At 41.5% G+C, this 120218-nt stretch overlaps 3 pseudogenes and 18 gene segments (V, D, J or C); 8 read left to right on the top strand and 13 right to left on the bottom strand.

The window, feature by feature from the left end:
* Positions 1 to 14501: 14501 nt before the first annotated feature.
* On the bottom strand, positions 14502 to 15081 carry LOC125019783. The segment is given in 2 exon segments: positions 14502 to 14823; positions 15030 to 15081. Coding segments are annotated over 2 exon segments (360 nt in total).
* Positions 15082 to 16696: 1615 nt separating this feature from the next.
* On the top strand, positions 16697 to 43463 carry LOC125019789 (the record flags this gene model as incomplete). The annotated part of the segment is given in 2 exon segments: positions 16697 to 16751; positions 43117 to 43463. Coding segments are annotated over 2 exon segments (387 nt in total), but the record flags the coding sequence as incomplete, so codon positions are not given.
* LOC125019786 lies at positions 30534 to 31069 on the bottom strand. The segment is given in 2 exon segments: positions 30534 to 30910; positions 31018 to 31069. Coding segments are annotated over 2 exon segments (375 nt in total).
* LOC125019782 lies at positions 32896 to 33636 on the bottom strand. The segment is given in 2 exon segments: positions 32896 to 33203; positions 33410 to 33636. Coding segments are annotated over 2 exon segments (360 nt in total).
* Positions 43464 to 44085: 622 nt separating the features above from the next.
* On the bottom strand, positions 44086 to 45892 carry LOC125020343. The segment is given in 3 exon segments: positions 44086 to 44128; positions 45379 to 45733; positions 45841 to 45892. Coding segments are annotated over 3 exon segments (450 nt in total).
* A 6680-nt stretch (positions 45893 to 52572) lies between these two features.
* Positions 52573 to 53054, bottom strand: LOC125020342. The segment is given in 2 exon segments: positions 52573 to 52895; positions 53003 to 53054. Coding segments are annotated over 2 exon segments (375 nt in total).
* A 4733-nt stretch (positions 53055 to 57787) lies between these two features.
* On the bottom strand, positions 57788 to 58268 carry LOC125020341 (annotated as a pseudogene).
* A 3784-nt stretch (positions 58269 to 62052) lies between these two features.
* Positions 62053 to 63474, top strand: LOC125020340. The segment is given in 3 exon segments: positions 62053 to 62064; positions 62153 to 62208; positions 62998 to 63474. Coding segments are annotated over 3 exon segments (393 nt in total).
* A 2729-nt stretch (positions 63475 to 66203) lies between these two features.
* LOC125020339 lies at positions 66204 to 66685 on the bottom strand. The segment is given in 2 exon segments: positions 66204 to 66526; positions 66634 to 66685. Coding segments are annotated over 2 exon segments (375 nt in total).
* A 702-nt stretch (positions 66686 to 67387) lies between these two features.
* Positions 67388 to 68705, top strand: LOC125019795 (annotated as a pseudogene).
* A 1504-nt stretch (positions 68706 to 70209) lies between these two features.
* On the bottom strand, positions 70210 to 70827 carry LOC125019778. The segment is given in 2 exon segments: positions 70210 to 70668; positions 70776 to 70827. Coding segments are annotated over 2 exon segments (375 nt in total).
* A 4212-nt stretch (positions 70828 to 75039) lies between these two features.
* Positions 75040 to 75533, bottom strand: LOC125020338. The segment is given in 2 exon segments: positions 75040 to 75374; positions 75482 to 75533. Coding segments are annotated over 2 exon segments (387 nt in total).
* Positions 75534 to 76603: 1070 nt separating this feature from the next.
* On the top strand, positions 76604 to 77830 carry LOC125019792 (the record flags this gene model as incomplete). The annotated part of the segment is given in 2 exon segments: positions 76604 to 76643; positions 77346 to 77830. Coding segments are annotated over 2 exon segments (369 nt in total), but the record flags the coding sequence as incomplete, so codon positions are not given.
* A 1769-nt stretch (positions 77831 to 79599) lies between these two features.
* On the bottom strand, positions 79600 to 80106 carry LOC125019777. The segment is given in 2 exon segments: positions 79600 to 79947; positions 80055 to 80106. Coding segments are annotated over 2 exon segments (399 nt in total).
* A 196-nt stretch (positions 80107 to 80302) lies between these two features.
* Positions 80303 to 82245, top strand: LOC125020336. The segment is given in 3 exon segments: positions 80303 to 80344; positions 81160 to 81211; positions 81902 to 82245. Coding segments are annotated over 3 exon segments (423 nt in total).
* Positions 82246 to 86925: 4680 nt separating this feature from the next.
* On the bottom strand, positions 86926 to 87420 carry LOC125019780. The segment is given in 2 exon segments: positions 86926 to 87261; positions 87369 to 87420. Coding segments are annotated over 2 exon segments (375 nt in total).
* Positions 87421 to 88968: 1548 nt separating this feature from the next.
* Positions 88969 to 93620, top strand: LOC125019796 (the record flags this gene model as incomplete). The annotated part of the segment is given in 2 exon segments: positions 88969 to 89319; positions 93498 to 93620. A coding segment is annotated over 1 exon segment (327 nt), but the record flags the coding sequence as incomplete, so codon positions are not given.
* On the top strand, positions 92401 to 93468 carry LOC125019790 (annotated as a pseudogene).
* Positions 93621 to 97612: 3992 nt separating the features above from the next.
* LOC125019785 lies at positions 97613 to 98100 on the bottom strand. The segment is given in 2 exon segments: positions 97613 to 97941; positions 98049 to 98100. Coding segments are annotated over 2 exon segments (381 nt in total).
* Positions 98101 to 102421: 4321 nt separating this feature from the next.
* LOC125019793 lies at positions 102422 to 104022 on the top strand (the record flags this gene model as incomplete). The annotated part of the segment is given in 2 exon segments: positions 102422 to 102452; positions 103536 to 104022. Coding segments are annotated over 2 exon segments (360 nt in total), but the record flags the coding sequence as incomplete, so codon positions are not given.
* A 707-nt stretch (positions 104023 to 104729) lies between these two features.
* On the bottom strand, positions 104730 to 105251 carry LOC125020335. The segment is given in 2 exon segments: positions 104730 to 105088; positions 105196 to 105251. Coding segments are annotated over 2 exon segments (411 nt in total).
* Between the last annotated feature and the right edge of the window lie 14967 nt (positions 105252 to 120218).

The raw sequence follows: 120218 nt of genomic DNA, 5'->3' as shown, positions 1-120218 counted from the left end.
GGTTTTGTGGGCTTCATTTCAGAGGGACGGATGTTGATAGAGGAGAGGAGTTTGATTCTCTGGACTTTACCTGTGAAGCAGCAGCAGAGGAGAGTCCAGATGAGGACGCAGATCAAAGTCATGTTTTTGATGAGGAGGATTTCTGTGGCTTCTGTTGTCATGAAGGACAGCTGTCAGTCATCCAGTCTTCAACTCTCAGGACTATAAACTCTCCCTGAGCACTGGAGCATGGTGCTGCTGATGCAAAGTCACTCTCTATGGAAATGCTCTGACTCTTTATGAAAATGAGACAGTGATGATATTTTAGGTCATCAGATGGGTCCCTCCATATGAACTGGGTTCTGCTCAAGGTTTCTTCCTGTTAAAAGGGAGTTTTTCCTTGCCACCGTCGCCCTCAGGCTTGCTCTGGAGGTTGCAGGCTGGTTTTTGTGAAGCGTCTTGAGACGATTTGTATTGTTATTGGCGCTATATAAATAAAACTGAATTGAATAAACTGAATCAAATACTTATAGCTACATATAGTGATTCTTTCCTATTGCTCATAATTTCAAGTCCTAGTCTTCGTTCAGCCACAGATATTTTATCAACTGAAGATTCTTTGTGTCATTGTTTAGAAGTTAAAAGTATATCAGAGTTAACACTTTGCGTGATAACTGCTGGTGGAGATCAGCACTGGAAATATGGAAAGACATTGTGTTAATTCTTCGTGATATTAATGATTATTGATCACAGAGATGTATGATGATGGTCTGTGACTTTACTTTTCTTTCTTCAGGATGTAGGTCATGAAGCTGTGATCCAGCATGAAGCTGAGGTTAAAGGTCATCACCAAGCTTTCTCCTCAATTGTCATGATTAAGTATTATGTATAAAAGAGGAGAGAAAGTTTGAAAGTCTGCTTTAACTTAGGATCTGATTAATAACTCACTGATGGGAAGATAACCCCTGTTATCTGTTATCTCGGATATACCATCTTCTAGCATCAAGCAAGTGGACCAGAGACATAAATAGTCTACCAACAGACACTAACTGGCAAAAAATATGCAATATCACACCTTCCATGACATGTAACTCTATTAATACAGTATAAAGTCCTTCATAGAACCCAGATTACCTCCCATAAACTTTAGTGCATGAGCCTCAGTCAAAGCAATACCTGTTCACTTTGCTTAGCCTCAATAGACAACTACACCCACACCCTCTGGTACTGCCCACACATTCAAAACTTCTGTTCGGAGGTCATGAGCAGGTTATGTGAGATGCTTAGTCTCAACATCCCCATATGCCCAACCATTTCACTTCTTGGTGATCTCTCTACGTGAGATATAAACTATTTGTATTGAATAAAAGTTTAATTTGGTAGGAAGTACAGGAAATGCGGTGTTAATCTTTCTCTCCATCAGCAGGACTAACGCCTGTGGTAGCACAGGCAGTGGACCTGTAACATATGAGAGCAAGCAAAGGATCTTTCTGCTTTAGAATCTTCTTTGCAATTTACTCCTCTCTCTGCATGTCCATTCCCTTGGGGATGGTATGGACTTGGGTAACGTGTTGAAAGTCAAACTCTCTAGCGAACTCTTGGAACTCCACACATACGAACTGGGCTCCATTGTCTGAAATGACCTGGTCTGGGCAGGCAAAACATGTGAAAAGAGTCTTGAACTTTAGCACCACCTGTGAGGCAGAGGTTGTCAGCATGTGGAGCATTTCAAGAAACCTAGAAAAGTAGTCTGACACTACTAGGTAAGAGTGCTTGTTGTGGTCGCACAGGTCGACAGCAAATCTTTTCCAGGGTCTGTCCAGTAGACGGGTTGAGATGAGGGGCTCCTTACGCTGTGCGTGTTTCATCTCATGGCAGACATGACAAGCCTCTACTTTCTGCTGGTCCTTTATTCATCCATGGCACTAAGGGCTTGTGGTCAGTGACCAATTTAAAGTTCTCACGGTCAACAAGGTACTTTTCAAACCTTTCACATGCCCAAACGCTTGCCAGACACTCTTTTTCTATCGGGGCATATCTGGTTTCTGCCTCAGACAGATGGAGTGAGCAATAGGCAACCACTCTCCAGCCCCCATCATGTTGCTGGAGCAGCTGGTGTCTGCCAAAACAGCCGTAGGTCGATTCACGTCGTATAATTTCAGTACAGGGGATGTAGACAAGATGTCTTTGACATGCTGGAAGGCCTCCTGTTGGGGGTGGTCCCACGTCCATGCAGTCTTTGATCTCAAAAGTTCATACAACGGCTGGGCCAGAGTTGACAGATGGGGAATATATTTCCCCAGGTACATAAACATCCCGAGGACACGTTTTGAATCCTGGACGTCGTGTAGTTGAAGTAGCTGAGGATTGCTGTTCCTTTGTCAGGGTCAGGCTTTACTCCTGACTTGTCAATCACCTGGTCCAGGAAGTGAAGCTGGTTCTGTCTGAACACACACATTTGTCTCTATTCAACTTTAAGTCAGCCAACTCAGTTTTCTCCAGTACCTTGTTTAGGTGCTGGTCACACTGTTCTGCAGTGTTGCCATACAGGAGTATATCACCCGTGTAGACAGCTACTCCCTCAAGACCATTGAGGGTCTCAGCAATCTTTTGCTGGAAAATCTCTGGAGCACTTGTGATGCCAAAAGCCGTTTGAAGCCGGTTAACTTGCTCCTTTCTGGATGTAAAGGTATCTGCCAAAACCCAGAGGCAGCGTACAGTGATGTAAACATGGTGGTGCCACTCAGCTTTGCATTGATTTCCTCAGCAGTTGGAAGGACGTACCTCTCTCTCTTTACAGCCTCGTTTAACTGTTTCAGGTCCACACAGATGCGTATTTTGCCATTTCGCCTTGCAGCTGACACCATGGGTGCGCACCAATCCGTGGGCTCTGTCACTTTCTCAATGACTCCGTTCTCCTCCATACGCTGGATTTCCTCTTTTACTTTCTGCATGAGAGTCAAGGGGACCTTCATGCTGTGTGCACTGGATAAGGATCAACGTTATTTTTTAACTGTATTTTATAACAGGCTCTGTCTTGAGAGTCCTATGCTAACCAAAAGCATTGTGCACGTCCTCAATGTGCTTAACTATCCCCATTTTACATGCTGTGTCTCCGCCTTACAGATTGTTTGCGGTCTGGCTATGTATGACATACAGCGGGAATGAGCAGAGCTTCTCTTTGTATTTTTGGAAATATGGTGTCTGTGTAACAGTCTCTGCCTCTGTCACCTCTTTGATTCACTGACTGTGGCACACTCTTTCCCAATGACCCACCTTTTTGCATATGTTGCATGTATACTTTTTTATTCCGTTTGATCCCACTTTCCTTCTTTTTTTTTTTCCACTTCTGTTTCCCTCAGTATGAGGATTTAGCGCGTACAATTCTCTTTACTGTCGCGCACGCTGCCCCCTGTTGGTGTAGTTGCATAGTCACCTCCTGGACAGTTGGGGTAATGTAAACTTTGCCTCTAACTGCAGTTTGCGAGACAGTTCTTTGTCATTTATGCCTACAACTATATGGCCTCTGACGTGCTCCTCTCTGTGTGTTCCAAAGTCACAATGTTCTGACAGGTCATAGAGAGCTCTGATAAAAGTTTCACCTTTCTCACCAGGCCGTTGTACTCTCTGATGAAAACAGGCATGTCATGGATTACATTCCTTTTCGGGTAGAAGTATTCATTCAAGCTCTCCGGGGGATTAAACTTCCTGAAGTCGTGTGTCAGTCACGAACTTCTGACACCATGTAAAGTAGTGTAATGTCCACCAGAACTTTGAACTATAATAACGCTTTACTGGTGACTCTCAGAACAAGCACAATTAGACATGAGCACACGCATACAGGTGTCAACTTAGCAGGTACACCGGAACAGCAACAAATCGAGCGGGAGGAGCAGTGTCAACAAGATGATTTACGGCAGCCTTTACGATGGCTGCCTCAGTTCACTGCTGTCGTAACCCGTATTAAAGGCTGTCCATTCCCATATAAGAGTCCTCATATGACAGTGATCATTCTTAGTGATGTTAATGTTAATGAGTGAATGATTATTACAAATATTTATTATGTTGATCTGTGTCTTCAGTTTTACTTTTGGTTGGATTTAAGTGAGAAACTTATTTCTTCTCCAAGCTTTTCTCATTAACTGTCACAGTTTAATAGGATGTATGAAATAGGGAGAGAACTTCAACTTTGAATCTGATTCTAATTTCTATATAGTGTCCTTTTAATTTGTTTGTTGTACATGCCTTGTCTAGTTTAGTTATTTATTAAATATTTATCTTTTGCACTGACAGGAGAGCTGTACCTCAATTTCGTTGTGCAATGTATATTGTTATATGCTACCGTGCAATGACAATAAAGACTCTAATCTAATCTAATCTAATCTATCTATCTGACTGATGGAAAATGAAGGTTTTGTGAAATGTAAAATATCATCATCATATGACTTGAGTTTATGATGTTGGGAAGGATGAGAGGTTAGTGGATTTAAAGTCAGGTTTAAATAGAAATTGAGTGTCTGCTAAACATGATTAGTTATATTAATGTACTCAATGTAAAACGTAATACTGACAGATGCCGTGTATGATGTGTATGAAGTTTTTAAACAACGTCTGGTTTGTGTGTTCAGTGAATTGTATCAGTCTCTGCAGTAGCTTCCAGCTGCAACAGTCACTTCAGTTTCTGTTCAGTCTGACTGAGGGAAGTTTTTGTACGACGCTTTTTCACTGTGTGAACACCCATTTACTGCTGATGTAGTGATAACTCTGACAGTAATAAACTGCTGCATCTTCAGCCTGAACTCCACTGATGGTCAGAGTGAAGTCAGAGTTTGATCCACTGCCTGAAAAACGATCTGGAGTCCCTGATTCTCTACGATTAGCATTATAAATGAGAAGTTTAGGAACTCCTCCATCTCTTTGTTGGTACCAGGATAAATAGTAGTCAGAGCCATCATAGTAAACATTCTGACTGGTTCTACAACTGATGGTGGCGGTTCCTCCCAGACCAGACCTCACTGATCCAGGCTGAGTCACTGTGACCTGGCCTCTGGACTCTGAGGATACAGAGACAAAAACATAAAGCAGCTTGATGGTTTTGTGGGCTTCATTTCAGAGGGACGGATGTTGATAGAGGAGAGGAGTTTGATTCTCTGGACTTTACCTGTGAAGCAGCAGCAGAGGAGAGTCCAGATGAGGACGCAGATCAAAGTCATGTTTTTGATGAGGAGGATTTCTGTGGCTTCTGTTGTCATGAAGGACAGCTGTCAGTCATCCAGTCTTCAACTCTCAGGACTATAAACTCTCCCAGAGCACTGGAGCATGGTGCTGCTGATGCAAAGTCACTCTCTATGGAAATGCTCTGACTCTTTATTAAAATGAGTCAGTGATGATATTTTAGAACAGTATCCATCAATAATGTCGTGTTGCTGATATTTTTCTTTTAAACAATGATTTATGTCACTGTTACTAACCAGGTTTTTTAAATGGAGGCTGATTTATTTTTCAGGTGTTTCTGTAAATGGAAAGTTTGGAATGATGAGTAATTTTGATGCAAGTATTCATTTGTCTCCATTTTACCATGAATCTAAAAACTTATCATAGATGATGATGATTCCTTAAGTGTTTTGGAAACACTTGAATATGAAACGGTTTGACTGAAGGAAAGTTCTTTAAATCAGTCAACAGATTAGTGAGTCGACCTTTAGTGAACTACTCTGTGTCAGACATTCCAGTAGCCAGGTGCAGAGGGACGGTGGTAATCCAAGCAGCAGCAGTTTGTTGACTAAAGTCTGTGGTTCAGTTGTATGAAATGCAGAGCTGAAGTCCAGGAAAAGCAGCCTGTAGGTGTTTCTACTCTCCAGGTGAGTGAGAGCAGAGTGGACAACGGATGAAATGAAATCCTCTACAGACCTGTTCTTCTTGTATGCATACTGGTCCTCGTCCATATTGATGTCCACCCTCTCCTTAATGTGGCCATGACCACGCGTTCAAAGCTTTTCATAACTATTGGAGTGAGGGCCACCGGTCGATAGTCACTCATTCTCCTGACTGCTGCACACTTGGACTCTGGGATGATGGAAGCTGTTACAGGGACACCGTCTCCACAGCCTGGAAGAGAGAGACGTTAAAGATCTCACACCTTAGTGAGCTGGTCTGCACAGTCCAACAGAAACCTCCCAGGGATGTTGTCTGGTCCTGCTGGTTTGCAGAGGTTGACACATTGCAGAGACGTCCTCATCTTGCTTCCAGACACTCTGAGTTTGGAACAGGTAGTGGGATCAGCAGGTTCAACCAGGTGCTCCCTAACTATGCTCCGCCCACCAGCCAGGTACCTGGCAGATAAAAACACACCAGAACAGGCCCTGCCAGGCAGGAGGCCGTCACATCCCCCTCCATGAGAACAGGGTTCAAAATTAAATCTCACGTTGCATTACCACATTACATTAATACCAGGACAAATATTTTTCAAGAAAAGTAACCTGATGCTTGTCATCCACCAGACCACTCCCCCCTCAGCAACCTGAAGCCAGTAAGAAGTGATTTAAGAGGAAAAAGAGAGATGACATGGATGTGACAAACCGTTTAAGGTGAAGTCAGTTACACACAGGCTAGACTAGTACTGGGCTCTGGACAGTTCATCTGCTGCTTCATTTTCTGGACCCCTGAACCGAATATCTAGCCAGTATGACTAATGTAGGCAACTCTTTGTGCTGTTGAAATACAAACTACTGGTACAGACATATCGGCAAGATTAACTGCAACGAGAGGACGTTCCTGACCGGCAGACAAAACACCCGTCTCAATCAACTCTGCCTTCAAAATACTTTCCATGTTACCCTTCAGCTGATTATGGGGAATATCCACTTGACAATGCCATGCCATGTTCAGCTGTTGTTCCTGACTGTATCTGTCCATCAACTCCTCCGATGGAGCATTAAACTCAACCATCTCTGCCATTACGCACAAAACAAATCAGATACTGGCATTCACAACCAACACACAACAAGTGGGCAAACCCCTCCATCTAATCTACCTGCCCAGATTTTACCCGACTCAACCCACCCCTAGTCTTCTGAACTGTGAGGGGTCCAGGAGGGGGTCGGTGATTGGTGTGAGGAAGGAGTCTCTCAAAGCTCTTCATGACCACAGATGGTCTGTAGTCATTCAGTCCTTCTTTGGAACTGGGATGATGGTGGATGATCTGAAACAGGATGGCACAACATTCAGAGATGGACTGGTTGAAGATGTGTGAAAACACTGGTGACAGTTTAAACCGTAGTATCAGCTCCAACAGTTACTGCAGAGTTGTCCTTGTTGTTGGTGATCTGGTCTAATCCCTGGCACGTCCTCTGTGGGTTGTTATGTGTCAAATTGTCCTCATGGTAGCTTTGTTAGGTTCCTCAGGTTCTCCCTCGTCTTGTTGTCCTGGTCAGCCAACGTGAAGATGAGGTGGTCAGATCTCAGAAGAGTTTCTATTTTACTTGTCAGCCAGGGTTTTTGATTGGGATGAATCTGAATGTGTTTGTCAGCAGTGAACATATCTGTTCAGAATTTAATATAAGAACCAGTGGTCTCTGTGTGTGTCTCCAACATCTGATTTCCAAACATGTCCATCAGTTGAGAGAGAACTTTCACACATAGTTTATGTATTTTATTGGTGGTTTGGACTTTTTCCTGATGGAGTGTCAGCTGGGATGAGGAGCAGTGAGAGATGGTTTGACAAGTCTAGGTGAGGGAGGGGTACAGCTCTGTGTGCATGCTGTCATATGAAGAAAGGTCCTTTATTTACAAAAGACAAACAAATTAAAAGTGAGTGGATGATAAGTTCAGGGTGGACCGAGGCCAAAGTAACAAACAAAATGATCCAACCTAGAAATGTTTTCACTCTCTCTCTGTCTCTTTATTTCTACCATGAGACCAACTCAACATCATTATTCTTCAGCTTCTCGTGTTTTTCATGTTTCAACACATGAAAGTTTATTCTTCAAGCCAAATACTTTGTCTCTGTTCTTTCTTCAACAACATGATCATCATCTTGTTTTTTAATATTTCCTGAATGCATCTCATCACAGTCACATTTAATCTTTAGATCTAATTCATCAACTATAGGTAAACATCAGGTTTTATCACTTTGCAGCTACTGTCTGAGGATCACTGTCTCAGTTCAGGAAACCAATGAATTATATGTGTGTATTAAATATGTTTACACAATCATTTTAACGAGCTATAAATATATTTTAATTCTAGTAAATGTAATGATAAGTCATTTGGGTTTTAGTTTTAATTTGAGGGAATTTGATAACTTTCAGTTTTTCTCTATAAATTTAACTTTTCATTCTTTAATAGTGACTGAAACATTCTGTCTCTTTCAGGGTTTATTTCACTGCTATGATGAAGTTATGTGATAAACTGAAAGTTGATCTGAACTAATTGTCTATTAGAGACTAATAATGAGTTGGACTACAGACATCTGCTACTATCCATGATAACACACACTGAACATTAATCAATAGATGTGTTTTAGATGTTTTTCTTTTTAAATGTCACAGTTAAATATGATGATGTATGAAGTTTTGGTAACACTTTCTATGAAGGTTGTATTTATAATGCCCTATGAATGCACTCATAATGTTTTATAAGGTGTCTATAAAGCATTATAATGGTCATTATTACCATCTATACATATTCACAAGTCGTCATGACCAACTTCATGATGCATTATGACAACTGGTTATGAATGATTATAATTTTAATCTGAATAGTGCATTATAAATATGTCAATATCTGCCTAGTCACTTGTTCATTTTATGATGCATCATAACTACTTTGCTTTGCTAAATGTGCATAGTGATGCATAATGAGTTTTGACTTCGCCTATAGTGCTTTATATCTGTAGTTATAAGTATATGTAATAAAGTTATAATAATGTATACACCTCCCTACAGCACACTGTTATAAACAGCTATGCAATATCATAAGTGCTATTTGTCAGCTCTAAGTAAAGTTACAAGAATATGACACTATTATTAACAGATATAAGTTACTATGAGTAATTAAAAGGTGCAATGAACTAAGTCCTGAGTCTGGCATCTTTACCCCATATGCACAATGTTAATATCATAGGTGTTATTTGTCAGCTTTAGGTAAATTAGTGCAAATGAGGTGTTGTGGATATAAGACTATTATAAACAAATATGAGGCACAATGAAATGAGAGCCTGGACAGTAAAGACAAAAGGAAAGCATTTAGTTCACTTTATTTTCATTTAAACCAACACACATAATCAGAATGATTATCAACGCTCTGAGCACATTACACAAACAGATGAAACACGTGAAACAGGCCACAAAAGTGGCACGGCGTGGTCCTAGAGATGTGTCTCTTAAAAGTGCCTTTGGGTTGGTGAGGTGATTCAGGGTCAGAGGTCAGGAGATGGTTTAACAGCAACTACAAGAAGAACAGAGGCAAATCTTTAGTGCTCTAGCTGGGTTTGCTTTTTTATGCAGAAAGGTTTGATTGAAAACACATAAGCAGATCACGTTTTTTGTTTAAAGCAGCCTAATGAGACATTATGTTACCACATATCGTGCAGGCAGCGCAGATTACCCGCAGGTGGCTTAAGCTAGCTAGACGAAAGATACCAGACACGGCTAGTTTTAATTCACAAAATAGATCGTTTTCATATTCTTGCGTTTAATGATTGAAACCATTCAAAACCATTGCATTAATATATAAACGATGTGCTTCATGTAAGCAAAGTAAGACATCAGATCAAAAAACACTAGCTGGACAGAGAGACAACCACCTGTCCTGGAGAGGGCTCAGCGGAGAAAGGAAAGAAAAGCCGCTTTACGACCAGTACATACAGTCAATGCTTTACGACAGTGGGAGGAGCTGTGGACGGAGGTGGGTGGGGTCAGAGGTCAGGGGTCATGGACTAAGGAATGACATTTCTACAATAATAATAATATTAATAAAAACGATATCAAAATAATATCTGACGGCATTCAATAAATGCGAACATTTCTAGCGATCCTGTATAAAGAAGCGGTTAAATGCCAACCCGGTCTCACAGTGGATGTGAAACTGTCACGAAAATGTATCTATTGTTTGGTGCCTGTCGATTTTTCTCAAATTTTCATGCCGCTCGAAACGAATTTCAAACTGATGTATTTCAATTGGAAGTTATTTCGTGAGGACGACTGTCAATGTGACACTGCGCAATGAAGAGGTTTGATTTTATTTCATTTAGACTAGATTTGTAATGGTCTTATTTCGGTTTTTAATGTAACGTCAATTTTGCTGCAGGATTCGGCACTTTGAGATTCGAAAAAAAAATTAATGGTTATTTGTTATATCGGTCTCTTATACAGGATCGCTAGAAATGTCCGCCTTTATTGAATGCCTTAAGATATTATTTTAATATCGTTTTTATAATATTATTATTATTGTAGAAATGTCATTCCTTAGTCCATGACTCCTGACCTCTGACCCCACCCACCCACCTCCGTCCCCAGCTCCACCCACTGTCGTAAAGCGGCTTTTCTTTCCTTTCTCCGCTGAGTCCTCTCCAGGACAGGTAGGTTGTCTCTCTGTCCTGCTAGTGTTTTGTGAGCTAATGCTTTACTTTGCTTACATGAAGCACATCGTTTACATATTAAAGCAATGATTTCGAATGGTTTCAATCATTAAACGCAAGATAATGAAAACGATCTAATTTGTGAGTTAAAACTAGCCGTGTCTGGTAACTTTCGTGTAGCTAGTTTAAGCCATCTACGGGTAATCTGCGCTGCCTGCACGATATGCGGTAACATAATGTCTCATTAGGCTGCTTTAAAGAAAAAACGTGATCTGCTTATGTGTTTTCAATCAAACCTTTCTGCATAAAAAAGCAAACCCAGCTAGAGCACTAAAGATTTGCCTCTGTTCTTCTTGTAGTTGCTGTCAAACCATCTCCTGACCTCTGACCCTGAATCACGTCACCAACCCAAAGGCACTTTTAAGAGCCACATCTCTAGGACCACGCCGTGCCACTTTTGTGGCCTGTTTCATGTGTTTCATGTGTTTGTGTAATGTGCTCAAAGCGTTTATGATCATTCTGATTATGTGTTGTTTTAAATGAAAATAAAGTGAACTAAATGCTTTCCTTTTGTCTTTACTGTCCAGGCTCTCATTTCATTGTGCCTCACATTTGTTTATAATAGTCTTATATCCACAACACCTCATTTGCACTAATTTACCTAAAGCTGACAAATAACACCTATGATATTAACATTGTGCATATGGGGTAAAGATGCCAGACTCAGGACTTAGTTCATTGCACATTTTAATTACTCATAGTAACTTATATCTGTTAATAATAGTGTCATATTCTCGTCACTTTACTTAGCGCTGACAAATAGCACTTATGATATTGCATAGCTGTTTATAACAGTGTGCTGTAGGGAGATGTATACATTATTATAACTTTATTACATATACTTATAACTACAGATATAAAGCACTATAGGTGAAGTCAAAACTTACTATGCACATTTAGCAAAGCAAAGTAGTTATGATGCATTATAAAATGAACAAGTGACTAGGCAGATATTGACATATTTATAATGCACTATTCAGATTAAAATTATAATCATTCATAACCAGTTGTCATAGTGCATCATGAAGTTGGTTATGACGACTTGTGAATATGTATAGATGGTAATAATGACCATTATGATGCTTTATAGACACTTTATAAAACATTATGAGTGCATTCATAGGGCATTATAAATACAACCTTCATAGAAAGTGTTACCGAAGTTTTTAACCAACGTCTGGTTTGTGTGTTCAGTGAACTGTATCAGTCTCTGCAGTAGCTTCCAGCTGCAACAGTCACTTCAGTTTCTGTTCAGTCTGACTGAGGGAGGTTTTTGTACGACGCTTTTTCACTGTGTGAACACACTCTGACTGTTGATGTTATGAACACTCTGACAGTAATAAACTGCTGCATCTTCAGTCTGGACTCCACTGATGGTCAGAGTGAAGTCAGAGTTTGATCCACTGCCTGAAAAACGACCTGGAATCCCTGATGCTCTATTGCTAGCAGCATAAATGAGAAGTTTAGGAACTCCTCCATCTCTCTGTTGGTACCAGTGTAAATAGTGGTTGTTGCTCCAAACATAAACCCTCTGACTGGTTCTACATCTGATGGTGATGGTTCCTCCCAGACCAGAGGCCACTGCTCCAGGCTGAGTCACTGTGACCTGGCCTCTGGACTCTGAGGATACAGAGACAAAAACATAAAGCAGCTTGATGGTTTTGTGGGCTTCATTTCAGAGGGACGGATGTTGATAGAGGAGAGGAGTTTGATTCTCTGGACTTTACCTGTGAAGCAGCAGCAGAGGAGAGTCCAGATGAGGACGCAGATCAAAGTCATGTTTTTGATGAGGAGGATTTCTGTGGCTTCTGTTGTCATGAAGGACAGCTGTCAGTCATCCAGTCTTCAACTCTCAGGACTATAAACTCTCCCAGAGCACTGGAGCATGGTGCTGCTGATGCAAAGTCACTCTCTATGGAAATGCTCTGACTCTTTTCTCATGTGTTCTTCCATTTGTATGGTTATATGGTCAGGTGTAATTTAAATTTGCTTAGCTGTAAGTTTGTTGTTTTTTTTTATTCTCCTGATATTTATTGAATGGTGCATTTTAGAATAGAATTGAACAGAAAATCAACATAAGTAACAGCAGCAGTAAGAGCAGGGCCAAAGGAAAAGGAAGACTTGTAATATATATCAGACTGTATTAACATGTATGTCTGTGCAAAAGAGCTGAGTGGTGGTTGTTCAGAACTATGTACAGTTGACCTGACATCTTCACTATTTTTTTTTAAAAGGGAGCATTTAAACATTTAATCAGTGGTGCTGTACAGTCTGATGACTGTGTGGACAAGAATCTCCTGAACCTCTCAGTCCTGTAGTGTAGTGAGAGAAGCCTCACACTATTGCTGCATCTCTGCTCCTCCAGGATGTCATGAAGTCCTGTTGTCCAGGATGGACGGTGCTGTGTTGCATGTGCCCCTCTCAACAATAGTCTCCAGTGAGTGTCCAGCTTCCTCCCATTCAGAGACCCAACCTTCTCAACCAGTCTGTCCAGTTTCTCAGAGGTCCTTTGAGTCATACTGAGTCATGATCAGGAGTAATCAAATCAATCCTGACCTTTGGATTTGTGACTCCAACAGGGACTTATTTGGTGTGAACCATAGTATCAGCTAGATATTGATGTGGTCAGTTCAGTAGTAGAGGAGGTTGTTAATCAGCTTCATCTGCTTTGGTGTTGATTACCAACAGGTCCACTAGAGGGGCAGCAATAAGATGAACTCCTAAACAGGAAGAGTTTTGTATTTATCTAGGGTCAGTGTCACTACTGGTAGTATGAGGTGATACCTGGACCCTACAGAGGCTGAACAGGGGGTCCAACTCTGTCAGGATGGGACATCAGTACATGCCATAGTCTGAAGGTTTGATGTGTCCAAACCAGGTGAGTTGTAGTATGGCTGCTGTAATGTGATCATTGGTACATTAACTGTCAACTCATTAGGTTTTGAACATTACTACATACAATTACAGGAACTCGCTCACAGTTTGTGAACAGGTCTGATTAATCACCACTCACAAGGTTTTTTCTGGATGGATGGATGGATGGATGGATGGATGGATGGATGGATGGATGGATATTTAGATAGATTACTTTCTCATCCTAGCAGTTCGGTATTTGAATACAATAAAATACAATAGAATAAAATGCTGAGATATAAAAATAAAAGCAAAGATAAAAACCCAGAATAGGACAAGGACACTTAAAAAACACAAAATACAAGATACATAGGTAGATAAGGTGCAGTGGTGATGTTATTGTAACTAAAAAGTATATAATAGTAGTATAATATATATAGTATATAATATGATATTATATAATGATAATAAGAAGAATATATAATAATACCAGTATATAACAGTATATGGTACTAATAATGGCAGCAGCATCAGCATGTAATAATAACAATAATAATAATAAGAAGAAGAAGAATAAGAATAATGATATACACAGAAATGTGTCATATGTGCAGGGTGAGCATACGTACATAACTACACTATATAATATGCAAACATGTATTAATCCAAGTATATATATATATATATATACACACACACACACACACACACACACACACAAGATAGGATATGATACATAGTATAGGTATAATATATGCATATAAGTACTTGACTATACAATATACTTGAACTGCAAAGGTGTCAGGTAGATTAGTGCAGTTCTGTGATGGTGGCTCTGACAGAGGTAGATGAGTTGTAAATACTTTTTGCAGTTGGGAGAAACGATGTCTTGTATTGTTCCTTAGAGCAGCGGGTTGAATGAGTCTGTTGCTGAAGCTTGTGTTATTTTAAGATTTGTATTTGTATTATTCAAACCTCTGTTGTGTAGTTTCAGCTGTTTATCAGTTCCTCTTCAGCTGAGGGAGGTTTTTGTACGACGGTTTTTCACTGTGTGAACGAGCTGTAACTCTGCTGACAATAATAAACTCCTGAATCTTCAGTCTGAACTCTACTGATGGTCAAAGTGAAGTCAGTACCAGATCCACTTCCACTGAAACGATCTGAAACTCCAGACTGACGAGATGAAACAGAATAAATCAGGAGTTTAGGAGCTTCTCCAGGTTTCTGAAGGTACCAGTGCATAGAGCTCTGACCAGCATATTCACTGGCTTTACATTTAAAGTTGACAGACTGTCCTGGAAGAACAGACTGAGATCCAGGAGACTGAGTCAGGATGACTTGTCCTGATGAACCTGGAAAAGATGAAAAAGAGGAGAAGAGTTATTGAGACAAATCCAGCTTGGAGTAAGATGATCAAGATCCAAACAGAAGAGGATGATTTGTTGAAGATGGAGAATAGATGGAAGAAGATGAATGCTGCTTGCTTCAGTGTTTCTCCATCATTGTGCTCAACCTGGTTGCATCCTGAAGCAGCAAAGTTTTCAGCAGAGAGTCTCACCCTGAACAAGGAGCCCCAGGGTGGCCAGCAGTAGAGTCAGTGACATCATCATTGTGCTGCTGGCGTGTCAGTGGCTCTGAAAGGCCTGGACAGCCATGATCAACACTGGCCTCTTAACGGCTGGGAGCAGAGAGGCAGGACACATATGCAAACACACAGAGTCAGTCAGCTGCAGCTGGACAACACATGGCATCATGCTGTTTCCCTCTCACTGTTAATACTCCACATATTTACATATTCACATCATGACATGTGGAGGATATTGATGGTGTGCTAGGAAACTGATCCAGTGACTTGTGAACAACTTGGTTCTGGAAGATTCTCTTTGTGATCATTCTTAGTGAAATTAATATTAATGGCTGAATGATTATTGGTCACAAACATTCATGATGTTGATCTGTGTCTTCAGTTTGACTTTTGATGGGATTTAAGAGAGAAAACTGTGATCCAGCATGAAGCTGAGGTCAAAGGTCATCATTGATTTATCTCTTGGTGACAGTTAAATAGGAGTGAGAGTCAGAAAATCCACCTTGACTTTGCATGTGATTAATGCCTGCCTGAGATTTGGTGGATATAAAATGGAAATAATAAAAATTGACACTGGGAAAATATCATCTCTATGATTATTCATATTTTGAGTAACTTCATTTTTGACTTATGATAAATTATGTCTTTTAATGTGTAGTGTGTCATCTGTATGAAGTTTTTAACCAATGTCTGGTTTGTGTGTTCAGTGAACTGTATCAGTCTCTGCAGTAGCTTCCAGCTGCAACAGTCACTTCAGTTTCTGTTCAGTCTGACTGAGGGAGGTTTTTGTACGACGCTTTTTCACTGTGTGAACACATACTGACTGTTGATGACATGAAAACTCTGGCAGTAATAAACTGCCGCATCTTCAGCCTGAACTCCACTGATGGTCAGAGTGAAGTCAGAGTTTGATCCACTGCCTGAAAAACGATCTGGAATCCCTGATGCTCTACTGTTAGCATTATAAATGAGAAGTTTAGGAACTCCTCCATCTCTCTGTTGGTACCAGTGTAAATAGCTGCCAACAAAAACATCCTGACTGGTTCTACACTGATGGTGACGGTTCCTCCCAGACCAGACCTCACTGATCCAGGCTGAGTCACTCTCTATGGAAATGTTCTGAGTGACTCCAACATGGACTTGGATCACTTTGATCATGATGTTGATCAATGGATCAATCACTTCATTCTTGGATTGATCAGGAACTTGTTGAAAGATTTTACAATTTCCCTTTAATATATCTTCTTTTAAAATATCTCTCGTTCTTCGTTAATTTTTGTATCAGTTTTTTTTTTTAGATCAGTCAGTTATTAGTATTGATCTGTAGTTATATTAACATGTTATACATTTGGGTTTTAGTTGTTTGAACAAATAAAATGTCTTTCACATGCAAGTTCTAATATTACCAGTTCTATCAACATTTCTGTCACAAAATTCAATGAAAATCAATGTGACATTTTAAAAGTAATTTAACATGAAATTAACTGTAAATAAAAGTCTAAATTCAGTCATGTTGTTGCTCTGTGTCATGTCCAGTTTTTACAATGATCCAAACAGTGAGTCATTGAGTTGAGTTAGTTTGTTTCAGAGTCAGAGAGCCATGTCTCTCTACAGTCAGAGGTTTTGTACGGCGCCTCAATGACTTTGTATCACTGTGGTACACGTTCGGTGGAGGAACCAGACTGGAAGTCAACTGTAAGTACATTTGACTCATTTAATAACCTCAATCTAGATTTATTGTCATTTATTTCATAACTGTAGACGTTACTGAAACATTTATTCTGCTCGTTGTTATTTAATTTAATTGCAGTGGTTCTTTAATGAGTGACTTTATGTCTTCAAACTCAAATCTGCTTCACTTCAACATTTTGTCTCAAAAGAAATTTAATTTTACTGTTATTTTGTTTTTAACGTCTAAACTAAAGTTTCCTCTCTGAAGAAAATCTGCTCCAATCTTTTTAAAGTTCAGACCAAACAGCTGACAAAACATTTCTCCTCGATTTCACTGGATCTTTCTCAAAATTTTTCATGGCTCATATTTTGTGGATCTCAATCTGTTAAAAGCAAACTGTTCTATTTAAACAGCATGATGTCTGAGTTGGATTCACTGGAGGAGTTTTAATGTGGAATTCAGTGGTTGACAATGTTCATGTTGAAGAAGCAAAGCAAACACACACCATCTAGGTCTTTTCTTTTAGAAACTGTTAAGATCCTGTAAAAGAAGAGAAACGTGACATTTTTCACTTCGAGTCAAATGTGTTGAAAGAGTCAAAGTGAGAATTAGTAGTTTGTAGATGAAACATGAAGACACCAGAGGAACAAAATGCCTCTTTCTTAGTTTCCTCTTTAGTCCTGAAACCTGTCTGTTGCCGTGGTTCAGCAGTGATGCCTGTCTGTTGCAAAGGTTATCGAGCTGAGAGAGGGAAGTGAAAGACTGAAGAGCAGCTTCACCCAAACTCCCAGTTTGTCTGAGTTTTCTGTGTCTCTGTCTCTGCAGTGGGTAGAGTCCCCCCCTCCCTGACGGTGCTGCCTCCCTCCGTGGAGGAGCTGCAGCAGGGGAAGGCCACGCTCATGTGCCTGGCCAACAAGGGCTTCCCCTCAGGCTGGAGTCTGTCCTGGAAGGTGGACGGCAGCAGCAGCATCAGCAACGAGGAGCAGAGCAGGAGCCCCGGGGTGCTGCAGAAGGACGGCCACTACAGCTGGAGCAGCACCCTGAGGCTCCCTGCAGACCAGTGGAGGAAGGTGGTCTCTGTGACCTGTGAGGCCAGCCAGGGCTCCCAGACTCCGCTCTCAGAGACACTGAGGAGAGACCAGTGTTCCCAGTCCTGACCTGACTCACTGGGACTCTCACACTGTTTTCACTCTCTCTCTGCTCTCTGGCTTTTCTTTCACATCTTCCAGTAACAGAATAACAGGATTTACTGGCTTCTTGCTGTGTTTCTATGTTGTTTCACTGCTTCTAAATAATAAAGATCTGCTCATCAACTCACTTCTTCTCATGTCGACTCTGGTCTTTCATTTTCTCTCAGTGATCCAGAGACAAACTGAGATGATCAAACAGTTTGTGACTGAGTAAAGGAAGTGTAAGGTTCCATCATTTCTATCTCTATCCAGAATCCTGTTGATAAACTCAGTGAAACAAATTCAATTCAATTCAATTCAGTTTTATTTATATAGCGCCAATAACAATACAAATCGTCTCAAGACGCTTCACAAAAACCAGCCTACAACCTCCAGAGCAAGCCTGAGGGCGACGGTGGCAAGGAAAAACTCCCTTTTAACAGGAAGAAACCTTGAGCAGAACCCAGCTCATATGGAGGGACCCATCTGCCGAAGGCCAGCCGGTTAGAAACAGAGAAGATAAAGAGAAAAGAACAGCAGGAGAAACAAGATAAACAAACTTCTGTCATAGATACATACATCAAGCGGAAGGAAACATGTAGGGTCTAGTAATATAACACATAGCTGATGATCTGTGACAGTTTGTGAGTATAACAGGAATTATGGGCAGGTTGGTGAATTGTTCATCTAGGTAGGAGTGGACAACTGGAGGAGGCCATGATGACTGGGGCAGATGTAGTTTATGGAGCTCCACAGGTCTGATACACAGCACTCCAGACCATGAAGACTGGGCTGGTTGATGAGGCCACGGCAGCAGATGTAGCTTAGAACTCCACAGGTCAGATATTCAACACTCTAGACCAGAGACCCTCACAAGATGATGGAGGGGGAGGGGAGCGGAGGGGAGAGAGTAGGACACAGTGGTTAGTAAATTATAAGAGATAGAAAATAAAATGATAAGATATTAGAGGACAGGAGCCAGAGAAGAAAGAAGAGAGGACATGTCCTCAGTGCATCGTCCCCCTGCAGCCTAGGCCTATAGCAGCATAACTAAAGGATGGTTAAGTCCAGCCCTAACTATAAGCTTTTTCAAAAAGGAAAGTCTTAAGCCTGACCTTAAACGTAGAGACTGTGTCTGCCTCCCGAACCCAAACTGGGAGCTGGTTCCATAGGAGAGGAGCCTGATAGCTGAAGGCTCTACCTCCCGTTCTACTTTTAGAAACTCTAGGAACCACAAGTAGACCTGCACTTTGAGATCTTAGTGATCTGTTGGGACAGTATGGTACTATGAGGTCTTTCAAATATGATGGAGCTAGGCCTTTCAGGGCCTTGTATGTAAGGAGGAGGATTTTAAATTCAATTCTAGATTTTAAAGGGAGCCAATGAAGAGAAGCTAATACTGGAGTAATATGATCTCTCTTGCTAATTCCTGTCAGTGCTCTTGCTGCAGCGTTTTGAATCAACTGGAGGCTTTTTAAAGAGCTACTTGGACAGCCAGACAGTAACGAGTTACAATAATCCAGCCTGGAAGACACAAATGCATGAACTAGTTTTTCCGCATCACTCTGAGAAAGGATGCTCCTAATTTTGATGATATTACGAAGGTGGAAGAAAGCAGTCCTGGTCACCTGCTTTATGTGAGAATTAAAGGACATATCCTGGTCAAATATAAAACCAAGGTTTTTCACAGTAGTACTGCAGTACAGCAGTTTTAAAAGACTGGGGCACATATCCTGTTAATAAAGATAAGTTTATCTGATTTAATATGGAGGTATTAATTAATGGAAAAACCTCCTTGAGCAACTTAGTTGGGATGGGGTCTAGAAGACAAGTTGATGGTTTAGATGCTGTAATAACTGAAGTGAGCTCAGGAAGATCAATTAGGGAGAAAGAATCCAAATATTGACTAGGTCCTGCAGAGGTTTCTAATGCCACTGTACTTACATCTTTGGCAGATGGAAGGGTGCTATGAATTTTATCTGTAATGCCAACAATTTTATCAGTGAAGAAGCTCATGAAATCATTACTGCTGAGGTCTGAAGGAATAGATGGCTCAACAGAGCTGTGACTCTTTGTCAGCCTGGCTACAGTGCTGAAAAGAAATCTGGGGTTGTTCTTGTTCTCTTCTATCAAGGAAGAATAATACGCTGTCCTAATGTTACGGAGAGTTTTTTTATAAGTTGTTAAACTATCTTTCCAGGCTATGTGAGCTTCTTCAGAACTAGTGGAATGCCAAATTCTTTCCAGCTTTCGAACTGTCTGCTTTGAACTACGCAACTGTGAATTATACCATGGAGCTACCCTCCTTTGATTTACCACCTTCTTTTTAAGAGGAGCAACTAGATTTAAAGTTGTACTAAGCGATGCTGTCGTGCTGTCAACAAAAATGAATTAAAGCTTTGCTTAGGTCTAGGATTAATACATAAATCAGAGTGGAAGATTGCTGCCACTCCTCCTCCTCGGCCTGTGCCTCGAGGAATGTGATAGTTTCTATGACTGGGTGGCGTGGACTCATTTAAACTGACATACTCATCATCCTGCAGCCACGTTTCAGTCAAACTAAATAGATCAATCTGATGATCAGTTATCAAATCGGTCACTAAAAGAGATTTAGATGAGAGAGACCTGACATTCAAAAGACCACATTTAATTTTCTTATTGCTCTGTTGTACTAGTGAGTTTGTGTTGATTTGGATAAGGTTCCTATGAATAACTCCTCTATTGTTATTTTTCCATTTAAAAAATCTGGGAGCAGACAGCACATCTATGGAGTTTGTGGAGTTATGGGTGTGAGACAGCACTAGAGAAGCGGCAGAGAGGTGTGTAAGACTGCAACTCTGCCCCCTGGGCTGAACTCTGGGTTGTCATGGTTTTGGGGTGTTAATAAAATCGGCCAAATTCCTAGAGAACGTGAACCTAGAGACAAAGTGAACGTTCAGATGTTTTAAACTCAATCAATCTGAACGTCTCATGTCTCTAATAGGTTTCTGATCCAGTCAGAGCAGATCTTCCTGGAATAATAAACCTTTGTGAACATCTCATGATAAATCATGCAGTCATCTCACTGTTTCATTCATTAACTCACTAGTAGAACCTCCCTGGCCACTTTATTAGGTACATAAGTGACAACAGTCCTGTTCTAAATCTAGTCTCCATGAAGGTTGTGGTGTTCAGCTTTAGTTTCTAATGACTGAGATCATGATTCAACTGTGTTTTCATTTTGTACAACAATTGAACTGACATGTGTTCCTAATATTTTGACACTGTAGTTAGTGGGCTTGGCTAAAAACACTTTCAATTCGATCCAGTTTAACAGCATCACAATGACCATTCAGGTCAATCACCACCTTTGTGTTACTGTTTCTACATCAACTCAACATTATTTAGATCAGAATGACTTCACTGGTACCTAATGGACTGGACAGGGAGTTATATATCAGCCACATTCAGTTTCCAGACTGTCTCATCTGTTCATGTGTTCACTGAATGTGCATTTTGCTTCTCATTTTGGATAAATTTAATAACTATAAATTAAGGTTTCATTTGATAACATTCAGTTTTTCTCTATAAATTTAACTGTTCATTCTTTAACAGTGACTGAAACATTCTGACTCTTTCAGGTTTTATTTCACTACAATGATGAAGTGATGTGATAAACTGAAAGTTGATCTGAACTGATTTTCTTTTAGAGAATAATAATGAGATGGACTACAGACATCTGCTACTATCCATGGTAACACACACTAAACATTAATCAATAGATGTGTTTTAGATGTTTTTCTTTTTAACTGTCACCGTTAAATAAAACGTATAAATAGGAGTCTATGATCTTTATCAAGTTTTTAACCAACGTCTGGTTTGTGTGTTCAGTGAACTGTATCAGTCTCTGCAGTAGCTTCCAGCTGCAACAGTCACTTCAGTTTCTGTTCAGTCTGACTGAGGGAGGTTTTTGTACGACGCTTTTTCACTGTGTGAACACACTCTGACTGTTGATGTTATGAACACTCTGACAGTAATAAACTGCTGCATCTTCAGTCTGGACTCCACTGATGGTCAGAGTGAAGTCAGAGTATGATCCACTGCCTGAAAAACGATCTGGAATCCCTGATGCTCTAGTGCTAATATAGTAAATGAGAAGTTTAGGAACTCCTCCATCTCTCTGTTGGTGCCAGGCTAAATAGTTTGGATTCTGACTGGTTCTACAGCTGATGGTGACGGTTCCTCCCAGATCAGAGGTCACTGATCCAGGCTGAGTCACTGTGACCTGGCCTCTGGACTCTGAGGATACAGAGACAAAAACATAAAGCAGCTTGATGGTTTTGTGGGCTTCATTTCAGAGGGACGGATGTTGATAGAGGAGAGGAGTTTGATTCTCTGGACTTTACCTGTAAAGCAGTAGCAGAGGAGAGTCCAGATGAGGACGCAGATCAAAGTCATGTTTTTGATGAGGAGGATTTCTGTGGCTTCTGTTGTCATGAAGGACAGCTGTCAGTCATCCAGTCTTCAACTCTCAGGACTATAAACTCTCCCAGAGCACTGGAGCATGGTGCTGCTGATTGCATAGTCACTCTCTATGGAAATACTCTGACTCTTTATTAAAATGAGTCAGTGATGATATTTTAGAACAGTATCTATCAATGATGTCTAACACAGTTTATTATCATGTGTTGCTGATATTTTTCTTTTAAACAATGATTTATATCAGTAACCAGGTTTTTTAAATGGAGGCGGTTTTATTTTCCATTTGTTTCTGTAAATGGAAAGTTTGGAATGATGAGTAATTTTGATGCCAGTATTCATTTGTCTCAATTTTACCATGAATCTAAAAACTTATCATAGATGGTGATGATTTCTTAAGTGTTTTGAAAACACTTGAATATTAAACTGTTTGACTAAAACAAAGTTCTTTAAATCATTCAACAGATTAGTGAGTCGACCTTTAGTGAACTTCTCTGTGTCAGACATTCCAGTAGCCATGTGCAGAGGGACAGTGGTAATCCAAGCAGCAGAAGTTTGTTGACTAAAGTCTGTGGTTCAGTTGTATTAAATTTAGAGCTGAAGTCCAGGAAAAGCAGCCTGTAGGTGTCTCTACTCTCCAGGTGAGTGAGAGCAGAGTGGACGACGGATGAAATGAAATCCTCTACAGACCTGTTCTTCCTGTGTGAATACTGGTCTGGGTCCACATTGATGTCCACCCTCTCCTTAATGTGGCCATGACCACGCGTTCAAAGCTTTTCATAACTATTGGAGTGAGGGCCACCGGTCGATAGTCACTCATTCTCCTGACTGCTGCACACTTGGACTCTGGGATGATGGAAGCTGTTTACAGAGACACCGTCTCCACAGCCTGGAAGAGAGAGACGTTAAAGATCTCACACCTTAGTGAGCTGGTCTGCACAGTTCAACAGAAACCTCCCAGGGATGTTGTCTGGTCCTGCTGGTTTGCAGAGGTTGACACATTGCAGAGACGTCCTCATCTTGTTTCCAGACACTCTGAGTGAGTCTGGAACAGGTAGTGGGATCAGCTGGTTCAAAGTGGGCATAGAAGGTGTTTAGGGCCTCTAGACTTTCACCAAACATCTTTTCAGAGCATTAAATCAGTAGCAGGAGTCTTTTCTAGGTGACTCCCGATCTGATGGGAGTGTTGTGAACAGGGAGTGAGCAGGGTGTGATACGAGGGTGAGTGTCCACACAAGTCCATCACCAACTCCACCGTCTTGTTGATGTTTAGATCCAGGGGTACCTGCAGCTGTAGCAGGTTGAGCTATAATCCACAAACAGGGCCCTGACGTAGGAGCTGGGCTGGTCCAGGTGCTGGAGCACATGGCGGAGGCTGAGGTTGATGGCGTTGTCCACAGAGTGATTTGCTCTGTAGGTTGTCACAACCCAGCTCATGGGCCGTGACAAAAAGCACAAATACTCAGAAACATAACGTTCAAGAAGTTTAGAATAAACAAGGATAAATAATAAGATGGAAAGAGTTCCACATACTGTAGGTGGGGTGTGGATGTCAGTGTTTATCAGTGTGTCTGGTGATGGGTGAATGTCCTCGTGTAGAATGTTAAGTGTTGGATGGAGTAAAATAATTAAGAATCAGGACAAAGCCAACCAAAAAAAAACATGGCGCCCTCAGGATGGAACCAAAGACAGAGAGAGAGAGAGATGGGAGCTGACAGCCAGGTCTTAAACAAGCCGCCCACTGGGAGACTGGCCAGGTGCTCCCTAACTATGCTGCGCCCACCAGCCAGGTACCTGGCAGATAAAAACACACCAGAACAGGCCCTGCCACGCAGGAGGCCGTCACACCCCCCTCCATGAGAACGGGGTTCAAAATTAAATCTCACATTGCATTACCACATTACATTAATACCAGGACAAATATTTTTCAAGAAAAGTAACCTGATGCTTGTCATCCACCAGACCCCTCCCCCCTCAGCAACCTGGAGCCAGTAAGAAGTGACTTAAGAGGAAAAAGAGAGATGACATGGATGAGACAAACCGTTTAAGGTGAAGTCAGTTACACACAGGCTAGACTAGTACGGGGCTCTGGACAGTTCATCTGCTGCTACATTTTCTGGACCCCTGAACCGAATATCTAGCCAGTATGACTGATGTAGGCAACTCTTTGTGCTGTTGAAATACAACCCACTGGCACCGACATATCGGCAAAATTAACTGCAACGAGAGGACGTTCCTGACCGGCACACAAAACACCCGTCTCAATCAACTCTGCCTTCAAAATACTTTCCATGTTACCCTTCAGCTGATTATGGGGGATATCCACTTGACAATGCCATGCCATGTTCAGCTGTTGTTCCTGACTGCATCTGTCCATCAACTCCCCCGATGGAGCATTAAACTCATCCATCTCTGCCATTACGCACAAAACAAATCAGATACTGGCATTCACAACCCATCCAAGAGACCAAAGCGAGCGCCAACATGGTGCCAACACACAACGAGTGGACAAACCCTTCCATCTAATCTACCTGCCCCGATCTTACCCGACTCAACTCACCCCTAGTCTTCTGAACTGTGAGGGGTCCAGGAGGGGGTCGGTGATTGGTGTGAGGAAGGAGTCTCTCAAAGCTCTTCATGACCACAGATGGTCTGTAGTCATTCAGTCCTTCTTTGGAACTGGGATGATGGTGGATGCTCTGAAACAGGATGGCACAACATTCAGAGATGGACTGGTTGAAGATGTGTGAAAACTCTGGTGACAGTTTAAACCCGTAGTATCAGCTCCAACAGTTACTGCAGAGTTGTCCTTGTTGTTGGTGATCTGGTCTAATCCCTGGCACGTCCTCTGTGGGTTGTTATGTGTCAAATTGTCCTCTTCGTAGCTTTGTTAGGTTCCTCAGGTTCTCCCTTGTCTTGTTGTCCTGGTCAGCCAGCGTGAAGATGAGGTGGTCAGATCTCAGAAGAGTTTCTATTTTACTTGTCATCCAGGGTTTTTGATTGGGATGAATCTGAATGTGTTTGTCAGCAGTGAACATATCTGTTCAGAATTTAATATAAGAACCAGTGGTCTCTGTGTGTGTCTCCAACATCTGATGTCCAAATATGTCCATTAGTTGAGAGAGAACTTTCACACATAGTTTATGTATTTTATTGGTGGTTTGGACTTTTTCCTGATGGAGTGTCAGCTGGGATGAGGAGCAGTGAGAGTGTTGACAGTCGGTGGAGGTCGCTTTGCATGCTTATATGAAAGCTTTACAAGAACAATAAGTGGAGATAGTCGGACGAGGCAAGTAACACAATACAATAATATTTCTTCTTGCTCTATTTTCAGAGACATACATTATTCTCTCTCGTTTCGTTAACAGAATTTTTCAACAACTTTCTTTTTTCAAAGTCACATTTTTAATTCTGAGCTTCCAGTCACTTAATTTGTATCCAAACAGGTAACATGGTTATCATTTGCACCTGTGAGATCAGTCTCAGTGCAGAACCATATATGGGTTATGTTACAATCATTTACTAAAACATATATAAGATCAGATGTTATTTGTATGAGAACTGAATTTTTCTAATTGCTTTTACCTATAGTGATGAATCGACTCTCAGTTTTCAACAGATAGTGTAATAGTCTACTATTCTAGGATATATATGCACAGCTCGCTCTACGTACACATGACTATCATAGTTTAGTTTCTTTAATGAGTAATGTATTATGAAGTTTGACAAGTCTAGGTTGTGGGGTGTTAGTAACGTATCGTTTGCATAGCTGTCATATGAAGACAAGGCCCTTTATTTACAATGTCAAACAATTAACAAGTGAGGTGTTGTACAGTTTTTCAGCGGTGGACCGGGCCAAGTACAACAAATGATCCACTAGAAATATTTTCACTTTCTCTGCTCTTTATTTCTACCATGAGACTCAATCACCATCATATTCTTCAGCTTCTGTGTTTCCATGTATTCAAACATGAACAGGTTTATCTCAAGCCTAAAACTTGTGTCTTTCTTAATCACTGATCTCACTTGTCTTTTTAATATTTCGAATTAGAATCCTCATCACAGTCACATTTATAAATAATTTTAGTTGTAATCCTCATCAAACTACAGTAAACATCTGAGGTTTCTTAGTACGTTTCCAGACCGACCTACTGTCCGTGAGATCACTGTGATCCTCGTGCAGGAACAGACAATAATTATATGGTTGTATTGAATTTGTTTCATATCATTTTAACGATGTATAAGAAGCAGTTAGTTTATTTAACTTGAATCACACTGATAGAGTCTCTATGATTGACTGAGATCTTTCATTTTTCGTAATAAATTTTGCTTTTTCATACCATCTTATAGTGACTAAACATCTTACTCTTTCAGGATTTATATCTCTCCAACATGAGAGTTGTGATTGAACTAAAGTACTATCTATGAAATTGTCTATAGGACTAAATGAGTGGACTTGATCATCTGTATCATCATGATGACAATGAACATTAATCAATATTGTTGTTAGATCGTTTCTTGTTTAGATATTCATCATTTACAATATAGATTGATTCATGAATTTTATCCATCTTGGTTTTTCTAGTCAGTGATGTATCAGTTACTGACAGAACTTCCAGCTGCAACAGTCATTATTCTATTGTTCTTGTTCTAGTCTGATTTGCATAATCTTTTTGTCGAATTTCTAGTTTTACATTTCATCTTGTGCTGCACGACATAAGTCAATGGAATGTTATGAAACATATCTGACAGTAATAAAAATGCTCATTTCAGCTGGACTCCATGATGGTCAGATGTGAATAGTAGGAGTAGTGTTGATCAATGCCTGTAATTAACGATTTGGAATCCTCTGATTGCTATACTGGTTAAGTCAGTTGATAAACTGAGAAGTTTAGGAATATCCAATCTTCAGTTGGTTATCAGAGCTAAGGTGGTTGATTTTGTAGTTGTACTTTCGTTAGTGTGTCAGGCTAGAAACTTCAACATATTTCATTAACCTGATGGTTCTTATAGTTGATGTGAGGTTCTCCCAGACCAGACTCAACTGATCCAGATGTGTCACTCTGTGACCATATTCTAGACATTGAGGGTCAAGGACAAAAACATATTGCAGCTTTAGATGGTAATGATTGTGGGCTTCATTTCAGGTGACGATGTGATAGAGGAGCGGCTTTGATTTCGGACGTTTACTGTAGAAGCAGCCTACAGAGTTGTATCATGGTGACTTCGGAGAGGACGCGAGACTTAGAAGGTTCTACTGTTTTTAATGAGTGAATTCTAGGTTTAGTTGTCATGAAGATCTGCTGTCAGTCTCCAGTCTTCAACTCATGAGGACTGATAACCTCTCAGAGTCAGTGGATTTTAGTTGGTGCTGTGATGCAAAGTCAATGTCTATGGAAAGCTCTGAAGTGATCTCCAACTAGGACTTGTCACTTGACTCAATAATGTTGAAATGGATCAATTACTTCATTCGTCTGGATGATAGATAAATTGGTTTGACATGCATTTTGACTTACAATCTTCACAATTTGATTGATTCAAAATTGATTTTCTAGCTCTTTCTCTTGTTTTTCTAAAGTCCAGTTATATCAGTATGTACAGGGATACCAAGAATATCTGACCTGAGACTTCATTTTTATTTCCTATTTTTATCTTTTATCAAGTGGATTTGCATAATTCTCTGTAGTGTTGCATGATATTTCATAGGTATGATACATTTGTCTCATTTGTTTGACGAAATCATTGAACAGAATGGATATTTAATAAATGTAATTTACATAAATTAATGTAAATAACAGTCTAATTCATCATGTTTAGGTTGCCTCTGTAGTTATTTCCAGTTTTGCACATGATCCAAAATATGCTGGAATCATTGAGTTGAGTTAGTTTGTTCCAGAAGTCAGAGAGCCGTGTCTCTCTACGGACAGCAGACGGTTTTTGTAACGGCGCCTCAATGAGTTCTGTATCACCTGTGGTAACCAGTTGGGGAGGGAACTCTGACGTGGAAGTTGGAAGACTAAGTCCAAATTGAAAGACCAGTTGTTGATACTCAGGACTATTTCTCTCTTTTTAGTTTTCTGACTTTTTATTCTCAGCATGGAAAACTAAACATTTTTTCATGTAATAATTTTATATTTTTATTTCTTGCACCAAGAGACAAGTTGATCTTCGATTATTTCAATCTTACCAATTATTCTAACATTAGTGTGTTCAAAGGATAAATCCTTCCTTGTGTTTTTAATGGTTAAAGTTGATCGTTGAGCTATGTCAGATTTATCTTAGTCTGACATGTCACAGATAAGCCGTGTTCTTACATCAGAGGTTTTTGTACTGGCGCTACATGGTTTGGTATCACTGTGGTGACGTTCTGAGGAACCTAGACTGTGAACTGTGGAAGTAAGTTTTCTACTAGTATTTAATTACTAAATACTAGGTTGTAGATGTATCTGTGTTTTATGTGTACTTTGATGTGTTTATCTTTCCTATGAGGCTATATCTGTTCATTTTGATCAACGTTTGATTTTCAGTTTGTTGTCAAAATGAAATTTCAAGCTTGAAGTGTAAAGGATAAGTTATTCCATACTTGATAGTTTTATGTGAGCATCAAAATAATGTTGTTAGGATGATACATCTGACTTTCTTACACAACTGGACAGAGTTGAAATAAAGATGGGGTTTGTAATGTCTTTTTATTTCAACGTTGACTTGAAATTATGTCGACAGTTTGTTAAATCATGAAGATCTGTTTGTGATGCAGTGACTGCTTTTCTCTGCTTGTTTCCACTAAATCACTTCAGTGTCATGTATGGGTTTGTACAGTTGTATGTGTGAAGCCAAAGTTTTCTTGAAATGTATGAGACAGTTGCTGCTTCTAGTGTTCCATGTGTAGTGGAATCAATTTAGTCAAATGCTGATAAGTGAATTGATCCTCTGTGCAAGATAAATGAGAGCTTTCTGAGAAGGAATTGACAACAATCTTTGATGATGGTGGTGACAGAGATAAAGCATCTACAGCAATTGTTAACCTCTACAGTAAGGTGTCCATAGTGTGTGCTGTTTTGCCAGCTGTGTGCTCCTGTCTCTAGGTGAGTCACGTCATCCTGCGTGCTGCTCCTCCGTGGAGGAGCTGCAGAGGGAACAAAGGCAGCTGATATGTTGCTGGCTTCAACAAGGGTTCCTAGACTGGAGTCTGTCGAGGAAGGTGGAGCTAGCAGCGACTATAGCAACGTGAGCAGAGCAGAGCAGAGCCAGGGGCGGCTGCAGAAGGACGGCTATTTAAGTGGAGCAGATTCCCTGAGGCTCCTGTGTCCATGGAGGAAGTGGTCTCTGTGACCTGTGAGGCCAGCCAGGGCTCCTAACTCCGCTCTCAGAGCACATGAGGAGGACCAGTGTTCCAGTTGACCATGATCACTGGACTCTATCACTGCTTTCCTCTCTCTCTCTTGCCTTTTCTCTGTCTATGTTATTTGTCATGAGACCAATCTAAAGTCATTTATTCTTCATCTCCTGTTTTTTTGAATGTTTTTAACAATAAATTGTTTTTTCTTCAAGCAAATACTTTTCTCTGTTCTATCTTAAAGCAAACATGATGACTATTTGTTTTTAATATTTCACTATATGCATCTATGCACTGTCAATTTGACTATTGGATCTATTCAATATTACAGTGAACCATCAGTTATATCATTTGCAGCTAGTGAGATCATTGTGATCTTATTCATGGACGTAAGAATTATATGTGTGGTATTAAATATGTTTTCACAATCATTCTTAACCAGTGTTAAAATATAGTTTATTGTTTATGAATCTCAATGATAGGTTTTATTTCGACTTTGAGTACTTGAATTTTGTCCGCTTAAATTATTCTTTTCCAGTTTTTAATAGGACTTCAAACATTCTGTCCATTTTCAGAGGTTTTAATTCATACAATGATGAAGTTATGTGATAAACTAAGTTCAATCTAAATTAATTGTGTACTCAAAGGACTAATATTGGTTGGAACAGATCATCTGCTATATCTGATAGCAGTCATGATAGAAGTTATCAATAGATGTGTTTTATTGCTTTGTGTCTGATTCTAAAGTCACAGTTAAATAGATGATGTAGAAGTTTTTAACCAGTCTGGTTTGTGTGTTCAGTGAACTGTATCAGTCTCTGCAGTAGCTTCCAGCTGCAACAGTCACTTCAGTTTCTGTTCAGTCTGACTGAGGGAGGTTTTTGTACGACGCTTTTTCACTGTGTGAACACACCCTGACTGTTGATGTAGTGATAACTCTGACAGTAATAAACTGCTGCATCTTCAGCCTGGACTCCACTGATGGTCAGAGTGAAGTCAGAGTTTGATCCAATGCCTGAAAAACGACCTGGAATCCCTGATGCTCTACTGTTAGCAAAATAAATGAGACGTTTAGGAACTTCTCCATCTCTCTGTTGGTACCAGGCTAAATGGTCACCACCAAGTACCCTCTGACTGGTTCTACAACTGATGGTGACGGTTCCTCCCAGACCAGAGGTCACTGATCCAGGCTGAGTCACTGTGACCTGGCCTCTGGACTCTGAGGATACAGAGACAAAAACATAAAGCAGCTTGATGGTTTTGTGGGCTTCATTTCAGAGGGACGGATGTTGATAGAGGAGAGGAGTTTGATTCTCTGGACTTTACCTGTGAAGCAGCAGCAGAGCAGAGTCCAGATGAGGACGCAGATCAAAGTCATGTTTTTGATGAGGAGGATTTCTGTGGCTTCTGTTGTCATGAAGGACAGCTGTCAGTCATCCAGTCTTCAACTCTCAGGACTATAAACTCTCCCAGAGCACTGGAGCATGGTGCTGCTGATGCAAAGTCACTCTCTATGGAAATGCTCTGAGCCACTTCTCATGTGTTTTTCCATTTGTATGGTTATATGGTCAGGTGTAATGTAAATTTGCTTAGCTGTAAGGTTGTTTTTTTATTCTCCTGTTATTTATTGAATGGTGCATTTTAGAATAGAATTGAACAGAAAACCAACATAAGTAACAGCACCAGTAAGAGCAGGGCCAAAGGAAAAGGAAGACTGGTAATATATATCAGACTGTATTAACATGTATGCCTGTGCAAAAGAGCTGAGTGGTGGTTGTTCAGAACTATGTACAGTTGACCTGACATCTTCACTATTCTTTTTTTGACAAAGGAGCATTTTAACATTTAATCAGTGGTGCTGTACAGTTTGATGACTGTGTGGACAAAGAATCTCCAGAACCTCTCAGTCCTGTAGTGTAGTGAGAGAAGCCTCACACTATTGCTGCATCTCTGCTCCTCCAGGATGTCATGAAGTCCTGTTGTCCAGGATGGACGGTGCTGTGTTGCATGTGCCCCTCTCAACAATAGTCTCCAGTGAGTGTCCAGCTTCCTGCCAATCAGAGACCCAGCCTTCTCAACCAGTCTGTCCAGTTTCTCAGAGGTCCTTTGAGTCATACTGAGTCATGATCAGGAGTAATCAAATCAATCCTAACCTTTGGATTTGTGACTCCAACAGGGACTTATTTGGTGTGAACCATAGTATCAGCTAGATATTGATGTGGTCAGTTCAGTAGTAGAGGAGGTTGTTAATCAGCTTCATCTGCTTTGGTGTTGATTACCAACAGGTCCACTAGAGGGGCAGCAATAAGATGAACTCCTAAACAGGAAGAGTTTTGTATTTATCTAGGGTCAGTGTCACTGCTGGTAGTAAGAGGTGATACCTGGACCCTACAGAGGCTGAACAGGGGGTCCAACTCTGTCAGGATGGGACATCAGTACATGCCATAGTCTGAAGGTTTGATGTGTCCAAACCAGGTGAGTTGTAGTATGGCTGCTGTAATGTGATCATTGGTACATTAAGTATCAACTCATTAGGTTTTGAACATTACTACAATTACAGGAACTCGCTCACAGTTTGTGAACAGGTCTGATTAATCACCACTCACAAGGTTTTTCTGGATGGATGGATGGATGGATGGATGGATGGATGGATGGATGGATGGATGGATGGATGGATAATTAGATTACTTTCTCATCATTGCAGTTCAGTATTTGAATACAAAATGATTATGATAATAATAATACTAATAATAATAACGATATACACAGAAATATGTCATATGTGCAAGTTGAGCATACGTACATAACTACAATATATAATATGTAAACATGTATTGATCCATGTGTATATATACACACACACACACACACACACACAACATAGGATATGATATATAGTATAGGTATAATATATGCATATAAGTACTTGACTATAAAAGATATACTTGAACTGTAAAGGTGTCAGGTAGATTAGTGCAGTTCTGTGATGGTGGCTCTGACAGAGGTAGATGAGTTGTAAATTCTTTTTGCAGCTGGGAGAAACGATGTCTTGTATCGTTCCTTACAGCAGCGGGTTAAATGAGTCTGTTGCTGAAGCTTGTGTTATTTTAAGATTTGTATTTGTATTATTCAAACCTCTGTTGTGTAGTTTCAGCTGTTGATCAGTTCCTCTTCAGCTGAGGGAGGTTTTTGTACGACGGTTTTTCACTGTGTGAGTGGGGTGCTGTTATCCTGCTGACAATAATAAACTCCTGAATCTTCAATCTGAACTCTACTGATGGTCAAAGTGAAGTCAGATCCAGATCCACTTCCAGTGAAACGATCAGAAACTCCAGACTGACGAGTTGTAGCTGAATAAATCAGGAGTTTAGGAGCTTCTCCAGGTTTCTGAAGGTACCAGTGGAGGTTGCTATAAACACTTGAACTTGTTTTACATTTAATGTTGACAGACTGTCCTGGAAGAACAGACTGAGATGCAGGAGACTGAGTCAGGATGATTTGTCCTGATGAACCTGGAAAATATGAAAAACAGGAGAAGAGTTATTGAGACAAATCCAGCTTGGAGAAAGATGATCAAGATCCAAACAGAAGAGGATGATTTGTTGAAGATGGAGAATAGATGGAAGAAGATGAATGCTGCTTGCTTCAGTGTTTCTCCATCATTGTGTTTAACCTGGTTGCATCCTGAAGCAGCAAAGTTTTCAGCAGAGAGTCTCACCCTGAACAAGGAGCCCCAGGGTGGCCAGCAGTAGAGTCAGTGACATCATCATTGTGCTGCCGGCGTGTCAGTGGCTCTGAAAGGCCTGGACAGCCACTGATCAACACTGGCCTCTTAACGGCTGGGAGCAGAGAGGCAGGACACATATGCAAACACACAGAGTCAGTCAGCTGCAGCTGGACAACACATGGCATCATGCTGTTTCCCTCTCACTGTTAATACTCCACATATTTACATATTCACATCATGACATGTGGAGGATATTGATGGTCTACTAGGAAACTGATCCAGTGACTTGTGGACAGCTTGGTTCTGGAAGATTCTCTATGTGATCATTCTTAGTGAAATTAATATTAATGGCTGAATGATTATTGGTCACAAACATTCATGATGTTGATCTGTGTCTTCAGTTTGACTTTTGATGGGATTTAAGAGAGAAAACTGTGATCCAGCATGAAGCTGAGGTCAAAGGTCATCATTGATTTATCTCTTGGTGACAGTTAAATAGGAGTGAGAGTCAGAAAATCCACCTTGACTTTGGATGTGATTAATGCCTGCATGAGATTTGGTGGATATAAAATGGAAATAATAAAATTGACACTGGTAAAATATCATCTCTATGATTATTCACATTTTAAGTAACTTCATTGGTGACTTATGATAAATTATGTCTTTTAACATGCAGTGTATGATCTGTATGAAGTTTTTAACCGACGTCTGGTTTGTGTGTTCAGTGAACTGTATCAGTCTCTGCAGTAGCTTCCAGCTGCAGCAGTCACTTCAGTTTCTGTTCAGTCTGACTGAGGGAGGTTTTTGTACGACGCTTTTTCACTGTGTGAACACATCCTGACTGTTGATGTAGTGATAACTCTGACAGTAATAAACTGCTGCATCTTCAGTCTGGACTCCACTGATGGTCAGAGTGAAGTCAGAGTTTGATCCACTGCCTGAAAAACGAACTGGAATCCCTGATGCTCTATGATTAGCCCAGTAAATTAGAAGTTTAGGAACTCCTCCATCTCTCTGTTGGTACCAGGCTAAAATGTAGTCAGAGCCATCATAGTAAACATCCTGACTGGTTATACATCTGATGGTGACGGTTCCTCCCAGACCAGAGGCCACTGCTCCAGGCTGAGTCACTGTGACCTGGCCTCTGGATTCTGAGGATACAGAGACAAAAACATAAAGCAGCTTGATGGTTTTGTGGGCTTCATTTCAGAGGGACGGATGTTGATAGAGGAGAGGATTTTGAATCTCTGGACTTTACCTGTGAAGCAGCAGCAGAGGAGAGTCCAGATGAGGACGCAGATCAAAGTCATGTTTTTGATGAGGAGGATTTCTGTGGCTTCTGTTGTCATGAAGGACAGCTGTCAGTCATCCAGTCTTCAACTCTCAGGACTATAAACTCTCCCAGAGCACTGGAGCATGGTGCTGCTGATGCAAAGTCACTCTCTATGGAAATGCTCTGACTCTTTATGAAAATTAGACAGTGATGATATTTTATGTCAACATCTATCAATTACTTATAGCTACATATAGTGATTCTTTCCTATTGCTCATAATTTCAAGTCCTAGTCTTCGTTCAGCCACAGATATTTTATCAACTTAAGATCTTCTCATGTATTTTTCCGTTTGTTTGATGAAGTAGAAATGTTTAATTTTTGTCTTGATAGATGAGTCAGTATTCAGGTCCAACTCTTTATTTCCCCATTTTCTTTTGTTTAGAAACAGTGATTATTGTCCTGTTATTTATCAAATATCATATTTTATTCATTCACATTACTGTGGTAATATGGTTTGGTTTATTGATAATGTGGCCACTGACAGTGTATGAAGTTCCTCCGCCAATGGTTGAGAGGCTTGAATGGTTGATTAATTTATCAATCAGGAGATGATTGTGTCCCATGCTGCTTAAGCATCACAGCCTTGTATGGGAAAGTCTTACTGGAGCAGTAGTCTGACAGAGGAGTTTAAGTGTGCTAAGGCTAGACTGGAGATGACTCTCATTCAGTGGAAAGATCAAGTAGTTAAGTGTGTAGCATCCATGGCTAAAACAGGGAGGAAGTGGAATCCAAAAGATGCAGTACAGGAAGTCCAGGCTGCTCTCGGGCTTAGGGATATCACAGGTCATGTACAGTAGGGGTGTGGAGGCCTGGGGCTGTGTGCAGGGGAACATCTCTGGAGCAAGGCATCAGTAGTAGAAAAGAGAAAGATGTTAGTAGAGGAGATTCATAGGCAAGAGGAAGCTAAGCTAGGACAGTGGGTGAACTGGGAGAGTGTAGAGAAAAGGAAGTTGAGCAGGATTAGATTCATGATAGGGACTATTTATGATGTGCTACCATCTCCCCAGAATCTAAACCAGTGGTTAGGGGAGTGTTCTAGTGTATGTACACTTAGCCACATTTTGACAGGTTGCAGGGTTAGTCTCTCCCAAGAGAAATATACCTGGCTTCACAACCAGGTTCTGAAATGCTTCACAGCTGCAAATAAGGAAAAACTGGTAGAGGTAAATTCCTTCTCTGATAGAAAGGAGAAGAGACATATTATGATTGTACTGGAGGGAGACAAGACCAGACTGGTGAGGATCAGGCATAGCACAGGTCAGCTAATGGTAGGCGGAGCCAGGAGAGTTGATGGCCAACTTAAACGAATAGCTGATTGTCGCAGCACAGATACTGAGCACCTGACTGAGACCGGACCTGCTGTTGTGGTCAGAAGTAGAGAAGGTAGTGTATTTTATTGAACTTACTGTCCCGTGGGAACACAGAGTTGAGGAGGCTGATGAGCTAAAGAGAGCTAGATATGCAGAGATTGCAGCAGAAGCTGAGCTGCGAGGGTGGAGGGCCCGTGTGCAGCTGGTGGAGGTGGGTCGCTGTGGATTTGTGGCAAAATCCACCATTGGTCTCCTGTGTGAGTTGGGCATTCGCAGGAGAGCACAGAGGGTGGCAGTAAACAACATGTCCCTAGCAGCAGAGCGAGCAAGTGAGTGACTGTGGCTGAGGAGGAAAAATACTAGACTACTGCTATTGGCTAGCCTAGTTAGCTGGTGTCTTCTTGTTGGTTGCTAGTTGGTAGCTGACTGCTAGCCTGCCGGTTGGTTTTCAGGTGGACTGGACTTCTAAATGAGGTTTGCCACAGATCTTGGCACAAGTGATTGTAACATCTCATCCTGTGTAATAATGAATATTCATTCACATTACTGTCAGAGGTTCTTGTTCTGCTGATCTCAGGTCTGCTGGAACTCTATGCTAAACATTGATAATCAGATCAGTCCTAAACTTTGGATTGACCCTCTCCCTATATACCACACGAACCACTTAAAAACATGAAGACGCAAACTCACTCTCACTCTGTGAATCAGGACCAGTCAACTTCAGTCTTTCTATCAACTACATTTAGAACGACAATATATTCCAAGTCTTCGTGCAGCCACAGATATTTTATCAACTGAAGATTCTTTGTGTCATTGATGAGAAATTAAAAGTATATCAGAGTTAACACTTTGCGTGATAACTGCTGGTGGAGATCAGCAGTGGAAATATGGAAAGACATTGTGTTAATTCTTAGTGATATTAATGATTATTGATCACAGAGATGTATGATGATGGTCTGTGACTTTACTTTTCTTTCTTCAGGATGTAGGTCATGAAGCTGTGATCCACCATGAAGCTGAGGTTAAAGGTCATCACCAAGCTTTCTCCTCAACTGTCATAATTAAGTATGATGTATAAAAGAGGAGAGAGAGTTTGAAAGTCTGCTTTAACTTTGGATCTGATTAATAACTCACTGATGGGAAGATAACCCCTGTTATCTGTCATCTCAGTTATACAAACTTCTAGCATCCAGTGACACATCAATATCAATCCCCAAAGACAAGTGGATCAGAGACATAAATAGTCTACCAACAGACACTAACTGGCAAAAAATATGCAATATCACACCTTCCATGACATGTAACTCTATTAATACAACATGAAGTCCTTCATAGAACCCAGATTACCTCCCATAAACTTTAGTGCATGAGCCTCAGTCAAACCAATACCTGTTCACTTTGCTTAGCCTCAATAGACAACTACACCCACGCCCTCTGGTACTGCCCACACATTCAACACTTCTGGTCAGAGGTCATGAGCAGGTTATCTGAGATGCTTAGTCTCAACATCCTCATGCCCAACCATTTCACTTCTTGGTGATCTCTCTATGTGAGATATAAACCATTTCTATTAAAAAAAAAGTTTAATTTGGTAGGAAGTGTAGGAAATGCGGTCTTAATCTTTCTCTCCATCAGCAGGACTAACGCCTGCAGTAGCGCAGGGAGTGGACCTGTAACATATGAGAGCAAGCAGAGGATCTTTCTGCTTTAGAATCTTCTTTGCAATTTACTCCTCTCTCTGCGTGTCCATTCCTTTGGGGATGGTATGGACTTGAGGTAACGTGTTGAAAGTCAAACTCTCTAGCGAACTCTTGGAACTCCACACATACGAACTGGGGTCCATTGTCTGAAATGACCTGGTCTGGGCAGGCAAAACATGTGAAAAGAGTCTTGAACTTTAGCACCACCTGTGAGGCAGAGGTTGTCAGCATGTGGAGCATTTCAAGAAACCTAGAAAAGTAGTCTGACACTACTAGGTAAGAGTGCTTGTTGTGGTCGCACAGGTCGACAGCAAATCTTTTCCAGGGTCTGTCCAGTAGACGGGTTGAGATGAGGGGCTCCTTACGCTGTGCGTGTTTCATCTCATGGCAGACATGACAAGCCTCTACTTTCTGCTGGTCCTTTATTCATCCATGGCACTAAGGGCTTGTGGTCAGTGACCAATTTAAAGTTCTCACGGTCAACAAGGTACTTTTCAAACCTTTCACATGCCCAAACGCTTGCCAGACACTCTTTTTCTATCGGGGCATATCTGGTTTCTGCCTCAGACAGATGGAGTGAGCAATAGGCAACCACTCTCCAGCCCCCATCATGTTGCTGGAGCAGCTGGTGTCTGCCAAAACAGCCGTAGGTCGATTCACGTCGTATAATTTCAGTACAGGGGATGTAGACAAGATGTCTTTGACATGCTGGAAGGCCTCCTGTTGGGGGTGGTCCCACGTCCATGCAGTCTTTGATCTCAAAAGTTCATACAACGGCTGGGCCAGAGTTGACAGATGGGGAATATATTTCCCCAGGTATATGAACATCCTGAGGACACGTTTTGAATCCTGGATGTTCTGTGGTTGAGCTGAGGATTGCTGTTCCTTTGTCAGGGTCAGGCTTTACTCCTGAATTGTCAATCACCTGGCCCAGGAAGTGAAGCTGGTTCTGTCTGAACACACACACTTGTCTCTATTCAACTTTAAGTCAGCCAACTCAATTCTCTCTAATGCCTTGTTTAGGTGCTGGTCATGCTGTTCTGCAGTGTTGCCATACACGAGTATATCATCCATGTAGACAGCTACTCCCTCAAGACTATTGAGGGTCTCAGCCATCTTTCTCTGGAAAATCTCTGGAGCACTTGTGATGCCAAAAGCCGTTTGAAGCCGGTTAACTTGCTCCTTTCTGGATGTAAGGGTATCTGCCAAAACCCAGAGGCAGGGTACAGTGATGTAAACATGGTGGCGCCACTCAGCTTTGCATTGATTTCCTCAGCAGTTGGAAGGATGTACCTCTCTCTCTTTACAGCCTTGTTGAACTGTTTCAGGTCCACACAGATGCATATTTTGCCATTTCGCCTTGCAGCCGACACCATGGGTGCACACCAATCCGTGGGCTCTGTCACTTTCTCAATGACTACGTTCTCCTCCATACGCTGGATTTCCTCTTTTACTTTCTGCATGAGAGTCAAGGGGACCTTCATGCTGTGTGCACAGCATAAGGATCAACGTTCTTTTTTAACTGTATTTTAACAGGCTCTGTCTTGAGAGTCCCATGCTAACCAAAAGCATTGTGCACGTCCTCAATGCACTTAACCAGCCCCATTTTAAATGCTGTGTCTCTGCCTTACAGATTGTTTGCGGTCTGGCTATGTATGACATACAGCGGGAATGAGCAGAGTTTCTCTTTGTATTTTTGGAAATATGGTGTCTGTGTAACAGTCTCTGCCTCTGTCACCTCTCTGATTCACTGACTGTGGCACACTCTTTCCCAATGACCCACCTCTTTGCATGTGTTCCATTTATATTATTTGATTCGGTCTGTTCCCCACTTTCCTTCTTTTTATTTTTCCACTTCTGTTTTCCTCAGTATGAGGATTTAGCGTGTACAATTCTCTCTACTGCCGCGCACGCTGCCCCCTGTTGGTGTACTTGCATAGTCACCTCCTGGACAGTTGGGGTAATGTAAACTTTGCCTCTAACTGCAGTTTACGAGACAGCTCTTTGTCATTTATGCCCACAACTATACGGCCTCTGATGTGCTCCTCTCTGTGTGTTCCAAAGTCACAATGTTCTGACAGGTCATAGAGAGCTCTGATAAACGTTTCACCTTTCTCACCAGGCCGTTGTACTCTCTGATGAAAACAGGCATGTTATGGATTACATTCCTTTTCAGGTAGAAGTATTCATCGTATTTCCCTAACACGACGTTGAATTTCCTTTTATCCGTCACCTCCCCAAAAGAGAGTGCTTTTCTTTTTTTCAGCCTCTCGGTCCATGATGTATATTGGAGAACTGACTTGGACATCACCGTCCTTCTTGCTCAGTTTTGTGGCCACACGAAAGCAATGGAAACGCTGCTTCCAATCTCCCCATTCCGTCGGGCGGTCAAACAGGAAGCTCTTCGGGGGATTAAACATCCTGAAGCCGTGTGTCTGTCACAAACTTGTAAACACCATGTAAAGTTGTGTGATGTCCACATGAACTTTGAACTATAATAACGCTTTACTGGTGACTCTCAGAACAAGCACAATCATACAGGTGTCAACTAGATGATTTACGGCAGCCTTTACGACGGCTGCCTCAGTTCGCTGCTGTCGTAACCCGTATTAAAGGCTGTCCATTCCCATATAACAGTCCTCATATGACAGTGATCATTCTTAGTAATATTAATGTTAATGAGTGAATGATTATTCCAAATATTTATTATGTTGATCTGTGTCTTCAGTTTTACTTTTGGTTGGATTTAAGTGAGAAACTTATTTCTTCTCCAAGCTTTTCTCATTAACTGTCACAGTTTAATAGGATGTATAAAATAGGGAGAGAACTTCAACTTTGAATCTGATTCTAATTTCTATATAGTGTCCTTTTATTTGTTTGTTGTACATGCCTTGTCTAGTTTAGTTATTTATTAAATATTTATATTTTGCACTGACGGGAGAGCTATACCTCAATTTCGTTGTGCAATGTATATTGTTATATGCTACCGTGCAATGACAATAAAGACTCTAATCTAATCTATCTATTTGACTGATGGAAGATGAAGGTTTTGTGAAATGTAAAACAACATCATCATCATATGACCTGAGTTTATGATGTTGGGAAGGATGAGAGGTTAGTGGATTTAAAGTCAGGTTTAAATAGAAATTGAGTATCTGCTAAACATGATTAGTTATATTAATGTACTCAATATAAAACGTGATACTGACAGATGCAGATTATGATGTGTATGAAGTTTTTAACCAACGTCTGGTTTGTGTGTTCAGTGAACTGTATCAGTCTCTGCAGTAGCTTCCAGCTGCAGCAGTCACTTCAGTTTCGGTTCAGTCTGACTGAGGGAGGTTTTAGTACGACGCTTTTTCACTGTGTGAACACCCTTTGACTGCTGATCTCATGATAACTCTGACAGTAATAAACTGCTGCATCTTCAGTCTGGACTCCACTGATGGTCAGAGTGAAGTCAGTGTTTGATCCACTGCCTGAAAAACCATCTGGAATCCCTGATGCTCTAGTGCTAGTATAAGAAATGAGAAGTTTAGGAACTCCTCCATCTCTCTGTTGGTACCAGTGTAAAAAGCTGCCAAAATAAACACTCTGACTGGTTCTACAGTTGATGGTGACGGTTCCTCCCAGACCAGAGGTCACTGATCCAGGCTGAGTCACTGTGACCTGGCCTCTGGACTCTGAGGATACAGAGACAAAAACATAAAGCAGCTTGATGGTTTTGTGGGCTTCATTTCAGAGGGATGGATGTTGATAGAGGAGAGGAGTTTGATTCTCTGGACTTTACCTGTGAAGCAGCAGCAGAGGAGAGTCCAGATGAGGATGCAGATCAAAGTCATGTTTTTGATGAGGAGGATTTCTGTGGCTTCTGTTGTCATGAAGGACAGCTGTCAGTCATCCAGTCTTCAACTCTCAGGACTATAAACTCTCCCAGAGCACTGGAGCATGGTGCTGCTGATGCAAAGTCACTCTCTATGGAAATGCTCTGAGTGACTCCAACAGGGACTTGGATCACTCTGATCATGATGTTGATCAATGGATCAATCACTTCATTGTTGGATTGATCAGGAACTTGTTGCAGGATCTTTGCTTCACTCTTCACAATATAGATTGATTCAAAATTGATTCCTTCTCTTTCTCTTGTTTTTCTAAGTCAGTTTATCAGAGTACGGATCAAGAATATGTCTGGACTTCATTTTTATTTCATATTTTTTCTTTTAAAAGTCTGACTGTTGCATAAATTTTTGAATGTGTCATGATATTTCATAGTTTTAAAGTTTCTCATCTCTGTCTCACAAATCAGTGAAAATCAATGGGACATTTTGAAAGTAATTTAAGAGGAAATTAACTGTAAATAAATGTCTAAATTCAGTCATGTTGTTGCTCTGTGTTATTTCCAGTTTTCACAATGATCCAAACAGTGAATCACTGAGTTGAGTTAGTTTGTTTCAGAGTCAGAAAGCCGTGTCTCTCTACAGTCAGAGGTTTTTGTACGGCGCCTCAATGAGTTTGTATCACTGTGGTGGACGTTCGGTGGAGGGTTAGGGTTAAGTACATTTGACTCATTTAACAACCTGAATCTAGATTTCTTGTCATTTATTTCATAACTGTAGACATTACTAAATCATTTGATCTGCTCGTTGTCATTTCATTTAATTGCAGTGATTCTTGAATGAGTGACTTTATGTCGTCAGACTCAAATCTGCTTCACTTCAACATTTTGTCTGAAAAGAAATTCAATGTGAAGGTTATTTTGAAATTATTCTCTAAACTAAAGTTTCCTCTGTGAAGAAAATCTCCTCCAATCTTTTTAAAGTTCAGACCAAACAGCTGACAAAACATTTCTCCTCCGTTTTACTGGATCTTTCTCAAAGTTGTTCACGTTTGTCACATTTTGTAGATTCCACTCTGTTCAAAGCTCACTGTTCTATTGAAGCAGCATGATGTCTGAGTTGGATTCACTGGAGGAGTTTTAATGTGGAATTCAGTGGTTGACAATGTTCATGTTGAAGAATCAAAGCAAACACACACCATCTAGGTCTTTTCTGTTAGAAACTGTTAAGATCCTGTAAAAGAAGAGAAACGTGACATTTTTCACATCGAGTCAAATGTGTTGAAAGAGTCAAAGTGAGAATTAGTAGTTTGTAGATGAAACATGAAGACACCAGAGGAACAAAATGCCTCTTTCTTAGTTTCCTCTCTAGTCCTGAAACCTGTCTGTTGCCATGGTTCAGCAGTGATGCCTGTCTGTTGCCACGGTTACCGAGCTGAGAGAGGGAAGTGAAAGACTGAAGAGCAGCTTCACCCAAACTCCCAGTTTGTCTGAGTTTTCTGTGTCTCTGTCTCTGCAGTGGGTAGAGTCCCCCCCTCCCTGACGGTGCTGCCTCCCTCCGTGGAGGAGCTGCAGCAGGGGAAGGCCACGCTCATGTGCCCGGCCAACAAGGGCTTCCCCTCAGACTGGAGTCTGTCCTGGAAGGTGGACGGCAGCAGCAGCATCAGCAACGGGGAGCAGAGCAGGAGCCCCGGGGTGCTGCAGAAGGACGGCCACTACAGCTGGAGCAGCACCCTGAGGCTCCCTGCAGACCAGTGGAGGAAGGTGGTCTCTGTGACCTGTGAGGCCAGCCAGGGCTCCCAGACTCCGCTCTCAGAGACACTGAGGAGAGACCAGTGTTCCCAGTCCTGACCTGACTCACTGGGACTCTCACACTGCTTTCACTCTCTCTCTGGTCTCTGGCTTTTCTCTGTCTCTTTATTTCTACCACGAAACCAACTCAACATCATTATTCTTCAGCTTCTCGTATTTTTCATGTTTCAACACAATAAAGTTTTTTCTTCAAGTCAAATACTTTGTCTCTGTTCTCTCTTCAACAACATAATCATCATCTTGTTTTTTAATATTTCCTGAATGCATCTCATCACAGTCACATTTAATCTTTAGATCTAATTCATCAACTACAAGTAAACATCAGGTTTTATCACTTTGCAGCTACTCTCTGAGGATCAGTGTCTCAGTTCAGGAAACTAATGAATTATATGTGTGTATTAAATATGTTTTCACAATCATTTTTAACCAGCTAAAATATACTTTAATTCTAGTTAATGTAATAATAAATCTGTGGTGGGTAGAGCTCCCCCTCCCTTCTCTGCCTGTTGGGCCACACCCCCTCCAATCAGTGATTCCCAACAGGTGAGGCTATCACCTCCTGGTTGTATTTAAATGTAGCTGCAGGCAGTGGTAGGTTTTTGCCTCACGCTCTCCTGACCCTGCATCTGTTCAATGAATGACGATGTCTAGTCAAAGTATGCTCTTTGTCTTTCTGTCAAACATACTTCTGGCACATGCTCTTAGTTCTTCCCTTGCATCTGTGTAGGTGAGAGACTGAGCACTAAAGGGGACTAGTCACCGCGCTCCCTCCCCCCGTCTGTGCAGCGCTCGTCATGTGTGGATGTGTGACTGTATAATGTTCAACTCCAGGAACGGAGAAGTGATGTGGGCTCCTGCTGCTGTAGCTGAGCTGCTTTTGCCCCTTTTTCAAAATATATTTTGTGTACTTATGGTTACCTTGGTTCATCTAGTGTTTTCATTATAAATTGTGTTAAGGGAGCTTTGTTTTCTCCCCAGTCCAGTTAGTCAGTTTAGTGTTTTTGTTTCTTGGTTTCTTTGTTTTTTGAGTTAATTCTGTTCTGGGGTTCTGTCAGTGCCAGTACAGGTGGGCTGGTCATAGGTGTGCAGGTGGTGGCTCCCTGGGTGGAGGGTTTCCTCATTTCAGTTTTATTTGCATGTTTTATGTCATAATTTGTGTCTTTTGCTTTGCAGTTTGTGTGACCCCCCTTCGGATAGCTGCTGGTGGTGGCCCCTCTCCCCTTCACTCCCCCACCCATGTAGGCCTCTGTGACAGTCACCTTGTGCTGGTAAACACTTCAGTGTAGTGACATTTTAGCATGTAGAGATATTTTTGTGATACAGCCTTGTTTTTAAGCCCAGTCCTCCTCCTATTTAACTGATGTCAGATTTACTTGTAATAAAAATTAAATTGTTCACAACTAGAAATTCACCTCTCTGCTCCTTTTCTCCTTGAAACATAAGAACCTGTATTCAGTGTTTTATTCTCTGGGTGAAAGTCCCATAGTGGCGTTGAGGTATGGTCAGGGGTGTACAGCTGCCCCGGTTATAAGTCATGTGGGTTTTAGTTTTAATTTGAGGTCATTTAAAAACTTTGAGTTTTTATCTATACATTTAACTTTTCATCCTTTAATAGTGACTGAAACATTCTGGCTCTTTCAGGTTTTATTTCACTACAGTGATGAAGTTATGTGATAAACTGAAAGTTGATCTGAACTAATTGTCTATTAGAGACTAATAATGAGTTGGACTACAGACATCTGCTACTATCCATGACAACACACACTGAACATTAATCAATAGATGTGTTTTAGATGTTTTTCTTTTTAAATGTCACATATAAATATGATGATGTATGAAGTTTTGAACCAACGTCTGGTTTGTGTGTTCAGTGAACTGTATCAGTCTCTGCAGTAGCTTCCAGCTGCAGCAGTCACTTCAGTTTCTGTTCAGTCTGACTGAGGGAGGTTTTTGTACGACGCTTTTTCGCTGTGTGAACACATACTGACTGTTGATGCTATGAAGACTCTGACAGTAATAAACTGCTGCATCTTCAGCCTGGACTCCACTGATGGTCAGAGTGAAGTCAGAGTTTCTTCCACTGCCTGAAAAACCATCTGGAATCCCTGATGCTCTATTGTTAGCATAGTAAATGAGAAGTTTGGGAACTCCTCCATCTCTCTGTTGGTACCAGGATAAAAAGTAGTGAATGCTGGAGACGTAGCCGCCGCTGTAGACCATGTGGAAACGAACCTCCTGACTGGTCCTACAGTTGATGGTGACGGTTCCTCCCAGACCAGACCTCACTGATCCAGGCTGAGTCACTGTGACATGGTCTCTGGACTCTGAGGATACAGAGACAAAAACATAAAGCAGCTTGATGGTTTTGTGGGCTTCATTTCAGAGGGACGGATGTTGATAGAGGAGAGGAGTTTGATTCTCTGGACTTTACCTGTGAAGCAGCAGCAGAGGAGAGTCCAGATGAGGACGCAGATCAAAGTCATGTTTTGATGAGGAGGATTTCTGTGGCTTCTGTTGTCATGAAGGACAGCTGTCAGTCATCCAGTCTTCAACTCTCAGAACTATAAACTCTCCCAGAGCACTGGAGCATGGTGCTGCTGATGCAAAGTCACTCTCTATGGAAATGCTCTGACTCTTTATTAAAATGAGTCAGTGATGATGTTTTAAATCAACATCTATAAATAAATTATATCTAACAGAGTTTATTATCATGTGGTGCTGATATTTTCCCTCCAAGATAAATCTGAAATGATGTTTCATGTTACTATTAATCAGGATTTTACAAAGAGACTGATTTATTTTTCATTCCATGGTGTTTTTTTAGTCAACTAAATATAAGTTGTTTTATTGAGTCAACTTAAAACCACTGAAAGGTTTTCATGATGTACTATGTTGATGCTAGAGTTCCATTGGAAGGATTTGACTTCGACAAGAACCAGACTGTGATGTCTGGATGACTGGGACAGAACATCTCCTGAACTGCAGCTCTTGAGGCTTGTTCCTGGTCTGCAGTGGTCAGTTCTAGGGATTTCCGATATTGACTTTTTGCCGATATCTGATAGCCGATTTTATCCAAATTCTTAATTTCCAATTCCGGTATCACCCAATATGGTATACTGATATATGTGGGCATTTTTTTTCCCCACCCAGACTAATTTAAGCAGCAAGCAACCTGCCACACTAGCTACACTGTGTTGTTGCTTTGGCTCCGGGTGCGGTTTGATAAGGTCATCAATCGCGCGCCGGTAAATGTCTCAGGATCCCACAAGCAGCATCAGCAGCAGCAGAATCCGGGCATTATGTTATCTGTTTTCATTATCGGTGGTAAAACTGATAATGATATGAACAGATATTACAAAAATAGGCTAATATCGGCCGATATTATCGGTTGGCTGATATTATCGGACATCCCTAGTCAGTACCTTTCAAAAGTGGTCAGAGGAAAGAGAAGAACATATGTGGTTTAGACCATAGTATCAGCTCCAACAGTTACTGCAGAGTTGTCCGTGTTGTTGGTGATCTGGTCTAATCCATGCCACGTCCTCTGTTGGTTGTTGTGTGTCAAATTGTCCTCATCATAGCTGTGTTAGGTTACTCAGGTTTTCCCTTGTCTTGTTGTCCTGGTCAACCAACGTTAAGATGAGGTTGTGAGGTATCAAAAGAGTTTATATTGTACTTGTAACCCACAGTTTTTGATTGGGATGAATCTGAATCAGTTTGTCAGCAGTTTCTCTCCTCAATATTTAATATAAGAACCAGTGGTTTCTCTCTCTCTCTCTCTCTCTTTCTGTGTCTCCAAGATCTGAACATGTCCATCAGCTGTGAGAGAACTTCCACACATAGTTTATGTATTTTATTGGTGGTTTGGACTTTTTCCTAATGGAGTGTCAGCTGAGATGAGGAGCAGTGAGAGATGGTCTGACAGGTCTAGGTGAGGGAGGGGTACAGCTCTGTATGCATGCTTCATGTTAGTATACACATGGTCTACAGTGTTCTTCCCTCGAGGAACATTAATCCTGTTGTACAAACCAAGGAAGCACAGTCTTTATTCACTCATCTACACAATAGAAAGCTCCACGTTCTCTACAGAAAGGACTTTGTGGAGATCTTGTTTCTTCATCTTTGTCTCAAAGCTCCAATAATGAAGTTTGATTGCTGTGTGTGTAGATGTAGTTTGAGTTCATCACTCATGATGACATTGAGCTTTAACTGATTCTGAGTCTAAGAGAATATTTTCTGTCATTGTGTAAAGATTGAGACGTTTTCTGATGCTGTTCTGTGTCTTCATGTTCCCGTATGAAGCTGAGGTCAGAGGTCATGACTGAACTTAGACTCGGGAACAGTTTAACTTTAGCTCCTTTAGAGTCCAGTCACATAAGGACCTGGAACTGATCTGAATGGATGGAAAGAAGCTCTGATGGAGAAAGTAATCTGATTACTACCAAGATCATGTTCAGTTTGTTAACTTATTGTGATACGTGTTCAAATTAACTCATGTTGTGAGGACATTAATTCAATAATGGAGAAGCTTCGTGTTAAAATGAATAAATATGATGATGAGTGTGTTAACAATCAATGTAAAGTCATCTCTTGTGTTCAGTGAACTGTATCAGTCTCTGCAGTAGCTTCCAGCTGCAGCAGTCACTTCAGTTTCTGTTCAGTCTGACTGAGGGAGGTTTTTGTATGACGCTTTTTCATTGTGTGAACACATTCTGACTGTTGATGAGATGAAGACTCTGACAGTAATAAACTGCTGCATCTTCAGTCTGGACTCCACTGATGGTCAGAGTGAAGTCAGAGTTTGATCCACTGCCTGAAAAACGACCTGGAATCCCTGATGCTCTACTGTCAGCGCGATAAATGAGAAGTTTAGGAACTCCTCCATCTCTCTGTTGGTACCAGTGTAAACGGTGGTAGTTGTTGTAAACATAAACATTTATTTTTCAGGTGTTTCTGTAAATGGAAAGTTTGGAATGATGAGTAATTTTGATGCCAGTATTCATTTGTCTCAATTTTACCATGAATCTAAAAACTTATCATAGATGATGATGATTTCTTAAGTGTTTTGGAAACACTTGAATATTAAACTGTTTGACTGAAGGAAAGTTCTTTAAATCAGTCAACATATTAGTGAGTCGACCTTTAGTGAACTTCTCTGTGTCAGACATTCCAGTAGCCAGGTGCAGAGAATTGGTGGTAATCCAAGCAGCAGCAGTTTGTTGACTAAAGTCTGTGGTTCAGTTGTATTAAATGCAGAGCTGAAGTCCAGGAAAAGCAGCCTGTAGGTGTCTCTACCCTCCAGGTGAGTGAGAGCAGAGTGGACGACAGATGAAATTAAATCCTCTACAGACCTGTTCTTCCCGTATGTATACTGGTCTGGGTCCACATTAATGTCCACCCTGTCCTTAATGTGGCCATGACCACGCGTTCAAAGCTTTTCATAACTATTAGAGTGAGGGCCACCGGTCGATAGTCACTCATTCTCCTGACTGCTGCACACTAGGACTCTGGGATGATGGAAGCTGTTTACAGGGACAACGTCTCCACAGCCTGGAAGAGAGAGACGTTAAAGACCTCACACTTTAGTGAGCTGGTCTGCACAGTCCAACAGAAACCTCCCAGGGATGTTGTCTGGTTCTGCTGGTTTGTGGAGGTTGACACATTGCAGAGACGTCCTCATCTTGTTTCCAGACACTCTGAGTGAGTCTGGAACAGGTAGCAGGATCAGCAGGTTCAAAGTGGGCATAGAAGGTGTTTAGGGCCTCTAGACTTTCACCAAACATCTTTTCAGAGCATTAAATCAGCAGCAGGAGTCTTTTCTAGGTGACTCCTGATCTGATGGGAGTGTTGTGAACAGGGAGTGAGCAGGGTGTGATGCCCCCCCGAGATCCTTCTAGACCTCTACCTGGATCTGACATGATGAAGAACAAACACAGGTTCCTGTTGGAGGCCGGGAGACGACTGGATGTTCTCACAATGTGTTCTGTTCTTGGTGTGAGCAGAGGATGTGATGGAGGAGGTGAGGACACTTTCGATGGTGGCTCTGTAGAACTGGGCACGAACATTGAGGGAGACGTTCATCTTGTGGAGCGACCTGAGGAAAAAACATCCTCTGGTGAGACCGCTTGGATGAGTGTGTCTCCCATTTCAGGTCCCTGGTGATGGTGGTGCCCAGAAACCTGTACTGCAGTGTTGATGAGAAGTTGGGGGGCGTGAGGGTGAATGTCCACAGAAGTCCATGACCAACTCCACTGTCTTGTTGATGTTTAGATCCAGGGGTACCTGCAGATGTAGCATGTTGAGCTATAATCCACAAACAGGGTCCTGACATAGGAGCTGGGCTGGTCCAGGTGCTGGAGCACATGGTGGAGGCTGAGGTTGGTGGGGTTGTCCACAGAGTGATTTGCTCTGTAAGTTCTCATGACCCGGCTCATGGGCCGTGACAAAAAGCACAAATACACAGGAACATAACGTTCAAGAAGTTTATAACAAACGAGGATAAATAATAAGAAGGAAAGCGTACCACATACTGTAGGTGGGGTGTGGATGTCAGTGTTTATCAGTGTGTCTGGTGATGGGTGAATGTCCTCGTGTAGAATGTTAAGTGTTGGATGGAGTAAAATAATTAAGAATCAGGACAAAGCCAACCAAAAAAAAACATGGTACCCTCAGGATGGAACCAAAGACAGAGAGAGAGAGAGATGGGAGCTGACAGACAGGTCTTAAACAAGCCGCCCACTGGGAGTCTGGCCAGGTGCTCCCTAACTATGCTCCGCCCACCAGCCAGGTACCTGGCAGATAAAAACACACCAGAACAGGCCCTGCCAGGCAGGAGGCCGTCACACCCACCTCCATGAGAACAGGGTTCAAAATTAAAGCTCATGTTGCATTACCACATTACTTTAATACCAGGACAAATATTTTTCAAGAAAACTAACCTGATGCTTGTCATCCACCAGACCCCTCCCCCCTCAGCAACCTGGTGCCAGTAAGAAGTGATTTAAGAGGAAAAAGAGAGATGACATGGATGAGACAAACCGTTTAAGGTGAAGTCAGTTATACACAGGCTAGACTAGTACGGGGCTCGGGACAGTTCATCTGCTGCTACATTTTCTGGACCCCTGAACCGAATATCTAGCCAGTATGACTGATGTAGGCAACTCTTTGTGCTGTTGAAATACAAACCACTGGCACAGACATATCGGCAGCATTAGCTGCAACGAGAGGACGTTCCTGACCGGCACACAAAACACCCGTCTCAATCAACTCTGCCTTCAAAATACTTTCCATGTTACCCTTCAGCTGATTATGGGGGATATCCACTTGACAATGCCATGCCATGTTCTGCTGTTGTTCCTGACTGCATCTGTCCATCAATTCCTCGAATAGAGCATTAAACTCATCCATCTCTGCCATTACGCAAAAAACAAATCAGATACTGGCATTCACAACCCATCCAAGAGGCCAAAGCGAGTGCCAACACGGTGCCAACACACAACAAGTGGGCAAACCCCTCCATCTAATCTACCTGCCCAGATCTTACCCGACTCAACTCACCCCTAGTCTTCTGAACTGTGAGGGGTCCAGGAGGGGGTCGGTGATTGGTGTGAGGAAGGAGTCTCTCAAAGCTCTTCATGACCACAGATGGTCTGTAGTCATTCAGTCCTTCTTTGGAACTGGGATGATGGTGGATGCTCTGAAACAGGATGGCACAACATTCAGAGATGGACTGGTTGAAGATGTGTGACAGTTAACCCGTAGTATCAGCTCCAACAGTTACTGCAGAGTTGTCCTTGTTGTTGGTGATCTGGTCTAATCCCTGGCACGTCCTCTGTGGGTTGTTATGTGTCAAATTGTCCTCATCATAGCTTTGTTAGGTTTCTCAGGTTCTCCCTTCTCTTGTTGTCCTGGTCAGCCAACGTGAAGATGAGGTGGTCAGATCTCAGAAGAGTTTCTATTTTACTTGTCATCCAGGGTTTTTGATTGGGATGAATCTGAATGTGTTTGTCAGCAGTGAACATATCTGTTCAGAATTTAATATAAGAACCAGTGGTCTCTGTGTGTGTCTCCAACATCTGATGTCCAAACATGTCCATTAGTTGAGAGAGAACTTTCACACATAGTTTATGTATTTTATTGGTGGTTTAGACTTTTTCCTGATGGAGTGTCAGCTGGGATGAGGAGCAGTGAGAGATGGTTTGACAAGTCTAGGTGAGGGAGGGGTACAGCTCTGTGTGCATGCTGTCATATGAAGAAAGGTCCTTTATTTACAAAAGACAAACAAATTAAAAGTGAGTGGATGATAAGTTCAGGGTGGACCGAGGCCAAAGTAACAAACAAAATGATCCAACCTAGAAATATTTTCACTCTCTCTCTGTCTCTTTATTTCTACCATGAGAAAAAACTCAACATCATTATTCTTCAGCTTCTCGTGTTTTTCATGTTTCAACACAATAAAGTTGTTTTTTCTTCAAGTCAAATCCTTTGTCTCTGTTCCTTCTTCAACAACATAATCATCATCTTGTTTTTTAATATTTCCTGAATGCATCTCATCACAGTCACATTTAATCTTTAGTTGTAATTCATCAACTACAGGTAAACATCAGGTTTTATCACTTTGCAGCTACTGTCTGAGGATCATTGTCTCAGTGCAGGAAACCAATGAATTATATGTGTGTATTAAATATGTTTTCACAATCATTTTTAACCAGCTAAAACATAGTTTAATTCTAATGAATTCAATGATAGGTTTTATTTGTACTTTGAGAACTTTGAATTTTTCCCTATAAATTTTGCTTTTCATCCTTTAATAGTGACTGAAACATTCTGACTCTTTCAGCTTTTATTTCACTACAATGATGAAGTTATGTGATAAACTGAAAGTTGATCTGAACTAATTGTCTATTAGAGACTAATAATGAGTTGGACTACAGACATCTGCTACTATCCATGATAACACACACTGAACATTAATCAATAGATGTGTTTTAGATGTTTTTCTTTTTAAATGTCACAGTTAAATATGATGATGTATGAAGTTTTTAACCAACGTCTGGTTTGTGTGTTCAGTGAACTGTATCAGTCTCTGCAGTAGCTTCCAGCTGCAACAGTCACTTCAGTTTCTGTTCAGTCTGACTGAGGGAGGTTTTTGTACGACGCTTTTTCACTGTGTGAACACATACTGACTGTTGATGACATGAAAACTCTGACAGTAATAAACTGCTACATCTTCAGTCTGGACTCCACTGATGGTCAGAGTGAAGTCAGAGTTTGATCCACTGCCTGTAAAACGACCTGGAATCCCTGATGCTCTATTGCTAGCATAGTAAATGAAAAGTTTAGGAACTCCTCCATCTCTCTGTTGGTACCAGGCTAAATCGTTGCCACCATAAACCCTCTGACTGGTTCTACAGTTGATGTTGACGGTTCCTCCCAGACTAGACCTCACTGATCCAGGCTGAGTCACTGTGACCTGGCCTCTGGACTCTGAGGATACAGAGACAAAAACATAAAGCAGCTTGATGGTTTTGTGGGCTTCATTTCAGAGGGACGGATGTTGATAGAGGAGCGAAGTTTGATTCTCTGGGCTTTACCTGTGAAGCAGCAGCAGAGGAGAGTCCAGATGAGGACGCAGATCAAAGTCATGTTTTTGATGAGGAGGATTTCTGTGGCTTCTGTTGTCATGAAGGACAGCTGTCAGTCATCCAGTCTTCAACTCTCAGGACTATAAACTCTCCCAGAGCACTGGAGCATGGTGCTGCTGATGCAAAGTCACTCTCTATGGAAATGCTCTGAGTGACTCCAACAGGGACTTGGATCACTCTGATCATGATGTTGATCAATGGATCAATCACTTCATACTTGGATATTGATCAGGAAGTTGTTGAAAGATTTTACAATTTCACTTTACTATATATCTTCTTTTGAAATATCTCTTATTCTCCGTTCAATTTTGAATCAGTTTTTTTTAGATCAGTCAGTTCTCAGTGTTGATCTGTAGTTATATCAATATTATATACATTTGGGTTTTTATCTGTATGAATGAATAAAATGTCTTGCATGTGCATGTTATCATATTAGCATTTCTATAAACCTTTCTCTCATAAAATTCAATGTAAGTCAATGTGACATTTTAAAAAGTAATTTAACATAAATTAACTGTAAATAAAAGTCTAAATTCAGTCATGTCGTTGCTCTGTGTTATTTCCAGTTTTCACAATGATCCAAACAGTGAATCACTGAGTTGAGTTAGTTTGTTTCAGAGTCAGAGAGCCGTGTCTCTCTACAGTCAGAGGTTTTTGTACGCCGCCTCAATGAGTTTGTATCACTGTGGTTGACGTTCGGTGGAGGAACCAGACTGGAAGTTAACTGTAAGTACATTTGACTCATTTAATAACCTCAATCTAGATTTATTGTCATTTATTTCATAGCTATAGATGTTACTGAAACATTTATTCTGCTCGTTGTTATTTATTTAATTGGGAGGTTCTGTAATGAGTGACATTATGTCTTCAAACTCAAATCTCTTTCACTTCAACATTTTGTCTCAAAAGAGATTTCATTTTACTGTTATTTTGTTTTTAACGTCTAAACTAAAGATTCCTCTGTGAAGAAAATCTGCTCCAATCTTTTTAAAGTTCAGACCAAACAGCTGACAAAACATTTCTCCTCCGTTTTACTGGATCTTTCTCAAATTTTTTCATGACTCATATTTTGTAGATCCCACTCTGTTCAAAGCTCACTGTTCTATTTAAACAGCATGATGTCTGAGTCTGATTCATTGGAGGAGTTTTAATGTGGAATTCAGTGGTTGACAATGTTCATGTTGAAGAAGCAAAGCAAACACACACCATCGAGGTCTTTTCTGTTAGAAACTGTTAAGATCCTGTAAAAGAAGAGAAACGTGACATTTTTCACATCGAATCAAATGTGTTGAAAGAGTCAAAGTGAGAATTAGTAGTTTGTAGATGAAACATGAAGACACCAGAGGAACAAAATGCCTCTTTCTTAGTTTCCTCTTTCGTCCTGAAACCTGTCTGTTGCCGTGGTTCAGCAGTGATGCCTGTCTGTTGCCACGGTTACCGAGCTGAGAGAGGGAAGTGAAAGACTGAAGAGCAGCTTCACCAAACTCCAGTTTGTCTGAGTTTTCTGTGTCTCTGTCTCTGCAGTGGGTAGAGTCCCCCCCTCCCTGACGGTGCTGCCTCCCTCCGTGGAGGAGCTGCAGCAGGGGAAGGCCACGCTCATGTGCCTGGCCAACAAGGGCTTCCCCTCAGACTGGAGTCTGTCCTGGAAGGTGGACGGCAGCAGCAGCATCAGCAACGGGGAGCAGAGCAGGAGCCCCGGGGTGCTGCAGAAGGACGGCCACTACAGCTGGAGCAGCACCCTGAGGCTCCCTGCAGACCAGTGGAGGAAGGTGGTCTCTGTGACCTGTGAGGCCAGCCAGGGCTCCCAGACTCCGCTCTCAGAGCACTGAGGAGAGACCAGTGTTCCCAGTCCTGACCTGACTCACTGGGACTCTCACACTGCTTTCACTCTCTCTCTGCTCTCTGGCTTTTCTTTCACATCTTCCAATAACAGGATTTACTGGCTTCTTGCTGTGTTTCAACGTTGTTTCACTGCTTCTAAATAATAAACATCTGCTCATCAACTCACTTGTTCTCATGTCGACTCTGTTCAGTCGTTTTCTTTCAGAGATGAGGAGAAAAACTGAGATGATCAAACACTTTGTGACTGAGTAAAGGAAGTGTAAGGTTCCATAATTTCTATCTCTATCCAGAATCCTGTTGATAAACTCAGTGAAACAAAGTGAACATCCAGATGTTTTAGTCTCAATCAATCTGAACGTCTCATGTCTCTAACAGGTTTCTGATCCAGTCAGAACAGATCTTCCTGGAATAATAAACCCCTGTGAACATTTCATCAAAACTTATCCAGTCATCTCACTTTTTCACTCATCATCTCACTAGTAGAACCTCCCTGGCCACTTTATTAGGTACACTAGTGACAACAGTCCTGCTCTAGATCTGGTCTCCATGAAGGTTGTGGTGTTCAGCTTTAGTTTCGAGTGACTGAGGTGTTCATTTAATTGTGTAATTTTGTACAACTACTGAACTGATACGTGTTCCTAATATTTTGACATAGTAGTCAGTGGGCTAGGCTAAATAACAGAAACACTTTCAATCCAGTTTAACAGCATCACAAGACCATTCACGTCAATCACCACCTTTGTGTTACTGTTTCTACATCAACTCAACATTATTTAGATCAGAATGAGTTCACTGGTGTACCTAATAAACTGGACAGGGAGTTATATATCAGCCACATTCAGTTTCCAGACTGTCTCATGTGTTCATTGAATGTTCTGTTTACTTTTTATTTCAGAGAGATTTAATAATTATCGAGGCAATGCAACGCGATACCTCTATATTGTTATTGCTTGGCGTTTATTCCGCTTATTCTTCTTCCGTAGCTTTTTCGGCGCGCTACTCGTCCCAGAATTCTGGAGCGATATGGACAATGATATATCAAGACTTGGGAATTGATCAGGAATGGTGTGCTACGACTTTTATAAGGGATTGATGAAACGGGGTGAGAATAAACGACAAAAAAGCGACAGATTTTTCCCATAGGAATGAATGGAAAAGCAAAGAAAAAACGCCAACATTCCAAAATCGCCTCGCTCGTTTTGCTGAATGATTACTCGGCCATGCTTTGGATTAGAGAAATTCTGAAAAGTTTGTACGAGGCACGACAAGTGTAGCTTTCTTTTCCACAAAACGGCGTTTTTGTACCTGCTACGGTTTGGTCGCAGTCGCAGTTTACGTTTGGGTGAAAAAAGCTGAAAATATGGTTTAACATGGGACCCTATGGCCGCACTCTAATCGCACTCTAGCCAGAGGATTTTACTGTTTTAACCGAAAAAAAGTGGTTCAAAGTTGTCTGGCGGCCACAAATTTGGAGCTACAGAAATAAAAAATACATAAAAACGTAGGAATTTGTGTTGGCTTTCCGATGGTGCATCTCTGATTCGTGTAAGTCCTACGGTTTGGACTCCCAGGCCCTTCCGAGCGAGGGGTGCGACCAACATTCTGCCCATCCGCTCGCATGTTAAATAAAGGTAGCATTTGGGGTGAAAAACGGCAACGCGAGGTGTTCTCTCTCTCATCACAGCGGCCACAGTTTTCGCCGTATGTGCGTGGAACCAACATTAAATCGAAGAGGACCCTTGTCTAACACTCACAATGAGTTCATTTTCCCCGTACGACCTATCGTTGGGGAGTTATGAACATTTGTTCGGAGGTCAAATCCTAGGGTACAGAGATAGCTACCCCCCACTTACATAAGAACTAAAGTTCTTATATAAGCTGTGAGAGAGCAGGGGAGGGGCCGTAACCATGGTTAAAGAGGAGGAGGGAGGAGCTTATAGTGACAGCATCATATAGGGAGGAGAGGCTAATTAACAGCAGGTGTGTACCTGCTCATCATGTTTGCTGCAGTACCTAAGGAGGGAGGCTTTCAGTAACACAACAGCTGTGCACCTGCTGACCATCATAATGGAACACTAAGTCACTCACACCGCCAAATCATTATGACCACCTTAGACATGGACAGAGAAGATGAAAGAGGCCAAATCTCACTCCACAGACACTCCACTGTAGCGTATGAACACCTGCTCCTTCCACACACTCGAACGTGCACCCAACACTGACCCCACATTCAAATATGTCTGCCAAAACATTATGACCACTCAGGCAATTACAGCAGTACAATGAGACGGGGACCGTTATTGATGCAACACTCGTGGGCCAGCTATGGTTCTGGTCTCTCTACCGACACAATGCTGGATCTCAGACAACCTGCCAAAACATCATGACCACCTCAGATGTTTACAATAGGAATTCGGCACAAGCAGCATTGCCTCGTTCAAAATTTCAACCTTGGGAATTTTCTAGTTTTTTATTTGTAATTTGAAGGAATTTGATAACTTTCAGTTTTTATCTATGAATTTAACTTTTCATCCTTCAATAGTGACTGAAACATTCTGCCTCTTTCAGGTTTTATTTCACTACAATGATGAAGTTATGTGATAAACTGAAAGTTGATATGAACTAATTGTCTATTAGAGACTAATAATGAGTTGGACTACAGACAACTGCTACTATCCATGATAACACACACTGAACATTAATCAATAGATGTGTTTTAGATGTTTTTCTTTTTAAATGTCACAGTTAAATATGATGATGTATGAAGTTTTTAACCAACGTCTGGTTTGTGTGTTCAGTGAACTGTATCAGTCTCTGCAGTAGCTTCCAGCTGCAACAGTCACTTCAGTTTCTGTTCAGTCTGACTGAGGGAGGTTTTTGTACGACGCTTTTTCACTGTGTGAACACATCCAGACTGTTGATGTAGTGATAACTCTGACAGTGATAAACGGCTGCATCTTCAGCCTGGACTCCACTGATGGTCAGAGTGAAGTCAGAGTTTGATCCACTGCCTGAAAAACGATCTGGAATCCTGATGCTCTAGTGCTAGCCTGATAAATGAGAAGTTTAGGAACTCCTCCATCTCTCTGTTGGTACCAGTATAAAGGATTGTAGCTAAAAACATTCTGACTGGTTCTACAACTGATGGTGACGGTTCCTCCCAGACCAGAGGTCACTGATCCAGGCTGAGTCACTGTGACCTGGCCTCTGGACTCTGAGGATACAGAGACAAAAACATAAAGCAGCTTGATGGTTTTGTGGGCTTCATTTCAGAGGGACGGATGTTGATAGAGGAGAGGAGTTTGATTCTCTGGACTTTACCTGTGAAGCAGCAGCAGAGGAGAGTCCAGATGAGGACGCAGATCAAAGTCATGTTTTTGATGAGGAGGATTTCTGTGGCTTCTGTTGTCATGAAGGACAGCTGTCAGTCATCCAGTCTTCAACTCTCAGGACTATAAACTCTCCCAGAGCACTGGAGCATGGTGCTGCTGATGCAAAGTCACTCTCTATGGAAATGCTCTGAGTGACTCCAACAGGGACTTGGATCACTCTAATCATGATGTTGATCAATGGATCAATCACTTCATACTTGGATATTGATCAGGAAGTTGTTGAAAGATTTTACAATTTCACTTTTATATATATCTTCTTTTAAAATATCTCTTATTCTCCGTTCATTTTTGAATCAGTTTTTTTTAGATCAGTCAGTTCTCAGTGTTGATCTGTAGTTATATCAATATTCTATACATTTGGGTTTTTATCTGTATGAATGAATAAAATGTCTTGCATGTGCATGTTATCATATTACCAGTTCTATTAACATTTCTGTCACAAAATTCAATGAAAGTCAATGGGACATTTTAAAAGTAATTTAACATGAAATTAACTGTAAATAAAAGTCTCAATTCAGTCATGTTGTTGCTCTGTGTTATGTCCAGTTTTTACAATGATCCAAACAGTGAATCGCTGAGTTGAGTTAGTTTGTTTCAGAGTCAGAGAGCCGTGTCTCTCTACAGTCAGAGGTTTTTGTACGGCGCCTCAATGAGTTTGTATCACTGTGGTACACGTTCGGTGGAGGAACCAGACTGGAAGTTAACTGTAAGTACATTTGACTCATTTAATAACCTGAATCTAGATTTCCTGTCATTTCTTTCCTAACTGTAGACGTTACTTAATCATTTGATCTGCTCGTTGTCATTTAATTTAATTGCAGGGATTATTGAATGAGTGACATTATGTCTTCAGACTCAAATCTGCTTCACTTCAACATTTTGTCTGAAAAGAAATTCAATGTGAAGGTTATTTTGTATTTATTCTCTAAACTAAAGTTTCCTCTGTGAAGAAAATCTCCTCCAATCTTTTTAAAGTTCAGACCAAACAGCTGACAAAACATTTCTCCTCCGTTTTACTGGATCTTTCTCAAAGTTGTTCACGTTTGTCACATTTTGTAGATCCCACTCTGTTCAAAGCTCACTGTTCTATTTAAACAGCATGATGCCTGAGTTGGATTCATTGGAGGAGTTTTAATGTGGAATTCAGTGGTTGACAATGTTCATGTTGAAGAAGCAAAGCAAACACACACCATCTAGGTCTTTTCTGTTAGAAACTGTTAAGATCCTGTAAAAGAAGAGAAACGTGACATTTTTCACATCGAGTCAAATGTGTTGAAAGAGTCAAAGTGAGAATTAGTAGTTTGTAGATGAAACATGAAGACACCAGAGGAACAAAATGCCTTTTTCTTAGTTTCCTCTTTAGTCCTGAAACCTGTCTGTTGCCGTGGTTCAGCAGTGATGCCTGTCTGTTGCCACGGTTACCGAGCTGAGAGAGGGAAGTGAAAGACTGAAGAGCAGCTTCACCCAAACTCCCAGTTTGTCTGAGTTTTCTGTGTCTCTGTCTCTGCAGTGGGTAGAGTCCCCCCCTCCCTGACGGTGCTGCCTCCCTCCGTGGAGGAGCTGCAGCAGGGGAAGGCCACGCTCATGTGCCTGGCCAACAAGGGCTTCCCCTCAGACTGGAGTCTGTCCTGGAAGGTGGACGGCAGCAGCGCAGCATCAGCAACGGGGAGCAGAGCAGGAGCCCCGGGGTGCTGCAGAAGGACGGCCACTACAGCTGGAGCAGCACCCTGAGGCTCCCTGCAGACCAGTGGAGGAAGGTGGTCTCTGTGACCTGTGAGGCCAGCCAGGGCTCCCAGACTCCGCTCTCAGAGACACTGAGGAGAGACCAGTGTTCCCAGTCCTGACCTGACTCACTGGGACTCTCACACTGCTTTCACTCTCTCTCTGCTCTCTGGCTTTTCTCTGTCTCTTTATTTCTACCATGAGACCAACTCGACATCATTATTCTTCAGCTTCTCGTGTTTTTCATATTTCAACACAATAAAGTTTTTTCTTCATGCCAAATATTTTGTCTCTGTTCTTTCTTCAACAACATTATCATCATCTTGTTTTTTAATATTTCCTGAATGCATCTCATCACAATCACATTTAATCTTTAGATGTAATTCATCAACTACAGGTAAACATCAGGTTTTGTCACTTTGCAGCTACTGTCTGAGGATCAGTGTCTCAGTTCAGGAAACTAATGAATTATATGTGTGTATTAAATATGTTTTCACAATCATTTTTAACCATTAAAAACATAGTTTAATTCTAATGAATTCAATGATAAATCATTTAGGTTTTATTTTGTAATTTGATAACTTTGAGTTTTTCTCTATAAATTTAACTTTTCATTCTTTAATAGTGACTGAAACATTCTGACTCTTTCAGGTTTTATTTCACTACAATGATGAAGTTATGTGATAAACTGAAAGTTGATCTGAACTAATTGTCTATTAGAGACTAATAATGAGTTGGACTACAGACATTGCTACTATCCATGATAAACACACACTGAACATTAATCAATAGATGTGTTTTAGATGTTTTTCTTTTTAAATGTCACAGTTAAATATGATGATGTATGAAGTTTTCAACCAACGTCTGGTTTGTGTGTTCAGTGAACTGTATCAGTCTCTGCAGTAGCTTCCAGCTGCAACAGTCACTTCAGTTTCTGTTCAGTCTGACTGAGGGAGGTTTTTGTACGACGCTTTTTCACTGTGTGAACACATACTGACTGTTGATCTCATGAAAACTCTGACAGTAATAAACTGCTGCATCTTCAGTCTGGACTCCACTGATGGTCAGAGTGAAGTCAGAGTTTGATCCACTGCCTGAAAAACGACCTGGAATCCCTGATGCTCTACTGTTAGCACCATAAATGAGAAGTTTAGGAACTCCTCCATCTCTCTGTTGGTACCAGGCTAAATAGTAGCTGCTGTAGTAACTGATGTAATAAACATTCTGACTGGTTCTACAGTTGATGGTGACGGTTCCTCCCAGACCAGACCTCACTGATCCAGGCTGAGTCACTGTGACCTGGCCTCTGGACTCTGAGGATACAGAGACAAAAACATAAAGCAGCTTGATGGTTTTGTGGGCTTCATTTCAGAGGGACGGATGTTGATAGAGGAGAGGAGTTTGATTCTCTGGACTTTACCTGTGAAGCAGCAGCAGAGGAGAGTCCAGATGAGGACGCAGATCAAAGTCATGTTTTTGATGAGGAGGATTTCTGTGGCTTCTGTTGTCATGAAGGACAGCTGTCAGTCATCCAGTCTTCAACTCTCAGGACTATAAACTCTCCAGAGCACTGGAGCATGGTGCTGCTGATGCAAAGTCACTCTCTATGGAAATGCTCTGAGTGACTCCAACAGGGACTTGGATCACTCTGATCATGATGTTGATCAATGGATCAATCACTTCATTGTTGGATTGATCAGGAACTTGTTGAAACATTTTACAGTTTCACTTTTAATCATAACTTCTTTTAAAATATCACCTTTCTTATTCCCCGTTTATTTTCAAGACAGTTTGTTAGATTAGTCAGTTATTAGTGTTGATCTGTAGTTATATCAACATGTTATACATTTGGGTTTTAGTTGTTTGAACAAACAAAATGTCTTTCACATGCATGTTCTAATATTACAGTTTTATATACATTTCTGTCTGAAAAATCAGTGAAATTCAATGGGACATTTTAAAAGTAATTTAACATGAAATTAACTGTAAATAAAAGTCTAAATTCAGTCATGTTGTTGCTCTGTGTTATTTCCAGTTTTCACAATGATCCGAACAGTGAATCATTGAGTTGAGTTAGTTTGTTTCAGAGTCAGAGAGCCGTGTCTCTCTACAGTCAGAGGTTTTTGTACGGCGCCTCAATGAGTTTGTATCACTGTGGTACACGTTCGGTGGAGGAACCAGACTGGAAATTAATTGTAAGTACATTTGACTCATTTAAGAACCTCAATCTAGATTTCCTGTCATTTCTTTCCCAACTGTAGACGTTACTAAATCATTTGATCTGCTCGTTGTCATTTCATTTAACTGCAGTGATTCTTGAATGAGTGACATTACGTCATCAGACTCAAATCTGCTTCACTTCAACATTTTGTCTGAAAAGAAATTCAATGTGAAGGTTATTTTGTTTTCATTCTCTAAACTAAAGATTCCTCTGTGAACAAAATCTCCTCCAATCTTTTTAAAGTTCAGACCAAACAGCTGACAAAACATTTCTCCTCAGTTTCACTGGATCTTTCTCAAAATTTTTCATGTTTGTCACATTTTGGAGATCCCACTCTGTTCAAAGCAAACTGTTCTATTTAAACAGCATGATGCCTGAGTCAGATTCATTTGAGGAGTTTTAATGTGGAATTCAGTGGTTGACAATGTTCATGTTGAAGAAGCAAAGCAAACACACACCATCGAGGTCTTTTCTGTTAGAAACTGTTAAGATCCTGTAAAAGGAGAGAAACGTGACATTTTTCACATCGAGTCAAAGTGAGAATTAGTAGTTTGTAGATGAAACATGAAGACACCAGAGGAACAAAATGCCTCTTTCTTAGTTTCCTCTTTCGTCCTGAAACCTGTCTGTTGCCGTGGTTCAGCAGTGATGCCTGTCTGTTGCCACGGTTACCGAGCTGAGAGAGGGAAGTGAAAGACTGAAGAGCAGCTTCACCCAAACTCCCAGTTTGTCTGAGTTTTCTGTGTCTCTGTCTCTGCAGTGGGTAGAGTCCCCCCCTCCCTGACGGTGCTGCCTCCCTCCGTGGAGGAGCTGCAGCAGGGGAAGGCCACGCTCATGTGCCTGGCCAACAAGGGCTTCCCCTCAGACTGGAGTCTGTCCTGGAAGGTGGACGGCAGCAGCAGCATCAGCAACGGGGAGCAGAGCAGGAGCCCCGGGGTGCTGCAGAAGGACGGCCACTACAGCTGGAGCAGCACCCTGAGGCTCCCTGCAGACCAGTGGAGGAAGGTGGTCTCTGTGACCTGTGAGGCCAGCCAGGGCTCCCAGACTCCGCTCTCAGAGACACTGAGGAGAGACCAGTGTTCCCAGTCCTGACCTGACTCACTGGGACTCTCACACTGCTTTCACTCTCTCTCTGCTCTCTGGCTTTTCTTTCACATCTTCCAATAACAGGATTTACTGGCTTCTTGCTGTGTTTCAATGTTGTTTCACTGCTTCTAAATAATAAAGATCTGCTCATCAACTCACTTGTTATCATGTCGACTCTGTTCAGTAGTTTTCTCTCAGAGATGAGGAGAAAAACTGAGTTGATCAAACAGTTTGTGACTGAGTAAAGGAAGTGTAAGGTTCCATCATTTCTATCTTTATCCAGAATCCTGTTGATAAACTCAGTGAAACAAAGTCAACGTCCAGATATTTTAGTCTCAATCAATCTGAACGTCTCATGTCTCTAACAGGTTTCTGATCCAGTCAGAGCAGATCTTCCTGGAATAATAAACCTCTGTGAACATCTCATGATAAATCATCCAGTCATCTCACTGTTTCACTCATTATCTCACTAGTAGAACCTCCCTGGCCACTTTATTGGGTACACTAGTGACAACAGTCCTGCTCTAGATCTGGTCTCTATGAAGGTTGTGGTGTTCAGCTTTAGTTTAGAGTGACTGAAGTGTTCATTTAATTGTGTAATTTTGTACAACTACTGAACTGATATGTGTTCCTAATATTTTGACATAGTAGTCAGTGGGCTAGGCTAAATAACAGAAACACTTTCAATCCAGTTTAACAGCATCACAATGATCAACCAGGTGAATCACCACCTTTGTGTTACTGTTTCTACATCAACTCAACATTATTTAGATCAGAATGAGTTCACTGGTGTACCTAATAAACTGGACAGGGAGTTATATATCAGCCACATTCAGTTTCAGACAGTCTCATGTGTTCATTGAATGTTCTTTTTACTTTTCATTTTAGAGAGATTTAATAATTATAGAGGCAATGCAACGCGATGCCTCTATATTGTTATTGCTCGGCGTTTATTCCGCTTATTCTTTTTCCGTAGCTTTTTCGGCGCGCTACTCGTCCCAGAATTCTGGAGCGATATGGACAATAATATATTAAGACTTGGGAATTGATCGGGAATGGTGCGCTACGACTTTTATAAGGGATTGATGAAACGGGGTGAGAATAAACGACAAAAAAGCGACAGATTTTTCCCATAGGAATGAATGGAAAAGCAAAGAAAAAACGCCAACATTCCAAAATCGCCTCGCTCGTTTTGCTGAATGATTACTCGGCCATGCTTTGGATTAGAGAAATTCTGAAAAGTTTGTACGAGGCACGACAAGTGTAGCTTTCTTTTCCACAAAACGGCGTTTTTGTACCTGCTACGGTTTGGTCGCAGTCGCAGTTTACGTTTGTGTGAAAAAAGCTGAAAAATATGGTTTAACATGGGACCCTATGGCCGCACTCTAATCGCACTCTAGCCAGAGGATTTTCCTGTTTTAACCGAAAAAAAGTGGTTCAAAGTTATCTGGCAGCCACAAATTTGGAGCTACAGAAATAAAAAATACATAAAAACGTAGGAATTTGTGTTGGCTTTCCGATGTTGCATCTCTGATTCGTGTAAGTCCTACGGTTTGGACTCCCAGGCCCTTCTGAGCGAGGGGTGCGACCAACATTCTGCCCATCCGCTCCCATGTTAAATAAAGGTCAGATTTGGGGTGAAAAACGGCAACGCGAGGTGTTTTCTCTCTCGTCACAGCGGCCACAGTTTTCGCCGTACGTGCGTGGAACCAACATTAAATCGAAGAGGACCCTTGTCTGACACTCACAATGAGTTCATTTTCCCCGTACGACCTACCGTTGTGGAGTTATGAACATTTGTTCGGAGGTCAAATCCTAGGGTACAGAGATAGCTACCCCCCACTTACATAAGCACTAAAGTTCTTATATAAGCTGTGAGAGAGCAGGGGAGGGGCCGTAACCATGGTTACAGAGGAGGAGGGAGGAGCTCATAGTGACAGCATCATATAGGGAGGAGGGGCTAATTAACAGCAGGTGTGTACCTGCTCATCATGTTTGCTGCAGTACCTAAGGAGGGAGGCTTTCATTAACACAACAGCTGTGTACCTGCTGACCATCATAATGGAACACTAAGTCACTCACACCGCCAAATCATTATGACCACCTTAGACATGGACAGAGAAGATGAAAGAGGCCAAATCTCACTCCACAGACACTCCACTGTAGCGTATGAACACCTGCTCCTTCCACACACTCGAACGTGCACCCAACACTGACCCCACATTCAAATATGTCTGCCAAAACATTATGACCACTCAGGCAATTACAGCAGTACAATGAGACGGGGGACCGTTATTGATGCGACACTCGTGGCCCAGCTGTGGTTCTGGTCTCTCTACCGACACAATGCTGGATCTCAGACAACCTGCCAAAACATCATGACCACCTCAGATGTTTACAATAGGAATTCGGCACAAGCAGCATTGCCTCGTTCAAAATTTCCCCTTGGGAATTTTCTAGTTTTTTATTTGTAATTTGAAGGAATTTGATAACTTTGAGTTTTTATCTATAAATTTAACTTTTCATCCTTTAATAGTGACTGAAACATTCTGACTCTTTCAGGTTTTATTTCACTACAATGATGAAGTTATGTGATAAACTGAAAGTTGATATGAACTAATTGTCTATTAGAGACTAATAATGAGTTGGACTACAGACAACTGCTACTATCCATGATAACACACACTGAACATTAATCAATAGATGTGTTTTAGATGTTTTTCTTTTTAAATGTCACAGTTAAATATGATGATGTATGAAGTTTTTAACCAACGTCTGGTTTGTGTGTTCAGTGAACTGTATCAGTCTCTGCAGTTAGCTTCCAGCTGCAACAGTCACTTCAGTTTCTGTTCAGTCTGACTGAGGGAGGTTTTTGTACGACGCTTTTTCACTGTGTGAACACATCCAGACTGTTGATGTAGTGATAACTCTGACAGTGATAAACGGCTGCATCTTCAGCCTGGACTCCACTGATGGTCAGAGTGAAGTCAGAGTTTGATCCACTGCCTGAAAAACGATCTGGAATCCCTGATGCTCTAGTGCTAGCCTGATAAATGAGAAGTTTAGGAACTCCTCCATCTCTCTGTTGGTACCAGTATAAAGGATTGTAGCTAAAAACATTCTGACTGGTTCTACAACTGATGGTGACGGTTCCTCCCAGACCAGAGGTCACTGATCCAGGCTGAGTCACTGTGACCTGGCCTCTGGACTCTGAGGATACAGAGACAAAAACATAAAGCAGCTTGATGGTTTTGTGGGCTTCATTTCAGAGGGACGGATGTTGATAGAGGAGAGGAGTTTGATTCTCTGGACTTTACCTGTGAAGCAGCAGCAGAGGAGAGTCCAGATGAGGACGCAGATCAAAGTCATGTTTTTGATGAGGAGGATTTCTGTGGCTTCTGTTGTCATGAAGGACAGCTGTCAGTCATCCAGTCTTCAACTCTCAGGACTATAAACTCTCCCAGAGCACTGGAGCATGGTGCTGCTGATGCAAAGTCACTCTCTATGGAAATGCTCTGAGTCACTCCAACAGGGACTTGGATCACTCTGATCATGATGTTGATCAATGGATCAATCACTTCATTCTTGGATATTGATCAGGAAGTTGTTGAAAGATTTTACAATTTCACTTTTATACATATCTTCTTTTAAAATATCTCTTATTCTCTGTTTATTTTTGAATCAGTTTCTTTTTTTTTTTTAGATCAGTCAGTTCTCAGTGTTGATCTGTAGTTATATCAATATTCTATACATTTGGGTTTTTATCTGTATGAATGAATGAAATGTCTTGCATGTGCATGTTATCATATTACCAGTTCTATCAACATTTCTGTCACAAAATTCAATGAAAGTCAATGTGACATTTTAAAAGTAATTTAACATGAAATTAACTGTAAATAAAAGTCTAAATTCAGTCATGTTGTTGCTCTGTGTTATTTCCAGTTTTTACAATGATCCAAACAGTGAATCGCTGAGTTGAGTTAGTTTGTTTCAGAGTCAGAGAGCCGTGTCTCTCTACAGTCAGAGGTTTTTGTACGGCGCCTCAATGAGTTTGTATCACTGTGGTGGACGTTCGGTGGAGGAACCAGACTGGAAGTTAACTGTAAGTACATTTGACTCATTTAATAACCTCAATCTAGATTTCCTGTCATTTCTTTCTTAACTGTAGACGTTACTAAATCATTTAATCTGCTCGTTGTCATTTAATTTAATTGCAGGGATTATTGAATGAGTGACATTATGTCTTCAGACTCAAATCTGCTTCACTTCAACATTTTGTCTGAAAAGAAATTCAATGTGAAGGTTATTTTGTATTTATTCTCTAAACTAAAGTTTCCTCTGTGAAGAAAATCTGCTCCAATCTTTTTTAAGTTCAGACCAAACAGCTGACAAAACATTTCTCCTCCTTTTTACTGGATCTTTCTCAAAGTTTTTCATGTTTGTCACATTTTGTAGATCCCACTCTGTTCAAAGCTCACTGTTCTATTTAAACAGCATGATGCCTGAGTTGGATTCATTGGAGGAGTTTTAATGTGGAATTCAGTGGTTGACAATGTTCATGTTGAAGAAGCAAAGCAAACACACACCATCTAGGTCTTTTCTGTTAGAAACTGTTAAGATCCTGTAAAAGAAGAGAGACGTGACATTTTTCTCATCAAGTCAAATGTGTTGAAAGAGTCAAAGTGAGAATTAGTAGTTTGTAGATGAAACATGAAGACACCAGAGGAACAAAATGCCTCTTTCTTAGTTTCCTCTTTAGTCCTGAAACCTGTCTGTTGCCGTGGTTCAGCAGTGATGCCTGTCTGTTGCTACGGTTACCGAGCTGAGAGAGGGAAGTGAAAGACTGAAGAGCAGCTTCACCCAAACTCCCAGTTTGTCTGAGTTTTCTGTGTCTCTGTCTCTGCAGTGGGTAGAGTCCCCCCCTCCCTGACGGTGCTGCCTCCCTCCGTGGAGGAGCTGCAGCAGGGGAAGGCCACGCTCATGTGCCTGGCCAACAAGGGCTTCCCCTCAGACTGGAGTCTGTCCTGGAAGGTGGACGGCAGCAGCAGCATCAGCAACGGGGAGCAGAGCAGGAGCCCGGGGTGCTGCAGAAGGACGGCCACTACAGCTGGAGCAGCACCCTGAGGCTCCCTGCAGACCAGTGGAGGAAGGTGGTCTCTGTGACCTGTGAGGCCAGCCAGGGCTCCCAGACTCCGCTCTCAGAGACACTGAGGAGAGACCAGTGTTCCCAGTCCTGACCTGACTCACTGGGACTCTCATACTGCTTTCACTCTCTCTCTGCTCTCTGGCTTTTCTTTCACATCTTCCAATAACAGGATTTACTGGCTTCTTGCTGTGTTTCAATGTTGTTTCACTGCTTCTAAATAATAAAGATCTGCTCATCAACTCACTTGTTCTCATGTCAACTCTGTTCAGTCGTTTTCTCTCAGTGATCCAAGGTCAAACTGAGATGATCAAACAGTTTGTGACTGAGTAAAGGAAGTGTAAGGTTCCATCATTTCTATCTCTATCCAGAATCCTGTTGATAAACTCAGTGAAACAAAGTCAACGTCCAGATGTTTTAGTCTCAATCAATCTGAACGTCTCATGACTCTAAATCATAGGTCTTCAACAGGTGGTCCGCGATCCCTAGGAGGTCTGCAGGGGTACTGTAGGGGGGATGTTAAATCTTTTGGTGAATACAAGTTTTTCATTTATTTTTATTAGTTTCCCACAAAATTAAACAAGTTTAAATCCACATCGACATGAATCATAAATATTTTAGTGACGGGATAAATGGAGGTGGTCTTTCAGTCAGCACTTCACTTCAACACTCACCGTTTCACACAGAGCGCCACACTAGACCTGTCAATCTAAGCCTCCTGCACACAGTAGGCCCCGCCCCTGTCATTGCTGATCCAATCACGAGGCTGCATATTAAACCCTGATTCTGTCATGTTCCCTGCATTTGGCCAAGAGTCTGTTCAGTCCCCAGATGTGATCCAGACACAGAGAAGAGAAGCTAACAGTGCAGCTCGCTCCCATCAACCAACTACTGAGGCCTAAATGTTTCTGTCATTCTTTGTCTCTGCTACATTTAGCTGTTAAAAGGTGAAGGTACATATGTTTATGGCAGTTGCACAGCCTCCCTACTGTTGCACGTCTGAAATTTGAACCTGTATCATTTGAATAGCTAATACTGAATGCAAAATGATGACAACATATATTTCTAAGTAGCACTAGTGTCATGATTGTGTGTCTCTGTGTCATGTTTTGACTTTCTTGACTTCCTGTCTGTTGTGTTTCCTCATGTGTCCTTGATTACTCGTTGGTTTCTCCCCGTGTGATTGTCCTGTTTTGTCTCACCTGTGTCTCGTCATCCCTCTGCTCCTGTGTGTATTCATAGCCCTGCCTTAACTTTGTTCCCTGTTGTGTTGCCGTGTTGTTTCCTGGTCATGTTTCTGTCTTGTGTTACTTCCATGCCTCATGATCATGTGGTTTTTGTCTCCTAGTCTTTTGTCTCCTAGTCAGGTATCTACGTTTTTTGTTTTTGCATTTTTGACTTTTGGATTTACCTGCTTTGATTGCAGCACTTTTTGTTTCCAATTACTTTCATTAAATGTCTTCCCTCATCACCATTTTGTCCATTTTGACAACTAGGCGCAGTTTAATATAGAACACATATAGTAGGTAGGACGTCTCTACTTGATCTCTCATCAGTTTGGGTCCTTGACCTGAAAAATGTTGAAGAGCCCTGATCTAAAAGGTTTCTGATCCAGTCAGAGCAGATAACGGAATAATGAGCCTCTGAACATTTTAAAACCAAAACTACTCGTCTATTTCTAGGACATATTTTAAATCACTTATTTTGAGAATAAACAATGAATTCTATCTTCAAAAATGCAGATTATGATGATGTATGAAGTTTTGAACCAACGTCTGGTTTGTGTGTTCAGTGAACTGTATCAGTCTCTGCAGTAGCTTCCAGCTGCAACAGTCACTTCAGTTTCTGTTCAGTCTGACTGAGGGAGGTTTTTGTACGACGCTTTTTCACTGTGTGAACACATACTGACTGTTGATGTAGTGATAACTCTGACAGTAATAAACTGCTGCATCTTCAGTCTGGACTCCACTGATGGTCAGAGTGAAGTCAGAGTTTGATCCACTGCCTGAAAAACGACCTGGAATCCCTGATGCTCTACTGTTAGCAGCATAAATGAGAAGTTTAGGAACTCCTCCATCTCTCTGTTGGTACCAGGCTAAACGGTCACCACCATAAACCCTCTGACTGGTTCTACAGTTGATGGTGACGGTTCCTCCCAGACCAGAGGTCACTGATCCAGGCTGAGTCACTGTGTACTGGCCTCTGGACTCTGAGGATACAGAGACAAAAACATAAAGCAGCTTGATGGTTTTGTGGGCTTCATTTCAGAGGGACGGATGTTGATAGAGGAGAGGAGTTTGATTCTCTGGACTTTACCTGTGAAGCAGCAGCAGAGGAGAGTCCAGATGAGGACGCAGATCAAAGTCATGTTTTTGATGAGGAGGATTTCTGTGGCTTCTGTTGTCATGAAGGACAGCTGTCAGTCATCCAGTCTTCAACTCTCAGGACTATAAACTCTCCCAGAGCACTGGAGCATGGTGCTGCTGATGCAAAGTCACTCTCTATGGAAATGCTCTGACTCTTTATTAAAATTAGTCAGTGATGATATTTTAGAACAGTATCTATCAATAATGTCTAACACAGTTTATTATCATGTGTTGCTGATATTTTTCTTTTAAACAATGATTATGTCACTGTTAGTAACCAGGTTTTTTAAATGAAGGCTGATTTATTTTTCAGGTGTTTCTGTAAATGGAAAGTTTGGAATGATGAGTAATTTTGATGCCGGTATTCATTTGTCTCAATTTTACCATGAATCTAAAAACTTTTCATAGATGATGATGATTCTTTAAGTGTTTTGGAAACACTTGAATATGAAACGGTTTGACTGAAGGAAAGTTCTTTAAATCAGTCAACAGATTAGTGAGTCGACCTTTGGTGAACTTCTCTGTGTCAGACATTCCAGTAGCCAGGTGCAGAGGGATGGTGGTAATCCAAGCAGCAGCAGTTTGTTGACTAAAGTCTGTGGTTCAGTTGTATTAAATGCAGAGCTGAAGTCCAGGAAAAGCAGCCTGTAGGTGTCTCTACCCTCCAGGTGAGTCAGAGCAGAGTGGACGACGGATGAAATGAATCCTCTACAGACCTGTTCTCCCTGTATACATACTGGTCTGGGTCCACATTGATGTCCACCCTCTCCTTAATGTGGCCATGACCACGCGTTCAAAACTTTTCATAACTATTGGAGTGAGGGCCACCGGTCGATAGTCACTCATTCTCCTGACTGCTGCACACTTGGACTCTGGGATGATGGAAGCTGTTTACAGGGACACCGTCTCCACACCCAGGAAGAGAGAGACGTTAAAGACCTCACACCTTAGTGCAGGCATGTCAAACTCAGTTTGGCTCTGGGGCCGGATCAGTAAAAGAATGTCAACTCCAAATATTTAGCTTTGTTTTTCAGTACTATGCTTTATCATTCAGCCTACATTTGTAGCCTACCCTACATATTATAATCACGGATGACAAGGGATCTTTTCTAAGCACAACACATTTATTCAAAACCAATGGGAAAAAAATGATTTTTCATGTTTGGCCGTGAATGTGTTAACAACTGGTTTATTTTAACAGTTGAGTGAATGCAGTTTTACACCTGAACCAACTCACCACACTAAACAAACTCAAGTGGGAGCTATAAAAAAAATATTTTCGCCTTAATTGTCATACTGCTTTGAAATAAATGAAAAAGAAATACAAAATAAAATTAAATAAAAAAGTTATAGCAGTGCATGGGCAATAGGATTAGACTACATCAGATCAAACTACTAGGCTGGGCCTACTGAAGCTGAGAATATACTGCACAATATTAATTGTCTTTAATATGACATACTTGTCTTTATGGTGAGTGGCGCCGAACATTAAACTCTTTGAACACTGCAACTTGCTGATTACATATCATCACACTGGTTTTGCATTCACTTCTGTGAATAAATACTTCTCGGTCCATTTCTCCTGGAAAACTCTGCACTCCGTGTCCACTCTTCTTTTTTTTGACAGTGCCATTTTGGGAAGGGTGTGTTGACCGATAACTTGTTTAGTAGTGGTGAATGGTGAAGCAAGATTGCCGGTTTATTTTTACTTGGACACATCACGTTGCGAATGTTTATTTCCTGTGACTAACTCGTGTCAGTGCCGCATGCTTGACGTGAGCGCTTTTACACATTTACTGCCCTCAAGCGGCCGGAGGGAGCATTTGGTTTGTATTTATTTTAAAAAATCACAACTTTTAATAGAAATTAGCTAGAGACTCGCTTCTTTTTTTGACATACTCACAAATTTATGCCGGGCCGGATTAAATGACCCAACGGGCCGGGTCCGGCCCGCGGGCTGTATGTTTGACATGCCTGCCTTAGTGAGTTGGTCTGCACAGTTCAACAGAAACCTCCCAGGGATGTTGTCTGGTCCTGCTGGTTTGCAGAGGCTGACACATTGCAGAGACATCCTCATCTTGTTTCCAGACACTCTGGGTCTGGAACAGGGAGTGGGATCAGCTGGTTCAAAGTGGGCATAGAAGGTTTTTAGGGCCTCTAGACTTTCACCAAACATCTTTTCAGAGCATTAAATCAGCAGCAGGAGTCTTTTCTAGGTGACTCCTGATCTGATGGGAGTGTTGTGAACAGGGAGTGAGCAGGGTGTGATACGAGGGTGAGTGTCCACACAAGTCCATGACCAACTCCACCGTCCTGTTGATGTTTAGATCCAGGGCTACCTGCAGCTGTAGCAGGTTGGTGTGGAGGTGGTCTGGGAGGATGGTGTTGGAGGCCGAGCTATAATCCACAAACAGGGCCCTGACGTAGGAGCTGGGCTGGTCCAGGTGCTGGAGCACATGGTGGAGGCTGAGGTTGATGGCGTTGTCCAAAGAGTGATTTGCTCTGTAGGTTGTCACGACCCAGCTCATGGGCTGTGACAAAAAGCACAAATACCCAAGAACATAACGTTCAAGAAGTTTATAACAAACGAGGATAAATAATAAGAAGGAAAGAGTTCCACATACTGTAGGCGGGGTGTGGATGTCAGTGTTTATCAGTGTGTCTGGTGATGGGTGAATGTCCTTGTGTAAAATGTTAATTCTAGTACATGTAATAATAAATCTGTGGTGGGTAGAGCTCCCCCTCCCTTCTCTGCTTGTTGGGCCACACCCCCTCCAATCAGTGATTCCCAACAGGTGAGGCTATCACCTCCTGGTTCTATTTAAATGTAGCTGCAGGCAGTGGTAGGTTTTTGCCTCACGCTCTCCCGACCCTGCATCTGTTCCATGAATGACGATGTCTAGTCAAAGTATGCTCTTTGTCTTTCTGTCAAACATACTTCTGGCACATGCTCTTAGTTCTTCCCTTGCATCTGTGTAGGTGAGAGACTGAGCACTAAAGGGGACTAGCCACCGCGCTCCCTCCCCCGTCTGTGCGGCGCTCGTCATGTGTGGATGTGTGACTGTATAATGATCAACTCCAGGAACGGAGAAGCGATGTGGGCTCCTGCTGCTGTAGCTGGACTGCTTTTGCAGCTTTTTTAAAATATATTTTGTGTACTTATGGTTACCTTGGTTCATTTAGTGTTTTCATTATAAATTGTGTTAAGGGAGCTTAGTTTTCTCCCCAGTCCAGTTAGTCGGTTTGGTGTTTTTGTTTCTTGGTTTCTTTGTTTTTTGAGTTAATTCTGTTCTGGGGTTCTGTCAGTGCCAGTACAGGTGGGCTGGTCATAGGTGTGCAGGTGGTGGCTCACTGGGTGGAGGGTTTCCTCATTTCAGTTTTATTTGCATGTTTTATGTCATTTGTGTCTTTTGCTTTGCAGTGTGTGTGACCCCCCTTCGGATAGCTGCTGGTGGTGGCCCCTCTCCCCTTCACTCCACCACCCATGTAGGCCTCTCTGACAGTCACCTTGTGCTGGTAAACACTTCAGTGTAGTGACATTTTAGCATGTAGAGATATTTTTGTGATACAGCCTTATTTTTAAGCCCAGTCCTCCTCCTATTTAACTGATGTCAGATTTACTTGTAAATAAAAATTAAATTGTTCACAACTAGAAATTCACCTCTCTGCTCCTTTTCTCCTTGAAACATAAGAACCTGTATTCAGTGTTTTATTCTCTGGGTGAAAGTCCCAGAGTGGCGTTGAGGTATGGTCAGGGGTGTACAGCTGCCCCAGTTACAAGTCATTAAGGTTTCATTTGTAATTTGATGGAATTTGATAACTTTAAGTTTTTCTCTATAAATTTAACTTTTCATTCTTTAATAGTGACTGAAACATTCAGACTCTTTCAGGTTTTACTTCACTACAATGATGAAGTTATGTGATAAACTGAAAGTTGATCTGAACTAATTGTCTGTTAGAGACTAATAATGAGTTGGACTACAGACATCTGCTACTATCCATGATAACACACACTGAACATTAATCAATACATGTGTTTTAGATGTTTTTCTTTTTAAATGTCACAGTTAAATATGATGATGTATGAAGTTTGTAACCAACGTCTGGTTTGTGTGTTCAGTGAACTGTATCAGTCTCTGCAGTAGCTTCCAGCTGCAGCAGTCACTTCAGTTTCTGTTCAGTCTGACTGAGGGAGGTTTATGTACGACGCTTTTTCACTGTGTAAACACATACTGACTGTTGATGCTATGAACACTCTGACAGTAATAAACTGCTGCATCTTCAATCTGGATTCCACTGATGGTCAGAGTGAAGTCAGAATTTCTTCCACTGCCTGAAAAACGATGTGGAATCCCTGATTCTCTACTGTTAGCATCATGAATGAGAAGTTTAGGAACTCCTCCATCTCTCTGTTGGTACCAGTGTAAACGGTGGTAGTAGACGTTGTAAACATAAACATCCTGACTGGTTCTACAGTTGATGGTGACGGTTCCTCCCAGACCAGAGGTCACTGATCCAGGCTGAGTCACTGTGACCTGGCCTCTGGACTCTGAGGATACAGAGACAAAAACATAAAGCAGCTTGATGGTTTTGTGGGCTTCATTTCAGAGGGACGGATGTTGATAGAGGAGAGGAGTTTGATTCTCTGGACTTTACCTGTGAAGCAGCAGCAGAGGAGAGTCCAGATGAGGACGCAGATCAAAGTCATGTTTTTGATGAGGAGGATTTCTGTGGCTTCTGTTGTCATGAAGGACAGCTGTCAGTCATCCAGTCTTCAACTCTCAGGACTATAAACTCTCCCAGAGCACTGGAGCATGGTGCTGCTGATGCAAAGTCACTCTCTATGGAAATGCTCTGAGTGACTCCAACAGGGACTTGGATCACTCTGATCATGATGTTGATCAATGGATCGATCACTTCATTCTTGGATTGATCAGGAACTTGTTGAAAGATTTTACAGTTTCACTTTTAATCATATCTTCTTTTAAAATATTGCCTTTCTTATTCCCCATTCATTTTTCAGACAGTTTTTTTTTTAGATCAGTCAGTTATTAGTATTGATCTGTAGTTATATTAACATGTTATACATTTGGGTTTTAGTTGTTTGAACAAATAAAATGTCCTTCACATGCATGTTCTAATATTACCAGTTTTATATACATTTCTGTCTGAAAAATAAATGAAAGTCAATGAGACATTTTAAAAGTAATTTAACATGAAATTAACTTTAAATAAAAGTCTAAATTCAGTCATGTTGTTGTTCTGTGTTATGTCCAGTTTTCACAATGATCCAAACAGTGAATCATTGGGTTGAGTTAGTTTGTTTCAGAGTCAGAGAGCTGTGTCTCTCTACAGTCAGAGGTTTTTGTACGGCCCCTCAATGAGTTTGTATCACTGTGGTACACGTTCGGTGGAGGAACCAGACTGGAAGTTGGAAGTAAGTCAAATTTAAAGCAGTTTTATTTCAGGAGCTATTCTCTCTTTTTAGTTTCTTGACTTTTTATTAATCAGGCAGGAAAACTAAACATTTTTTTCATGTAATCATTTTATATTTTTATTTCTGCACCAAGAGACAAAGCTGATTTCAGATATTTCAAACTCTGACTAATTAATATAAATGATTAGTGTGGTTCAGAGGATAAATCCTTCCTTGTGGTTTTAATGGTAAAGTTGAATTTTGAGGGCTTGTAGGTTTAGTTCAGTCTGACAGAGTCAGAGAGCCGTATCTCTCTACAGTCAGAGGTTTTTGTACGGCGCCTCAATGAGTTTGTATCACTGTGGTGGAGGTTCGGTGGAGGAACCAGACTGGAAGTTGGAAGTAAGTTTCTACTGTATTTAACACTAAATACTAGGTTGTAGATTCATCTTGTTTAAGTCTTGATGTGTTTCTCTCTTCTCATGGAGGCTAACTCAGATCAGCTTTGATCACGTTTGATTTTCACGTTTGTGTCAAAGTGAAATTTCAAAGCTTGAAGTGTAGAAAGGATCAAAGTTGATTCCTCCTATGATCAGTTTCTAATGTGACATCAAAATAACTGTTGTTAGGATGGATTCAATCTGACTTTCTTCAAGAAAAACTGGACAGAGTGAAGATAAAGATGGGGATTTTTGAATGTCTTTATTTCACGTTGACTTTGAAATCATGTCGACAGTTTGTTAAATCATGAAGATCATTTTGTGGCAGTGAGCTGCTTTTCTCTGCTTGTTTCCACTAAATCCTTTAAAGTCATGTATGGTTGACGTGTTGATGATGTTGAAGCCAAAGTTTTCTTGGAAATGTTGAGACATGTGCTTGTTTAGTTTCCAGTGTAGTTGGACATATTTCAGGTCAAAGTGGATGATGATTGTCTCTGTGCTGATATGCATGAGAGCTTTCTGAAAGGGAAGTGAAACAATGTGTGAGTGAATGAGTGGTGGAGCAGAAAAAGCATCTGACAGGAACCTTTTTGAACTCTCTCACAGTAAAGGTGTCCAAGTGTCTGCTGTTTGTTTGACAGCTGTGTGCTCCCTGTCCTCATAGGTGATGTCCGTCCCTCCCTGACGGTGCTGCCTCCCTCCGTGGAGGAGCAGCAGCAGGGGAAGGCCACGCTCATGTGCCTGGCCAACAAGGGCTTCCCCTCAGACTGGAGTCTGTCCTGGAAGGTGGACGGCAGCAGCAGCATCAGCAACGGGGAGCAGAGCAGGAGCCCCGGGGTGCTGCAGAAGGACGGCCACTACAGCTGGAGCAGCACCCTGAGGCTCCCTGCAGACCAGTGGAGGAAGGTGGTCTCTGTGACCTGTGAGGCCAGCCAGGGCTCCCAGACTCCGCTCTCAGAGACACTGAGGAGAGACCAGTGTTCCCAGTCCTGACCTGACTCACTGGGACTCTCACACTGCTTTCACTCTCTCTCTGCTCTCTGGCTTTTCTCTGTCTCTTTATTTCTACCATGAGACCAACTCAACATCATTATTCTTCAGCTTTTCGCGTTTTTCATGTTTCAACACAATAAAGTTTTTTCTTCAAGTCAAATACTTTATCTCTGATGTTTCTTCAACAACATAATGATCATCTTGTTTTTTAATATTTCCTGAATGCATCTCATCACAGTCACATTTAATCTTTAGATCTAATTCATCAACTACAGGTAAACATCAGGTTTTATCACTTTGTAGCTACTGTCTGAGGATCAGTGTCTCAGTTCAGGAAACTAATGAATTATATGTGTGTATTAAATATGTTTTCACAATCATTTTTAACCAGCTAAAATATACTTTAATTCTAGTAAATGTAATATTAAATCTGTGGTGGGTAGAGCTCCCCCTCTCTTCTCTGCCTGTTGGGCCACACCCCCTCCAATCAGTGATTCCCAACAGGTGAGACTATCACCTCCTGGTTCTATTTAAATGTAGCTGCAGGCAGTGGTAGGTTTTTGCCTCACGCTCTCCCGACCCTGCATCTGTTCCATGAATGACGATGTCTAGTCAAAGTATGCTCTTTGTCTTTCTGTCAAACATACTTCTGGCACATGCTCTTAGTTCTTCCCTTGCATCTGTATAGGTGAGAGACTGAGCACTAAAGCGGACTAGTCACCGCGCTCACTCCCCCAGTCTGTGCAGCTCTCGTCATGTGTGGATGTGTGACTGTATAATGTTCAACTCCAGGAACGGAGAAATGATGTGGGCTCCTGCTGCTGTAGCTGAGCTGCTTTTGCCCCTTTTTCAAAATATATTTTGTGTACTTATGGTTACCTTGGTTCATTTAGTGTTTTCATTATAAATTGTGTTAAGGGAGCTTTGTTTTCTCCCCAGTCCAGTTAGTCAGTTTAGTGTTTTTGTTTCTTGGTTTCTTTGTTTTTGAGTTAATTCTGTTCTGGGGTTCTGTCAGTGCCAGTACAGGTGGGCTGGTCATAGGTGTGCAGGTGGAGGCTCACTGGGTGGAGGGTTTCCTCATTTCAGTTTTATTTGCATGTTTTACGTTATAATTTGTGTCTTTTGCTTTGCAGTGTGTGTGACCCCCCTTTGGATAGCTGCTGGTGGTGGCCCCTCTCCCCATCACTCCACCACCCCTGTAGGCCTCTCTGACAGTCACCTTGTGCTGGTAAACACTTCAATGTAGTGACATTTTAGCATGTAGAGATATTGTTGTGATACAGTCTTATTTTTTAGCCCAGTCCTCCGCCTATTTAACTGATGTCAGATTTACTTGTGAATAAAAATTAAATTGTTCACAACTAGAAATTCACCTCTCTGCTCCTTTTCTCCTTGAAACATAAGAACCTGTATTCAGTGTTTTATTCTCTGGGTGAAAGTCCCAGAGTGGTGTTGTGGCATGGTCAGGGGTGTACAGCTGACCCGGTTACAAGTCATTTGGGTTTTAGTTTTAATTTGAGAGCATTTAATAACTTTCAGTTTTCCTCTATAAATTTAACTTTTCATCCTTGAATAGTGACTGAAACATTTTGACTCTTTCAGGTTTTATTTCACTACAATGATGAAGTTATGTGATAAACTGAAAGTTGATCTGAACTAATTGTCTGTTAGAGACTAATAATGAGTTGGACTACAAACATCTGCTACTATCCATGATAACACACACTGAACATTAATCAATAGATGTATTTGAGATGTTTTTCTTTTTAAATGTCACAGTTAAATATGATGATGTATGAAGTTTTTAACCAACGTCTGGTTTGTGTGTTCAGTGAACTGTATCAGTCTCTGCAGTAGCTTCCAGCTGCAGCAGTCACTTCAGTTTCTGTTCAGTCTGACTGAGGGAGGTTTATGTACGACGCTTTTTCACTGTGTGAACACACTCTTACTGTTGATCTCATGATAACTCTGACAGTAATAAACTGCTGCATCTTCAATCTGGACTCCACTCATGGTCAGAGTGAAGTCAGTGTTTGATCCACTGCCTGAAAAACGACCTGGAATCCCTGATGCTCTACGATTAGCCCAGTAAATGAGAAGTTTAGGAACTCCTCCATCTATCTGTTGGTACCAGGATAAATGGTATTCGTCGCCGCTGAAGTAGTCGCCGTGGTAATAAACATTCTGACTGGTTCTACAGTTGATGGTGACGGTTCCTCCCAGACCAGAAGTCACTGATCCAGGCTGAGTCACTGTGACCTGGCCTCTGGACTCTGAGGATACAGAGACAAAAACATAAAGCAGCTTGATGGTTTTGTGGGCTTCATTTCAGAGGGACGGATGTTGATAGAGGAGAGGAGTTTGATTCTCTGGACTTTACCTGTGAAGCAGCAGCAGAGGAGAGTCCAGATGAGGACGCAGATCAAAGTCATGTTTTTGATGAGGAGGATTTCTGTGGCTTCTGTTGTCATGAAGGACAGCTGTCAGTCATCCAGTCTTCAACTCTCAGGACTATAAACTCTCCCAGAGCACTGGAGCATGGTGCTGCTGATGCAAAGTCACTCTCTATGGAAATGCTCTGAGTGACTCCAACAGGGACTTGGATCACTCTGATCATGATGTTGATCAATGGATCAATCACTTCGTTGTTGGATTGATCAGGAACTTGTTGTAAGATTTTACAATTTCCCTTTTATATATCTTCTTTTAAAATATCTCTTATTCTCCATTCATTTTTGAATCAGTTTTTGTTTTTTAGACCTGTCAGTTCTCAGTGTTGATCTGTAGTTATATCAATATTCTATACATTTTGGTTTGTATCTGTATGAATGAATAAAATGTCTTGCATGTGCATGTTATCATATTACCAGTTCTATCAACATTTCTGTCTCACAACTCAATGAAAGTCAATGGGACATTTTAAAAGTAATTTAACACGAAATTAATTGTAAATAAAAGTCTAAATTCAGTCATGTTGTTGCTCTGTGTTATTTCCAGTTTTCACAATGATCCAAACAGTGAATCATTGAGTTGAGTTTGTTTGTTTCAGAGTCAGAGAGCCGTGTCTCTCTACAGTCAGAGGTTTTTGTATGGCGCCTCAATGAGTTTGTATCATTGTGGTGGACGTTCGGTGGAGGAACCAGACTGGAAGTTGGAAGTAAGTCAAATTTAAAGCAGTTTTATTTCAGGAGCTATTCTCTCTTTTTAGTTTCTTGACTTTTTATTCATCAGGCAGGAAAACTAAACATCTTTTCATGTAATAATTTTATATTTTTATTTCTGCACCAAGAGACAAAGTTGACTTCAGATATTTCAAACTCTTACCAATGAATATAAATGATTAGTGTGGTTCAGAGGATAAATCCTTCCTTGTGGTTTTAATGGTAAAGTTGAATTTTGAGGGCTTGTAGGTTTAGTTCAGTCTGACACAGTCAGAGAGCCGTGTCTCTCTACAGTCAGAGGTTTTTGTACGGCGCCTCAATGAGTTTGTATCACTGTGGTGGACGTTCGGTGGAGGAACCAGACTGGAACTTGGAAGTAAGTTTCTACTGTATTTAACACTAAATACTAGGTTGTAGATTCATCTTGTTTTAGTCTTGATGTGTTTCTCTCTCCTCATGGAGGCTAACTCAGATCAGCTTTGATCACGTTTGATTTTCACGTTTGTGTCAAAGTGAAATTTCAAAGCTTGAAGTGTAGAAAGGATCAAAGTTGATTCCTCCTAAGATCAGTTTCTAATGTGACATCAAAATAACTGTTGTTAGGATGGATTCAATCTGACTTTCTTCAAGTCAAACTGGACAGAGTGAAGATAAAGATGGGGATTTGTAAATGTCACGTTGACTTTGAAATCACGTCGACAGTTTGTTAAATCATGAAGATCATTTTGTGGCAGTGAGCTGCTTTTCTCTGCTTGTTTCCACTAAATCCTTTAAAGTCATGTATGGTTGACATGATGATGTTGAAGCCAAAGTTTTCTTGGAAATATTGAGACATGTGCTTGTTTAGTTTCCAGTGTAGTTGGACATATTTCAGGTCAAAGTGGATGATGATTGTCTCTGTGCTGATATGCATGAGAGCTTTCTGAAAGGGAAGTGAAACAATGTGTGAGTGAATGAGTGGTGGAGCAGAAAAAGCATCTGACAGGAACTTGTTGAACTTTCTCACAGTAAAGGTGTCCAAGTGTCTGCTGTTTGTTTGACAGCTGTGTGCTCCCTGTCCTCCTAGGTGATGTCCGTCCCTCCCTGACGGTGCTGCCTCCCTCCGTGGAGGAGCTGCAGCAGGGGAAGGCCACGCTCATGTGCCTGGCCGACAAGGGCTTCCCCTCAGACTGGAGTCTGTCCTGGAAGGTGGACGGCAGCAGCAGCATCAGCAACGGGGAGCAGAGCAGGAGCCCCGGGGTGCTGCAGAAGGACGGCCACTACAGCTGGAGCAGCACCCTGAGGCTCCCTGCAGACCAGTGGAGGAAGGTGGTCTCTGTGACCTGTGAGGCCAGCCAGGGCTCCCAGACTCCGCTCTCAGAGACACTGAGGAGAGACCAGTGTTCCCAGTCCTGACCTGACTCACTGGGACTCTCACACTGCTTTCACTCTCTCTCTGCTCTCTGGCTTTTCTTTCACATCTTCCAATAATAGGATTTACTGGCTTCTTGCTGTGTTTCAATGTTGTTTCACTGCTTCTAAATAATAAAGATCTGCTCATCAACTCACTTGTTCTCATGTCGACTCTGTTCAGTCGTTTTCTCTCAGTGATCCAGAGACAAACTGAGATGATCAAACAGTTTGTGACTGAGTAAAGGAAGTGTAAGGTTCCATCATTTCTATCTCTATCCAGAATCCTGTTGATAAACTCAGTGAAACAAAGTGAACGTCCAGATATTTTAGTCTCAATCAATCTGAACGTCTCATGTCTCTAACAGGTTTCTGATCCAGTCAGAACAGATCTTCCTGGAATAATAAACCTCTGTGAACATCTCATGATAAATCATCCAGTCATCTCACTGTTTCATTCATTAACTCACTAGTCGAACCTCCCTGGCCACTTCAGTAGGTACACTAGTGACAACAATCCAGCTCTAGATCTAGTCTCCATGAAGGTTGTGGTGTTCAGCTTCTGTTTCTAATGACTGAGGTGTTGATTCAACTGTGTTTTCATTTTGTACAACTATTGAACTGACATGTGTTCCTAATATTTTGACACTGTAGTCAGTAGGCTAAGCTAAATAACAGAAACACTTTCAATTCAATCCAGTTTAACAGCATAACAATGATCATTCACGTCAATCACCACCTTTGTGTTACTGTTTCTACATCAACTCAACATTATTTAGATCAGAATGACTTCACTGGTGGACCCAATAAACTGGACAGGGAGTTATATATCAGCCACATTCAGTTTCCAGACTGTCTCATGTGTTCATGTGTTCATTGAATGTGCATTTTGCTTCTCATTTTGGATAAATTTAATAACTTTAAATGAAGGTTTCATTTGATAAATTTGAGCTTTTCTCTATAAATTTATCTTTTCATTCTGTAATAATGACTCAAACATTCTGACTCCTCAAGGTTTCACTCCATTTGCAATGATGAAGTTATGTGATGAACTGAAAGTAGATCTGAACTAATTGTCTATTAGAGACTAATAATGAGTTGGACTACAGACATCTGCTACTATCCATGATAACACACACTGAACATTAATCAATAGATGTGTTTTAGATGTTTTTCTTTTTAAATGTCACAGTTAAATATGATGATGTATGAAGTTTTTAACCAACGTCTGGTTTGTGTGTTCAGTGAACTGCATCAGTCTCTGCAGTAGCTTCCAGCTGCAGCAGTCACTTCAGTTTCTGTTCAGTCTGACTGAGGGATGTTTTTGTACGACGCTTTTTCACTGTGTGAACACATTCTGACTGTTGATGCTATGAAAACTCTGACAGTAATAAACTGCTGCATCTTCAGTCTGGACTCCACTGATGGTCAGAGTGAAGTCAGAGTTTGATCCACTGCCTGAAAAACGACCTGGAATCCCTGATTCTCTTCTGTTAGCATAAGAAATGAGAACTTTAGGAACTCCTCCATCTCTCTGTTGGTACCAGTGTAAATAGCTGCCACCATGAACCCTCTGACTGGTTCTACAGTTGATGGTGACGGTTCCTCCCAGACCAGAGGTCACTGATCCAGGCTGAGTCACTGTGACCTGGCCTTTGGACTCTGAGGATACAGAGACAAAAACATAAAGCAGCTTGATGGTTGTGTGGGCTTCATTTCAGAGGGACGGATGTTGATAGAGGAGAGGAGTTTGATTCTCTGGACTTTACCTGTGAAGCAGCAGCAGAGGAGAGTCCAGATGAGGACGCAGATCAAAGTCATGTTTTTGATGAGGAGGATTTCTGTGGCTTCTGTTGTCATGAAGGACAGCTGTCAGTCATCCAGTCTTCAACTCTCAGGACTATAAACTCTCCCAGAGCACTGGAGCATGGTGCTGCTGATGCAAAGTCACTCTCTATGGAAATGCTCTGACTCTCTTCTCATGTATTTTTCCGTTTGTTAGATCAAGTAGAATGTGAATGTTTTTGGCGGGAAAATGTTTAATTTTTGTCCTCTTAGATGAGTCAGCATTCAGGTCCAACTCTTAATTTCCCTATTTTCTTTTATTTAGAAGCAATAATTATTGTCCTGTTATTTATTGAATATCATATTTTATTCATTCACATTGCTTTGGTAATTATGGTTTGGTTCATTGCTAATGTGGCCACTGACAGTGTATGCAGTTCCTCTGTCAAAGGTTGAGAACCTTTAAAGGATGATTAATTGATGAATGAGGAGATGATGGTGTCCCACGCTGCTTAAGCATCACAGCCTTGTATGGGAAAGTCTTTGTGGAGCCCCCAGTGACTAGACTGACAGAGGAGTTTAAGTGTGTTAAGGCTAGACTGGAGATGACTCTCATTCAGTCGAAAGATCCAGTAGTTCGGTGTGTAGCATCCATGGCTAAAACAGGGAGGAAGTGGAATCCAAAAGATGCAGTACAGGAAGTCCAGGCTGCTCTCAGGCTTAGGGATATTACAGGTCATGTACAGTAGGGTTGTGGAGGTCTGGGGCTGTGTGCAGGGGAACCTCTGTGGAGCAAGGCATCAGTAGCAGAAAAGAGAAAGATGTTAGTGGAGGAGATTCATAGGCAATAGGAAGCAGTGAGATGTACTAAGGCGGTGTCTTGGCACAAGTTATTGTAACATCTCATCCTGTGTAATGATGAATATTCATTCACATTACTGTCAGAGGTTCTTGTTCTGCTGATCTCAGGTCTGCTGGAACTTTATGCTAAACATTGATAATCAGATCAGTCCTAAACTTTGGATTCACCCTCTCCCTATATACCACATAAACCACTTAGAAACATGAAGACCCAAACTTCTGTCTCACTCTGTGAATCAGGACCAGTCAACTTCAGTCTTTCTATGATTCTTCATGGCAGTGACATTAGGAGACATGGCAGCAATATTCACTGTTACACTGATGATACTCAAATCTACGTTGTTGTCTCCATAGATGATTCAGACCTACTGATGTCTTCCACAGGTGTCTTTGAGATATTTATGATTGTAATTAATACAAATCTTAACTCCAACAAAGCACAACACCAAACTCTGTCCTTGTGAACAGAGGGAGTAAATCACTGATTTCAATACAGTCAGACCAGTACTGCTGCACAAAGTGACTTCTCTCAGTTTTCATGCTCTCCTCTATCTTTAGGTTAAAATGTTAACAGGTTTGATTAATCACTACTCAGAGAAGATGGGACAAAACAAATAGAAAACACATAAATTATACAGATTCTCATAGAATTTGTTGAATTTTAGGCATTAATGTTTAAATAGTGAAAAGTAGTAAGTAGTAAGTTACTCAGAAACATTAAAGCTGAGTTCTGTAATTCATTATGATTAAGATGCTTCAATAACTTTCTACAAAGACTCAAGTTGATCTAAAACACAGCAGAGAGAGTTCTGATGGAAAAGACCCAGAAAGATCGTAGTTCTACACTTTTAGCTTCTCTTCAGTGACTCAGTGTAAAATCCACTAGAACATAAAACCCTCCTCCTTATACACAAGACTGTTAAAGGCCAATCTCCATGGTGTCTTGAGGACCTCCTAGAACCATCTGACCCCAGTAAGACACTTCTCTCTAGTTGTTCTTCCTCCAGTTTCATAAAGTAGAATGGGAGGTAGAGCATTCAGCTACAAGGCTGCTCTCCTGTGGAAACTGTCATGATATTAACTTTAGAACCTTTTTCTCTTCATGAGATTGGATTTGGAACATTTTCTGTGACCCTGTCTGCTTTTCTTTGTGATTCCTGCTTTTATTTTCAAAGCTTCTTCCTTGGCCTTGTCTTGTCCTGCTTCACTTCCTGTCTGTGTTTTCCCTCTGATTAAACGATTCTTTCTACTTGTGTGTTCCTCCCCCATTAGTCTCACCTGGGTCTCGTTAGTCTTAATGTGTATATATAGTCCTGTCTTTCTCTTTGTGTGGTTTTTTTGTTGAATCCTCCTATTCTTCTGTTCCTTCATCTGTTCATGTTTCCTTGTGTTTCTGTTCAGCTCCTCCTAGATGCTTCTTCTCTGACTTTTCTCTACTTTTTGCTTTCTTGGATTAGCCTACCTCACTCTGCAGCACCTTTTGTTTCCTCAGATATGAGCGTTGATGGAACTTAAATGATCTGATCCAGTCCTTAGTGTCTGTGCATGTGCTGGGTCTGGGTTCTACCTCCTTGATCCACATCATAACAGAACCAGCTCCCAGTTTATGATCAGGAGACAGACTCTCTCTACTCTGAAGGCTTGGACTTAGAACTTTATATTTTGATGGAGCTGATAGTCAGGACTGTCTCAGGTGACCGTGATTCATCCTTTAGCTATGCTGCTATAGGCCGAGGCTGCTAGGAGACTTCCCATGATGCACTGAGCATCTATCTTCTACTCTCCTCTCTCCATGCTTTCATCCTCTACTATAAAATGTCATAAATGATGAGTTTTTCTACCCAATGTCATCTTAGTACTCACTCTGGAGGATTCAGTTTGTGATTTGTGTAAAAGGTCTTATTATTGGTGCTTTAAAAGTAAAATATCATGAAAAGGAGTAAAGTATTTCATCAGTTCTGTGTTGGTGTTCAGTGAACTGTATCAGTCTCTGCAGTAGCTTCCAGCTGCAGCAGTCACTTCAGTTTCTGTTCAGTCTGACTAAGGGAGGTTTTTGTACGACGCTTTTTCACTGTGTGAACACATACTGACTGTTGATCCAGTGAGCACTCTGACAGTAATAAACTGCTGAATCTTCAGCCTGGACTCCACTGATGGTCAGAGTGAAGTCAGAGTTTGATCCACTGCCTGAAAAATGATCTGGAATCCCTGATGCTCTATTGCTAGCATAGTAAATGAGAAGTTTAGGAACTCCTCCATCTCTCTGTTGGTACCAGGCTAAACGGTCACCACCATAAACATCCTGACTGGTTCTACAGTTGATGGTGATGGTTCCTCCCAGACCAGACCTCACTGATCCAGGCTGAGTCACTGTGACCTGGCCTCTGGACTCTGAGGATACAGAGACAAAAACATAAAGCAGCTTGATGGTTTTGTGGGCTTCATTTCAGAGGGACGGATGTTGATAGAGGAGAGGAGTTTGATTCTCTGGACTTTACCTGTGAAGCAGCAGCAGAGGAGAGTCCAGATGAGGACGCAGATCAAAGTCATGTTTTTGATGAGGAGGATTTCTGTGGCTTCTGTTGTCATGAAGGACAGCTGTCAGTCATCCAGTTCTTCAACTCTCAGAACTATAAACTCTCCAGAGCACTGGAGCATGGTCCCTGCTGATGCAAAGTCACTCTCTATGGAAATGCTCTGAGTGACTCCAACAGGGACTTGGATCACTCTGATCATGATGTTGATCAATGGATCAATCACTTCATTGTTGGATTGATCAGGAACTTGTTGAAAGATTTTACAGTTTCACCTTTAATCATAACTTCTTTTCAAATATCGCCTTTCTTATTACCCATTTATTTTTAAGACAGTTTTTTTTTTTTTTAGGTCAGTCAGTTAATAGTATTGATCTGTAGTTATATTAAGATGTTATACATTTGGGTTTTAGTTGTTTGAACAAATAAAATGTCTTTCACATGCATGTTCTAATATTACCAGTTTTATATACATGTCTGTCTGAAAAATCAATGAAAGTCATTCAGACATTTTAAAAGTAATTTAACATGAAATTAATTGTAAATAAAAGTCTAAATTCAGTCATGTTGTTGCTCTGTGTTATTTCCAGTTTTCACAATGATCCAAACAGTGAATCATTGAGTTGAGTTAGTTTGTTTCAGAGTCAGAGAGCCGTGTCTCTCTACAGTCAGAGGTTTTTGTACGGCGCCTCAATGAGTTTGTATCACTGTGGTTGACGTTCGGTGGAGGAACCAGACTGGAAGTTAATTGTAAGTACATTTGACTCATTTAATAACCTGAATCTAGATTTCCTGTCATTTCTTTCCTAACTGTAGCCGTTACTAAATCATTTGATCTGCTCGTTGTCATTTAATTTAATTGCAGTGATTCTTGAATGAGTGACATTATGTCTTCAGACTCAAATCTGCTTCACTTCAACATTTTGTCTGGAAAGAAATTCAATGAAATTCAAGGTTATTTTGTATTTATTCTCTAAACTAAAGTTTCCTCTGTGAAGAAAATCTCCTCCAAGCTTTTTAAAGTTCAGACCAAACAGCTGACAAAACATTTCTTTTCCGTTTTACTGGATCTTTCTCAAAGTTTTTCTTGGCTAATATTTTGTAGATCCCACTCTGTTCAGAGCTCACTGTTCTATTTAAGCAGCATGATGCCTGACTTGGATTCATTGGAGGAGTTTTAATGTGGAATTCAGTGGTTGAAAATGTTCATGTTGAAGAAGCAAAGCAAACACACACCATCTAGGTCTTTTCTGTTAGAAACTGTTAAGATCCTGTAAAAGAAGAGAAACGTGACATTTTTCACTTCGAGTCAAATGCGTTGAAAGAGTCAAAGTGAGAATTAGTAGTTTGTAGATGAAACATGAAGACACCAGAGGAACAAAATGCCTCTTTCTTAGTTTCCTCTTTAGTCCTGAAACCTGTCTGTTGCCGTGGTTCAGCAGTGATGCCTGTCTGTTGCCACGGTTACCGAGCTGAGAGAGGGAAGTGAAAGACTGAAGAGCAGCTTCACCCAAACTCCCAGTTTGTCTGAGTTTTCTGTGTCTCTGTCTCTGCAGTGGGTAGAGTCCCCCCCTCCCTGACGGTGCTGCCTCCCTCCGTGGAGGAGCTGCAGCAGGGGAAGGCCACGCTCATGTGCCTGGCCAACAAGGGCTTCCCCTCAGACTGGAGTCTGTCCTGGAAGGTGGACGGCAGCAGCAGCATCAGCAACGGGGAGCAGAGCAGGAGCCCCGGGGTGCTGCAGAAGGACGGCCACTACAGCTGGAGCAGCACCCTGAGGCTCCCTGCAGACCAGTGGAGGAAGGTGGTCTCTGTGACCTGTGAGGCCAGCCAGGGCTCCCAGACCCACTCTCAGAGACACTTGAGGAGACCAGTGTTCCCAGTCCTGACCTGACTCACTGGGACTCTCACACTGCTTTCACTCTCTCTCTGCTCTCTGGCTTTTCTCTGTCTCTTTATTTCTACCATGAGACCAACTCAACATCATTATTCTTCAGCTTCTTGTGTTTTTCATGTTTCAACACAATAAAGTTTGTTCTTCAAGTCAAATACTTTGTCTCTGTTCCTTCTTCAACAACATAATCATCATGTTGTTTTTTAATATTTCCTGAATGCATCTCATCACAGTCACATTTAATCTTTAGATCTAATTCATCAACTACAGGTAAACATCAGGTTTTATCACTTTGCAGCTACTGTCTGAGGATCAGTGTCTCAGTTCAGGAAACTAATGAATTATATGTGTGTATTAAATATGTTTTCACAATCATTTTTAACCAGCTAAAATATACTTTAATTCTAGTTAATGTAATAATAAATCTGTAGTGGGTAGAGCTCCCCCTCCCTTCTCTGCCTGTTGGGCCACACCCCCTCCAATCCAGTGATTCCCAACGGGTGAGGCTATCACCTCCTGGTTCTATTAAATGTAGCTGCGGGGCAGTGGTAGGTTTTTGCCTCACGCTCTCCCGACCCTGCATCTGTTCCATGAATGACGATGTCTAGTCAAAGTATGCTCTTTGTCTTTCTGTCAAACATACTTCTGGCACATGCTCTTAGTTCTTCCCTTGCATCTGTATAGGTGAGAGACTGAGCACTAAAGGGGACTAGTCACCGCGCTCACTCCCCCGTCTGTGCAGCGCTCGTCATGTGTGGATGTGTGACTGTATAATGTTCAACTCCAGGAACGGAGAAGTGATGTGGGCTCCTGCTGCTGTAGCTGAGCTGCTTTTGCCCCTTTTGCAAAATATATTTTGTGTACTTATGGTTACCTTGGTTCATTTAGTGTTTTCATTATAAATCGTGTTAAGGGAGCTTTGTTTTCTCCCCAGTCCAGTTAGTCGGTTTAGTGTTTTTGTTTCTTGGTTTCTTTGTTTTTTGAGTTAATTCTGTTCTGGGGTTCTGTCAGTGCCAGTACAGGTGGGCTGGTCATAGGTGTGCAGGTGGTGGCTCCCTGGGTGGAGGGTTTCCTCATTTCAGTTTTATTTGCATGTTTTATGTCATAATTTGTGTCTTTTGCTTTGCAGTGTGTGTGACCCCCCTTCGGATAGCTGCTGGTGGTGGCCCCTCTCCCCTTCACTCCCCCACACCTGTAGGCCTCTCTGACAGTCACCTTGTACTGGTAAACACTTCAGTGTAGTGACATTTTAGCATGTAGAGATATTTTTGTGATACAGCCTTATTTTTAAGCCCAGTCCTCCTCCTATTTAACTGATGTCAGATTTACTTGTAAATAAAAAATTAAATTGTTCACACTAGAAATTCACCTCTCTGCTCCTTTTCCCTCCTTGAAAAACATAAGAACCTGTATTCAGTGTTTTATTCTCTGGGTGAAAGTCCCAGAGTGGCGTTGTGGTATGGTCAGGGGTGTACAGCTGCCCCGGTTACAAGTCATTTGGGTTTTAGTTTTCATTTGAGAGAATTTAAAAACTTTGAGTTTTTCTCTATAAATTTAACTTTACATCCTTTAATCGTGACTGAAACATTCTGACTGTTTCAGGTTTTATTTCACTACAATCATGTGGTTATGTGATAAACTGAAAGTTGATCCGAACTAATTGTCTATTAGAGACTAATAATGAGTTGGACTACAGACATCTGCTACTATCCATGATAACACACACTGAACATTAATCAATAGATGTGTTTTAGATGTTTTTAGATGTCTTTTTAAATGTCACAGTTAAATATGATGATGTATGAAGTTTTTAACCAACGTCTGGTTTGTGTGTTCAGTGAACTGTATCAGTCTCTGCAGTAGCTTCCAGCTGCAACAGTCACTTCAGTTTCTGTTCAGTCTGACTGAGGGAGGTTTTTGTACGACGCTTTTTCACTGTGTGAAAACCCATTTACTGCTGATGTAGTGATAACTCTGACAGTAATAAACTGCTGCATCTTCAGTCTGGACTCCACTGATGGTCAGAGTGAAGTCAGTGTTTGATCCACTGCCTGAAAAACGACCTGGAATCCCTGATTCTCTTCTGTTAGCATAAGAAATGAGAACTTTAGGAACTCCTCCATCTCTCTGTTGGTCCCAAAGTGTAAATAGCTGCCACCATGAACCCTCTGACTGGTTCTACAGTTGATGGTGATGGTTCCTCCCAGACCAGAGGTCACTGATCCAGGCTGAGTCACTGTGACCTGGCCTCTGGACTCTGAGGATACAGAGACAAAAACATAAAGCAGCTTGATGGTTTTGTGGGCTTCATTTCAGAGGGACAGATGTTGATAGAGGAGAGGAGTTTGATTCTCTGGACTTTACCTGTGAAGCAGCAGCAGAGGAGAGTCCAGATGAGGACGCAGATCAAAGTCATGTTTTTGATGAGGAGGATTTCTGTGGCTTCTGTTGTCATGAAGGACAGCTGTCAGTCATCTAGTCTTCAACCCTCAGGACTAAAAACTCTCCCAGAGCACTGGAGCATGGTGCTGCTGATGCAAAGTCACTCTCTATGGAAATGCTCTGACTGACTACAACAGGGACTTGGATCACTCTGATCATGATGTTGATCAATGGATCAATCACTTCATTGTTGGATATTGATCAGGAAGTTTTTGAAAGATTTTACATTTTCCCTTTTATATATCTTCTTTTAAAATATCTCTTATACTCCATTCATTTTTGAATCATTTTTTTTTTTTTAGATCAGTCAGTTCTCAGTGTTGATCTGTAGTTATATCAATATTCTATACATTTGGGTTTTTATCTGTATGAATGAATAAAATGTCTTGCATTTGCATGTCATCATATTACCAGTTCTATCAACATTTCTGTCACAAAATTCAATGAAAGTCAATGGGACATGTTAAAAGTAATTTAATATGAAATTATTTCCAAAAAAAAAACACATAAATTCCTTACATTTTTCTACTGTGTTATTTCCAGTTTTCACAATGATCCAAACAGTGAATCATTGAGTTGAGTTAGTTTGTTTCAGAGTCAGAGAGCCGTGTCTCTCTACAGTCAGAGGTTTTTGTACGGCGCCTCAATGACTTTGTATCACTGTGGTACACGTTCGGTGGAGGAACCAGACTGGAAGTTGGAAGTAAGTTTCTACTGTATTTAACACTAAATACTAGGTTGTAGATTCATCTTGTTTTAGTCTTGATGTGTTTCTCTCTCCTCATGGAGGCTAACTCAGATCAGCTTCGATCACGTTTGATTTTCACGTTTGTGTCAAAGTGAAATTACAAAGCTTGAAGTGTAGAAAGGATCAAAGTTGATTCCTCCTATGATCAGTTTTTAATGTGACATCAAAATAACTGTTGTTAGGATGGATTCAATCTGACTTTCTTCAAGTCAAACTGGACAGAGTGAAGATAAAGATGGGGATTTGTAAATGTCTTTTTATTTCACGTTGACTTTGAAATCATGTCGACAGTTTGTTAAATCATGAAGATCATTTTGTGGCAGTGAGCTGCTTTTCTCTGCTTGTTTCCACTAAATCCTTTAAAGTCATGTATGGTTGACATGATGATGTTGAAGCCAAAGTTTTCTTGGAAATATTGAGACATGTGCTTGTTTAGTTTCCAGTGTAGTTGGACATATTTCAGGTCAAAGTGGATGATGATTGTCTCTGTGCTGATATGCATGAGAGCTTTCTGAAAGGGAAGTGAAACAATGTGTGAGTGAATGAGTGGTGGAGCAGAAAAAGCACCTGACAGGAACATGTTGAACTCTCTCACAGTAAAGGTGTCCAAGTGTCTGCTGTTTGTTTGACAGCTGTGTGCTCCCTGTCCTCATAGGTGATGTCCGTCCCTCCCTGACGGTGCTGCCTCCCTCTGTGGAGGAGCTGCAGCAGGGGAAGGCCACGCTCATGTGCCTGGCCAACAAGGGCTTCCCCTCAGACTGGAGTCTGTCCTGGAAGGTGGACGGCAGCAGCAGCATCAGCAACGGGGAGCAGAGCAGGAGCCCCGGGGTGCTGCAGAAGGACGGCCACTACAGCTGGAGCAGCACCCTGAGGCTCCCTGCAGACCAGTGGAGGAAGGTGGTCTCTGTGACCTGTGAGGCCAGCCAGGCTCCCAGACTCCGCTCTCAGAGACACTGAGGAGAGACCAGTGTTCCCAGTCCTGACCTGACTCACTGGGACTCTCACACTGCTATCACTCTCTCTCTGCTCTCTGGCTTTTCTTTCACATCTTCCAATAACAGGATTTACTGGCTTCTTGCTGTGTTTCAATGTTGTTTCACTGCTTCTAAATAATAAACATCTGCTCATCAACTCACTTGTTATCATGTTGACTCTGTTCAGTCGCTTTCTCTCAGTGATCCAGAGACAAACTGAGATGATCAAACAGTTTGTGACTATGTAAAGGAAGTGTAAGGTTCCATCATTTCTATCTCTATCCAGAATCCTGTTGATAAACTCAGTGAAACAAAGTCAACGTCCAGATGTTTTAATCTCAATCAATCTGAACGTCTCATGACTCTAAATCATAGGTCTTCAACAGGGGTCCACGATCCCTAGGAGGTCTGCAGGGGTACTGTAAGGGAGTCACAGAATCTTTTGATGATTAGAAGTTTTTCATATATTTTTATTAATTTCCCTCAAAATTAAATGGGTTTAAATCCACATCAACATGAATCATAAATATTTTAGTGACGGGATAAATGGAGGTTGTCCTTGAGTCAGCACTTCACTTCAACAGTCACCGTTTCACACAGAGCGCCACAGTAGACCTGTCAATCTACGCCTTCTGCACACAGTAGGCCCCGCCCCTGTCATTGCTGATCCAATCACGAGGCTGCATATTAAACCCTGATTCTGTCATGTTCCCTGCATTTGGCCAAGAGTCTGCTCAGTCCCCAGATGTGATCCAGACACAGAGAAGAGAAGCTAACAGTGGAGCTCGCTCCCATCAACCAACTACTGAGGCCTAAATGTTTCTGTCATTCTTTGTCTCTGCTACATTTAGCTGTTAAAAGGTAAAGGTATATATGTTTATAGCAGTTGCACATCTGAAATTTGAACCTGTATCATTTGAATAGCTAATACTGAATGCAAAATGATGACAACATATATTTCTAAGTAGCACTAGTGTCATGATTGTGTGTCTCTGTGTCATGTTTTGAGTTTCTTGACTTCCTGTCTGTTGATTTTCCTCATGTGTCCTTGATTACTCGTTGGTTTCTCCCCGTGTGATTGTCCTGTTTTGTCTCACCTGTGTCTCGTCATCCCTCTGCCCATGTGTGTATTCATAGCCCTGCCTTCCTTTTGTTCCCTGTTGTGTTGTCGTGTTGTTTCCTGGCCATGTTTCTTTCTTGTGTTACTTCCATGCCTCATGTTCCTGTGGTTTTTGTTTCCTAGTCAGGTATCTACTTTTTGTGTTTTTGCATTTTTGACTTTTGGATTTACCTGCCTTGATTGCAGCGCCCTTTGTTTCCTTATATTTTCATTAAATGCCTTCCCTCATCACCATTTTGTTCATTTTGACAACTAGGCCCAGTTTAATATAGAACACATATAGTAGGTAGGAGGTCTCTACTTGATCTCTCATCAGTTTGGGTCCTTGACCTGAAAAATCTTGAAGAGCCCTGATCAAAAAGGTTTCTGATCCAGTCAGAGCAGATAATGGAATAATGAGCCTCTGAACATTTTAGAACAAAAACTGCTCGTCTATTTCTAGGACATATTTTAAATAACTTATTTTGAAAATGAACAATAAATTCTATCTTCAAAAATGCAGATTATGATGATGTATGAAGTTTTGAACCAACGTCTGGTTTGTGTGTTCAGTGAACTGTATCAGTCTCTGCAGTAGCTTCCAGCTGCAACAGTCACTTCAGTTTCTGTTCAGTCTGACTGAGGGAGGTTTTTGTACGACGCTTTTTCACTGTATGAACACACCCTGACTGTTGATGTAGTGAAGTCTCAGACAGTAATAAACTGCCGCATCTTCAGTCTGGACTCCACTGATGGTCAGAGTGAAGTCGGTCTTTGTTCCGCTGCCTGAAAATCGATCTGGAATCCCTGATTCTCGTTCATGAATATAACGAATTAGTAGTTTTGGTGCTTCTGTTGTTTTCTGTTGGTACCAGGCTAAGAGCTCTTTTTTACTCGTACTTCCAACACAAACCTGAGGATTAACTGCACAACTGATGGTGACAGTTCCTCCCAGACCAGACCTCACTGATCCAGACTGAGTCACTGTGACCTGGCCTCTGGACTCTGAGGATACAGAGACAAAAACATAAAGCAGCTTGATGGTTTCGTGGGCTTCATTTCAGAGGGACGGATGTTGATAGAGGAGAGGAGTTTGATTCTCTGGACTTTACCTGTGAAGCAGCAGCAGAGGAGAGTCCAGATGAGGACGCAGATCAAAGTCATGTTTTTGATGAGGAGGATTTCTGTGGTTTCTGTTGTCATGAAGGACAGCTGTCAGTCATCCAGTCTTCAACTCTCAGGACTATAAACTCTCCCAGAGCACTGGAGCATGGTGCTGCTGATGCAAAGTCCCTCTCTATGGAAATGCTCTGACTCTTTATTAAAATGAGTCAGTGATGATATTTTAGAACAGTATCCATTAATAACATCTAACACAGTTTATTATCATGTGTTGTTCATACTTTTCTTTTAAGACAAATTTGAAATGATGTTTCATGTTACTATTAACCAGGTTTTTAAACAGAGGCTGGTTTATTTTTCATTTCAAGGTGTTTCTGCAGATGGAGGAACCATAAAGTTTGTCACTATGCTGATCATTCAGAAGTTTGTTGTTATAGTTTATCATTACACGCTTGAATCTGAAGTCTTTCTAATCTAGTCTAGTCTTTTTTCAAATACTACGGTGGAGCTGATGATGGAAGCAGGAAAAATGTTCCAGTAAAAGGATTTGACTTTGACATGAACCAGACTGTGATGTCTGGATGACTGGGTCAGAACATCTCCTGAACTGTATCTCTTGAGGCTTGTTCCTGGTCTGCAGTGGTCAGTACCTCTCAACAGTGGTCCAAGGAAACGCAAGAACTTATTTGGTTTAAACCGTAGTATCAGCTCCAACAGTTACTGCAGAGTTGTCCTTGTTGTTGGTGATCTGGTCTAATCCCTGGCATGTGCTCTGTGCGTTGTTATGTGTCAAATTGTCCTCATCGTAGCTTTGTTAGGTTCCTCAGGTTCTCCCTCGTCTTGTTGTTTTGGTCAGCCAGCGTGAAGATGAGGTGGTCAGATCTCAGAAGAGTTTCTATTTTAATTGTCATCCAGGGTTTTTGATTGGGATGAATCTGAATGTGTTTGTCAGCAGTGAACATATCTGTTCAGTATTTAATATAAGAACCAGTGGTTTCTCTCTCTCTCTCTCTCTCTCTCTTTCTGTGTCTCCAAGGTCTGAACATGTCCATCAGCTGTGAGAGAACTTTCACACATAGTTTCTGTATTTTATTGGTGGTTTGGACTTTTTCCTAATGGAGTGTCAGCTGGGATGAGGAGCAGTGAGAGATGGTCTGACAGGTCTAGGTGAGGGAGGGGTACAGCTCTGTATGCATGCTTTATGTTAGTTTATACATGGTCTACAGTGTTCTTCCCTCTGGAGGAACATTAATCCTGTTGTACAAACCAAGGAAGCACAGTCTTTATTCACTCATCTACACGATAGAAAGCTCCACGTTCTCTACAGAAAGGACTTTGTGGAGATCTTGTTTCTTCATCTTTGTCTCAAAGCTCCAATAATGAAGTTTGTTTGCTGTGTGTGTAGATGTAGTTTGAGTTCATCACTCATGATGACATTGAGCTTTAACTGATTCTGAGTCTAAGAGAATATTTTCTGTCATTGTGGAAAGATTGAGACTTTTTCTGATGCTGTTATTTCTCTTCATGTTCCAGTATGAAGCTGAGGTCAGAGGTCATGACTGAACTTAGACTCGGGAACAGTTTAACTTTAGCTCCTTTAGAGTCCAGTCACATAAGGACCTGGAACTGATCTGAATGGATGGAGAGAAGCTCTGATGGAGAAAGCAATCTGATTACTACCAAGATCATGTTCAGTTTATTAACTTATTGTGATACATGTTCAAATTAACTCATGTTGTGAGGACATTAATTCAATAATGGAGAAGCTTCATGTTAAAATGAATAAATATGATGATGAGTGTGTTAACAGTCAAAGTAAAGTCATCTCTTGTGTTCAGTGAAATGTATCAGTCTGTGCAGTAGCTTCCAGCTGCAACAGTCACTTCAGTTTCTGTTCAGTCTGACTGAGGGAGGTTTTTGTACGACGCTTTTTCACTGTGTGAACACACTCTGACTGTTGATCTCATGATAACTCTGACAGTAATAAACTGCTGCATCTTCAGTCTGGACTCCACTGATGGTCAGAGTGAAGTCAGAGTTTGATCCACTGCCTGAAAAACGATCTGGAGTCCCTGATTCTAATTGATCAACAAGATAAATGAGAAGTTTAGGAACTCCTCCATCTCTCTGTTGGTACCAGGCTAAGAAGTGGTAGTCGTCATAGTAAACATCCTGACTGGTTCTACAGTTGATGGTGACGGTTCCTCCCAGACCAGAGGTCACTGATCCAGGCTGAGTCACTGTGACCTGGCCTCTGGACTCTGAGGATACAGAGACAATAACATGAAGCAGCTTGATGGTTTTGTGGGCTTCATTTCAGAGGGACGGATGTTGATAGAGGAGAGGAGTTTGATTCTCTGGACTTTACCTGTGAAGCAGCAGCAGAGGAGAGTCCAGATGAGGACGCAGATCAAAGTCATGTTTTTGATGAGGAGGATTTCTGTGGCTTCTGTTGTCATGAAGGACAGCTGTCAGTCATCCAGTCTTCAACTCTCAGGACTATAAACTCTCCCAGAGCACTGGAGCATGGTGCTGCTGATGCAAAGTCACTCTCTATGGAAATGCTCTGACTCTTTATGAAAATGAGTCAGTGATGATATTTTAAAACAGTTTCTATTAATAATATCTAACACAGTTTATCATCATATGTTGTTCATACTTTTCTTTGTAGACAAATTTGAAATGATCTTTCATTTACTATTAACCAGGTTTTTAAACAGAGGGTGATTTATTTTTAATTTCAAGGTGTTTCTGCAGATGGAGGAATCATAAAGTTTCTCTCTATGCTGATGATGCAGCAGTTTATTGTTATAGTTTATCATTACACGCTTGAATCTGAAGTCTTTCTAATCCAATCTAGTCTTTTTTCAAAAACTATGGTGGAGCTGATGATGGAAGCAGGAAAAATGTTCCAGTGAAAGGATTTGACTTTGACAAGAACCAGACTGTGATGTCTGGATGACTGGGTCAGAACATCTCCTGAACTGTATCTCTTGAGGCTTGTTCCTGGTCTGCAGTGGTCATTACCTCTCAACAGTAGTCCAAGGAAACACAAGAACTTATTTGGTTTAAACCGTAGTATTAGCTCCAACAGTTACTGCAGAGTTGTCCTTGTTGTTGGTGATCTGGTCTAATCCCTGGCACGTCCTCTGTGGGTTGTTATGTGTCAAATTGTCCTCATCGTAGCTTTGTTAGGTTCCTCAGGTTCTCCCTTGTCTTGTTGTCCTGGTCAGCCAACGTGAAGATGAGGTGGTCAGATCTCAGAAGAGTTTCTATTTTACTTGTCATCCAGGGTTTTTCATTGGGATGAATCTGAATGTGTTTGTCAGCAGTGAACATATCTGTTCAGTATTTAATATAAGAACCAGTGGTCTCTGTGTGTGTGTCCAACATCTGATGTCCAAACATGTTCATCAGTTGAGAGAGAACTTTCACACATAGTTTCTGTATTTTATTGGTGGTTTGGACTTTTTCCTGATGGAGTGTCAGCTGGGATGAGGAGCAGTGAGAGATGGTTTGACAAGTCAAGGTGAGGGAGGGGTACAGCTCTGTATGCATGCTGTCATATAAAGAAAGGTCCTTTATTACAAAAGACAAACAAATTAAAAGTGAGTGGATGATAAGTTCATACTGGACCGAGGCCAAAGTACCAAACAAAATGGTCCAACCTAGAAATATTTTCACTCTGTCTCTGTCTCTTTATTTCTACCATGAGACCAACTCAACATCATTATTCTTCAGCTTCTCATATTTTTTATGTTTTAAGACAATAACGTTGTTATTTCTTCAAGTCAAATACTTTGTCTCTGTTCCTTCGTCAACAACATAATCATCATCTTGTTTTTTAATATTTCCTGAATGCATCTCATCACAGTCACATTTAATCTTTAGATCTAATTCATCAACTACAGGTAAACATCAGGTTTTATCACTTTGCAGCTACTGTCTGAGGATCAGTGTCTCAGTTCAGGAAACTAATGAATTATATGTGTGTATTAAATATGTTTTCACAATCATTTTTAACCAGTTAAAATATACTTTAATTCTAGTAAATGTAATAATAAATCAGTGGTGGGTAGAGCTCCCCTCCCTTCTCTGCCTGTTGGGCCACACCCCCTCCAATCAGTGATTCCCAACAGGTGAGACTATCACCTCCTGGTTCTATTTAAATGTAGCTGCAGGCAGTGGTAGGTTTTTGCCTCACGCTCTCCCGACCCTGCATCTGTTCCATGAATGACGATGTCTAGTCAAAGTATGCTCTTTGTCTTTCTGTCAAACATACTTCTGGCACATGCTCTTAGTTCTTCCCTTGCATCTGTATAGGTGAGAGACTGAGCACTAAAGGGGACTAGTCACCGCGCTCCCTCCCCCGTCTGTGCAGCGCTCGTCATGTGTGGATGTGTGACTGTATAATGTTCAACTCCAGGAACGGAGAAGTGATGTGGGCTCCTGCTGCTGTAGCTGAGCTCTAGTCACTGCTGCTTTTGCCCCTTTTTCAAAATATATATTGTGTACTTATGGTTACCTTGGTTCATTTAGTGTTTTCATTATAAATTTTGTTAAGGGAGCTTTGTTTTCTCCCCAGTCCAGTTAGTCGGTTTAGTGTTTTTGTTTCTTGGTTTCTTTGTTTTTTGAGTTAATTCTGTTCTGGGGTTCTGTCAGTGCCAGTACAGGTGGGCTGGTCATAGGTGTGCAGGTGGAGGCTCCCTGGGTGGAGGGTTTCGTCATTTCAGTTTTATTTGCATGTTTTATGTTCTAATTTGTGTCTTTTGCTTTGCAGTGTGTGTTACCCCCCTTCGGATAGCTGCTGGTGGTGACCCCTCTCCCCTTCACTCCCCCACCCATGTAGGCCTCTCTGACAGTCACCTTGTGCTGGTAAACACTTCAGTGTAGTGACATTTAGCATGTAGAGATATTTTTGTGATACAGTCTTGTTTTTAAGCCCAATCCTCCTCCTATTTAACTGATGTCAGACTTACTTGTAAATAAAAATTAAATTGTTCACAACTAGAAATTCACCTCTCTGCTCCTTTTCTCCTTGAAACATAAGAACCTGTATTCAGTGTTTTATTCTCTGGGTGAAAGTCCCAGAGTGGCGTTGTGGCATGGTCAGGGGTGTACAGCTGCCCCGGTTACAAGTCATTTGGGTTTTAGTTTTGATTTGAGGGAATTTAATAACTTTGAGTTTTTATCTATACATTTAACTTTTCATCCTTTAACAGTGACTAAAACATTCTGACTCTTTCAGGTTTTATTTCACTACAATGATGAAGTTATGTGATAAACTGAAAGTTGATCTGAACTAATTGTCTAATAGAGACTAATAATGAGTTGGACTACAGACATCTGCTACTATCCATGATAACACACTGAACATTAATCAATAGATGTGTTTTAGATGTTTTTCTTTTTAAATGTCACAGTTAAATATGATGATGTATGAAGTTTTCAACCAACGTCTGGTTTGTGTGTTCAGTGAACTGTATCAGTCTCTGCAGTAGCTTCCAGCTGCAGCAGTACAGCAGTTTCTGTTCAGTCTGACTGAGGGAGGTTTTTGTACGACGCTTTTTCACTGTGTGAACACATACTGACTGTTGATCTCATGAAGACTCTGACAGTAATAAACTGCTGCATCTTCAGTCTGGACTCCACTGATGGTCAGAGTGAAGTCAGAGTTTGATCCACTGCCTGAAAAACGACGTGGAATCCCTGATGCTCTATTGCTAGCACCATAAATGAGAAGTTTAGGAACTCCTCCATCTCTCTGTTGGTACCAGGCTAATAAGCTGCCACCATAAACCCTCTGGCTGGTTCTACAGATGATGGTGACGGTTCCTCCCAGACCAGAGGTCACTGATCCAGGCTGAGTCACTGTGACCTGGCTTCTGGACTCTGAGGATACAGAGACAAAAACATAAAGCAGCTTGATGGTTTTGTGGGCTTCATTTCAGAGGGACAGATGTTGATAGAGGAGAGGAGTTTGATTCTCTGGACTTTACCTGTGAAGCAGCAGCAGAGGAGAGTCCAGATGAGGACGCAGATCAAAGTCATGTTTTTGATGAGGAGGATTTCTGTGGCTTCTGTTGTCATGAAGGACAGCTGTCAGTCATCCAGTCTTCAACTCTCAGGACTATAAACTCTCCCAGAGCACTGGAGCATGGTGCTGCTGATGCAAAGTCACTCTCTATGGAAATGGTCTGAGTGACTCCAACAGGGACTTGGATCACTCTGATCATGATGTTGATCAATGGATCAATCACTTCATTGTTGGATTGATCAGGAACTTGTTGCAGGATCTTTGCTTCACTCTTCACAACATAGATTGATTCAAAATGTATTCCTTCTCTTTCTCTTGTTTTTCTAAGTCAGTTTATCAGAGTACGGATCAAGAATATGTCTCAGCTTCATTTTTATTTCATATTTTCTCTTATATAAGTCTGGTTTTTGTATAAATTGTTAAATGTCTCATGATATTTCATAGTTTTACAGTTTCTCATCTCTTTCTCAGAAATAAATGAAATTCAATGGGACATTTTAAAAGTAATTTAACATGAAATTAACTGTAAATAAAAGTCTAAATTCAGTCATATTGTTGCTCTGTGTTATTTCCAGTTTTCACAATGATCCAAACAGTGAATCATTGAGTTGAGTTAGTTTGTTTCAGAGTCAGAGAGCCGTGTCTCTCTACAGTCAGAGGTTTTTGTACGGCGCCTCAATGACTTTGTATCACTGTGGTACACGTTCGGTGGAGGAACCAGACTGGAAGTTGGAAGTAAGTCAAGTTTAAAACAGTTTTATTTCAGGAGCTATTCTCTCTTTTTAGTTTCTTGACTTTTTATTCATCAGGCAGGAAAACTAAACATATTTTCATGTAATAATTTTATATTTTTATTTCTGCACCAAGAGACAAAGTTACCTTCAGATATTTCAAACTCTCATCAATGAATATAAATGATTAGTGTGGTTCAGAGGATAAATCCTTCCTTGTGGTTTTAATGGTAAAGTTGACTTTTGAGGGCTTGTAGGTTTAGTTCAGTCTGACAGAGTCAGAGAGCCGTGTCTCTCTACAGTCAGAGGTTTTTGTATGGCGCCTCAATGAGTTTGTATCACTGTGGTGGACGTTCGGTGGAGGAACCAGACTGGAAGCTGGAAGTAAGTTTCTACTGTATTTAACACTAAATACTAGGTTGTAGATTCATCTTGTTTTAGTCTTGATGTGTTTCTCTCTCCTCATGGAGGCTAACTCAGATCAGCTTTTATCACGTTTGATTTTCACGTTTGTGTCAAAGTGAAATTTCAAAGCTTGAAGTGTAGAAAGGATCAAAGTTGATTTTTCCTATGATCAGTTTCTAATGTGACATCAACATAACTGTTGTTAGGATGGATTCAATCTGACTTTCTTCAAGTCAAACTGGACAGAGTGAAGATAAAGATTGGGATTTGTAAATGTCTTTTTATTTCACGTTGACTTTGAAATCACGTCGACAGTTTGTTAAATCATGAAGATCATTTTGTGGCAGTGAGCTGCTTTTCTCTGCTTGTTTCCACTAAATCCTTTCAAGTCGTGTATGGTTGACATGTTGATGATGTTGAAGCCAAAGTTTTCTTGGAAATGTTGAGACATGTGTTTGTTTAGTTTCCAGTGTAGTTGGACATATTTCAGGTCAAAGTGGGTGATGATTGTCTCTGTGCTGATATGCATGACAGCTTTCTGAAAGGGAAGTGAAACAATGTGTGAGTGAATGAGAGGTGGAGCAGAAAAAGCATCTGACAGGAACTTGTTGAACTCTCTCACAGTAAAGGTGTCCAAGTGTCTGCTGTTTGTTTGACAGCTGTGTGCTCCCTGTCCTCCTAGGTGATGTCCGTCCCTCCCTGACGGTGCTGCCTCCCTCCGTGGAGGAGCTGCAGCAGGGGAAGGCCACGCTCATGTGCCTGGCCAACAAGGGCTTCCCCTCAGACTGGAGTCTGTCCTGGAAGGTGGACGGCAGCAGCAGCATCAGCAACGGGGAGCAGAGCAGGAGCCCCGGGGTGCTGCAGAAGGACGGCCACTACAGCTGGAGCAGCACCCTGAGGCTCCCTGCAGACCAGTGGAGGAAGGTGGTCTCTGTGACCTGTGAGGCCAGCCAGGGCTCCCAGACTCCGCTCTCAGAGACACTGAGGAGAGACCAGTGTTCCCAGTCCTGACCTGACTCACTAGGACTCTCACACTGCTTTCACTCTCTCTCTGCTCTCTGGCTTTTCTCTGTCTCTTTATTTCTACCATGAGACCAACTCAACATCATTATTCTTCAGCTTCTCGTGTTTTTCATATTTCAACACAATAAAGTTGTTTTTTCTTCAAGCCAAATACTTTGTCTCTGTTCTTTCTTCAACAACATAATCATCATCTTGTTTTTTAATATTTCCTGAATGCATCTCATCACAGTCACATTTAATATTTAGATCTAATTCATCAACTACAGGTAAACATCAGGTTTTATCACTTTGCAGCTACTGTCTGAGGATCAGTGTGTCAGTTCAGGAAACCAATGAATTATATGTGTGTATTAAATATGTTTTTTCAATCATTTTTAACCAGTTAGAATATACTTTAATTCTAGTAAATGTAATAATAAGTCATTAAGGTTTCATTTGTAATTTGATGGAATTTGATAACTTTAAGTTTTTCTCTATAAATTTAACTTTTCATTCTTTAATAGTGACTGAAACATTCAGACTCTTTCAGGTTTTACTTCACTACAATGATGAAGTTATGTGATAAACTGAAAGTTGATCTGAACTAATTGTCTGTTAGAGAGTAATAATGAGTTGGACTACAGACATCTGCTACTATCCATGATAACACACACTGAACATTAATCAATAGATGTGTTTTTGATGTTTTTCTTTTTAAATGTCACAGTTAAATATGATGATGTATGAAGTTTTTAACCAACATCTGGTTTGTGTGTTCAGTGAACTGTATCAGTCTCTGCAGTAGCTTCCAGCTGCAACAGTCACTTCAGTTTCTGTTCAGTCTGACTGAGGGAGGTTTTTGTACGACGCTTTTTCACTGTGTGACCACACTCTGACTGTTGATCTCATGATAACTCTGACAGTAATAAACTGCTGCATCTTCAGCCTGGACTCCACTGATGGTCAGAGTGAAGTCAGATTTTGATCCACTGCCTGAAAAACGATGTGGAATCCCTGATTCTCGTTCATTAGCAACTTTAATGAGAAGTTTAGGAACTCCTCCATCTCTCTGTTGGTACCAGGCTAAATAGTGGTAGTAGTTGTAGTTGTTGTAGCCGGTGCGGTAACTGCTGTAATAAACATCCTGACTGGTTCTACATCTGATGGTGACGGTTCCTCCCAGACCAGACCTCACTGATCCAGGCTGAGTCACTGTGACCTGGCCTCTGGACTCTGAGGATGCAGAGACAAAAACATAAAGCAGCTTGATGGTTTTGTGGGCTTCATTTCAGAGGGACGGATGTTGATAGAGGAGAGGGGTTTGATTCTCTGTACTTTACCTGTGAAGCAGCAGCAGAGGAGAGTCCAGATGAGGACGCAGATCAAAGTCATGTTTTTGATGAGGAGGATTTCTGTGGCTTCTGTTGTCATGAAGGACAGCTGTCAGTCATCCAGTCTTCAACTCTCAGGACTATAAACTCTCCCAGAGCACTGGAGCATGGTGCTGCTGATGCAAAGTCACTCTCTATGGAAATGCTCTGACTCTCTTCTCATGTATTTTTCCGTTTGTTTGATCAAGTAGAATGTGAATGTTTTTGGCGGGAAAATGTTTAATTTTTGTCCTGTTAGATGAGTCAGCATTCAGGTCCAACTCTTAATTTTCATATTTTCTTTTATTTAGAAGCAATAATTATTGTCCCGTTATTTATTGAATATCATATTTTATTCATTCAAATTGCTTTGGTAATTATGGTTTGGTTTATTGCTAATGTGGCCACTGACAGTGTATGCAGTTCCTCTATCAAAGGTTCAGAACCTTTAAAGGATGATTAATTGATCAATCAGGAGATGATCGTCTCCAACGCTGCTTAAGCATCACGGCCTTGTATGGGAAAGTCTTAGTGGAGCCCCCAGTAACTAGTCTGACAGAGGAGTTTAAGTGTGCTAAGACTACAATGGAGATAACTCTCATTCAGTCGAAAGATCCAGTAGTTAAGTGTGTAGCATCCATGGCTAAAACAGGGAGGAAGTGGAATCCAAAAGATGCAGTACAGGAAGTCCAGGCTGCTCTCAGGATATCACAGGTCATGTACAGTAGGGTTGTGGAGGCCTGGGGCTGTGCAGGGGAACCTCTGTGGAGCAAGGCATCAGTAGTAGAAAAGAGAAAGATGTTAGTGGAGGAGATTCATAGGCAAGAGGAAGCAGTGAGATGTACTAAGGCAGTGTCTTGGCACAAGTGATTGTAACATCTCATCCTGTGTAATGATGAATATTCATTCACATTACTGTCAGAGGTTCTTGTTCTGCTGATCTCAGGTCTGCTGGAACTCTATACTAAACATTGATAATCAGATCAGTCCTAAACTTTGGATTGACCCTCTCCCTATATACCACATAAACCACTTAGAAACATGAAGACCCAAACTTCTGTTTCACTCTGTGAATCAAGACCAGTCAACTTCAGTCTTTCTATGATTCTTCATGGCAGTGACATCAGGAAACATGGCAGCAATATTCACTGTGACACTGATGCTACTCACCTCTACATTGTTGTCTCCATTGTCTCCCTCAGACAATGCCAAAACATTATGACCACCCAGGGCATTACAGCAGTACTCATATTGACAGCATTATATAGGGAGGAGGGTCTAATTAACAGCAGGTGTGTACCTGCTCAATATGGCTGCTCACTGCTGAGTACAACCAGGTGGCCAAATTATTAGGAACACCTTACAGTTAAGAATCTGACATTTGCAGCAGTACCTAAGGAGGGAGGCTTTCAGTAACAGAACAGCTGTGTACCTGCTGGCCATCATGATGGAGAACTAAGTCCCTCACACCGCCAAATCATTATGACCACCTTAGACATGGACAGAGAAGGTGAAAGAGGCCAAATCTCACTCCACAGACACTCCACTGTAGCGTATGACCACCTGCTCCTTCCACACACCCGAACGTGCACCCAACACTGACCCCACATTCAAATATGTCTGCCAAAACATTATGACCACTCAGGCAATTACAGCAGTACAATGAGACGGGGACCGTTATTGATGCGACACTCGTGGCCCAGCTGTGGTTCTGGTCTCTCTACCGACACAATGCTGGATCTCAGACAACCTGCCAAAACATCATGACCACCTCAGATGTTTACAATAGGAATTCGGCACAAGCAGCACTGCCTTGTTCAAAATTTCCCCTCAGGAATTTTGTAGTTTTTTATTTGTAATTTGAAGGAATTTGATAACTTTGAGTTTTTATCTATAAATTTAACTTTTCATCCTTCAATAGTGACTGAAAGATTCTGACTCTTTCAGGTTTTATTTCACTACAATGATGAAGTTACGTAATAAACTGAAAGTTGATCCGAACTTATTGTCTATTAGAGACTAATAATGAGTTGGACTACAGACATCTGCTACTATCCATGATAACACACACGGAACATTAATCAACAGATGTGTTTTAGATGTTCTTTTTAAATGTCACAGTTAAATATGATGATGTATGAAGTTTTTAACCAACGTCTGGTTTGTGTGGTTTTTTAAGTGGAGTCTGATTTATTTTTCAGGTGTAAATGGAAAGTTTGGAATGATGAGTAATTTTGATGCCAGTATTCATTTGTCTCAATTTTACCATGAATCTAAAAACTTATCATAGATGATGATGATTTCTTAAGTGTTTTGGAAACACTTGAATATTAAACTGTTTGACTAAAAGACAGTTCTTTACATCAGTCAACATATTAGTAAGTCGACCTTTGGTGAACTTCTCTGTGTCAGACATTTTAGTAGCCAGGTGCAGAGGGACGGTGGTAATCCAAGCAGCAGCAGTTTGTTGACTAAAGTCTGTGGTTCAGTTGTATTAAATGCAGAGCTGAAGTCCAGGAAAAGCAGCCTGTAGGTGTCTCTACTCTCTAGGTAAGTGGGAGCAGAGTGGACGACAGATGAAATGACATCCTCTACAGACCTGTTCTTCTTGTATGCATACTGGTCTGGGTTCACATTGATGTCCACCCTCTCCTTAATGTGGCCATGACCACGCGTTCAAAACTTTTCATAACTATTGGAGTGAGGGCCACCGGTCGATAGTCACTCTTTCTCCTGACTGCTGCACACTTGGACTCTGGGATGATGGAAGCTGTTTACAGGGACACCGTCTCCACAGCCTGGAAGAGAGAGACGTTAAAGATCTCACACCTTAGTGAGCTGGCCTGCACAGTCCAACAGAAACCTCCCAGGAATGTTGTCTGGTCCTGCTGGTTTGCGGAGGTTGACACATTGCAGAGACGTCCTCATCTTGTTTCCAGACACTCTGAGTCTGGAACAGGTAGTGGGATCAGCAGGTTCAAAGTGGGCATAGAAGGTGTTTAGGGCCTCTAGACTTTCACCAAACATCTTTTCAGAGCATTAAATCAGCAGGAGTCTTTTCTAGGTGACTCCTGATCTGATGGGAGTGTTGTGAACAGGGAGTGAGCAGGGTGTGATACGAGGGTGAGTGTCCACACAAGTCCATGACCAACTCCAACGTCTTGTTGATGTTTAGATCCAGGGGTACCTGCAGCTGTAGCAGGTTGAGCTATAATCCACAAACAGGGCCCTGACGTAGGAGCTGGGCTGGTCCAGGTGCTGGAGCACATGGCGGAGGCTGAGGTTGATGGCGTTGTCCACAGAGTGATTTGCTCTGTAGGTTGTCACAACCCAGCTCATGGGCCGTGACAAAAAGCACAAATACTCAGAAACATAACGTTCAAGAAGTTTAGAATAAACAAGGATAAATAATAAGATGGAAAGAGTTCCACATACTGTAGGTGGGGTGTGGATGTCAGTGTTTATCAGTGTGTCTGGTGATGGGTGAATGTCCTCGTGTAGAATGTTAAGTGTTGGATGGAGTAAAATAATTAAGAATCAGGACAAAGCCAACCAAAAAAAAACATGGCGCCCTCAGGATGGAACCAAAGACAGAGAGAGAGAGAGATGGGAGCTGACAGCCAGGTCTTAAACAAGCCGCCCACTGGGAGACTGGCCAGGTGCTCCCTAACTATGCTCCGCCCACCAGCCAGGTACCTGGCAGATAAAAAAACACCAGAACAGGCCCTGCCAGGCAGGAGGCCGTCACACCCCCCTACATGAGAACAGGGTTCAAAATTAAATCTCACGTTGCATTACCACATTACATTAATACCAGGACAAATATTCTTCAAGAAAAGTAACCTGATGCTTGTCATCCACCAGACCCCTCCCCCCTCAGCAACCTGGAGCCAGTAAGAAGTGATTTAAGAGGAAAAAGAGAGATGACATGGATGAGACAAACCGTTTAAGGTGAAGTCAGTTACACACAGGCTAGACTAGTACGGGCTCTGGACAGTTCATCTGCCGCTACATTTTCTGGACCCCTGAACCGAATATCTAGCCAGTATGACTGATGTAGGCAACTCTTTGTGCTGCTGAAATACAACCCACTGGCACCGACATATCGGCAACATTAACTGCAACGAGAGAAACGTTCCTGACCAGCAGACAAAACACCCGTCTCAATCAACTCTGCCTTCAAAATACTTTCCATGTTACCCTTCAGCTAATTATGGGGGATATCCACTTGACATTGCCATGTTCAGCTGTTGTTCCTGACTGCATCTGTCCATCAACTCCTCCGATGGAGCATTAAACTCAACCGTCTCTGCCATTACACAAAAAACAAATCAGATATTGGCATTCACAACCAATCCAAGAGACCAAAGCGAGCGCCAACACGGTGCCAACACACAACAAGTGGGCAAACCCCTCCATCTAATCTACCTGCGCTGATCTTACCCGACTCAACTCACCCCTAGTCTTCTGAACTGTGAGGGGTCCAGGAGGGGGTCGGTGATTGGTGTGAGGAAGGAGTCTCTCAAAGCTCTTCATGACCACAGATGGTCTGTAGTCATTCAGTCCTTCTTTGGAACTAGGATGATGGTGGATGCTCTGAAACAGGATGGCACAACATTCAGAGATGGACTGGTTGAAGATGTGTGAAAACACTGGTGACAGTTGAACCCGTAGTATCAGCTCCAACAGTTACTGCAGAGTTGTCCTTGTTGTTGGTGATCTGGTCTAATCCCTGGCACGTCCTCTGTGGGTTGTTATGTGTCAAATTGTCCTCATCGTAGCTTTGTTAGGTTCCTCAGGTTCTCCCTTGTCTTGTTGTCCTGGTCAGCCAACGTAAAGATGAGGTGGTCAGATTTCAGAAGAGTTTCTATTTTACTTGTCATCCAGGGTTTTTGATTGGGATGAATCTGAATGTGTTTGTCAGCAGTGAACATATCTGTTCAGTATTTAATATAAGAACCAGTGGTCTCTGTGTGTGTCTCCAACATCTGATGTTCAAACATGTCCATCAGTTGAGAGAGAACTTTCACACATAGTTTATGTATTTTATTGGTGGTTTGGACTTTTTCCTGATGGAGTGTCAGCTGGGATGAGGAGCAGTGAGAGATGGTTTGACAAGTCTAGGTGAGGGAGGGGTACAGCTCTGTGTGCATGCTGTCATATGAAGAAAGGTCCTTTATTACAAAAGACAAACAAATTAAAAGTGAGTGGACCGAGGCCAAAGTAACAAACAAAATGATCCAACCTAGAAATATTTTCACTCTGTCTCTGTCTCTTTATTTCTACCATGAGACCAACTCAACATCATTATTCTTCAGCTTCTCGTGTTTTTCATGTTTCAACACATTAAAGTTTTTTCTTCAAGCCAAATACTTTGTCTCTGTTCTTTCTTCAACAACATGATCATCATCTTGTTTTTTAATATTTCCTGAATGCATCTCATCACAGTCACATTTAATCTTTTGATCTAATTCATCAACTACAGGTAAACATCAGGGTTTATCACTTTTCAGCTACTGTCTGAGGATCATTGTCTCAGTGCAGGAAATCAATGAATTATATGTGTGTATTAAATATGTTTTCACAATCATTTTAACCAGCTATAAAAATACTTTAATTCTAGTAAATGTAATTATAAGTCATGTAGGATTCATTTGTAATTTGAGGGAATTTGATAACTTTGAGTTTTTCTCTATAAATTTAACTTTTCATCCTTTAATAGTGACTCAAACATTTTGACTCTTTCAGGTTTTATTTCACTACAATGATGAAATTATGTGATGAACTGAAAGTTGATCTGAACTAATTGTCTGTTAGAGACTAATAATGAGTTGGACTACAGACATCTGCTACTATCCATGATAACGCACACTGAACATTAATCAATAGATGTGTTTTAGATGTTTTTCTTTTTAAATGTCACAGTTAAATATGATGATGTATAAAGTTTTTAACCAACGTCTGGTTTGTGTGTTCAGTGAACTGTATCAGTCTCTGCAGTAGCTTCCAGCTGCAACAGTCACTTCAGTTTCTGTTTAGTCTGAGGGAGGTTTTTGTACGACGCTTTTTCACTGTGTGAACACATACTGACTGTTGATGCTATGAACACTCTGACAGTAATAAACTGCTGAATCTTCAGTCTGGACTCCACGGATGGTCAGAGTGAAGTCAGAGTTTGATCCACTGCCTGAAAAACGACCTGGAATCCCTGATGCTCTACTGTTAGCACCATAAATGAGAAGTTTAGGAACTCCTCCATCTCTCTGTTGGTACCAGGATAATGCAATATCAGCATAAACATCCTGACTGGTTCTACAGTTGATGGTGACGGTTCCTCCCAGACCAGACCTCACTGATCCAGACTGAGTCACTGTGACCTGGCCTCTGGACTCTGAGGATACAGAGACAAAAACATAAAGCAGCTTGATGGTTTTGTGGGCTTCATTTCAGAGGGACGGATGTTGATAGAGGAGAGGAGTTTGATTCTCTGGACTTTACCTGTGAAGCAGCAGCAGAGGAGAGTCCAGATGAGGATGCAGATCAAAGTCATGTTTTTGATGAGGAGGATTTCTGTGGCTTCTGTTGTTATGAAGGACAGCTGTCAGTCATCCAGTCTTCAACTCTCAGGACTATAAACTCTCCCAGAGCACTGGAGCATGGTGCTGCTGATGCAAAGTCACTCTCTATGGAAATGCTCTGACTCTTTATTAAAATGAGTCAATGATGATGTTTTAAATCAACATCTATAAGTAAATTATATCTAACACAGTTTATTATCATGTGGTGCTGATATTTTCCCTCGAAGATAAATCTGAAATTATGTTTCATGTTACTATTAACCAGGATTTTACAAAGAGACTGATTTATTTTTCATTCCATGGTGTTTTTTTAGTCAACTAAATATAAGTTGTTTTATTGAGTCAACTTAAAACCACTGAAAGGTTTTCATGATGTACTATGTTGATGCTAGAGTTCCAGTGGAAGGATTTGACTTCGACAATAACCAGACTGTGATGTCTGGATGACTGGGACAGAACATCTCCTGAACTGCAGCTCTTGAGGCTTGTTCCTGGTCTGCAGTGGTCAGTTCTAGGGATTTCCGATATTGACTTTTTGCCGATATCTGATAGCCGATTTTATCCAAATTCTTAATTTCCAATTCCGATATCACCCAATATGGTATACTGATATATGTGGGCATTTTTTTCCCCCACCCAGACTAATTTAAGCAGCAAGCAACCTGCCACACTAGCTACACTGTGTTGTTGCTTTGGCTCCGGGTGTGGTTTGATAAGGTCATCAATCGCGCGCCGGTAAATGTCTCAGGACCCCACAAGCAGCAGCAGCAGCAGCAGAATCCGGGCATTATGTTATCTGTTTTCATTATCGGTTGTAAAACTGATAATGATATGAACAGATATTACAAAAATAGGCTAATATCGGCCGATATTATCGGTTGGCTGATATTATCAGACATCCCTAGTCAGTACCTTTCAAAAGTGGTCAGAGGAAAGAGAAGAACATATGTGGTTTAGACCATAGTATCAGCTCCAACAGTTACTGCAGAGTTGTCCGTGTTGTTGGTGATCTGGTCTAATCCATGCCACGTCCTCTGTTGGTTGTTGTGTGTCAAATTGTCCTCATCATAGCTGTGTTAGGTTACTCAGGTTTTCCCTTGTCTTGTTGTCCTGGTCAACCAACGTTAAGATGAGGTTGTGAGGTATCAAAAGAGTTTATATTGTACTTGTAACCCACAGTTTTTGATTGGGATGAATCTGAATCAGTTTGTCAGCAGTTTCTCTCCTCAATATTTAATATAAGAACCAGTGGTTTCTCTCTCTCTCTCTTTCTGTGTCTCCAAGATCTGAACATGTCCATCAGCTGTGAGAGAACTTCCACACATAGTTTATGTATTTTATTGGTGGTTTGGACTTTTTCCTAATGGAGTGTCAGCTGAGATGAGGAGCAGTGGGAGATTGTCTGACAGGTCTAGGTGAGGGAGGGGTACAGCTCTGTATGCATGCTTCATGTTAGTATACACATGGTCTACAGTGTTCTTCCCTCGAGGAACATTAATCCTGTTGTACAAACCAAGGAAGCACAGTCTTCATTCACTCATCTACACAATAGAAAGCTCCACGTTCTCTACAGAAAGGACTTTGTGGAGATCTTGTTTCTTCATCTTTGTCTCAAAGCTCCAATAATGAAGTTTGATTGCTGTGTGTGTAGATGTAGTTTGAGTTCATCACTCATGATGACATTGAGCTTTAACTGATTCTGAGTCTAAGAGAATATTTTCTGTCATTGTGTAAAGATTGAGACGTTTTCTGATGCTGTTCTTTGTCTTCATGTTCCCGTATGAAGCTGAGGTCAGAGGTCATGACTGATCTTAGACTCGGGAACAGTTTAACTTTAGCTCCTTTAGAGTCCAGTCACATAAGGACCTGGAACTGATCTGAATGGATGGAAAGAAGCTCTGATGGAGAAAGTAATCTGATTACTACCAAGATCATGTTCAGTTTGTTAACTTATTGTGATACATGTTCAAATTAACTCATGTTGTGAGGACATTAATTCAATAATGGAGAAGCTTCATGTTAAAATGAATAAATATGATGATGAGTGTGTTAACAATCAATGTAAAGTCATCTCTTGTGTTCAGTGAACTGTATCAGTCTCTGCAGTAGCTTCCAGCTGCAGCAGTCACTTCAGTTTCTGTTCAGTCTGACTGAGGGAGGTTTTTGTATGACGCTTTTTCACTGTGTGAACACATTCTGACTGTTGATGAGATGAAGACTCTGACAGTAATAAACTGCTGCATCTTCAGTCTGGACTCCACTGATGGTCAGAGTGAAGTCAGAGTTTAATCCACTGCCTGAAAAACGTTCTGGAATCCCTGATGCTCTAGTGTTAGCATAGTAAATGAGAAGTTTAGGAACTCCTCCATCTCTCTGTTGGTACCAGTGTAAACGGTGGTAGTTGTGGTGGTAACATAAAAATTTATTTTTCAGGTGTTTCTGTAAATGGAAAGTTTGGAATGATGATGCCATTATTCATTTGTCTCAATTTTACCATGAATCTAAAAACTTATCATAGATGATGATGATTTCTTAAGTGTTTTGGAAACACTTGAATATTAAACTGTTTGACTGAAGGAAAGTTCTTTAAATCAGTCAACATATTAGTGAGTCGACCTTTAGTGAACTTCTCTGTGTCAGACATTCCAGTAGCCAGGTGCAGAGGGACGGTGGTAATCCAAGCAGCAGCAGTTTGTTGACTAAAGTCTGTGGCTCAGTTGTATTAAATGCAGAGCTGAAGTCCAGGAAAAGCAGCCTGTAGGTGTCTCTACCCTCCAGGTGAGTGAGAGCAGAGTGGACGACAGATGAAATTAAATCCTCTACAGACTTGTTCTTCCTGTATGCATACTGGTCTGGGTCCACATTGATGTCCACCCTCTCCTTAATGTGGCCATGACCACGCATTCAAATCTTTCATAACTATTGGAGTGAGGGCCACCGGTCGATAGTCACTCATTCTCCTGACTGCTGCACAGTTGGACTCTGGGATGATGGAAGCTGTTTACAGGGACAACGTCTCCACAGCCTGGAAGAGAGAGACGTTAAAGATCTCACACCTTAGTGAGCTGGTCTGCACAGTCCAACAGAAACCTCCCAGGGATGTTGTCTGGTCCTGCTGGTTTGCGGAGGTTGACACATTGCAGAGACATCCTCATCTTGTTTCCAGACACTCTGAGTGGCAGCTCATCCTCCAGGACTGTGAGTCTGGAACAGGTAGTGGGATCAGCTGGTTCAAAGTGGGCATAGAAGGTGTTTAGGGCCTCTAGACTTTCACCAAACATCTTTTCAGAGCATTAAATCAGCAGCAGGAGTCTTTTCTAGGTGACTCCTGATCTGATGGGAGTGTTGTGAACAGGGAGTGAGCAGGGCGAGATCCTTCTTGACCTCTACCTGGATCTGACACGATGAAGAACACACACAGGCTCCTGTTGGAGGCCGGGAGACGACTGGATGTTCTCACGATGTGTTCCAGTCTGTTCTTTGTGTGAGCAGAGGATGTGATGTAGGAGGACACTTTCGATGGTGGCTCTGTAGAACTAGGCACGAACGTTGGGGGAGACATTCATCTTGTGGAGCAGCCTGAGGAAAAAACATCCTCTGATGAGACCGCTTGGATGAGTGTGTCTCCCATTTCAGGTCCCTGGTGATGGTGGTGCCCAGAAACCTGTACTGCAGTGTTGATGAGAAGTGGGGGGTGTGAGGGTGAGTGTCCACAGAAGTCCATGACCAACTCCACCGTCTTGTTGATGTTTAGATCCAGGGGTACCTGCAGCTGTAGCAGGTTGGTGTGCAGGCGATCTGGGAGGATGGTGTTGGAGGCCGAGCTATAATCCACAAACAGGGCCCTGATGTAGGAGCTGGGCTGGTCCAGGTGCTGGAGCACATGGTGGAGGCTGAGGCGTTGTCCACAGAGTGATTTGCTCTGTAGGTTGTCACGACCTGGCTCATGGGCCGTGACAAAAAGCACAAATACACAGGAACATAACGTTCAAGAAGTTTATAACAAACGAGGATAAATAATAAGAAGGAAAGCGTACCACATACTGTAGGTGGGGTGTGGATGTCAGTGTTTATCAGTGTGTCTGGTGATGGGTGAATGTCCTCGTGTAGAATGTTAAGTGTTGGATGGAGTAAAATAATTAAGAATCAGGACAAAGCCAACCAAACAAAACATGGCGCCCTGAGGATGGAACCAAAGACAGAGAGAGAGAGATGGGAGCTGACAGCCAGGTCTTAAATAAGCCGCCCACTGGGAGACTGGCCAGGTGCTCCCTAACTATGCTCCGCCCACCAGCCAGGTACCTGGCAGATAAAAACACACCAGAACAGGCCCTGCCAGGCAGGAGGCCGTCACACCCCCCTACATGAGAACAGGGTTCAAAATTAAATCTCACGTTGCATTACCACATTACATTAATACCAGGACAAATATTTTTCAAGAAAACTAACCTGATGCTTGTCATCCACCAGACCCCTCCCCCCTCAGCAACCTGGAGCCAGTAAGAAGTGATTTAGGAGGAAAAGAGAGATGACATGTATGAGACAAACCGTTTAAGGTGAAGTCAGTTACACACAGGCTACACTAGTACGGGAATCTGGACAGTTCATCTGCTGCTACATTTTCTGGACCCCTGAACCGAATATCTAGCCAGTATGACTGATGTAGGCAACTCTTTGTGCTGTTGAAATACAAACCACTGGCACAGATATATCGGCAACATTAGCTGCAACAAGAGGACGTTCCTGACCGGCACACAAAACACCCGTCTCAATCAACTCTGCCTTCAAAATACTTTCCATGTTACCCTTCAGCTGATTATGAGGGATATCCACTTGACAATGCCATGCCATGTTCAGCTGTTGTTCCTGACTGCATCTGTCCATCAACTCCCCCGATGGAGCATTAAACTTAACCATCTCTGCCATTATGCAAAAAACAAATCAGATACTGGCATTCACAACCAATCCAAGAGCCCAAAGCGAGCACCAACACGGTGCCAACACACAACGAGTGGGCAAACCCTTCCATCTAATCTACCTGCCCAGATCTTACCCGACTCAAATCACCCCTAGTCTTCTGAGCTGTGAGGGGTCCAGGAGGGGGTCGGTGATTGGTGTGAGGAAGGAGTCTCTCAAAGCTCTTCATGACCACAGATGATCTGTAGTCATTCAGTCCTTTTTTGGAACTAGGATGATGGTGGATGCTCTGAAACAGGATGGCACAACATTCAGAGATGGACTGGTTGAAGATGTGTGAAAACACTGGTGACAGTTTAAACCGTAGTATCAGCTCCAACAGTTACTGCAGAGTTGTCCTTGTTGTTGGTGATCTGGTCTAATCCCTGGCACGTCCTCTGTGGGTTGTTATGTGTCAAATTGTCCTCATCGTAGCTTTGTTAGGTTCCTCAAGTTCTCCCTCGTCTTGTTGTCCTGGTCAGCCAACGTAAAGATGAGATGGTCAGATCTCAGAAGAGTTTCTATTTTACTTGTCATCCAGGGTTGTTGATTGGGATGAATCTGAATGTGTTTGTCAGCAGTGAACAAATCTGTTCAGTATTTAATATAAGAACCAGTGGTCTGTGTGTGTGTCTCCAACATCTGATGTTCAAACATGTCCATTAGGTGAGAGAGAACTTTCACACATAGTTTATGTATTTTATTGGTGGTTTGGACTTTTTCCTGATGGAGTGTCAGCTGGGATGAGGAGCAGTGAGAGATGGTTTGACAAGTCTAGGTGAGGGAGGGGTATAGCTCTGTGTGCATGCTGTCATATGAAGAAAGGTCCTTTATTTACAAAAGACAAACAAATTAAAAGTGATTGGATGATAAGTTCAGAGTGGACCGAGGCCAAAGTGACAAACAAAATGATCCAACCTAGAAATATTTTCACTCTGTCTCTGTCTCTTTATTTCTACCATGAGACCAACTCAACATAATTATTCTTCAGCTTCTAATATTTTTCATGTTTTAAGACAATAACGTTGTTTTTTCTTCAAGTCAAATACTTTGTCTCTGTTCTTTCTTCAACAACATAATCACCATCTTGTTTTTTAATATTTCCATCACAGTCACATTTAATCTTTAGATCTAATTCATCAAATACAGGTAAACATCAGGTTTTATCACTTTGCAGCTACTGTCTGAGGATCAGTGTCTCAGTTCAGGAAATTAATGAATTTTATGTGTGTATTAAATATGTTTTCACAATCATTTTTAACCAGCTAAAATATACTTTAATTCTAGTAAATGTAATAATAAATCTGTGGTGGGTGGAGCTCCACCTCCCTTCTCTGCCTGTTGGGCCACACCCCCTCCAATCAGTGATTCCCAACAGGTGAGACTAGCACCTCCTGGTTCTATTTAAATGTAGCTGCAGGCAGTGGTAGGTTTTTGCCTCACGCTCTCCCGACCCTGCATCTGTTCCATGAATGACGATGTCTAGTCAAAGTATGCTCTTTGTCTTTCTGTCAAACATACTTCTGGCACATGCTCTTAGTTTCTTCCCTTGCATCTGTATAGGTGAGAGACTGAGCACTAAAGGGGACTAGTCACCGCGCTCCCTCCCCCGTCTGTGCAGTGCTCGTCATGTGTGGATGTGTGACTGTATAATGTTCAACTCCAGGAACGGAGAAGTGATGTGGGCTCCTGCTGCTGTAGCTGAGCTCTAGTCACTGCTGCTTTTGCCCCTTTTTCAAAATATATTTTGTGTACTTATGGTTACCTTGGTTCATCTAGTGTTTTCATTATAAATTGTGTTAAGGGAGCTTTGTTTTCTCCCCAGTCCAGTTAGTCGGTTTAGTGTTTTCGTTTCTTGGTTTCTTTGTTTTTTGAGTTAATTCTGTTCTGGGGTTCTGTCAGTGCCAGTACATGTGGGCTGGTCATAGGTGTGCAGGTGGTGGCTCACTGGGTGGAGGGTTTCCTCATTTCAGTTTTATTTGCATGTTTTATGTTATAATTTGTGTCTTTTGCTTTGCAGTGTGTGTGACCCCCCTTCGGATAGCTGCTGGTGGTGGCCCCTCTCCCCTTCACTCCCCCACCCCTGTAGGCCTCTGTGACAGTCACCTTGTGCTGGTAAACACTTCAGTGTAGTGACATTCTAGCATGTAGAGATATTTTTGTGATACAGCCTTATTTTTAAGCCCAGTCCTCCTCCTATTTAACTGATGTCAGATTTACTTGTAAATAAAAATTAAATTGTTCACAACTAGAAATTCACCTCTGCTCCTTTTCTCCTTGAAACATAAGAACCTGTATTCAGTGTTTCATTCTCTGGGTGAAAGTCCCAGAGTGGCGTTGTGGCATGGTCAGGGGTGTACAGCTGACCCGGTTACAAGTCATTTGGGTTTTAGTTTTAATTTGAGAGCATTTAATAACTTTCAGTTTTCCTCTATAAATTTAATTTTTCATTCTTTAACAGTGACTCAAACATTCTGACTCTTTCAGGTTTTATTTCACTACAATGATGAAGTTATGTGATAAACTGAAAGTTGATCTGAACTAATTGTCTATTAGAGACAAATAATGAGTTGGACTACAGACATCTGCTACTATCCATGATAACACACACTGAACATTAATCAATAGATGTGTTTTAGATGTTTTTCTTTTTAAATGTCACGGTTAAATATGATGATGTATGAAGTTTTTAACCAACGTCTGGTTTGTGTGTTCAGTGAACTGTATCAGTCTCTGCAGTAGCTTCCAGCTGCAGCAGTCACTTCAGTTTCTGTTCAGTCTGACTGAGGGAGGTTTTTGTATGACGCTTTTTCACTGTGTGAACACATCCTGACTGTTGATGTAGTGATAACTCTGACAGTAATAAACTGCTGCATCTTCAGTCTGGACTCCACTGATGGTCAGAGTGAAGTCAGAGTTTGATCCACTGCCTGAAAAACGATCTGGAATCCCTGATGCTCTATTGTTAGCATAAGTAATGAGAAGTTTAGGAACTCCTCCATCTCTCTGTTGGTACCAGTGTAAAGGATTGGAGCTAAAAACATTCTGACTGGTTCTACAGCTGATGGTGACGGTTCCTCCCAGACCAGACCTCAATGATCCAGGCTGAGTCACTGTGACCTGGCCTCTGGACTCTGAGGATACAGAGACAAAAACATAAAGCAGCTTGATGGTTTTGTGGGCTTCATTTCAGAGGGACGGATGTTGATAGAGGAGAGGAGTTTGATTCTCTGGACTTTACCTGTGAAGCAGCAGCAGAGGAGAGTCCAGATGAGGACGCAGATCAAAGTCATGTTTTTGATGAGGAGGATTTCTGTGGCTTCTGTTGTCATGAAGGACAGCTGTCAGTCATCCAGTCTTCAACTCTCAGGACTATAAACTCTCCCAGAGCAGTGGAGCATGGTGCTGCTGATGCAAAGTCACTCTCTATGGAAATACTCTGAGTGACTCCAACAGGGA

Source organism: Mugil cephalus, chromosome 14 (assembly GCF_022458985.1).
Source record: "Mugil cephalus isolate CIBA_MC_2020 chromosome 14, CIBA_Mcephalus_1.1, whole genome shotgun sequence".
Lineage (NCBI taxonomy): Eukaryota > Metazoa > Chordata > Actinopteri > Mugiliformes > Mugilidae > Mugil > Mugil cephalus.
The sequence above is the reverse complement of the archived record's forward strand: the minus strand, read 5'-3'. Positions and strand labels throughout refer to the sequence as shown.